Here is a 144179-nt window from a genome sequence, read left to right as displayed (position 1 = left end):
ATGATTGCTGGAGCATATGATAAGGGTATGTTTAATTGTGTAAGAAATTACCAAACTGCCTTCTAAAGTGGCTGTAACCATGTTTACATTTCCACGAGCAATGAATGAGAATTCCTATTATTTCACATCCTCTCCAGCATTTGGTGTTGTCAGTGTTTTGGATTGTAGCCATTCCAGTAGATACATAGCAGTAACTCATTGTTGTTTTAATTTGCAATTCCTTAATGATATGTGATGCTTAACATCTTTTCATATGCTTATTTGTCATCTGTATATCTTCTTCAGTGACAAGTCTGTTCAGTCTTTGGCCCATTTTTTAACTAGGTAGTTTATGTTCTTACTGTTGTGCTTTAAAAGTTCTTCTTTGAATATTTAGGATTAGTAGTTATTTTGTTAGAGTAGGTAGCTAGTCAGACATGAACAGGGCAGGAGAGGGTCTCCACCCCTTCCAGGAATGTTAGGTGACCATCAGGTGATGGTCAGGGAGTTGTCACACTGCTTGTCTAAAATAATAATTGGTCACAGCTGGCACCAGGTAAGGCTATCTTCCAATAGATAAAAAAACACCTGAAACTGGTGGTCATCAGCTTTCCAATAAGATCTCAGAGGTTGAGCAAGTGGGCTCAAGCATGCAAGTTAAGAGGCAAAATGACAGAGTTTACTTGGTATCTGACCTACCAGGGCATTCCACACACCTCAGGTGAACATGCGTACAACTCCAGTAAACACACTGTGCATGCTCAACTTTCAAGTGCTAGCCAGCCACCATGCATGCTAGCAGCTCGCCCCAAGGGAAGAATCAAGGGAAAGGGGACACAAGATGCTACAAGTATGCCAGCATATAAAACCCTAAGTCCAAGGTCAAACAGCGCATCTGTCCTCCAAGATGCCTGCTTGGTTCTCTCTTTCTTTTTGTTCCTGCTCTAAGGCTTTTTAATAACCTTTCACTCCTGCTCTAAATCTTACCTCTGTCTCTTCTTCTGCCTTATGCCTCTCAGTCAAATTGTCTTCTGAGGAGGCAAAAGTTGAGGTTGCTGCAGACCCATGTGGATTCACTACTGGTGAAAGTGTAATGGATATGTCTTTTACAAATACATTTTTCCAATCTGTGACTTGTCTTCTCATTCTCTTGACAGTGTCTGTCAAAGTAGTAGAAGTATTTAATTTCTTTCTTTCTTTCTTTTTGACACAAGATCTCACTCTGTTGCCTAAGCTGGAACACAGTTGTGAGATCATGGTTCACTATAGCCTCAACCTCCTGAACTCTGATGATTCTCCCATCTCAGCCTCCTGAGTAGCTGGGAATACAAAAGCATGCCACCACACCCTGCTAATTTTTGTGTTTTATTGTGGAGACATGGTTTTACCATGTTGCCTACACTGGTCTTGGACCCCTCCATTCAAGCAATCCACCTGCTTTGGCCCCCCAAAGTGCTGGGATTACAGACATGAGTCACTGCACCCAGCCTATTTAATTTCAACAAAGTCCAGCTCATCAATTATTTCTTTCATGGATTATCCCTTTGTGTTGTATCTAAAATGTCATCACCATACCCAAGGATATCTAGATTTTCTTATATGTTGTCTTTTAGGAGTGTTATAGATTTGTATGTTACATTTAGGTATATGATTCATTTTGAGTTAATTTTTATGAAAGGTCTGTGTCTGGATTAATTTTTTGGTATGTGGATATCTATGATTAATTTTGGTAAAGTATCTTCAATTGGGCTTCCTATCCTGAACAATGTACTCATTAGATGCAAAAAAATTTGGGAAAACACTAATCTGGAGTCAGAAGAGAAAAAAAATTAGGCTGAGATCCTGGAAAAACACCAGTATTTAAGGAGTAGGTCAAGGGAGCTCTGGAGTGACTGTTGCCTGTCTGAATCATCCCAAGTCCATTGAAATAACTGTTTCTTTTTGCTATCACCTGCTTTAGTTACTTGATGAAAGCTGCTTTGGGAAGAGGGTGACATTATACTGAAGAGGCAGTTCCTTGCAGCTGAGGTGGGTTGACCTAAAGGAGCTCACAGGTGAAAGCTGTGCACTTACTGCATCTGGGCAGCAGACTCTTCCTTGAAGAGGGATCTGTTTACCTGAGAGAATGACTTTGCTCTTAGGGGGTAGATACTGATTTAGGGATAAAGGATCAGGATGTCTGCAACTTACTCTCAAATGGTTCAACAACAATAATAATATATACTTGGTATTATTATATTATTTAGGAAGAGAAAGCAAACATAATAAGACATTAACAATTGCTAAGTCTAGGTGAAAGATAAATGGGCATTCATCATACTACACTTGCAACTTTCCCATACATTTAACGTTTTCTAAAATTAGAAGTTGGGAGAGGCCCGACAAGGTGGCTCATGCCTGTAATCCCAGCACTTTGGGAGGCAATGCAGGGGGATCACGAGGTCAGAAGTTCAAGACCAGCCTGCCAGCATGGTAAAACTTGTCTCTACTAAAAATACACAAAAAATTAGTCAGCCATGGTGGCACATGCCTGTAGTCTCAGCTTTACTCGGGAGGCTGAGGCAAGAGAATTGCTTGAATCTGGGAGGCGGAGGTTGCAGTGAGCTGAGATCGTGCCACTGCACTCCAGCCTGGGTGACAGAGTGAGACTCCATCTCAAAAAAAAATGTTGGGAGAAAAAAAATTCATGAGCCCCAAACAATTGATATCTGTGAAACAGCCCCAGTCAACTATCTATGATGCTTTATTCCTTGATTTAACCATATTTCCATCAAGGGCAAATTGTAACACCAGAAAAGCCAGACGCAGTGGCTCATGCCTGTAATCCCAGCACTTTGGGAGGCCAAGGTGGGTGGATCGCCTGAAGTCAGGAGTTCCAGACCAGCTTGGCCAATATGGTGAAATCCCAACTCTACTAAAAGTACAAAAAATTAGCCAGGCATGGTGGTGCGTGCCTGTAATCCCAGCTACTCAGGAGGCTGAGGCAGGAGAATAGCTTGAACCCAAGAGGCGGAGGTTGCAGTGGGCCCAGATCTCACCACTGCACTTTAGCCTGGGCAACAAGAGCAAGATTCCATCTCAAAAACAACAACAACAGCAACAAAAACCACACATTAGAACAGGCTGTTTTGGGGAACTTGAGATGTTCTAGATTGAGATGTGCTGTAGGACAGGGCAGAATCCTCTTGTACTGCAGTCTGTGTGCTATACGATTGTATATCACCACTGAGGCAGAGGCCCCCAAAATCAAAGCAAAGAAAGTGTAAGCAACTTTTACGGGGCTTGAGGCTTATATTATTTGGGGCAAGAGGAGAGCTTTTAAAGAAAAAATACATAAATTTAGAATAAATATTAACATTTAGAATGAAAAAAAGAAATAAAACACTACAAATTTTGTGATGCTAAGAGACAACACAAATATTTCTAGAAATACTACATTTTCATTAGGTACTCAATACATCTCTCATGTATTTCTTACATTTCTTTGCCTGCATACTTCCACAGCCTCTTCATATAATAATGATTTCAATATTTTTTTAATTTTTATTTTTTAATTATTTTTTTCTTTTTTTCACAAAATCTGTTTTATATCAGTATTTTATTTTTATAGAAAGAATAGGAATGGGATTCAGTAGTCTCTATAACAACAGGCTTGAACAATTTTTTAAAATTATTGATCGTTTGGCTGCATAAACGTGACTTTACTCACAGACACATATGCTGTTTGTAGTATTGCTACAGAGTTATGACTGGCAAAGAAATTCTATTTTCTGTGATTTTTTAGCAAAAAGGAGAAAACTGTATGGTACATTTATAATTGCACATGTTGCATTACCAAGTACATTCCTGATACGTGAGAACTTCTGTTTTGACCAAGGTGTTTATGGAAACCAAGTCTTTTGCTGACAGTTTTTCACAGACTAGCTTCTGTCTCCATTAATTCCAGCTTTGTTTCTTCTCTACCACCTATACGCTTGTGGTGCAAAGTTTCTGCATTTATATCATTGTTCAACCTCTAGCCCCGAACCTATGTGTTAAGACTCCTATGAGTTGACAAAATAGTACACATTTTACTCCTTCTCTAATAGTTGCTGCCTAACTACAGATGGAAGTGAACGTCAACCTCATATACACACAACCCATTTTTTTTCTTTTTCTTTTTTTTTTTAAAGACATGGTTTCACCTTGTTGGCCAGGCTGATCTTGAACCCCTGACCTCAAGTGATCCGCCTGCCTCGGCCTCCCAAAGAGCTGAGATTACAGGCGTGAGCCACCACGCCCAGACTACATAACCCATTAAATACATACTAAACATGTTCCCTTCTCAACTTCCTCTTACCTGCTTCCCCAAAAGATCCCCACAGCCACTCCCACAGTACTTAATCCAAAGGGAAATATGAAGAGCAGAAATCTGAATGGAAAGAAACAGCAATATTAACCAACTGTACTTAGAATAATTTCTATAAATGTATACAATTAGGTTGTTTTGAGCAATCAAATGCCAATAATAATTCCTCTCCAAAGACAATTCTATAGTAAAAGCAGAATGAAAATGTGCGTTCAAAGATAATAAGGAACAATGTAAAATTCCTGACTACTAAATGTTCATGTGTTTTAAACCGATAATGGTGCTATTAAGTCTACATGATATTTAAATGCTCTTTTATGCTTTTAAATGTACTGTAAAAGTTTCCATTTAAAAATATCATAGTTAAAATGTAAAAATTATATCCTTTTTAGCTTTTTTAACTTGTTATGAAATTTTTAGATATTAATTTTAAAACGTTTAAGGGGAGAAATTTTTAAAATTATTTTAGAATGTATACAAATAAAACTATTTGAAGACCGATGCCCTAGATCCTCTAAGCTTTTTGCCTTTATCAGATTAACTCATTAGTAATCTGTCAACCTGGATAATACTCTAGTTGCCTTATAGAAATGACTTCACAGACTATGAGCTAACATATTACACTCACCTTTTGTAGAACAAAAACACAAATGATCCCCTCCCCAACCTTTTAAAATTATTTTGAATGTGTTTCATTATACCAATCAAGATCCCTGGAGGATATATGCCTCTCAAAGTATATGGTAAGGAAAAGTTTGTTCATCTTGATATACAGGTATGGTCTGTAACATCACAGTTCCATTTTATTTTCTATGTCCTCAAAGTTCAGAGTTAACTTTAGCACTCAGTTTACTTTCTCATAGATTAGGTTTCCTAGCACATAATTATTCCTTGGCCACCTCAGTTGTTACTCGCATTAGACCTTCTTTACTTATCTTAATGGTTTTATGGTTTTATTGTACTTATGAGAGAGTGAGTAGATTGCTTGCTCCGGTTGACCTTTAACTCACCCACTGAGCAAATAATACACAAACTAGTTTGGAAAATTCAGTTGAATTAAGCAAATCATCAACCTGAAATGAAAAGAAATATGTTAGATGATGGTATTATTGACAGCTAGATACAATGCTTAGAAAACCAAATTAGTAGTGTATTTATTAGATGGCCAGAAATTTAAAGTATTAAAATCATTACATTTTTCTCTTCTCACTGACAATCCTACTAATTATTCCTGTTTTGTGACCAAAAACCTAGGGATTAGAAATAGGACATATGGGAAATTCACAGCTGTTTTCAAGAAAACAATAGCCACCTGGACAAATATTATAGATTAAAAATAATTATAATAATTATATAATGTATACATGCATTGCAATGTTATATTGTACCTTATACATATATACAATTATTATATGCTTAATATAAATAAAAAATTAATATGAAAAAAATTATGAGGCCAAAATTATGGTTAGCAGCCCAGTCTTAGTAGACAGAACAAGTAAGAAATCATGTAGGAAGTGACCATATGATAAAACAGCAAATAGTATTAAGTTCTAAAATATTTTGCAAGGCTACTTAAAATAATTAAATACCATCAATATTATATCTGTAAAATATTACCAAACCTAATTTAGGAAATGAATGCATTTGTGATAAGCCCTCTGGTAGTAGTTCATATAATGAATTGTTCCCCATTATTTAAAATATCTATTTAAATGCATATATGTCGCTGGGCATGGGCTTGTCCCTGTTATCCCAGTGCTTTGGGAGGCTGAGGTGAAGAATCACTTGAGGCCAGGAGTTGGAGACCAGCCTGGGCAACATAATGAGACTCTGTCTCTACAAAAAATTTAAAAATTAGCTGTGCATGCCAGCATACATAAGCTGTTTTAGGCAAGTCCAGGGACTGTCAGAGGGTGTCCCTTTTCAGGAATCACACGATGCTTGCAAAGAGGTTGCTCTTCAGATTGAACACTCTTTTTGCTCTTTTTGCCTTGACAAAAAATCCACCATGAAATTTTCCCTTGCAAAAAAAAAAATTTTAAATACATCTTGGAAGGAGAGTTGGCTGGGTGTGGTGGCTCATGCCTGTAATCCAGCACCTGGGGAGTTCAAAGCAGGCAGATTGCTTAAGCTTGGGAATTCAAGACCAGCTTGGGGAACATGGGTTTTTGTAAAACCCCATCTGTACGAAAAATACAAAAAATTAACCAGGTGTTGTGGTGCACACCTGTAGTCCCAGCTACTCAGGCGACTGAGGTGGGAGGATCATTGAGCCTGGGAAGTCAAGGCTGCAGTGAGCTGTGAACACGCCACTATACCATTCCAGCTGGGCTTTGGAGTAAGACACTGTCTTAAAAATAAAAAATAGGGCGAGGACTCAAGATGGCGCTGTGAGAACAACCCAGGATTGGAGCTCTTGTTGAATCCTCAAAGAGGTGAGTCAGAGCTGCATTTCCAGACTGATCTTTGTTGCCCACAGAACGGGGAAACCCCCAAGTATAAAAAAGACACGGGACGCCAGGCAGTAAGTCTGCCTGGCAAAGCCGGCAGCCGGGGCGGCGGCGGCCGGCCCTACCCAGCAATCCCCACAGGGCGCGCTTGTCCAGGTGCCCTGTTGAACCGGCAACCTGAGACTTGAGAGGGCTGGACTTGAGACTGAACAAGACTTGGACAGTAGGCCAGCCCAGGGGATTGCAGGAACAGAGCGTTCGGGGTACCCAGTGGGACGAACAAAACCGCGATTCCAACTATCCCGAGCAGACGGTCTGAGACGCTCTGTGGGGGAGGGGCGTCCACCACTACTGAAGCAACCCGCCCCAACTGAGATACACGCCCACTGCTGATGCAGCCAGCCGTTGCCGAGGCAACCCATCCCTACTGAGATACACGCCCACTGCAGACGCAGCCTCCCGTTGCAGAGGCAACCCGTCCCTACTGAGATACACGCCCACTGCTGACGCAGCCTGCCATTGCCGAGGCAACATGCTACAACGAAGAGACTCCTCCCCAGGGTGTGGCGGAGACCACAGCAGAGCCTGCAGGAACAGGGCGAATCACACAACAGCAGGGCGGAGACTCGGCAGGCAAACAGTGGCTAGTCTGCCTCATAGCTGGGCAGGACACCTCAACGGACATCAAAAAATAAAGCCCAAACCCCCCAACACAGAGCATTTAACAAAAAAAAAGGGTTTTTTTAATGAGCTCTGTTGCAGCAGAATCAAACATAGCAGCCTAACAGCCCTGAATGAACAACAGAGCTCACAGCTCAAAAATTGAGCTCCTAAAAAGTACACAGACTGTCTCCTCAAGCAGCTCCCTGACCCCTCTATATCCAAAAGACTGACATTTGGCAGGCATCATCCTGGGACAAAGATAGCAGAAAAAGAAATGGGTAACATCCCTCACTGTGCCACATTTGCTAGAGGTGCACCCCAGACAAGCAGGGCCTGGAGTGGACCTCAGCAGTCGTACAGCGAAGGGGCTAGGCTGGTAGAAGGAAAACCAAGTAACAGAAATACTTCATCATCAACAATATGGATGTCCACTCAGAGACCCAATCGAAATGTCAGCAACTACGCAGACGACAAGCACATAAACCCACAAAGATGGGAAGAAACCAACGAAAAAATGAGGAAAACACCCGAAACCAGAACACCTCGCCTCCTAGAAAGGACCAAAACTCCTCACCAACAAGGGAACAAAGCTGGACGGAGAATGACTGTGATAAAATGACGGAATTAGACTTCAGAAGGTGGATAATGAGAAACTTCTGTGAGCTAAAAGAACATGTATTAAATCAATGCAAAGAAACTAAGGAACTTAAAAAAAGATATGAGGAAATGATAACAAGAATGGATAACTTAGAGAGAAATATGAATGAATTAAAGGAGCTGAAAAACACAATACGAGAACTTCGCGAAGCATGCACTAGTTTCAATAGCCGAATAGACCAAGCAGAAGAAAAAATATCTGAAGTCGAAGACTAACTCAATGAAATAAAACGAGAAACCAAGATTAGAGAAAAAAGCGCAAAAAGGAATGAACAAAATCTCCAAGAAATGTGGGACTATGTGAAAAGACCTAACCTACGTTTGATAGGTGTACCAGAAGGGGACAAAGAGAATGAATCCAAGCTGGAAAATACTCTTCAGGACATCATCCAGGAAAACTTCCCCACCTAGCAAGACAGGCCAACAATCAAATGCAGGAAATACAGAGAACACCACAAAGATATTCTACAAGAAGAGCAACCCCAAGGCACATAATCGTCAGATTCAACAAGGTTGAAATAAAGGAGAAAATACTAAGGTCAGCAAGAGAGAAAGGTCGAGTTACCCACAAAGGGAAGCCCATCAGACTCACAGCAGATCTCTCGGCAGAAACACTACAAGCCAGAAGAGAGTGGGGGCCAATATTCAACATTCTTAAAGAAAAGAACTTTCAACCCAGAATTTCATATCCAGCCAAACTGACCTTCAGAAGTGAAGGAAAAATAAAATCCTTTGCGAACAAGCAAGTACTCAGAGATTTTGACACCACCAGGCCTGCTTTACAAGAGCTCCTAAAAGAGGCACTACACATAGAAAGGAACAACCAGTACCAGCCATTCCAAAATCACACTAAATGCTAAAGAGCATCAACAGAATGAAGATTCTACAACAACTAACAGGCAAAACAGCCACTTAGCATCAAAATGGCAGTATCAAATTCACACATAACAATATTAATCCTAAATGTAAATGGACTAAATGCACTAATCAAAAGACACAGACTGGCAAATTGGATAAAAATCCAAAATCCATCAGTGTGCTGTATCCAGGAAACCCATCTCACATGCAAGGATACACAAAGGCTAAAAATAAAGAAATGGAGGAAGATTTACCAAGCAAATGGAGAGCAAAAAAAAGGAGGAGTTGCAATTCTCATCTCTGATAAAATAGACTTTAAAGCAACAAAGATTAAAAGAGACAAAGAAGGCCATTACATAATGGTAAAAGGATCGATACAACAAGAAGAGCTAACGATCCTAAACATATATGGACACAATGCAGGAGCACCCAGATACATAAGGCAAGTTCTTAATGACTTACAAAGAGACTTAGACTCCCACACAATAATAGTGGGAGACTTTAACACTCCACTGTCAATATTAGACAGAACAACCAGACAGAAAATCAACAAGGATATCCAGGGCTTGAACTCAGACCTGGAGCAAGCAAACCTGATAGACATTTACAGAACTCTCCACCCCAAATCCACAGAATATACATTCTTCTCAGCACCACATCACACCTACTCAAAAATTGACCACATAATTGGAAGTAAAGCACTGCTCAACAAATGCAAAACAACTGAAATCATAACAAACAGCCTCTCAGACCATAGTGCAATCAAGTTAGAACTCAGAATACAGAAACCAACCCAGAACCGCACAGCTTCATGGAAACTGAACAACTGGCTCTTGAATGTTGACTGGGTAAACAATGAAATGAAGGCAGAAATAAAGAAGTTCTCCGAAACCAATGAGAACGAAGACACAACATGCCAGAACCTCTGGGACGCATTTAAAGCAGTCTCTAGAGTAAAGTATATAGCAATAAGTGCCCATATGAGGAGAATGGAGAGATCCAAAATTGACACCCTATCGTCAAAATTGAAAGAGCTAGAGGAGCAAGATAAAAAAAACTCAAAACCCAGCAGAAGACAAGAAATAACTAAGATCAGAGCTGAACTGAAGGAGATTGAGACACGAAAAACCCTTCAAAAAATCAATAAATCCAAGAGCTGGATTTTGAAAAGATCAACAAAATAGACAGACCACTAGCCAGATTGATTAAAAAGAAAAGAGAGAACAACCAAATAGATGCAATAAAAAATGATAAAGGAGAAATCACCACAGATTCCACAGAAATTCAAACCAGCATCAGAGAATATTACAAACAACTCTATGCACATAAACTAGTAAACCTGGAAGAAATGGATAAATTCCTGGACTCCTGTGTCCTCCCAAGCCTAAACCAGAAGGAAGCTGAAACTATGAATAGACCAATAACAAGGTCAGAAGTCGAGGCAGCAATTAAGAGCCTACCACACAAAAAAAGCCCAGGTCCAGATGGGTTCACAGCCGAATTCTACCAGACACACAAAGAGGAGCTGGTACCATTCCTTCTAAAACTATTTCAAACAATCCAAAAAGAGGGAATCCTTCCCAAATCATTTTACAAGACCAACATCATCCTGATACCAAAACCCGGCAGAGACTCAACAAGAAAAGAAAACTTCAGGCCAATATCCATGATGAACATAGATGCAAAAATCTTCAATAAAATATTGGCAAGCCGAATGCAACAGGAAATCAAAAAAATTATTCACCATGATCAAGTAGGATTCACCCCGGGGATGCAAGGCTGGTTCAACATACGCAAGTCTATCAACGTAATTCACCACATAAACAGAACCAAAAACAAAAACCACATGATTATCTCAATTGACGCAGACAAGGCATTTGACAAAATTCAACAGCCCTTTATGCTAAAAACCCTCAATAAACTCGGTATCGATGGAACGTATCTCAAAGTAATAAAAGCTATTTATGACAAACCAACAGCCAATATCATACTGAATGGGCAAAAACTGGAAGCATTCCCTCTGAAATCTGGCACTAGACAAGGATGCCCTCTTTCACCATTCCTATTTAATATAGTTCTGGAACTTCTAGCCAGAGGAATCAGGCAAGAAAAAGAAATAAAGGGTATTCAAATAGGAAAGGAACAAGCCAAATTGTCTCTATTTGCAGACGACATGATAGTATACCTAGAAGACCCCATAACCTCAGCCCAAAAACTCCTGAAACTGATAAGCAACTTCAGCAAAGTCTCAGAATATAAAATCAATGTGCAAAAATCACAAGCATTCGTCTACACCAATAACAGACTTAAAGAAAGCCAAATCAAGAACAAACTGCCATTCACAATTGCTACAAAAAGAATAAAATACCTTGGAATACAACTCACAAGGAACGTAAGGGACCTCTTCAAGGAGAACTACAAACCACTGCTCAACGAAATCAGAGAGGACACAAACAGATGGAGAAACATTCCATGTTCATGGTTAGGAAGAATTAATATCGTGAAAATGGCTATACTGCCCAAAGTAATTTACAGAATCAACGCTATCCCCATCAAGCTACCATTGACTTTCTTCACAGAACTGGAAAAAACCACCATGAACTTCATATGGAACCAAAAGAGAGCCCGCATAGCCAAGTCAATTCTAAGCAAAAAGAACACAGCGGGGGCATCACACTACCGGATTTCAAACTATACTACAAGGCTACAGTAATCAAAACAGCATGGTACTGGTACCAAAACAGAGATATAGACCAATGGAACAAAACAGAGGCATTGGAGGCAACACAACATATCTACAACTATACAATCTTTGATAAACCTGACAAAAACAAGCAAGGAGGAAAGGATTTTCTGTTTAACAAATGGTGTTGGGAAAAATGGCTAGCCATGTGCAGAAAGCAGAGACTGGACTTCTTCCTGACACCTTACACTAAAATTAACTCCAGATGGATTAAAGACTTAAACATAAGACCTGGCACCATAAAAACCCTAGAAGGAAATCTAGGCAAAACTATCCAGGACATAGGAGTAGGCAAGGACTTCATGAACAAAACACCAAAAGCATTGGCAACAAAAGCCAAAATAGACAAATGGGACCTAATGAAACTCCACAGCTTCTGCACGGCAAAAGAAACAGTCACTAGAGTGGATTGGCAACCAACAGAATGGGAAAAAAATTTTGCAGTTTACCCATCTGACAGAGGGCTGATATCCAGAATTTACAAAGAAGTCAAACGGATTTACAGGAAAAAAACAAACAAGCTCATTTAAAAGTGGGCAAAGGATATGAACAGACACTTTATGAAAGAAGACATATATGAGGCCAACAATCATATGAAAAAATGCTCATCGTCACTGGTCATCACAGAGATGCAAATCAAAACCACATTGAGATACCATCTCACGCCAGTTAGAATGGTGATCATTAAAAAATCTGGAGACAACAGATGCTGGAGAGGATGTGGAGAAAAAGGAACACTTCTACACTGTTGGTGGGAGTGTAAATTAGTTCAACCATTGTGGAAGACAGTGTGGCGATTCCTCAAGGCCTTAGAAATAGAAATTCCATTTGACCCAGCAATCCCATTACTGGGTATATATCCAAAAGACTATAAATCGTTCTACTATAAGGACACATGTACACGAATGTTCATTGCAGCACTGTTTACAATAGCAAAGACCTGGAATCAACCCAAATGCCCATTGACAATAGACTGGATTGGAAAAATGTGGCACATATACACCATGGAATATTATGCAGCAATCAGAAATGATGAGTTTGTGTCGTTTGTAGGGACATGGATGAATCTGGAGAACATCATCCTCAGCAAACTGACACAAGAACAGAAAATGAAACACCGCATATTCTCACTCATAGGTGGGTGATGAAAAATGAGAACACATAGACACAGAAAGGGGAGTACTAAACAATGGGGTCTATTGGGGGGAAAAGGGGAGGGCCAGTGGGAGGGGGAGGTGGGGAGGGATAGCCTGGGGAGAAATGCCAAATGTGGGTGAAGGGGAGAAGAAAAGCAAAGCACACTGCCATGTGTGTACCTACGCAACTGTCTTGCATGCTCTGCTCATGTACCCCAAAACCTAAAATCCAATAAAAATTAAAAAAAAAAAAAAAATAAGAAACCTAAATTATCAGGCCTGCACCCCAATTCTACTGAAACAAAAAACTCAAGGCTCACAGCCATCACAGTGGCTCACCTGTGTAATCCTAACATTTTGGGAGGCTAAAGAGGACAGATCACTTGAGCCCAGGAGTTTGAGACTAGCCTGGACAACATGGCAAGACCTCATACAAAAATTAGCAGGGTGTGGGGCATGCGCATGTAGTCCCAGCTACTCAGGAAGCTGAGGTAGGAGGATCACCTGTGCCTGGGAGCCAAAGGCTATTATAGTGAGTCATGTTCACACCACAGCATGCCAGCCAGGGTGGCACAGCATGCCAGCCTGTTTCAAAAACAAACAAAAATTTGTAGGTGTTGGGGACTAGCATCTGTGTTTTAGCAAACACAGGTGATTCCAATGCAACTAAATTTGAGAACCATGGACCCAGAAGTAGACTTGGAAATGAAGCTTACCAACCAGATTCTTAAAACATCCTTGGTAGTAGTTCATATTATTGATCCACTAGAAGAAACTGGACTAACAAGTCCAGAACAACTCTCAAAAGAGCTTTAGATAATTTCCAACCAACTTCATGAAGAATGATCATGGATTTTATGTAGATTATACTGTTAGCTGTTCATTCATTCCATAAATAAATGGACTGCATAATTACTTAGAAACAAAGTGTTTTGGTGGGTTTTTCCCTTTTTCATCTATGTTTTTTTAAATGAGAAAGCATTCACTGATAAAGCTTATTTCATCTATTTTATATAAAGAGACTATTGTTACTATCCAAATTAATAGTTGTAATACATTCCAATTTATATAATGTGAAGCAAAATTGCCATAATTCCATTTCATTAAAAACACATCCTGTATGGTAATGCTAAAATGATCAATATCATGTAATATCCTGCATAACACAAATATAGGAATGCCTCCAAAAGTTAGAGCATAGAAAGTAACCATCACAGTTTTAGATAATAGAATGTACATTAAACAATGTAATTGTGATTTTGTATTATTTGTAATAAATTTGAAAAGTCAATTACACCCTTGCTCTGATAGAGAAGTAAAGGTAAAAATTGAGATGTTGAAGATGGTGAAGAAGAAGTATTGAGAAGCTATACTTGGTGGTCTCTAAGAGCTAACATTTATAGAGCACTTGCATGTGCCAGATGTGTTATGGGCTTAGACAAACATTAACTCAGTGGAGCATTAAAACATTACTCTAAGGTAAGTTTTTATTAACTTGCTCCACTTTGGAGAAGAGGAAACAGACTTAGAACAACTCTTAGAAGAAAATATAGTGGACAATCATGATCTTGGACTAAGCAATGATTTTTTAAATATGCCAGAAGCACAGGCAATCAAAGAAACAATAGCTAAATTAGACAAAATTTAAAACTCTTGTGCTACAAAGGACATCATTAAAAATGGGAGAAAATATTTATCCAATAAGAGACTTGTATTTAGAATATATAAAGAACTCTTACAACTCAGTAATAAAAAGATTGATAACCCACTTAAAAACTGAGCAATAGCTGGGTATGGTGGTATATGCCCGTAGCCCCAGACTCAAGAGGCTGAGGCAGGAGGATTGCTTGAATCCAGGAGCTCAGGACTTTAGTATGCTATTATTATGCCTGTGAATAGCCACAGCACACCAGCCTGAGCAACATAGTGAGATATCATCCCTTAAAAAAAGATTGTTGTATGTTTGTGAGTGTGTGTGTGTGTGTCATTTTTTAACTTGATTTGACAACCAGTGGTTAGTTTTCATTTACAGTAGCACTTTTACTGAGAGTGGTAACAGGTACATAGGTAACCAAAGTATAAAGCTTGCTTGGTGAGTCTTCACCCTCATTATGTTTTCTGGACAACCACATATGGATACAGTATGGAACATTCCTTATTCCTTTGACCCAGAAAGCTTTGTTTAGCCTGGTATCAATCCCCTCAGCTGGAATCCCCATCTCCTTCATGACAAATTTGTTTTTCATTCTTTTTTTTCTCTTTCTCTTTTTTTTTCTTTTTTTTTTTTAGTCAGAGTCTCCTCTGTCACTCAGACTGGAGTATGGTGACACAATCTTGGCTCACTGCAACCTCCATCTCCTGGGTTCAAGGGATCCTCCTTTTTCAGCCTCCTGAGTAGCTGAGATTATAGGCACACACCATCATGGCCAGCTAATTTTGTATTTTTAGTAGAGTCAAGGTTTCGCCATGTTGGCCAGGCTAGTCTCAAACTCCTGACCATAACCTGATCCACTTTCCTCAACCTCCCAAAGTGCTGGAATTATAGGCATGAGCCACTGCACCTGCCATGGCAAATTTCTATATCTCTGAGTGTCTGAGAGGCAGGCTTCTTGAAGCCCACTCCATGGATGCCCTTGTGAATGTTGATGGTGTATTCTCAGGTCACGACATCATTGATGGAAGAATGGCCCTTCTTGGTTCCACCCTTCTTTGTGGGAGCCATTCTGCTGGGCCCAAGTTGGAAAGGAGAGGGCAAAGATTCTGGATAGACATTTACCCATGAAAAGTACACAAATGGCCAATGAGCACATGAAAAGATATTCAATATCATTAGTCATCAAGGAAAAGCAAATCAAAACCACAATGAAATATCACTTCACACCTGCCAGAATGGCTACAATCAAGAACAGAAAACAAGTATTGGCAAGGATGTGAAGACATTGGAACCCTCATATACTGCTGATGGGAATTTAAAATGGGGCAGACACTTTAGAAAATAGTGTGGCAATTAGTTCTTCAAATAATTAAACATAGAGTTACCATATGATATGGTTTGGCTCTGTGATCCCACCCAAATCTCATCTTGAATTGTACTCTCATAATTCCCATATGTTTTGGAAAGTAGTCATGGGGCAGTTTCCCTCATACTGTTCTTGTGGTAGTGAATAACTCTCACTAGAGCTGATGGATTTATCAGGGGTTTCCACTTTTGCATCTTTCTCATTTTCTCTTGCTGCCTCCATATAAGCAATGCCTTTCACCTTCTGCCATGATTCTGAAGCCTCCTCAGTTCTGTGGAACTGTAAGTCCAATTAAACACGTTTTTCTTCCCAGTTTCAGGTATGTTTTTATCAGTAGCATGAAAATGGACTAATACACCATATAACCTGGCAATCCCATTCCTAGGCATAAACTCAAGAGAAAGAAAATATATGGGCAGTATGGCCATTTTTACGATATAGATTATTTCTAACCGTGAACATGGAATGTTTCTCCATCTGTTTGTGTCCTCTCTTATTTTGTTGAGCAGTGGTTTGTAGTTCTCCTTGAAGAGGTCCTTTATGTTCCTAGTTAGTTGTATTCCTAGGTATTTTATTCTCTTTGTAGCAATTGTGAATGGTAGCTTGTTCTTGATTTGGCTCTGTTTAAGTCTTTTATTGGTGTATAGGAATGCTTGTGATTTTTGCACATTGATTTTGTATCCTGAGACTTTGCTGAAGTTGCTTATCAGTTTCAGGAGTATTTGAGCTGAGATGATGGGGTCTTCTAAATATACAATCATGCTGTCTGCTGACAGAGACAATAGAGACAATTTGACTTCCTCCTTTCCTATTTGAATACCCTTTATTTCTTTTTCTCACCTGATTGCTCTGGCTAGAACTTCCAGTACTATATTGAATAGGAGTGGTGAGAGAGGGCATCCTTGTCTAGTGACAGATTTCAAACGGAATGCTTCCAGTTTTTGCCCATTCAGTATGATATTGGCTGTTGGTTTGTTGTAAATAGCTTTTATTATTTGGAGATACATTCCATGGATGCCTAGTTTATTGAGAGTTTTTAGCATGAAGAGTTGTTGAGTGTTGTTGAAGGCCTTCTCTGCATCTATTGAGATAATCATGTGGTTTTTGTCTTTGGTTCTATTTATGTGGTGAATTATGTTTATAGACTTGCATATGTTGAACCAGCCTTGCATTCCCGGGATGAATCCTACTTGATCATGGTGGATAAGCTTTTTGATGTGCTGTTGCAATTGGCTTGCCAGTTTTTTATTGAAGATTTTTGCATCTATGTTCATCATGGATATTGGCCTGTAGCTTTCTTTTCTTGCCGAGTCTCTGTGGGGTTTTGGTGTCAGGATGATGTTGGTCTCATAAAATGATTTGGGAAGGATTCCCTCTTTTTGGATTATTTGGAATAGTTTCAGAAGTAATGATACCAGCTCCTCTTTGTATGTCTGGTAGAATTGGGCTGTGAACCCATCTGGACCCAGGCTTTTTTTGGGGGGTAGGCTCTTAATTGCTGTCTCAACTTCAGACTTTATTATTGGTCTATTCAAGGTTTCGACTTCTTCATGGTTTAGGCTTGGGAGGATGCAAGTGTCCAGGAATTTATCCATTTCTTCCAGGTTTACTAGTTTATGTGCATAGAGTTTTTTGTAATATTCTCTGATGGTGGTTTGAATTTCTGTGGGATCTGTGGTGATATCCCCTTTATCACTTTTTATTGCATCTATTTGGTTATTCTCTCTTTTCTTTTTTTATTAGTCTGGCTAGTGGTCTATTTTATTGTTCTTTTCTAAAAACCAGCTCCTGGATTTATTGATTTTTTGAAGGGTTTTTTGTGTCTCTATCTCCTTCAGTTCAGCTCTGATCTTAGTTATTTCTTGTATTCTGCTAGATTTTGAGTTTTTTTGATCTTGCTCCTCTAGGCCTTTCAATTTTGATGATATGGTATCAATTTTAAATCTCTCCTTGCTTCTCATGTGAGCATTTATTGCTATATATTTTCCTCTAGAGACTGCTTTAAATGTGTCCCAGAGATTCTGGTATGTTGTGTCTTCGTTCTCATTGCTTTCAAAGAACATCTTTATTTCTGCCTTCATTTCATTGTTTATCCAGTCAACATTCAAGAGCCAGTTGTTCACTTTCCATGAAGCTATGCGGTTCTGAGTTAGTTTTTGAATTGAGTTCTAATTTGATTGCACTGTGGTCTGAGAGACTGTTATGATTTCCATTCTTTTGCATTTGCTGAGGAGTGATTTACTTCCAATTATGTGGTAAATTGTCAAGTAGGTGTGATGTGGTGCTGAGAAGAATGTATATTCTGTGGATTTGAGGTGGAGAGTTCTGTAAATGTCTATTAGGTTTTCTTGTTCCAGGTCTGAGTTCAAGTCCTGGATATCCTTGTTAATTTTCTGTCTCGTTGATCTGTCTAATATTGACGATGGGGTGTTAAAGTCTCCCACTATTACTGTGTGGGAGTCTAAGTGTCTTTGTAAGTCATTAAGAACTTGCCTTATATATCTGGGTGCTCCTGTATTGGGTCCATATATATTTAGGATCGTTAGCTCTTCTTGTTGCATTGATTTTTTTACCATTATGTAATGTCCTTCTTTGTCTCTTTTGATCTTTGTTCATTTAAAGTCTGTTTTATCAGAGATGAGAATTGCAACTCCTGCTTTTTTTTGCTCTCCATTTGCTTGGGAAATTTTCCTCCATCCCTTTATTTTGAGCCTTTGTGTATCCTTGCATGTGAGATGGGTTTCCTGGATACAGCACACCGATGGGTTTTGGCTTTTTATTCAATTTGCCAGTCTGTGTCTTTTGATTGGGGCATTTAGTCCATTTACATTTAGGGTTAATATTGTTTTGTGTAAATTTGATAATGCCATTTTGATGCTAGCTGGTTGTTTTGCCCATTAGTTGATGCAGATTCTTCATTGTGTTGATGCTCTTTACCATTTGGTATGTTTTTTGAGTGGCTGGTACTGGTTGTTCCTTTCTATGTGTAGTGCCTCTTTCAGGAGCTCTTGTAAAGCAGGCCTGGTAGTGATGAAATCTCTGAGTACTTGCCTTTTCACAAAGGATTTTATTTTTCCTTCATTTATGAAGCTTAGTTTGGCTGAAAGGATCAAAGTTTTTAAGGGTAGTTTGGTCGGCGGAGGAAAGACAGTGAGTCAAGAGTGCTGATTGGTTGGGTTGGAGATGAAATCATGGGAAGTTCAAGTTTTCCTCTTGTATTGAGTTAATTCTTAGGTGGGGGCCGCAAGATCAGATAAGCCAGTTTATCAATCTGTGTGGTGCCAGGTAATTCAAGTACAGGGTCTGCAAAATATCTCAAGCACAGATCTTAGGAGCAGTTTAGGGAGGGTCAAAATATTCTAGCCTGCAGCTGCATGTCTCCTAAACCATAATTTCTAATCTTCTGGTGAATTTGTTAGTCCTACAAAGGCAATCTAGTCCCCAGGCAAGAAGGAGGGTTGTTTTAGGAAAGGGCTATAATCGTCTTTGTTTTAAACTATAAACTAAGTTCCTCCCAAAGTTAGTTCAGCCTATACCTAGAAAGGAACAAGGACAGCTTAAAGGTCAACAGCAAGATGGAGTCAATTAGGTTAAATCTCTTTGACTGTCTCAGTCATAATTTTGCAAAGGCGATTTCAATAATAGTGAAAAGGTGAAAATATCACTAATGAAAAATGGAATGTGTTATATCTATACTGTGAAATATCATTTAGATATATTTCTTCATAAAAAAGAATGAAGTTCTGATGCATGCTTGTAAAGGAAACAAATTGTTTTTTCTCTCTGCTCACACTTAACACAGAATACTTCTGTGACCAGATGTGTGAGCACCCTATAGCTAAATTCAATTCTGATTACATGGAAGTAGTGTCAGATTCCACAGATTAAGGGCTCAATCCCAGATAACCATCCCCATTTCAGATGCCAATTGCAAGTAATAGATGTAAGCTACACTTCTGACTAATATGCTATAAATCAGGGTTCATACTGACACTTCCTTGGGGTTAATTAATTTTCCAGCTGATATGGTTTAGATGTTTATCCTCACCAAATCTCACGTTAAAAATATGATTCACAATGCTGGAGGTGTGGCGTAACAGAAGGTGTTTGGCTCATGGGGGTAGATTCCTCATGAATGGCTTGTTGCCCTCCCCATAGTAATGAGTTACTGTGAGATCCCGATTGTTAGAAAGAATCTGTGAACTTCCCCCTCTCTGTCTTGCTCCCTCTCACACCATGTGGTGCACCTTCTCCCCCTCCACCTTTGCCATGAGTAAAGGTTTTCTGAGGCCTCACCAGAAGCCAAACATTTGGTGGTGCCATGCTTATGTAGCCTATGACCCATGAGCCAAATAAAACTCTTTTCTATATAAATTACCCATCTAAGGAATTTCTTCATAGCAATGCAAAATAGACTAATACCCTATGGCAGCTCACAGAACTAAGGGAAACACACTTATCAGTATATTATAAAGGATATTATGAGGGATGCAGATGAACAGCCCAATGAAGGATGGATAGGGTGAGGTTGAAGAGTGAGAATGCAGAGCTTCCATGCCCTCTTTGAGCATGATACTTTCCCAGCACCTCCCTGTGTTCAGCAACTCAGAAGTCCATCAAATCTTATTGTTCAAGTTTTTATAGTTTTTTTTTTTTTTCGTAAAGATGGGTCTCACCATTTTGGCCTGGCTGGTCTTGAACTCCTGACCCTCAGGTAATCTGCCCACCTCAGCCTCCCAAAGTGCTGAGATTACAGGTATGAGTCACCACGCCTAGCCCAAGATTTTATAGTTTATCTATAGGCACCCTCCCTCCCAAACACACTTCCCAGAGGTCAGTGGGTAGGGCTGAAAGTTCTTTTTTTTTTTTTTTTTGAGACAGTCTTACTCTGTCACCCAGCTAGAGTGCAATGGCAGTCTGCTCACTACAACCTCTGCCTCCTGGGTTCAAGAGATTCTCCTGCCTCAGCCTCCTGAGTAGCTGGGACTACAGGTGCACACCACCACACCCGACTAATTTTTGTATTTTTAGTAGAGACGGGGTTTCACTATGTTGACCAGGCTAATCTCAAACTCTTGACCTCGTGATCCACCCACCTCAGCCATCCAAAGTGCATTACAGGCATGAGCCACCTAGTCCTGCCTCTGGTTGAGAGTTCTAACCCTCTAATCACTGGGTCTTTATGGTGACTATTCCCATTCTGTGGTTATCTAGGGATGGCCATCCTAAATTTAGCATAAACTCAGGAGTGATCAAAAGGGGCTAATAATGAATAACCCTTCTGAATGACAGAAGTGTTATTACAGAAAGATACTTCTGTCATTCAGGAAATTCCAAGGGTTTTAGGTGCTCCTGTGTCAGGAATGGAGGATAAAGACCAAATGTATTTCATATTTTACAATAATGCTGTACTATGGATAAACCTTGAAACGTTATCTTAAGTGAAAGGAGTCAGCCACAAAAGACCACGTATTTTACAATTCTATTTATAAGAAACACTCAGCATAGACGAATCTGTAGAGATGAAAAGTAAATGAGTGATTGACTAGAACTGGGTGATGGCTAAAGGGTACAGAATTTTTCTTTTTTGAGTTAATGAAATACTCTCTTTTTTGTTTATTAGCTTGTTTGTTTGTGTTTGTTTTGAGGTGGAGTTTCACTCTGTCACCCAGGCTGGAGCACAGTGATGCGATCTCGGCTCACTGGAACCTCCACCTCTCAAGTTCAAGTGATTCTCATGCCTCAGCCTCCCAAGTAGCTGGGATTACAGGTGCACACCACCATACCTGGCTAATTTTTGTGGTGTTTTTTTTTTGTTTGTTTGGTTTTTTTTTTTGAGACAGAGTTTCGCTCTTGTTACCCAGGCTGGAGTGCAATGGCGCGATCTCGGCTCACCGCAACCTCTGCCTCCTGGGTTCAGGCAATTCTCCTGCCTCAGCCTCCTGAGTAGCTGGGATTACAGGCACCCGCCACCACGCCCAGCTAATTTTTTGTATTTTTAGTAGAGACAGGGTTTCACCATGTTGACCAGGATGGTCTCGATCTCTTGACCTCATGATCCACCCGACTCGGCCTGCCAAAGTGCAGGGATTACAGGCGTGAGCCACCACGCCTGGCCCTAATTTTTGTATTTTTAAAGTAGAGGCAGGGCTTTGCATATTGGCCAGGCTGGTCTCCAAATTCTGACCTCAGGTGATCTTCCTGTCTCAGCCTCCCTAAGTGCTGGGATTACAGGCATAAGCCACCGTGCCTGGCCTGGGGTGATGAAATGTTCTAAAATGTATTGCAGTAGTAGTTAGACAAATCTGTGAATATGCTAAGAATCATTAAGTTTTTTAATTATCAAATTATTTTAATTTTTAAATTTTAAAACTTTAAATGGGTAATTTGTATGTGAGTTATATCTTAAAGCTATTATTTTTTAAAAAATTGAGAGGAAGAGAGAATGATTAGAACACTTGGGAGAGTAGAGATTTAGGATAACTATTGGGGTTCATGTGATAGGAACTGATCAAAGATAAAGTACTTCTGTTCAATGGTGAGAAACTGATTAAAATTAGATTACATGCATGTATGGAGTGTCAAGGCAGCAGCAGCAGAGTTCTGTAGGCTTCAGCTCTGGGTCTGGAGAGCTAGGAGAGTAAACAGGCTGGAGAGCTTGCACAAAGAACAAGGTCAGGATGTAGACCTAGGCCACCATATGCCTTTCCTTGGTTCTTTCTCTCTTCTCTGACCAGTCCTTTATGCTTTACTTTCTGCAACTAATCATCCCGTGTCCATTTTCAAATGCTGTGTCCTTAAGGGCTCCAAATGCCAGCCCTCTACTTTTCTCTCTCTATGCTCTCCCTTGGTAAGCACACACACATTCTCATTTTCTGATAAGCCCAAATTACACATCCCTAGCTCAGACCTCTCCTAAGCATCAGGTGCAGTTACTCAGCTAAGCATTGGATATTTCCACCTGATTGTCCCACACACATTTCAAATGTAAATGTAAATGTAAATATAAAGGTAAATATAAATATTAATGTAAATTGCTCCTTTTCTACCCAACTTATCTTCCTCTACTTCCTATTTTGGAAAATAGAAAGATTTGGAGGGTGCGTGTAATTTTGCACACAGTAGAAAAGGAATTTCATAGAACCCTGTCAAATAAAAATTCTAGGAAGCCATTGTTTTGGACTAAGATTCTGCATTTTAGACCAGACTAAAAATCAAAATGAAGTCACCCATGGTAAAAGTTCCACATCACCAAACTCAAACTAACTTATTATCTGACCTTCTGAGAAGTTAGGAGAAAGAAATAACAGCCAATTTCCCAAACAGATCAGTTTAAATCTTCAATTGGCATGATAATGAAATTTCCTTTGCACTAAAAATGTACCCTAGGCTGAGGTGGAATGATCCTTGAGCCCAGGAGTTCAAAACCAGCCCTAGCAATGCAGCAAGACCCCACCTCTAAACATTAATTATTTTTAAAGGAGCCCGAAATAACCGAATGTTAATTAGCTATTTTCCTATTATTCTAAGAGTAATTAACATACTCTTCATTCTTTTCTTCTGCTTTCTTCAGCCCTTCTCTGTCTATGAAGCCAAACTCTTCTGCTCAGCTCTCTGAAATACATCCTGTTTCATAGAATGAATTGTTGCTCTGTTTTAGAACCATAAATAAAGCCAATTGAGATTTTTACATCAAATTTGTTGTAATTTTGTCCTTTGACAGCTCCATGAAATGAAATGGCTAATAGAGGCAAAGAGAACCAGGGAGTAAAAGAGATTATTACAAAATTAGACTTTTGATCAAGCCACTCCTTTGATTGAATACTTTCAATTACTTTTTAAGGTCAGAGATAAAATGCAAATTCTATATGCCATTACCCATAATTCATGTTTAGCTGTATATTTAATTTAAAGGAGCATGTATCAAACAGAAATAACCCAGGCATATACAAAGAATTGTCATATAGATAGACCTTGACCTCCAATAGCTTATGATCTAGCAAGGGAGGCTCATGAGTAAAGTGTCCATATGATGTGATGAATGTAAATAAGGATTAAGCATGTTAACAAAAGACCGTGAGATCTTTGGAGAAAAAAGGAAGAACTTCATTTTCTTCTCCGGTGGTTTTTTGTTTTGTTTTGTTTTTTGTGTTTTGTTTTTGTTTTGTTTTTAAGAGCTCTATTTTCTGAAAGCAATCTGCAGTTGGAAAGGTGAAAGCCTTCAGTGCAAACCAAAAGGCAATCTGTAGTTGGAAAGGTGAAAGTCTTTGGTGTAGTCCAAAGTGGGATGGAGGAGGATGCAGAGTTAAAGATTATTATATAAAGGCAGAACGAGGAGCAAAAGGGAGGGAAAGGGAATGGAGGGAGAGAAAGAGAGGGAAAGGGAATGGAGGGAGAGAAAGGGAGGAAAAGGGAGGGAAGAATAGTGTCTTGATTGGTTGACTTTTAAGCCCCAAATAATTAGTCTTTCTTAAGTGGCTGGTTCTAGGTGGTAGGTTGTGACCAGGTGGTAGGTTGCCACCAGGTGGCCTGTTGGTGCTCAGTTGGGGAATTTTCAGCTGTAGTCTATCTTGGCACTGACAGTAGGAACTGATTTGGCTTGATTGTAGCCAAGAACACAGAGTATGTGACTGCTCCCTCACCCAGTCATTGCTGCCTCACTCTCATGTTTTAACTTTGAGCAACTCATTTAGCTACAGGGAGTCCATTTTTGTCTCTTGACCATGGGCATACGTTAGCAAGTACAAGATGCCATGCCAGCACATGGGCATCTTACCCAGTAACTTGGAGGGTATCATGTGCTAGGAATAGCTTCCCTGAAGCCATGAGAGTTCCTGAAACAAGAAATATGAACAGTTGGGCCGCTTCAGTAATGATGAGTGCAGAGTATTGAAGCCTGGAGAGAGAAACTGGTGAATGTCAAGACATCACCAATCTTAAAAAAAATCTATGGGAGCAAAATTGAATGGGAAGGAAAGCTGAGGACACAAAAGGGATTAGAACACTTTTCCATAAGCTTGGCTGTGAAGAGGAGCAAACGGCAAAGCAAGAAGAAAAACGAGTGTGGTTTCGGGGAGTGTTTGGGATTATTTGCATGTGTGTTTCCAAGGTAAGAAAGATGTAAGTATATGTAAGTGCAGAGTTTTGAGAGCGGGAACAGCTGTGGAGCAAGTGCCTAACATGGGAGAGGCTGAGAAACTGAGCAAGATGAGGGCATTAGCTTGATTCTGTGGGATTAGAAGACAGGAGAGATAAGTGTGATCAACAGGGTGACAGGAGTTTGACACATTTCATTTTCAAAGTCACTGAGAAAGCAAGTAAGATGAAGGGTTTGCAAAGTGTGAAGAATGTTTGAAATAGCCATAATGACTGTAGAAGGATTGAGAAGGAAGGATTGAGTTATAGTGAACAGGAAATAAACTGGTATTTTCCATGAAGTTGGGGAATACCTGAATTACGAGTAAATAAGCAAGAAAACTGCAAAGACAGGCAATTGGAATTTGAAAATGGAATGTTTACTTAATGTTTTAAAGGTAGATAAAATCCCAGGTGAAGATAAAGTTTTGACCTAGTAATGAGACTAAATGGCTAATTGGGAAAAAGATGTGAAGATAATTGGAATAAAATCAATGAGCTAAGAAGGCAGGGCCGGGCGCGGTGGTTCACGGCTGTAATCCCAGCACTTTGGGAGGCCGAGGCGGGTGGATCACGAGGTAAAGAGGTCAAACCTGGTCAACATGGTGAAACCCCGTCTCTACTAAAAATACAGAAAACTTAGCTGGGCATGGTGGCGCGTACCTGTAATCCCAGCTACTGGGGAGGCTGAGGCAGGAGAATTGCCTGAACCCAGGAGGCGGAGGTTGCAGTGAGCCGAGATGCGCCATTGCACTCCAGCCTGTGTAACAAGAGCGAAACTCCGTCTCAAAAAAAAAAAAAAAAAAAAGGCAATCAGTTGAAGGGAGGACCCAAGTATAAACAAAATTCTGTTTGATGGTAAGTATTCAGAAGAGGAAACAAGGTCTAAGGTCTTCAGTGACTGACAGTGAGGAAGTAGAGATATGAAGGTGATGGTCACATGGACAGTGTGCCACAACTGAATGGCATGACCTCACTTACAGATGAGAATTTCTTTTTTTTTTTAAAGGAAAGAAATTTTAAAAGGAGTGAAGGAGAGGAAGAAAGAGAAAGAAAAAGAGGGAGAGAGAACGGGAATGTTGCTTTATTCTAAAAATGGGTATTGAAAACCTCTTTGAGAATTTCTTTTAAAAAAAAAAAAAAGGTTGGATTTCACCATCTTGGCTAGGCTGGTCTTGAACTCCTAACCTCGTGATCCATCCACCTCGGCTTCCAAAAGTGCTGGAATTACAGGTGTGAGTCACCACGCCTGGCCAGATGTAGAATTTCTACACAAAATAATGGAAGAAGAAGCATTCTGAACCTGTTTCCCTACAACTATCACCTAGCAGTTGGGTGAATTTTTTTTGTATGGATTTCTGACCACATTACTCCTTATAAAGGAAAAAACTTTTATCTCTCTTTTACTCTCTCACACTCAACATAGAACACTTCTGTGACCAGATGTTCAGGTTTTTTGTTTTTGTTTTCCATTCACCAAGCAATTTTCCAAAAGACACTAACTGCATGTCCTATAATCCAATTCAATACTGACACTGTTTACCTGGAGACAGTGTCAGGTCCCACAGGTTGAGGGCTCAGTTCCACAAGACTTGCAGCCTACTTTAGACACCAGTCACAAGCAGTTAAGTCATCACCTCTACTTCTGGCAGACTTGGCTACAAACTGGGGTTCCCATGGCCCCCTTCTTGAATTCAATTAATTTGCTATGAGGGTTCACGAACTCAGGGAAACACTTAAAATTGCCAGTTGATTATTAAGGACATTAACAAAGATACAGATGAACAGCCAGATGAAGAGATGGATAGGACAAGGCAGAGTATGTGTGGAGGGTAGAGTGGAGCTTCCATGCCCTGAGCTTCCATAATCTCAGAATGGGGCCAGCACCTTCACATACTAAGCAGCCGGAAGCTTATCAGTTCTTGTTGGAGTTTTCAGAAAGCTTAATCCCCAGCGCTCAGCTCTCTTTATCCTGGATGTCGGTAGGTGCAGCTGAAAGTTCTAACCCTCTAATCTTCTAACCATTTGGTCTTTCGGGTGACTGTCCCCATTCTGAGGTTTATCTAAGAGGGGCTTCACTTTAAGCCACTTCATTAGCCTAAGCTCAGGTGTTATATAAAGGGGTTCATTTTGAAAAAAAAAAGACATTCCTATCACTCAGAAAATTCCAAACTTTAAGAGCTCTGTGACGGGGACTGGGGACAAAGACCAAATCAATCCCATATGATACCGCACCCCTCTGCTCAAACTCTCCCATGGCTTCCCACCTCCCACTGAACACCCCCAGTATCTTCACCATGGCCTTCCCTGACTAGCCTGCCCCCTTTTCTGACTTTATCTCTTGCCACTTTACTACTTGCCTATTCTGCTCCAGTCAGACTGGCTCTCTTGCAATCCCAAACCTGACAAAACCTGTGACCAACTGAAGGCCTTTGCACTTGCTCTCCCCATGCCTGGAAAGCTCTTCCCCTAGCGGCCCCTATTCTCCTTAAGCTCTCTGCTCAGTTGCCCCCTTCTCAACATGGCCTTCTTAGTCTCCTCCTGTGCCACCCCCACAGGTAGTCCCTACTCTACATCCCCATGCGTAAGTTTTCTCCATTGCATTCATCACCACTGAACTTTACATACATTTATGTTTTTTCCCTAGTAAACCTCTCCCAAGGGATGTAAGCTATCATTTTGATCATTCTGCTCACTGCTGTATTCGTAGCAGGCATAAAGACTATTTTTTTTCCTTGCCTCCAAAATCCAAATAGGAAAGACTATTTTTTTGAATGAAAGCAGTGGCAATGGCTGTGAGCAGGACTCTGACCCTGTGTGCTCTCCGTGAGATAACTCAGAGAAACGTTTCCATTGAGAGAAGCTATAGGGAGGGAAGAATGTGAGCATGTTAGGGAGTTGTCACCATGCGGGGGGCTTCCAGTGGACACTCTGGGAGGTGTAGGTGGACCTGTGGGTGTAGGTTGCTGATGGGAAGCCTGGAGCACTATGGGACATACAGGCAGCGCAGATGTAGGTCAGAGTGTTAGCAGCAGCTAATCCATACGGGTCTCCAGCACCCTTAATTCTTGCCTCCTCAGAAAAAAGAAGAATTTGATCCAGAGACATAAGGCAGAGTGAGAGACCCAGGCAAGTTTTAGAGCAGAATCAAAAATTTATTATTAAAAGGTTTAGAGCAGGAACAAGGGAAGTAAAGTACACTTGGAAGAAGGCCAAGCAGGCAACCTGAGAGATCAAGTGCACAGTTTGACCTTTGACTTGGTGTTTATACATTAGCATCCTCCTCCCCTGATCCTTCCCCTGGGGTGGGCTGTCCACACACACAGTGATCTGCCAGCAGCTGGGAGGGGCCGCATGCGCAGTACGTTTACTGAAGTTGTACACATACTCACTTGAGACGTTCTTCCCTTACCAGTCCAGTGCTCCTAGAGGAAGGTCATATACCAGCTAAATTCCACCATTTTGCCTCATAGTTGGCATGCTTGAGTCCACTCGCCCAACTCCTGAGATCTTATTGGGAAGTTGCTCATCATCAGTTTCAGGTTTTTCTAGCTAATGGGAGACTGACTTTCCTTGGTGCCAGCTATGACCAATTATTATTTTAGAGAAACAGATTAATAACTGCCTGGCCATCAGCTGATGGCTACCCAACATTCCTGGTGGAGGCAGGCGGGTGTGCTCTGTCCTGCCCTGCTCATGTCTGACCAGCTACCTACTGCAACAAGAGGAACTTACTTTCCAGAAAGTCTCCAAGAATAAAGACAGGGATGGGAAGTATGATCAAATTTTCTGGCTTTCCAAAAGACATATTCCTAATAGCTTGACTGGATTGATTGTACTTCTCAAGGAATTCACATGAGAAACAGCAACAGACACAGGTGGGGGATAAACACAAGATTTTTGAAAGGATTTGCCCATCTTGTGGCTGTATGTGTTACCAAGGGCTCCCTGGCTTAGAAGTAGGAAAGCAGGCAGAGAGTGGGTGGATGGTTAGAGATTGGATAGTACCAGGGTGCCTCATGAAGTGTTTTCCACAGCAGCAGTTCCAAGGGCTGAGGGGTTGGCACTGGAGTTATGTCAGGTGCAGTCAGGCTTCCTGTTTGTTGTCCCCACCTCAATTGTGCATTCCCAGCATTTTCCTGCCTCTAAACCTCCACTTACCTACACTGTTCTGTCTGGAATTCCCTTTCCCTCCAACCCTACAGCTATTCACATTATGGGCATCCTTCAAGATCCAGTTCAAGCTCAACCTCCCTGACAAAGTTTTCCTTCACAGCCCCAGCCTGGAGGGATTGCTCCTTGCCCTAAAATCCCATTACAGTTATTGACTGGAGAATTCCTTTTGCAATTAATCACCTACTGTCTTGTGACATCTTTTCAATTATGGCTTTAACTGAACTTGTATTTATGCTTTCTGGGTTGTATAACTTCTCTTGTGATGATGGCTTGTCGTCTCTCCAGCTTCCCTGTGGGTTTCTTGAAGCCGGGAGCAGCTTTTGCTTATCTTTAGAGCCCCCATCACCTCACATAGCTCCTTACACAGAGAACAAAAGTTGATATACTTTATTAATCATTAATATTCCATGCTGACACCTACCTGATAATCCTGTTTACTTTCAAATGATTATTAACATGTGAGTATTGTAATAATATTCCTTCCCACTACGAATATGTTGTGTACTCGCCCTTTTCCATCACAGATGTTTCTGAAGACTAATGCTGTTGAGTTCTCTGTCAAACAATTAAATCTTAATTTTTCAGCAGAGATGGTAGTAATGGAACAGCTCTGGAAACCTGTCTTGGTTGGACTCTTAGCTCTGCCATTTGCTAGAAGGATGAGCCTGCTAAATTATTTAACTTTTCCATACCTAAGTTTCTTCATCTGCAAAATGGGGATTATAACAGGTTTTTTACTGATCTATTGTGGGGGTTAAACAAATTACACCATGTGACATTCTTAGGTCAGCATCTAATGAATGACAAAGCCCTTGATAGCTTGCTAGCTTTTATTTCTGTGTGACTGGAAATTTCCAAATTTAAAGTATGAGATTCACACGTCTTTCCACTCTTCTTTTATCACTAAAGAACAGAGAACAGGCTAGACTATTATGGTCTCTACCTCAGAACACCAAGCTGCAGTCTAAACTCTCCCACTTAGTTTGTGTTATTTTAGGCAAGATACTCAACCTCTTTGGGGTGGGTGAAGATCAGAGAGTAAACATCTGAGAAAGTACTTTGTAAACAGCATACTTGCTTACCCGAAGCAAAGATCTGTGGGTGAGAACAGGAAATAAATTGAATTGGTTCTGTTTTGAAAATCTTACCCTTAGAAAACTCCCTTTAGGAAAAGAGTAACTCTTTGTCTCACTTTGGTTGGATTATCCTAATTATCTTATGTGGTCTTCATATTTCTTTTCTGTTTTCTGTTTTTGTTTTTGTTTTTTTTATTGTTGAGGGTTTTCTTGTTGTTGTTTAAACAACAACAACAACAACAACAAAACCCAAAAAACTACCAGTGCTCTGGGAAGTCTTTCTGAGCCTATGATATGCTTCCTTTTCTCATTTGTAAATCTGATTGGTCCGCTAAACAAACAACTGCATTCACCAAAGTCATACACATCCTTCATGATTTAAAATCTGTGGCTGTGCTTTGACAAAGGAGCTCTGTAGGGAATGGTAATGCGATTAGGATGGTAACTGGCTGGAGGAGCAGGAATACTCCAACCAAACAACTTCGCAAGGTCCCTGGGACACAAGTGTCAGAGTCAGGTTAAGAGCAAGGTTTCTGGCACAAGGCACTTGGGTTCAAATCCCTGCTCCCTACCATTTATTTTCTGGGTGTTCTTGCAAATTATTAAAACCCTGAGTGACTCTAATTTCACATCTGTAAAATAAGAACAACTATAATACCTAACTCTTAGAGTTAATGGGGGATTAAATTGGTTAATATATGTAAAGTGCTTATATATACCACAGTAAGTTCTAAGTAAATATTTGTAATCAACGTACACATAGTCAATGGCAGCAAAGGCATGTCTTTTTGTACTAAACGAGACTTCCCAAATGCCAATGCATCATGAGAAGCTGTGCTAGGACAGATAGAGGATTAATTTTGTTTAGTCTAGAGGTTTAAAAATGATACATGCCTAATAGGTTTCTCTTCCTCTTTCCCTTTTCCTCAAGGCCACAACCAAGGTTAGGAAAAGTGAGTCCAGAACATACCAAATTAGCTTGAAAAAGATGAGTGAGTGAGCTCCAATGCTGGTTGAGCCTGCCGCGTAGGTCTTCCTAATACTGGAGTCATTCCCGATGAATTTGCTCCCTGGCTTATTTTGCCCAGCTGATAATCAGTGAGAGAGAGGAAAAGAAAAAGGATGATGATGAAGAGGAGGGAAGAGAGAGAGAGAATTGGTTTAGAGGATCTGGGCCTCTTTCTGGAGTAGGAGTCAACCCTTGGCCCCATCGTTCCTGTTCCACCTCTGAGAAGGAATGTGGTAGCCAGAGAGAGATGCCTGGACCTTCTGCATAGTATAACTTGCCCTCAAGTTTGAACTGTCTTGTCTCATGAGTTGTATAAAAGGAAGAGAATTCACAGAATGAAAGGTCAATAAGAATCAGGCAGACTGGGCCTTCTCTTAGGAAGAGCAGACCAGCCCCTCACTCCTTCTTACCTTTCTGATCTTATAAAAGAAAATACATTCCAAGAGCCAAAAGGAGGCATCCTCAGAACTGCAGAGCACTGTGGAAAGTGTGTGGGGCAAGGGAGCTATGGACATTGTTGTCTAGTTTAGCACTTCTTAAACTTTGCTGCGCACTGAATCACCTGGAGATCTTGTTAAAACACATGGGTGGGGCTGAGATTCTGCATTTCTAACAAGCTCCCAGGTGATACCACCTCTGCAGGACTGAGGACTTCAGTTTGAGTAGACTCTTCTACATGAATGGTGTCCTAGAGCTGCATGATATACACTTTTCTGCCAACCTACTACCCCCTTAATAATGTGGCCCATCTGTGTACACTTGAACTCGGCCACTTGTTTCTTGGGTATAGAGTGACAAGAAATGCCCCAGTCCTTGATTCTGATCCCAAACTTGGAAAGAAAGAAGAGGAAACAAAGAGTACAAAGGTGCTTATCCTGGCCAACCAGTTATATGAGTGATTTTTCCAGTCTGTTCACAAGCTAGAGTTGGCTGAAGGAAGCCTAATATGATTATCACAGCTTGGTGACATTTATGAACTCTTGTCTTACACCTTAAATTTGAGGATGTGAAATAAGATTATTCGTTATCTTCCTGATGACACAATAACTCTACTTTGTTTTTTCTTTCTGCAACTGGCATGACATGATTAGTCTAAATGACGTCTTTAAAAATCTTATCCTTGTGACTACCCAAACCTTATTAATCCTTCAATTTAGCTGTCATTAATTGCACAACTTCTATATATCAATGCTCTACATGCACAATTTTATTTAATTTTTCCCCTCAAATATTTTAAGATAGACATCATCACTCACTTGAATTTTATAGTTACAGGCATCGAGGCTCAAAGAGATCAAGTAGTTTTCCCAAGGTTACCTGGCTGAGGCAGGATAGAAACCTAGGTGTGTCTTACTTCATTTCCTTTCTCTTTCTACTCCCTCCATGCTGTCTCAGAGGTAACAGGATAATTATTTTAAAATTAAGAATTATTCATTATTTAGAAAGAATTTAAATCGCACAATTGTTTGATATCCACTGACTTCCTTGTTATGAATTTACTGCAAAGCTACTGGAGCTTAAGTTTTGAGGACCATTCACTTGTAACAGTGACTTCCAAGCCTCTGTGTCTATTTTTATTCATAATTTTGTGTCTTCTGTTCTTAAAAAGTGCTCCCCAAGCTTAAAAACTTTAGTCTCCACAGAATTTGGGTTTGCTCCTGCTGCTGTCAGATGCATAAATCCTCTTTTACAACATTCCCAATAAGTCATAGTTCAGCCTGTGTTTCAACACATCTGATTCAGATGAGCTCACTGCCCCAAGGAGTTTGTTTCATTTCAGATCATTTTAATTCCTCAGGATTTCTTTATTTAAATTATTTATCCTTTACCAACATCTCTCCAACCCAGAAGGTCTTTTTGTATTGTGCCAAAATCTCCCTCCTGCCAATATCCATTTATTGATCTTTTTCAGTCCTCTGAAACTACAGTAAGTCCTTACTTAACATCAATAGGTTCTTGGAAACTGTGGCTTCAAGAGAAACAACAAACCAATTTTACCATAGGCTAATGCATATAAACAAGGGTTAAGCTTCTGTGGCAGATTTCTTCTGGTCACAAAAACATCACCAAACTTAAAAAAGGTCCCAAACAGGCCAGGCATGGTGGCTCACACCTGTCATTCCAGTACTTTGAGAGGCTGGGGCTGGGGGATCACCTGAACCCTGGAGTTGCAGTCTACAATGAGCCATGATTGCACCACTGCACTCCAGCCTGGATGACAGAGCAGATCAGACACTTCTAATATGAAACATTGAAATCAATCTGAGCTATATATATACATTGAAAAAAATTAATAAAACTATTTAATTGTTTATTGTTTATTTCAGTTCAGGGTCAAAGGTGATTGGAGCTTATCCCCAAAGCTCAGAGCCAACGTGGAAACTAACCCTGGACAGGATGCTATCTTGTGATAGGGTGCACTCACACACATGCCCACACTCACACCAAGACCATGTAGATGTGGTGATTCTCCTAATGGGCACAACTTTGGGATGTGGGAGGAAAAGCAGAGGACTACAGAAAACCCATACAAACATGGGGAGCATGTGCAAACTCCACACAGGGTGGCCTTGCTGGGAATTCATTTCTTTTTCTTATCAATGTTATAATAAAACAATGTTGAATGAAACAGCGTTATTCAAGGGTCTGCTGTACCTAAAGTAAACCTAATTCCTCTTTATGAATAGGTCTGAAATATTTGAAGACTGTTACAGTACCCTCTCTGATATCCTCCATCCTTAGAACCATTCATTCTTATCTCTTGCCATCCTGGCCCATCTTTTCTTCCAGTTATTGATGTCCTTAAAAAAATTCCAGATTTGGCTTGACTGACAGAGAACAAAGCAACTCTACTGCTATACTAACTTGTTGAAGACTTTGCATTCATCACTATGGAAATGTGAAATGTATTATTGATATTATATTTGACTCACTGTTGCAATTTGCTCAATTACATGGCACCCTGATTTTGTTTCCACCCAGCCTTCATAGTCTGGAGAAATGCCTCCTACTTTTCTTTTGGTTATGATGTTCACATTCTCATGATCTGTCAGAATTTGACCAAGGATTTTGCAGGACTTAACAAGAAAGCTCTAGGAATATTCCAGACACATTCTCTGGGAAGACAGCATACCTACAACTGCCCTCGCACAGAACACCACTGTGTCTGTAACACTTGACAGGCATTATGCCTTTCATGGTCATACTTTAACTCAGATTTTCTTAAACGACTTACAACCTTTAGAAAAAATATCTCTGTGGGCGGAGCTCATTGAACAGGATAATAAGTGTTTTGTTTTTTTTTTTTGGTCACATTTGCCGTTTATATCCCTTTCTACATGGATTTCTCTCAACATTTTGCCTTCTGTTTTTTTCCTCCCCAATATTCCATCTGTTTTTGTCTAGAAACTTGTCATCTTCCCTGGTGTGTAGAGATGGAGAAGTACCCCAACTTGTGAATCATCTTCCTTGAGTGCACAAGCCATACTCAGGTGATCGTCCCCTTTGGAGGGAAGCCAAGCCATGTGTGCCCTGCAGTTTTCAGCCTTACTGTTCTGCTTGCCACACTCCCTCCCCTGCATCCCAGCCGTTAGTCTCCTCCCACTTCTCTTCTCCATTACCTTAAAGAGCCCCTCTCCTCTCCCTAAAGCTTTTCCTTTTGTTAAACAAACTCAAGTCTTTTAGGTCTAGAAGTTAGTAAACTTCAGAGTTCAGATTCTTTTGGAGATAAAAGAAGACTTCCCCACCTTCCTACATTAAATTTTAAGTGAACTGCTTTCTGTAAGCTTTATAGTAAATTGCTTTTGAAAAGCCAAAATGTGGCCAGATATGGTGGCTCATGCCTGTAATTCCAGCACTTTGGGAGGCTGAGTCAGGTGGATCATCTGAGGTCACGAGTTCCAGACCAGCCTGACCAACATGGAGAAACCCCATCTCTACTAAAAATACAAAATTAGCCAGGCATGGGGGTGCATGCCTGTAATCCCAGCTACTCAGGAGGCTGAGGCAGGAGAATCACTTGAGCTCCGGAGGCGGAGGTTGCGGTGAGCAGAGAATGTGCCACTGCACTCCAGCCTGGGAAACAAAAGCAAAACTCTGTCTCAAAAAAAATCCAAAAAACTAAAATGCATATAGACCCTGAAGCCCACTGAGGCTGATGTCCCCAGAAGCTATTATTTGCTCATGGAAAACACTTTTCACCAGTTGGATTGCTCACTACATTTAGAACTAGGGGAATAACAAAATCAAGGTTTAATTTTCAAGAAAAATAACATAAACAGTGTAAATCTGAAGGAAAGAAATCCAAATTAAGTACCTGCCATCGAGATTACCTTATTTCATCTTCTTAATAACTCTATATGGTAGAAATTATTATGAAGATTTTTACATACTAATGAGGAAACTCAGACAGGTTAAGTAACTCACTTGAGAACTGAGATGGTTGCCCTTGCTTGCCTGGTTCTGAAGTCAGCTAAGTTTCACCCTACATGACCTCATTCACTTTGAAATGGCTATTAGCCAAGCTTCATGAACTCTATTATTGATATTCTCAATAAATAAATTTGTATTTTCATGGTCCCACAAGAATGTGGGTAGGCTTAAAGGGTGGTGGCTTGACAAACCAAAAAACAATCCTGAGTAGTTTAAAATGAATACTTCCCAGCTGGTCGTGGTGGCTCACACCTGTAATCCAAGCACTTTGGAGGCCAAGGTGGGCGGATCACCTGAGGTTGAGAGTTCAAGACCAGCCTGACCAATATGGTGAAACCCCATCTTAAAAAAAAAATGAATACTTCTCGTCTTCTTTATACCTTATTTTTAAACTTGAATTCATTCGTAGATGAACTTGATATTTGTTCCCCTGAGCCTTGTTCGACTACTGTACTTAAACTAAGAATCTGTGCTATTAAAAAACAGAGTAGCCTTAGTATATAACTGTTCTTGTTATTAGAAAGAAGAATTAAACTAAAATCTCAAGAGTAAAATCTCTGGCAGTGGCAGAAATTCTTAAATATCTAGCTTCCAGTTGATTCATTTAGTTATTTTAAGAGTGTTGGTATAAATTCCATAAATGTCCAAGGACAACTTTTGTCTTCTTTTTTGTTTTTAAATAATTTCAACTTTTATTTTAGATTCAGGGGGTTACATGTGCAGGTTGGTTACATGGGTAATATTGCATGATGCTGAGGTTTGGGGTATGATTGATCCAAGGGAGACTTTTGAACAGTTTAGAATAACAAACTTACAGACCCTTGGTTTTTAAATTAATATTCAATTTATTAAAGTCATAGTTTTGTTCCTCAGGCCTTCAAGCCCAAATTTCACACCTTATTGGTCAATTTTTAAGTCTGTAAGTATTTGAATATAATAATTTTTTACCCACTATTTGATTAATGCTCTATTAATCTCAAAATAAGCACAAAAAATTTTAAAATAATTCCATGTAGGTAGTTAAATAATTAATTAGCTCAAGATACTTTCCTAATTTTAATACAATTAATTATTCCAAGCATTTATTTATTTATTTATTATTTTTATAAAACGGGGTTTCACCATGTTGGTCAGGCTGGTCTTGAACTCCCGACCTCAGGTGATCCACCCGCTTTGGCCTCCAAAGTGCTTGGATTACAGGTGTGAGCCACCATGCCCCCCCAGCATTTTTTTTAAATAACTTTTTTTTTGCCTGTGACACACCCTCAGGAGATCCTAAGAAAATGTGCCCCCTTCCAAGCATTTTAAATGCCCCAAATCTCAAATTCATAGCCCTAACCTTCAAGTGACATTTAGGAAATAGCTATCAGTCTTTGGAGCTAGGAAGTACTTTGCTATCTCTGAAAAACTGGCACTTTTTTTCTTTCTGATATGAAATTTCACAACCTACCAACTTTCTCTATTCGCTGTGGCTGCTAGGAAGCTCAGGGTCAAAATTAAAGCTCAGATGAAACATATACATTGACACTACTTGTTATATTTGTTTTCTCTTCTTCAATGGAACTGATTTTCTATTTCAATTTGTATTTTACTATTTTATTACTCAAGTTCTTTTGAGAAGAAAAATGTTTTCAGTGAAAGTAAATCAAGAAATAGAATCGCAATGTTATTATTACTGGCGGCCCTTGGATAGTTAAGAGAATACATAACCATCATTAAAAATCAATGCCTGCAGCTACTAGGAAGAACAACTATTAATAATATTGGGAGTGCTTCCCCTGGATATGTTCCTCTAGCCCCCTTCTTATCAAATTTCATAGTTTATGTTTTAATTCAGACCATTCCATTTTTTTCCCCAAATCTGATAAAAAGAATAATTGCTGTCATTTTGCTGTGAGGGGGTTATTTTATTTTATTTATGTAGTTCTACTAACATTTTAAAATTCATTGACTCAATAAATATGTATCAAATGCTTACCATGAGCCAGGCATTCTTCTAGGTATTTAGGACTTATGAGCTTATGTCAGGGGAGGGGCAGGATTGTGGTGGAGGGGTAGGAGGTGAAGGGAGCAGAAAATAATTGTCCACTCCTATTAGAGTGGAGTCTGCCTAAATCATACAGAAGATACCGTATCCCTAGGTATATAAACATGTTTTAATAAACTATGAAAAGCATTCATTTAGGTTAAGAATAACCTTTCTAAAATAGGGTTCAAAGTACATTATACAAAATATATGGCAAAAGATAAAAGTTAATAAATTAAGAAAAATATATTAGCAATACATATGACAAGCAAAGGCTTAATCTTACAAAACGCGTTTAGCTCCTAAAAATGGGTAAGAGAAATACAAATAATACTATAGAAAATGAAAGAGTCAAGAATATGAACAGACAGTTTGCTGCAGTGGGAACTGTACATGGCCAGTAAGCAAAGGCAAAGATACTCAGCCCTTTTAGCAGTCAGGTAAACACGTTCTTCACTCATCAGAGTTGCAGTAATTTATGAGGTTAGGAATAATCTATGCTGGTAAAACTATAGGAAATTGAGTATTTTCACACTTACTGGGTAACTATAGGAAATAAAATAACTCTTTCATCTAGTAATATTACAGTAAATTCCACTCTGTGACAGCAGTTCCACTTTTGCAAACTTTTCTAATAAAATAAAAGGACCGGCCGGGTGTGGTGGCTCACGCCTGTAATCCCAACACTTTGGGAGGCCGAGGTGGGCGGATCACGAGGTCAAGAGATGGAGACCATCCTGGCCATGATGAAACCCGTCTGTACTAAAAATACAAAAATTAGCCGTGTGTGGTGGTACGCGCCTGTAGTCCCAGCCACTCGGAAGGCTGAGGCGGAAGAATCGCTTCAGCCCAGGCGGCAGAGGTTGCAGTGAGCCGAGATTGCGCCACTGCGCTCCAGCCTGGTGACTGAGCAAGACTCCATCTCAAAAAAAATAAATAAATAAAAATAAAAATAAAATAAAAGGACCAACATAAAAGACTATTTTTTGCAAGTACTAGTGTAACTAAATGTACTACAATTTATAGTTTATTACAATTTATGGTAGGGTGACAACACTGGCTATCAATCCAGGTATTTTGATTGAATAAAATGTTTATATTATAGAGCAGCATATTGCATTAAAATAGTAATTTTAATTTTTTAATATATGTATATGCATATATATATATATATATATTTTTTTTTTTTTTTTTTTTTTTGAGACGGAGTCTTGCTCTGTCACCAGGCTGGGGTGCAGTGGCATGATCTTGGCTTACTGCAACCTCTGCCTCCCAGGTTCAAGCAATTCTCCTGCCTCAGCCTCCCAAGTAGCTGGGATTACAGGTGTGCACCACCACACCCGGCTAATTTTTTTTGTATTTATAGTAGAGATGGGGTATCGCCATGCTGGTCTCAAACTCCTGATCTTGTGATCTGCCTGCTTCAGCCTCCCAAAGTGCTGGGATTACAGGCGTGGGCCACCATGCGCGGCCAATTTATATATTTTTTATCCTGGTGAGATGGCCATAATATATTAAGGTAAAAAACCCAAATTTGCATATATATGTTGTGTATGCATGTGTGTGTGCAATTTCATGTTAAAAATCTCATAAACACACATATATGATTTGTGTAAACTAGAGAAAAGTGAGAAAGGATATACTATCAGTTAGCATTGATGAATTCAGTGTTTGGAATAGAGGTAGATAGAATGGAGAGGCTTTTCACTCATACACCTCTGTGTATGGCTTGTGGAAACTAGCATAATTAGTAATAACATTAATAATAATGATTAAAATGACAGCCAACATTTAAGGAGAGTTTATCAGAGAGTATTCTAAAATTTTAATCTCATTCAATTCCTGAAACAACCTCATGAGATGGTAATACTATCAGCTTCACTGTTTTTTAGATGAAGGAATGAGGCTCAGAGGGGTTGAAGTCACTTGCCAAAGGCAACACTTTTAATAAGCAGCAGACCAGAATATAAATCCGAATAGTTATATCCAATGAAAGATTAGTTTATTAATGAAAAAATAATAAATTGAATATCAAGAATTGCATATTTTTGAAAGTTGCAATTGCAAATACACTGGGCATTTTTGCTCTATATTTTCATGATGTTTAATCATCAACTTTATTTTTTTATCTATTTTTGAGACAGGGTCTTGCTATGTCACCCATACTGAAGTGCAGTGGCACCGTCACAGCTCACTGCAGCCTTAACCTCCCAGGCCCAAGTGATCCTCCCACCTCAGCCTCCTCAGTAGGTGTGACAACAGGTGTATGCCACCACACCCAGCTTCTTGAACTCCTGAGCTCAAGTAATCCTCGCACCTCATACTCTCAAACTGTTGGGATTGTAGGAATGAGCCACTGGACTTGGCAATCACCAAGTTCACATATAACCTTAGGAAATTTAATTCATCTATGTCTTAACTTCTACATTGACCAAATATCTTTTATTTTATGGCTATAATAATAAGCCATATTATACTCCTTTGCACATATAGATCGATATAAAATATTGAACAGTTGTATATGCTATGTTCTAATAATTGCCAATAGCTATTGTGTTCTAATGTGTTTTAACTATACATGTAACTGGGCTGAAGTAATAAACTTCACACATTTAAAAATTGTGAGTTAAATCTTCTCTGAAGTTGTCCAGACTATGGGAGAGCTAAATGCGTGCACGTGAGGAATAGCAAGGCCATCTGCTTGTCTACCAAACACGGAACTCTGCCGTTTTATCTTGATCCACTTGCTGGTGTCAGTTATGTATGTATATATACATATATGAATATCCCAGTTACATTACACTTAAACTTTCTCTGCTTCCTGAAAACAATTATTGTTGGTTAAGGAATTTACTTTTAATGTAATTTTATGTTCTACCAGGGCTTTATTATGGTTACGACTATGCATGGTACAGATGTACTAATGAGGCTATTTGTTCTAAGTGAAATATGTTCACTGAGCCCTGTGTCTAATTTCTGGTTGGCTATACTCTTAGTTAATACACTTTTGAGGAAAGGTGGATGTTAAGCTTTGACTATTCCCTGGTTTATAGTCTCTCCAAATCTTTTCCTATATGCCTCCCAAATACAAAATAATTTGTGTAATTTTTGGAGGGTGGTAGGAAAAAAGAAAAAGAAAAAAAAAAAAGAAAGCAGCTTAACAGTTGTTTAAAAAGTAGCTTCCTAAAAGAGACACTCAAATATGGTCCTTTTTCTCATTTATGCCATGTTTGGCCCAAGTTTCTTCTGAAATACTAAGTAACCTATGGAGTTCCTTCTGTCACATCCATTCAGGTGTCAACGAGTGTTGAAATCCCCTCCTTGCAAAGTCCCCTCATTATTCCACCACCCTCTGGATCTTTCAACTCCACAACTACAAGGATAGTTTGTGGCAGAGGACTTCTATCTCTAGGTCACTATTTGAGCTTTATGAAAGTGAGCTGAGTGGTCAAGGCTCAATGTTGTTAAATATTTCACATGCAAATACTGCTTTCCTATGTATGTGTACACACTGGGCCATAATATAAAATATACTTATTCCTGTGGGTCATACTTTTTTTTTTTTGAGACAGGATCTTGTTCTGTTGCCCAGGGTGGAGTGCAATGGCACCAACTCAGCTCACTGTAGCCTCGACTGATTGCAGCCCCTGCCTCCCAGGTTCAAGTGATTCTCCTGCCTCAGCCTCCCAAGTAGCTGGGACTACAGGCACTCACCACCATACCTGGCAAATTTTGGTATTTTTGGTAGAGATGGGATTTCACCATGTTGGCCAAGCTGGTCTTGAACTCCTGATCTCAAGTGATTCCCCCAGGCTGGTGCTGAACTGACCTCAAGTGATTTGCCTACCTTGGCCTCCCAAAGTGCTGGAATTACAGGAGTGAACCACCGCGCCTGGCCTGGGGTCATACATTTTATAAAAGTACACGCTGGGTCAGCCATTGTGTAAAACATAATTATTTCTGTGGTTCATAATTTTTTAAAAGTTTGAAAGTCACTGTTTTTTAGGCAATAATGAGTGTAGAAACGAATGTTTTTAGATCACTGCTTCCTCAAGGAAAAGATCACCCTTGCAGGCTTGAGGCTGAGAATTTTGTTGAATTTATATTTACATTGTTGAAGAAAAAAAATAATGCATGATACTTGTTAAAGACAGCAATAAAGACTTTATTCAAGGAGACACTATCCAATGGAATCTTGTAATGGTAGTGACAGATTGGGCTCAACTATGAATACAAAGACAACTAGTGATCTAAGCTAAGGAGCAGGATTACTAAGGGAAAATTTTCGAATAACGAAGGATTCTGGCTAAACCAATTTAATGGGATTATTGCTGAAGGCAGGCCAGGGTGCTAAAATATTGATAACAGGGGATAAGGAATTTGATTAGATAACAAGTATGGCCAAATACTAAGGGTGAGGCATTTTTGCCCAACTGACCCAGCAGGATTCTTGCTAAAACTGGACTAAATGGACAGAGCCACTAAACTAAGGACAGAGTTCCGGGTCAGGACCTAGTCAGAAAGAGGGCTTAGAGGAACCTGACTCAAGTTTAGTCAAAGGAGAGGTTCTTTGTCAATACTACCTCCCTAGCAAAACTGGCTTTTCACCGGGTATCACACGGAGGACTTTTGGTTGTTATCTTCAAATGGAAGACAGCACAGGGAGGAGAAGCAAGCTCTCTCCTGATTCTTCTAAGGTCGCTAATCTCATTCATGAGGGCTCCATATTTAATCCTAATTATCTCCCAAAGACCTTACCTTCTAGTTTCTAATACCATCACACTAGGGGGTAGAATTTTCCTTCCTTCCCTTCCTTCTTTACTTCCCTCCCTTACTCCCTCCTTCCCTGCCCAGGCTGGAGTGCAGTGGCGCCATCTTGGCCCACTGCAACCTCCGCCTCCTGGGCTCAAGCGATTTTCCTGCCTCAGCCTCACAAGAAGCTGGGACTTCAGGCTAGCGCCACCACGCCGGCTAATTTTTGCTGAGCCTGGGTTTCACCATGTCGCCCAAACTGGTCTGGAACTGCTGGGCTCAAGTGATCCACCGGCATCGGCCTCTCAAAGAGCTGGAATTACAGGCGTGAGCCACGCCCCGTCTAGAATTTCAACACATGAATGGGGAAGGGGGCAGAGAACACATACAGTCAGTAACAGCCAGGGACTAGAAGACTTTGGTTCACCATAAAAAGCAGGACTTATGTTTCTTGGATACCAGTATTGCTACTTATCTACAGGGTGCAGAATACTTAGGGCTTTGTAGATTCATACTGATGGCTAAGTTTATTTATTTATTTATTTATTTTTAAGACCGAGTCTTGCACTGTCACCCAGGTTGGAGTGCAGTGGTGTGATCTCGGCTCACTGCAACCTCCGTCTCCCACGTTCAAGCGATTCTCCTGCCCCAGCCTCCCGAGTAGCTGGGATTCCTGGCGCACACTACCACACCCAACCAATTTTTTGTATTTTTAGTAGAAATGGGGTTTCACTATGATGGCCAGAATGGTCTTGAACTCCTGACCTTGTGATCCGCTCGCCTCAGCCTCCCAAAGCATTATTTTTAACCTGTGGTTCAGAGACAGTGACATTGCCTCTCAGAAGCAGGTTTTCTAAAAGAAAAAGAAAAGGAAAGCCCCAATTCGTAAGACTGAAAAATGTCTTCTTTCATTTATCATAGTGAACTAAGGGGAGGGGGGGACCTGAGGATAGGCAGTATATATGTAAATGCAAAAAGCACTTTTGAGCTTTCTATATAGTACCCGATGGGGGAAAAGCATGTTGTTCAGGGATCTCTGGCTCATTTTATAAGATGGGGTAGACAATACTATGTAATTATTCGAATTGCTTTGTCTTGCTGCATGGCTTTGTCACCATCTGATTTTGCAATTACTTTAACAAGCAAAGGAAATGCCAGAGAAGTTCAGGATCTGGGACCTCCTCACCCTTGTAGCATGTCAGGTCTCAGGCAGGAGACAATAATGCCCAAGGCTGACTGTGGAACCCATGTTAAGAGAGAGAATGGCTTTGAGCCTGGGTGGGTGAGCATGCCTTGTTCCCAAGGTCAATATTTACATGTAGGGTTACTTTCACCTTTGGTACACTTAATCAGGCGCTGATTATGTTCCATGGCATCATCCAGACTTCAGGACTTTGGAGGAAAGCTGGGGCAGGAGACTGCTCAAGTGAATTTGACAATAAAATGCTTTGTGCAGCCAGATGTAAATTGCACTTGCCCATACGCTTATACTAAACCATGAGCGGGGCTGACCCATATGGAGCTGGGCTTTTCTTTGCCCGGAGACTCTTGTGAGATCCGTAAGGCTGAGAACTCGGCCAACCACTTAGGCTTTTCGGCAAGATGCAACCCTAGAAGGCGGGTCACTGCTCTGCACCAGCTGCCAGTCAGAGAGACAACAAATAAAAATGGAAGATCCTTCTCCGTGAGAAAATAGGCCTCGGACTAAAAGCGGGGGGCCTGAGAGGAAGGTGAGCAAAGAAAGGCAAGGCGAGGGCGCAACTTCAAGAAGCCGGGTTCATTCAAACCCCGAGGACAGCAAACCCCGCCTCCCCACGCCGCCGCCCGCTCAATCGCCGAGCGCTCCCGGTGTGAGCTCGCCCCGCGGGGAGCGGCTTGGAGCCGAGGAGGCGGTGGCAGAGGTGGTTTGGGCAGCCCCGCGCGGCGGATAGGCCCAGGCAAACAACACCCATTCCCCCTCCTCCTCACTCAGTTCAACTCCCACTCGGCCCCGGCCACGCCTTGCCGCCACCGCCCCCTCGGGCAGCTTTCCGCCCGGCAACCAGGCCTCGGTCGGGGGCGGGAGAGAGGCGGTGCCTCGAAGCCGCCGCGGCCGCCGGAAACTACGAGTGCCGACAGCCTTTGCGACATTCCCCCGCCCCTCCCTTCCCCCTCCCCCCCCCCCACCACCACTCAGCGCGCGTCACCGGGGGCTCAGCCAATGGAGACCGAGCCAGGGAAAAAGGGCGCCCGCGTCCGGATGCGCCTCAGGAAAGCCATGCTCCCTGCGCGGGGGCAGCGGACAGTTCACAAGGCGCACCGAGCTGTCGGTGGTCCGCGCGCGCCCACGTCCGCCCCTCTCGCTTGCCGGAGCGAAGGCCCTACATTTTTCTTTAGTGGCAATTGGAGAGATGCTGGAGCGGGTTTTTGAGTGGAGGGCGCTGGGAAATGAGTAGGGGGCGGGATATCCTGAGACAACAAGTTTGGCTGTATGGAGGGCCTACTGGCAGCGCTCTTGAGTTAGAACGCCGAGGAAAGAGCGGCAGAGGAGCCACAGAGGAGGAGAAGAGCTGCTAAAAGAATAACCCTGAGAAAGGGGGTGGAGAGGAGGCGGCCCCAACGCCCCGGCCCCCGGCAGGTCGGCGGCCAATCCGCTGGGGGAAGGGGTGGAGAGTCGGAGGCTCCGGCGGAGAGAGGCCGAGGGGGGTGGGGAGTCGGCAGGGCTCGCGCCGCCCTGGCCCCGCCCCCGACCCGCGCCGCCGCCCGCGCCGAGCGCCGCCGCTGTCAATCAAGGGCGAGTCAGCCGGGCTCGGGCGGAGAGAGGAGCTGCTACGCCACAGCCCAGCGGCGGCCATTCGTGGAAAAAGAGGCAGAGCCTGTGCCAGCTACAGCCTCCTCCGAGCCACCGCGGGCGGGCGGGACCGGCCTCTCCTCCCGCCTCGCCCCCACCCCCACCCACCTCTATCCCAGTGTCTCCGTCTGAGGGTTTGTCCTGTTAATGCGGGATGAGCGGTACGTATTCTCCACCCCCCTCGGTCTCCTTCGCCGCCTCCCTCTCTCCCTCCCTCCCCAGACCCTGCTCGGTTCTCCCCCCTCCCCCGGGGCCGCTGAGATGCTTTAAGGGGAGGAGGAGAGGGCGGGAGGGAATCAGGGGGAGGGAAGGAGGGTTGTGTTTTGTCTTAATGTCTGAGAGAGAACAACCTCCTTCTGGGTGTTGCTCTGGAGCCGATGGGTCGGGTTTCAAACCACGTTTTGTGATACCCCCTCCTCCCTTTCCTCCTTCTCCCCCACCCCCTGCCGGTGTGCGTGGATCTCGGGTTTATGGAGATTAATGTTCGGGGGGAGGGGGGAGAAGAGGAGAGGGAGAAGACGAATAATAATAATCCTAATAACCTGTTGTCGTGTGTGTGTGTGTGTGTGTGTGTGTGTGTGTGTGGTTGGGGGGTTTGTTGCAGATCAGAAGAAGGAGGAGGAGGAGGAGGCGGCAGCGGCAGCGGCGATGGCTACAGAAGGAGGGAAAACCTCTGAGCCAGAGAATAACAATAAAAAACCCAAAACCTCAGGCTCCCAGGTAAAAGCAAACAAATAAAAAAAAATTCTTAACGACACATCAGGAAAGAGAGGGAGTTATGCCCTTTAAATGCCCAGAAGTAAAGAACAGAATAAAAATGTTTGTCCATCAAAGCATCTTTCTGAGAGTGAGGAACTTAAATTGTAATTTCATCAAGATTTCACCTCTTTGAGGGTATAACGCTGTTTAAAATTACCTCAGGAATTCAGACTATAAGAAAACGGTGTGTGTGTTCCCAAGGGCATTTTGAGTTTAGGAACAAAACACTTTACAAAGTTTTAAAGAAATTTCCTTTTATTTAAACTTGATATTATAGGACCTGCTTCCTTATTCATATAGTTCTTACCTACTTTTGTTCGTATTTCTTTTTGATTTCTACTGCTTCCTAAGTTCTGTTATGTAGAGTTGTCAAAATAAATAAGTAACCCCCTGGCAACTACTGGCCTCCACTAAATCCACCCACTTTTTTTTCCCCCTTCTGCTTCACCGCCCTATTTTGGGTAGGACTCTCAGCCCTCTCCTCTGGCTTTACTGGCAGCTACTTGCAGCAAAATAGGGACTCCTGGTGAAAATCAAGCAACTGGACAACAACAAATTATTATAGATCCAAGCCAAGGATTGGTGCAGCTTCAGAATCAACCACAACAGCTAGAACTGGTAACAACGCAACTTGCTGGAAACGCTTGGCAACTTGTTGCCTCCACTCCTCCTGCTTCAAAAGAAAATAACGTTTCTCAACCAGCTTCTAGTTCATCTAGTTCTTCCAGCAGTAATAACGGGAGTGCATCTCCTACAAAAACTAAATCAGGTAATTCTTCCACCCCTGGTCAATTTCAAGTCATACAAGTACAAAATCCAAGTGGTAGTGTACAGTACCAAGTGATTCCACAACTTCAGACAGTGGAAGGTCAACAAATTCAAATCAATCCAACTAGTAGTTCATCTCTACAGGATTTGCAGGGTCAAATTCAGCTCATTTCTGCAGGTAATAATCAAGCTATACTCACAGCTGCTAACAGGACAGCTTCTGGGAATATTCTTGCTCAAAACCTGGCAAATCAGACAGTTCCAGTCCAAATTAGACCTGGTGTTTCAATACCACTTCAGTTACAGACTCTTCCTGGTACTCAGGCTCAAGTTGTAACCACCCTACCAATTAACATTGGAGGTGTGACTTTAGCTTTGCCAGTGATAAACAACGTGGCTGCTGGAGGAGGGACTGGGCAGGTTGGCCAGCCTGCTACTACTGCTGATAGTGGGACTTCCAATGGGAATCAGTTAGTTTCCACACCCACTAATACCACTACTTCTGCCAGTACTATGCCGGAATCTCCCTCCTCCTCCACTACCTGCACAACCACTGCTTCAACATCTCTGACAAGCAGTGACACATTAGTGAGCTCAGCAGATGCAGGCCAGTATGCAAGCACGTCAGCCAGTAGTTCTGAACGCACCATTGAAGAATCTCAAACACCTGCTGCTACTGAGTCTGAAGCCCAGAGCTCCAGTCAGCTACAGCCTAATGGAATGCAGAATGCACAGGATCAATCAAATTCTCTTCAGCAGGTGCAAATTGTAGGCCAACCTATCTTACAGCAGATCCAGATCCAACAGCCTCAACAACAGATCATTCAGGCGATTCCACCACAGTCATTTCAACTCCAGTCAGGGCAGACAATTCAGACCATCCAGCAGCAGCCTTTGCAGAATGTTCAACTTCAAGCAGTAAATCCGACTCAGGTGCTTATCAGGGCTCCAACTTTAACACCTTCAGGGCAAATCAGTTGGCAGACTGTACAGGTTCAGAATATTCAGAGTCTTTCAAATTTGCAAGTACAGAATGCTGGGTTATCCCAACAATTAACCATCACCCCAGTGTCTTCAAGTGGTGGCACAACCCTTGCTCAGATTGCTCCTGTGGCTGTTGCTGGTGCCCCAATAACTTTGAATACTGCCCAGCTTGCATCAGTGCCTAACCTTCAGACAGTGAGCGTTGCCAACCTGGGTGCTGCAGGTGTTCAAGTGCAGGGAGTTCCCGTTACAATCACTAGTGTTGCAGGTAAGTTATGTCTTTTTAAGTACTTTTTAAATCATTTTCATAACAATCATTGCTTTTCTTTGCTAATTCTTAGGTTTGACATAGCCTTTGAAGTAAACACATAATCATAAGGAACCAGAAACAGGAATATTATAGTAACAAACATAGCTCTGTAGTAATCAGTGTGACATGTTCACTTTTGTAGATTTTATGATGTTAGGTTTTATGTGTTAAATTTGTTAGACAGTTTTAAAAAAAAGTATTATTTTTTGAGACAGAGCTTTCTGATTAGAATCATAATTGCCTTCTGTAATTTAGTGGTCTTATTTCAGTACGTTCGAACTTTTCAGAAAGAACCCTAGTCAAAATAATATTTATCTCTTCTTTAAGGGAAAGTAGTGTTAAACTGAATTGGTATATGTAACTGTGAATCTGTTAAACTTTTAATTCTGTGGTATAATAAGGCTAACTTTTTTTTAATGGAAGTTATTTCTCAAGCTTCAGTATCTTGTGACCCATACTTTTGTGTTTTATTACACTGGACTAGATATTGATGCAGTTGAGAGATAGTTTTATGTTGTGAATTGTTTGGTTAAATTTTATGTCTACTTTTAAGCTAATACCAGCATTTGAATTTATAATCCTTCATTTATAGAATTATATTTAATTAAATCTTATGGTCATTGTGTGATTTGTAGATGTTTAACGTAAGATTTGTGGAAAGCAATGAAAAATGTTGACAGAATTTACTAATTTGAATTAATTGTGGTAAAGTTATTTTTAAACCAATTTTAAAAGTAGTTGTTATTTGTTATGCGTACAAATAGATGCTTCTGAAGTACTTGGCAAGCAGTTTAATCTTTTTTGGACCAGTCTTGTCCCTAATAACTTTTGTTTTCTAGTAATTAAACCCTTTTCATTGATTCTGATTTGATGAAAACCTCGTTGTGTTTAGTGCCTTTGATACTTTCAGACCTTGTCAATTAAATATTTCTATTTTGATATTCTGAGATCAATTAAGTTTATCGCTTTTGAATGACCTTTTTTGAAATAAATTGTCAAAAAAATATGCTAGGGTTCTTATTTTATGGTTAATACCTCAAGTAGACGTATATGTGTAATTGTAAATTGCCTGGTAAAACTTTCTGATTCAGGAGAACTGAGATTATAGTTTTTATGTAGATACCCACTACTTCTAGACCAGCGCCATCCAGCTGGGAACGCTCTGTGATGTTAGAAATGTTTGTGTGTCCTATCTAAAATGTTAGCTGCAGGCTACATGTGGCTCCTAAGCGTTAGGTATGGCTGGGGCATCTGAGCAACTGAATTTTAAATTTTATTTAATTTTAATTGAAGTAGCCACATGTGGCTAGTGGGTTCTTTATTGGCAAGCGCAGTAATTTAGTGTTTTGAGTGTGGTATTTTTCCCCTAAAACTGTTACAGTGTAATTATATAAGTGTTTCTCTGGTTTACAGTCCTTAACTTGCTTTGTTTCTACTCCTTTGCTGAAAACTTTGACAATAATTGTAGTATTTCAGAAAAGTGTTTTTGGTGGGTTGAATGACAGTTTGCATTGTAAAAGCAGAAGCTATTTCACTTCCATTTCATCTTATTAAGCATTAGTGAATTGTGATTAATTAAGAGAACGGAGTAATTTATAATTTAGGTTAGAAGTAATCAATTCTTCTGCTCTCTAGTTGGTATCTGTTGCAATCCAGAGGTTTTCCCTTAGCCATTGTGAGGGTAAACAAATATTTTGGCCACCCAAACTTAGATTAACTTGAATGGTTGATTATAAACACAGGATCCAGCTTCTGGTACTGTAAGTTTTGATTTGTGGGGGATGAGGAATTTGCCTTTCAGCATACTTTCCAGATAATTCTAAAGCTCACTGAAGCGGCTGGGTGTGGTGGCTCATCCTATAATCCCAACACTTTGGGAGGCCACGGTGGAAGGATTGCTTGAGCCCACTAGTTCAAGACCAGCCTGGGCAACAATCTCTCCAAAAAAATTTTTTTTAATTAGCTGAATGTCGTGGTACACCTGCGGCCCCAGCTTCTTGGGAGGCTGAAGTAGGAGGATCGCTTATGCCCGGGGGATGCAAGCTGCAGTGAGTGAAGTGCTGCCTCACTGCACTTCCACCTGGGTGACAGATGGAGACCCTTTCTCAGACAAACTCACTCAGGTTTGAGAATCAAGTGTCTAGTCATCAGCAGTGAATCAGAAGACAGAATATGGAAGCAGGCGGGTATTGAGCTAGTTCATTTGTGCCTCAGAATAGATTTTGGTGGCAAGTACAACTTCTTAGGTTTTTTTTTTTTCTTAATCGATTTCCAACCCTCAGCTGAAAACTTTAGTTTTTATTCCACAAGTGTGTATTGAGATGGCTACTGTATGCTGAACCCTGCCAGTAGGTGTGGTTATTCCTTCATTTTCAGGGATAATTTTTTCACTTAAAGGATTTACGTGATTTGGATGGTTTCATTTAAGTATAGAAGGAGATTTGAAAAAAGTAAAATCATGCAAGGTAAATCTAATAAAACCAGTACTTGAAGCTGGGGAGCTTGGTACTTAGTTTTATGAAATGAGAATATTAGCAACAACCTAGGGGGATCCTCTTCCGTTAATAGTATATTCAGCATCATGTGTTTCTGTGCTTTGGTCTCAGCTGTAAATCCTGACTCCATGCTGAGCATTAGTTAGAATTGTAGTAGGAACCAAATATGTGTATATGCTCTGCATATGTTTGTTTCCTTATTGGGATTCCGAATTTGACTTTAAAAATTTTTACTTAAAAAAAAAATAGATAAGGGATTACTAGTGCAGTTGTGTTACATGGATGTATCGCATAGTGGTGAGATTTTAGTGTACCCATCACCCAACTAGTGAACATTGTACCCAATAGGTCATTTTTCAACCCTCACCCAGTCCCCCACCTTTTGTAGTCCCCAGTGTGTGTATTCCACCTGTATGTCCATGTGTAATCCTTTTTTTTTTTTAGTTCTCACTTGTAAGAGAGAACATGCTGAGTTTGATTTCAGAGGAAAAGCAAAAACCTTAATTTAAGCTCAAAGACAACTAATTGTACTTCTGGCTTAAGTTCCTTTATTTTAACTAAGTGAGGAGAATGAACTGCCTGTTTTCACAATGTCTTCTAATAGTCAAAGAGCCCTAAATAAAGTGAATTTCAGGTGTTACGTTTTCTTAAAGAATTTGGAGCTTGTAGGAACTATGGATAGCTAAATCTGTAATTAACTTGCAGTGGCCCACAGTATGCCTTATTTTTGGCAGTAATCATCATATGTAGCAACGGAGATCATACTGTAGGCCTTTTGATTGATGAATGAATATTTCTCAGTCAATTTTAGTGGAAATTAACAATTTTATGCTGGTTCTCCCACAGAGGAAGTTCAGACTTGGTGATAAGATACTGCTGACCCTTGAAGAACATGACTTTCTTACCTGATTTTTTTTTTACTTCTCCAGGGAATTAAAATATGAAACCTGGGGATATAGTATGAAACTAGAAGTGGAAGGACCAGTTCTTCATTATTAGTACCAAAGAAAATAATTAAAATTTATATTTAATTTTAAAACTGAATTTTATTCAGTAGAATTAACCTCTTACAGTGACCTTGTTTTCCAGAGCTATTAAAGGTGGAAAATTGGCTTGAGGTTTAATACAAATATGGTTTTCCTTGGCCATATATGTTTTATTAATTTGGATTTCCTTCATGGGTAGCTGTATGTATACATACTCATGTACTCCCGTGTTTGGTTACTCTTTTTTCAGAGGAGTCAGATTTACTCCAGTAATCTAACTTATTTAAAATCTTTATACTTTTTATTATAGATTGGAATTCACTATTAGAAACTTAAATCTTGTACACAATTTGAATGACTCAGGCTCTGAACTACCAAGCTGGCTTTAACTATTAAATGATTTTTTTCATGGAAGATGAAAAGTTCTCAGTGTAGAACCACATTAATTTTTAAAAAGGCATTTTGTTTTTGAGACGGAGTTTTACTCTTGTTGCTTAGGCTGGAGTGACATGTTCTAGGCTCACTGCAACCTCTGCCTTCTGGTTTCAAGTGATTCTCCTGCCTCAGCCTCTCAAGTAGCTGGGACTATAGGCATGCACTACGCCTGGCTAATTTTTGATTTTTAGTAGAGATGGGGTTTCACCATGTTGGCCAAGCTCATCTTGAACTCTTGACCTTGTGATCCACCTGCCTCAGCTTCCCAAAGTACTGGGATTATAGGCATGAGCCACTATGCCCGGCCCAGCATTTTTTTTTTTTTAAGAGGGATTTCAGGATAGAGTAACAAAGGAAAATAAAGTATTTTGTTTGTTTGTTTGTTTGCATTGGAAACGAAGTCTCTTCTGTCACCCAGGTTGGAGTGCAGTGGCAGGATATCTACTCATGCCCACTACGCCTCCTGGGTTCAAGCGATTCTCCGGCCTCAGCCTCCAAAGAGAAGGGACTACAGGCACATGCCACCACGCCTAGCTAATTTTTTTTTTTTTTTTTGAGATGGAGTTTCACTTTTGTTGCCCAGGCTGGAGTGCAATGGCACAATCTCGGCTCTCCACAACCTCCACCTTCCAGGTTCAAGCAATTTTCCTGTAGCTGGGATTACAGGCGTGTGCTACCATGCCAGACTGATTGTATATTTTTAGTAGAGACGGGTTTCTCCATGTTGGTCAGGCTGGTCTTGAACTCCTGACCTCAGGTGATCTGCCTGCCTTAGCCTCCCAAAGTGTTGGGATTACAGGCGTGAGCCACTGCGCCAGGCCTGTGTCTGGCTAATTTTTATATTTTTACAAGAGATGGGGTTTTGCCATGTTGGCCAGGCTGGTCTCAAACTCCTGACATCAGGTGATCTCCCCACCTCAGCCTCCCAAAATGCTGGGATTGCAGGCATGAGGCACCATGACTGGCTGAAAACAGAGTTTTAATCACCTGCTTTTCATATTCTGAATCAGAGAACATATAATAAGTAGTACTTAAGGAATATTGGGGCAGGCATGGAAGCAGATTAAGAATATGCTGGGCGTGGTGGCTCATGCCTGTAATTCCAGCACTTTTGGGAGGCTGAGGTGGGTAGATCACGAGGTATATTGGGGCAGACATGAAAGCACTCACAGCTTTAAATTTGCTTGATCAAGAAGGAAGATAGGGAATGGTGCTATGTGTATATCCTGTAGAAATAACATACCCTTACAAAATGATGGAATTGTAGGTGGAAAGGATCTTGGAGATTATGGCTCAACAGTTATAACCTTTTGATAATGCTGCTAAAGTCTATTTATAAAGGCATTTTGTGTTTTTACTCTCTGAAGAAATGTGGGTCAGAGGTTCTGCATTGCTACATTAAGTGCTTGGTGGTGACACAGTAAGGATTGACAGTAACAGGGGGACCTGGCCTAATATCAGACTGTACACATATGTGTGCTCTTCTATACTCTTCTCATGTGGGTTTGAGTTAAGTTTGGATGTTCATAATGCTTGTAATTTTGCTACCTAGTGAGTGAGCAAATTGTGGCAAAGGAAACCTGTTGAACCACAAATGGCTTATTTATGTGGTAAGATGAAGGCTTAATGAAATTGTAGTTACTAAAGTAACTTAAAAATAACTGAGCCTCTTTCTTCCACCCTCTTTCCTTAGCCCTATTTTAGAAATGAAGAAATTGAAGCCCAGAGAGGTCAAATGACCCTCTTACATTTTATGATAAAGTGAGGGCTAGAATCTTGACTTGTGCTTCAGTTGTCTTTCTGCTGCGTTTCTGGGTTGGCTTTTTGGAAGTTATCCTAAGGTCAGAAGGAACTTTCAGATTCAGTTTCAGGGTAGTATCAATAACTTAAAATTTATACTGCATGGTAAAAAGTACCAGAAAATTTAGCATGAATAACACCTAAATTCTTTAAAACATCCTGAACTTCAGACAAATGAGCTTGATAACCATTCTTAGCAAAGTCCTTGAATGAACTATTGAATAGTTGGCTCTTGAACACTTTAAAAAAGAACTCAGGAGTCACTGTGAGCCAGTATGGGTTCACTAAGAAACTAGGTTCATATCTTCTTTCTTTAGGGTTTCCAGATGCGTATGCAAAGGAAATAATGTCAACATAATATATCTTGATTTTAGTATTGATAGTCCTGGTCTCTTTGAATGCTCATAGCAGGTTGCACAATTATATGAAAAGTGGTAAGTGGTTATTCACCTCTGTAAGCAGTCTCACACTATTGCAAAATAGAACTAATTTTGATGTAGTACTGTTTGACATTGTTTTTTCAAATACCAGCTTGAAGGACGGCCATATTTACTAAATTCATATTGAGACAAAGCTGGGAGGTGGTGTTAATATGATAGAATTGAGATTCAGAGTGATCTTAATAGGCTGAAATGGTGGGCCAGAATTAGTAAGGTATATGTATAACAGGTAAGATCCTCTACTTAAGATGGAGGGTATTGGCCAGGCATTGTGGCTCAGGCCTGTAATCCCAGCACTTCGAGACACCAAGGCCAGATGGATCACGAGGTCAAGAGATTGCGACCATCCTGGCCAATATGGTTATTAAATCTACAAAAAAATTAGCTAGGCATGGTGGCATGAGCCTGTAGTCCCAGCTACTCGGGAGGCTGAGGCAGGAGATTACCTGAACTCGGGAGATGGAGGTTGCAGCAAGCCAAGATTGCGCCACTGCACTCCAACCTGGCGACAGAGTGAGACTCTGTCTCAAAAAGAGAAAAAAAAAAATGTTAGAGGGAATTATATACCTACAAGATAAAAAACCTGGTTTGGCAGAAGGACTTGTGAAAATGATTTGGGATTTATTGGCTTAATATGAACTGAGAATACAATAAAGCTCCTTCTGTGCCTTGTTCTCATCAAACACTTCTGCAATATTGTGTGCCGTACTGGGTGACACATTTTAAATGGGGCATTGACAAACTTGCAAACATATCAAGAAGGATTCCCAGAATCAGAAATGTGGGAAACATTTCATAGTAGCAATAATCAAAGAACTGAGTTCTTTCTTTAAAAGAAAACAAGAAATTGTGACAGTTGTCTTTAGATATATGAGGGTTTTTTTTTTTTAACTGACATAGTTCTATTATTTTGTTTGGCCCTGGAAAAACATAGAATATGTATACGTACACACACACAGACAGACTAGAATTATGCAACAATGGAATGGTTTGTTTCAGTAGGTAGTGATCATTAAAGATTGGATGTTCATCTGTCAAAGATACTATAGACTGCAGAAGAATTTCTTGTACTGTATAGAAAGTTGGGTTAAACTATAAACTCTGAGTTTTCTTCTTCTAATTCTAAAATTTAAGATCTATGAAATTAAAGTATATATTTTAGTTTGTTCTGGGTACTCCCATCCAACACATGGTCAAAGTGCTCTGTAAGTGTTAAACTTACATGGTTAGGTATTTAGGGATTTTTGTGAGAGAGATTGAGGGTGATATTTACTGTTTTTCTTATGGAGGCTGTATAATTAGGGTGAATTTTATTAAGCAATAAATGCAGCACTTTAATTCATAAATTAATATGTTTCTGTTCATTGTTCTTAAATTTACTGTGTGCTTAGGTGCTGTTTTCTATGTCATTTGCTCTTTTATTTGGTGAATACCAAAATAGTATTTTTAAAATGTGCTTTAGTTCTGACACTGAATTTGCAGTTAGCGATATTTTATCTCAGTATAGTAGCCTCCTCTTATCTTTGGTTTCGCTTACCTGCAGTCAACCGTGGTCCAAAAATATTAAATGGTATATTCTAGAAAGAAAGAATTTATAAGTTTTAAATTGCACACCTTTCTGAGTATTGTGATGAAATCCCAGTCTGTCTAAGGTGAATGGGAAGTTTCTCTTTATCGAGTTATACACTCTGAATATGCTACTAACGAGTCACTTCGTAGCCTTCTTAATTGCTGTGGTAGCACAGTGTGTTCAAGTATTTTTATTTGATATATTTATGGCCTCAAAGTGCAAATGTAGTAATGCCGGCAGTTCGGATATGTCTAAGATAAGCCAAATATATGCCAAAGAGAAGTAGTTAATCTTATACTTTGTGTAATTTATCAACTAAACTTTATCATAGGTTTATATGTATGAAAAAACAATATATATAAGGTTCGGTCCACGGTTTCAGTGATCCAGTAGGGGTCTTGGAACATACTTCCCCCCTCTGATAAGGGGGGACTACTCTAGCTCTTTAACCATAGTTGTGTTTCTGGTACTGTCACTTTAGTGTGAACAATGCGATTGCCTTTTCTTAAGTGGAATTAGAGAACAATTGGAAAATCTAGGATCCTAAAAGAGCCCAAATTCTGGGAAGCACTGGCAGCATTAAATTTGCCAATTTTCCCTACGGAGTAAGCAAATCCAGTATGCCTTTTTTATTTTTAAGGTATTTATGCTTATGTTTTTGTTTTATAAATTTATAGGGTACAAGTACAATTTTGTTACATTGCTATGTTTTATAGTGGTGAAGGCAGGGCTTTTAGTGTATCCATCACTTCAGTAATTTACATTGTATTCATTGAGTAATTTCTCATTCTCTCCTACCCTCACATCCTCTTTCCTTTCCTTCCCCTTTCTCTTCTCCCTTCTCCTTCCCTACCTCCCCTCTCCCCTCTCCCCTCTTTCCTTCTTTCTTTTTTTCTTTCTCTTTCTTTCTTTCTTTCTTTCTTTCTTTCTTTCTTTCTTTCTTTCTTTCTTTCTTTCTTTCTTTCGTCTATCTTTCTTTCCGTCTGTCTTTTCTTTCTTTCCTTCTGCCCTGTAGTAGTCACTTTCTTTTTGGCTCAAAATAATCTGGTACAGAGGTGTTTTTTGAAAATGTTTGAGGTCATACGCAGTGGCTCATGCCTGTAATCGCAGTGGCTCATACCTATAATCTCAGCACTTTGCAAGGCTGAGGGAGGAGGATCCCATGAGCCCAGGAGCTTGAGACCAACCTGGGCAACACAGTGATACTGTGTCTCTACACAAAAAAGGAAAAAGAAAAGAATTAGCTGGGTGTGGTGGTCCATGCTTGTAGTCCCAGCTACTCAGGTGGCTGAGGCTGAAGGATTGCTTGAACTCAAAGAGTTCTGTTCAAGGTTATAGTATGCTATGACAGTCACTGCACTCCAGCCTGGGTGAGAGAGAGAGACCCTGTCTCTTAAAAATGTATCTATATGTATGTAAAATGTTTAAGACTCAAGAATCTTTTGAATACAGAAAGTGATAATTCAAATATATGAAGCTTCTCCTTTCCTCAGGGATGATAATAAAGTTAAGGAGATTGGAAATATCTGTGCTTGATCAGAGGTAATGGTTCACATAGTAGGTTTATTATTGGTGCAGATCACATGTACATAGAGGCGTCATATAGCACACTAAGAATTAAAACTCACATTTTTGTTTGTTTGGGTACTTTCTGCCTCGCCCCCCCCCCCCCATTAGCTGTACCATCTGGGCAAACTTCATAATTGTAGTTCCATTCATTTTTCATTTGCAAAATAGTGATATTAGTTTCCTACCTTCTTTACCTCTTAGAGTCTCAAAGATTAGATAAGATAATACATATGAAAAGGCTTTGCATATTGTAAAGAAAACTAGGCAGGAGGTGGTAACCCAGCAACATCTGTATGTAGTGACACCCACTAGAAGAATGTGAAGTAGTAAAGTGGGAGAATGAGCTATTTTAGGTATGGATATTAGCTTGAGTTACACGTCAGAGGTAAATGAGCAATTTGTATAGAGTAATCAGAAAGCTTTGGTGAAGTGCAAGCAAGGGTGAGGTGAGGCGTATGGTGTATTTCCAAGTAGAAAAGAAGTGGTGTAGCTGGGAATGGTGGTTCATACCCATAATCCCTGCACTTTGGGAGACTGAGGCAGTTGGATCACTTCAGCTCAGGAGTTTGAGACCAGCCTGGGAAACATGGTGAAACCCATCACTACTAAAAATACAAAAATTAGCTGGGCATAGTGGTGCGTGCCTGTAGTCCCAGCTACCCTGGGAGTCTGAGGTGGGAGAGTTGCTTGAGCCTGGAAGTTGAAGGTTGCAGTGAGCTGGGATCATGCCACTGCACTTCAGCCTGGGCAACAGAGTGTCTTGAAAAGAAAAGAGCGGTGTATTTCGATAGAGTAAGAACTAAATGTCTGCTCTCTACTTAGCCCTTGTTAGGTTCTGAAGGTACTAACTTAACCTGTCTTAAAATGATGTTTGTGTTCAGGAGAAAGACTTCCATACATGAAACCATTATATGGCAGCTGCAACTACATATGAGAGTTTATACTTAAGTACTGGGTTTTGAGGTATGGAAAACAAGTGTGAGAGATCAGAAGTCAGTGAGGTTAGTGGGGAGTAAACAAGAAAGGCTTTTTCTGGTAGAGATAGGACTTGAAATAGGCCTTAAAGATTAGTTCGGAAAGTGGACACTTGAGACTTTGGAGGTGAGAGGTGAAGAGTGAGAATGTCTTGAGTCAATCTACTAAACTTGGAATGAGCTTGATGGGTATCAAATATTGGGGGAAAAAAGCTATCATGTGGAAGCTTATAACTAACACAGGGAATGATGGGGGTCTCTCTTGTATGCTTTCTAGAGGCATAGTGGTCTCACATAGTAGCTCAGAATTGCCAACCAAACAGCCTGTGGCACTCCTGCTTCAGCCACAGAAGTTGTGTGTTTGTTGAAGCATTTCCTAACATTTTGTTTGAAGAAGTGATTCTGCCAAAATAATAATTAAAAATAAATTGAGTTTTCTTCTTTCTCTTCTGGGGACATTGTCTGCAGGCACTCAGAATGGTCCAGCGTTTGACATACTGACGTAGGCTTTCCTACAATACAGCCTCTAACAAAACTAGGCTGTCCTGAACCCCTGGTAATAGAGTTGTTTACCTTTATACCGAAGGTTGGGAAAACACCAAAATCTGCATGTGGCGTGTGCCCAGGCAGACTTTGAGGGTTCGTGCTGTAAGACCTAAAGTTTTTATGAGGTTGTCCAAAAGAAAAAAACATGTCAGCAGGGCCTATAGTGGTTCCATGTGTGCTAAATGTGTTTGTGACAAGGATCAAGTGTGTTTTCCTTATCGAGGAGCAGAAAGGCCTTGTGAAATTGTTGAAGGCACAAGCACAGAGTCAGAAAACTAAATAAAAAATGAAACTTTTGAGTAATAAAAATGAAAAAAATAAAAAATAAATTTGAAAAACTTGAATCTAATGGAGGTATTGAGTGAAAATGTTTGTAATGCAAATGATAATTACAGAATGTTTATAGATAAAAGTGTAGAAAAGTTAGAAATCAGGAGCCCAGATAAAAGCATATTGTTAGAGTAATTTAGTTATGAATTCACAGTGGTCTCTAGAAAGACTGTGGCAGTGAAGTAAATGGTTGCTAAATATAAAAAACAGCTTGTTGAGTTTCTCTAGGACCCAGAATGGTGACATGAAAGAAATGGTAAGGGATTAGGTAAAAACATTAGGTTTGTTTGTTCTTTCCTCCTACTCTGTATGAAGCATGGTAATAGGGATTGAGAAACTAAAGATGAAGTAAGACGTGTTTCTGCCCTCATAGAATATATTATCTGTTGTGGGAGACATACTGTATTTCCCTGCTTCTAGGACATGCTTTTTACATTTTATTTACTATTATTATTATTATTTTTGAGACGGAGTCTTGTTCTATCACCCAGGCTGGAATTCAGTGTCATGATCTCGCCCACTCCAGCCTCCATCTCCTGGGTTCAAGTGATTCTCCTGCCTCAGCCTCCTGAGTAGCTGGGATTGCATGCACCTACCACCACGCCCAGCCAATTTTTGTATTTTTAGTAGGGAGGAGGTTTTGCCCTCAGGTGATCCACCCACCTCAGCCTCCCTAAGTGCTGGGATTACAGGCATAAGCTACTGTGACTGGGCCCATTTTAAATCTTTGAAATTATTTTAAAGTTCTGCTGATTAAATTATGACATGCCTTTGATAACACAAAAGGCATGTCATAGTTTAACTAGCAGAACTTTTTTCTTTCTTACGATCTCTTGCATCTTAGACTCAATGGTATATGAAATAGATGGGGTAGGTAGGTAGGTAGGTAATTAAATTACTTAGTGGTGTTTGGTTTATAAAAGCTATGAATGAAGTGTTACAGAAGCCCAGAGGAAGGAAGAACTAGTTCTGCTTGTAGGGTTCTGGGAATGTTTTCATGGAAAGGATGACAACTGAGCTGAGACTTAAAGGGGATGACTTAAAGGATGACTGAAAAGTTTACCAGGTCAGAAGGAAGAGAAGGGCCACTCTTCTTCTCTTCCTTCTGACCTGGTAAACTTTTTAGTCATCCTTTAAGGTTCTGTTGGATTTCACATGCACTTTGAAATTCAATTAGTGTTTTATAAACATTGCAAAATTCAGACTTAGCTCGAGGAGTATTCATATAAAAGTTGGATTGTAAGCCTCATGTAAGTAGAGTCTGTGTCGTAAATGTAAATACGTGAATGATTTTGTAATTTTATTTTTTTCTCACACCTTGATGAGCGTTGCTCAGTATCTGTCATTCTGATACTGAACCAGAAGAAAGGACACAGGTGGAGAACTTTGATTTAATAGGAGAATGGGATGGACAGATCCTTGGAATAGACTCAAGATATATATTAAAGGAATGAGAGAGTTTATGATCATAAAAGGAAAAATGATTAGTAAAGTGAAATAAAGGGAATTTAAATCTGATTGCTTCACATGTTTGGTAGACAGTTGCAGGTGAGAATCGTACCAGTGAGGGGAACGTTAGGAAGAAATGGAAGGTATATTAAAATTCCAAATTGAGTCCCTCTGATGTTATTTTGTAGATGCCTCATAATATGGCCAGTCAGAAGGGGTTTAGTACAGTTCTGTAAATAATGAGTCAAGTCACCATAGCTTTTTGTTCACAGAAGCAGAGCTGCTTTTACACAGGAGTGTAGGAACGAGATAAGTGATCTGTGCTGTGGTAAGTGGGTATCTGTGCCTGGTGTGGGGCTGGGGAAGGGATGGAAAATGCTTGTTTGGGTCTAGTTGAGGATATCTGTGCCAGGGAGTTCAAGAAAAGAGGAAAGAGGAAGAGACTAGGTGAATACGATGACAGGTACTAACTGGATTTATATAAGAGAAATAAATACTTAAGGTGGTTTGTGAACTCTAAATATTTAAATCTACATACGAACCAGGTTGAGACATTTGACAGATATTTGTCATAAATACTACAAAGTATGAAAACATGCTTGTTGAAGCAAACTTTGATTGTTGTGATTTTATTAGTATAGGTTTTTAAATTTAAAGCATATTTTTATTTTCAGAATTTCTCTCACCTGTTCTCATTGGTAGTATGTCACTGCCTTTACTCATATGAATGATAGGGCAGGTAAATGGTTTTATTATCCCTTTGATAGACTTTCATCTATTACCTGGACTCCCTATTGGCAGACACATCCACGAATTCAGTCAGCAAGTAGATACTTGTATTGTGTGGCTTGATGTGTTCCTTAGGTAGTTGAATAACATGGGACTGAATTCCTGCCTCTGTAATATTCTAGTGGGGAAAGAAATTATGCAATTTTCTTTAATGAATACAACAAGTAGTAAAAGGGTACTTTGAACCTTATGTTTGTTTTATATTTTGCTGACATTTACTGCATGTTGTTAGTATTCCAGATAGTGTATGTAGCACTTGAGCTATTAACTCATGTAATCTTCAGAACACACTGTAAGGTAAGTATTGCTGACATCCCTCCTCTCAGGTATAAAAACTGAGTTCTATAGAGGTTAAATAATTTGCTCAAGGCCACGTAGTGAATGATGGAACCAGAGTCTAAACATACTTGTACTATTACCACTTACTGCCTCTAACTATATACTCTCTGTATGCTGTAGTGTTTGTTTTCTTTGATGATTTGTGGACTGTTTTTTGTCTCTTATATGCCACTCTTTAAGCACTTTTTATATATTAACTTGTTTACTTTTCATAATTCAATGAAGAAGTTGTTCATTGAAGAAGTTGAAACCAAGGCTGTTTCATGTTCAATGAAGAAGTTGAAACCAAGGCTGTCAGAGGTTAATTTACTTGGCCAAGATCATATAGCTAGTAAGTTAGGGTGCTAGTAAGAAAAATTCTTTATAAAACAAGTCCAGGTGAATAGAACTGTAATCTCTCTTTATAGCTAGCCACTACTGTTTTAAGTATTTTATTGTAATAACTGTAATATGCTCAATAAGAAACAGTTTCCTAGATCTTTAGCTGAGTGTTCCATTCCTTCTGTTCCCTTGGAGGTTCAGGGTGCATATGCCACAAAGGGAATTAGAAAAAGAAAGTTTTTATTACTTTAATGGCCTGTGTTGATTGTGAATTTGAGTCTAGTAAGAACATTTCCTTGACTAAATATGTATGTATCACAAACTAATTTTGAATAAGTTTTAAAAACACAGATTCTAAGAGTATAAGCCAAATAAAGTCTTTATTCATTTTTTCCTTTTGTTTTTTTGAAGAAAGGGGCCCAAAAGAGGGAGTCTTATATCTTATTTTCATTAATAGTTGTAAAACCCAAAAAAGAATATACTTTGTAAGGCTTACATTTCATGACTTGCTTCTTGATCAGGATGTGACATGTTATTAGATAGGAATTTATGATCTTTTTCTGAAGGATAACCTTAAGAAAACTCAGAGACCCTTATGTATAGAATTTATGTTCTTCAGCTAATCCTGCATGTAATTTTTCTGTAGCATTAGCTTAGTTGACAGGGTTGGTTCTGCGACTTTATTGTTTTCTAGTGGATAAATAATAAACAAATATTTAGTGTCTTTCATTGTATATATTGGACATTGTTCCAGGTGCTAGGGAAACCAAACAGACATGTTCTTTATTCATGGAGACTATACTTTGTTCTGGGTGACTTGTGTTTCATCTTGATCTTAGATGATTGCTGTTTTTAGTAGATGAGAAAATCAAGGCTTAGAAAGTTTAAATAATTTGTTCAAGGTTACAGAATCAATACATGGGGGTATTGGGAAAAGAACCCAGAGTTAGTGTGGCTTCAAAACTTTTTCTGCTGGGTTTCATCACAAACCCTTGAGGCCAAGGAAGTCATGGTTTCCACGAAAAGTTTTAAAAGAATTTTCTCTTATTTTAGTAACAAGCTACCAGAGAATTGAAGACCAATTTACATTTTGTAAGAGTTTGATGCATTGGAGTGTATTCACAGTATATGAAAATAGAGTAGTTAATTCAGTCCATATTTCCAAAACATATGATTGAGTTCATTTGTGTATCTGTGTGTGTGTGTGTGTGTGCGTGTGTGTGTGTACACACGTATATGTAGGTACATGTATGTCTGTGGTGTGTGCACACTTACTGTGTATGTTTAGTCATTATCAACACATTCAAGAAAAACTTAAAGGGATTATATTCTATACCTATTCATCACCTTCCTTATTCTCCCACGCCTTCCCTGTAATTAAGGATACCAGCCCATTTGGGAATATCTCTAAAAATTAGCCCACCTCTTCCTACTCCTATCCTTACCCTAAGCCACAAAGAAAACTTGATTGTTGAAATCAAAGTACTCAGAGAGCTTTCAGCCCTTTAAAAATGATTCTTTGGCAGCTGTCTGAACAGGTAGTGATAACTGTGTATAATTTTCAAACTGGAAGGCAAACATGTTTCATTCCATAAGCAGTTTGTGATGAGCAGAGTGTAACTATGACATACTTAAAGAGCTCTGTGCTAGGTAAGGGTTTGTCTCTGCCATTAATCTATTTTGTAACCTTTGTGGATGGAGGTCTTGGTTTTTTCTTTTGTATAGTGAAATATGTATGTGTGTGCAGTATGTTTTGTAAAATGAAATAGTTGAGGTAGTTTTATTTAGTGTTAGAATTCTGTAAACCACAGATATGTAAAAACCAAATTCAACTTAATTCCATTTCAGTGAGCCAATGGGAAAACTCAGGAAAAATACTGTTTACTAATATTGCTAGTTTTAAAATCAAATTGATTTCTTTTTGGAGTTAAACTGTGAATAGAGCATGTTCACATTTTCAGAAATACAAGGGTTTTTTGTTTGTTTGTTTTGACAAATTCTTTTCTTATTCCCAAGCCTGGATTCCATAAAATGTTTTGAAATATTCTTGAAGCCAAATCTAATATTGAGTCTACTGCTGTTCTCTATTAGAGAAGTTTAGTTTCTAGGCTTAAGTCAGTTTTCAGATTCACAGATTTTTAAAAAATATGATTCATTCACTAGTGCCCTTGTAACTAGCCACAAGCCCAGCCTTCAGCAACAGCAAAGATGGGGGTCAGGCCCCTAAACCCTTGGGCATGTAGATTGCCATCTGGGACCTCATCTGACTACTCAAATGCCCTTGCCAGCAGATACAGACCTTGAAGATGCCTAGTCAGAAACCAGCTGCCCTTTAAAGCCACAGAGTGTGATTGCTTAGGCCTGAGCATCTCTAGCTTACAAGCAGCATAGTTCTGTGATGCAGAGCTCTCCTGTTCAATACTACCTCCTGACCTTTCCAAAAGCCAGTAGTTTATCTTCAGACCAAGGAATTCACCATAGTCCTTGCTGCCTGTTGACGTCTAATAACCATCCTAACCTGCCTAACCATTTTATTACCTTAGCACCCATATGACTTCGACTTCTGGTCAGTGTGCCCCAGGGACAGTAGCTATAAAATCTAGAAATTTAGAAGTAGAAGAGTTAGATGGATGTTTGAATCTCAGTTTCAAAGGAGACAACTTTCTAATTCTTATTCTATAAGGTGAAGAATATCATAGCTGATTTGGGGTCCAAGAGGTCTCATTAAAACAGTGAAAAGTTTATTTGCTGGATCTATTGAATTTTCTGCTAGAGTATTAAGGCAGGGAGAATACTATTTTCAGCCTCACAACTACTGGCACAAATAAGTACTTTTTAAAAATTTTTTTGAGGCTGAGTCTCGTTCTGTGGCCCAGGCTGGAGTGCAATGGTGCGATCTCAGCTCACTGCAACCTCCTCCACCTTCCAGGTTCAAACGGTTCTCATGTCTCAGCCTGCCAAGTAGCAGGGACTACAGGCATGCGCTACCACACAAAAAATACAGCTAATTTTTTGTATTTTTAGTAGAGATGGGATTTCACCATTTTGTCTAGGCTGGTCTCAAATTCCTGACCTCAAGTGATCCTCCCGCTTTGGGCCTCCCAAAGTGCTAAGATTAAAGGCATGAGCCACTGCGCCCGGTCCAGAAGAAAGTACTTCTTTAAATACAGGATTGCATCAAAGGATGCATTTACAGAATGACCTCCCATGAAGAATTTTTTAAATTAAATACAATAAAATAAAAGAATTTAAAATATATTTGATTGAGTTTCATTTTGTAGGTTAATCTAAATTTATTGAAACACTTTAAAAATATTTAACTATGTTTACTGAGAAATCAGAGAGCTGTTTTGGAAGTAATGTCTTAGAAAGTTTAGTCGAGGTCTAGCTCACTGCTATTATACAGAAATTAAAAAAAAAAAAAGAAAATTTTGCCTTCAAATACTGCTTGCAAGTACTCTTAGTAACGAATTTGTGTTTCATTAATTATTAAGACTCCTACATGTTTTAAAATGTAATATTAGTCTATTCTTACTAAAGATCATTAAGCAGTCAATCCTCAGTTGTTAGGAATAGCTATTTGTGGCCGGGTGGGGTGGATCACCTGAGGTCAGGAGTTCAAGACCAGCCTGGCCATCATGGTGAAACCCCTATCTTAAAAAAAAAAAAAAGGAATAGCTATTTGTTTCTACATAATAATCATAGATTTAACTTAAGGTGACATTGTGGTGTGGGTGAAAAATAGAAATGGACAAGAATGAGATGTGGGTTCAATTAGTTACTATCTGTGATGTTCTGTTGCTATCTGTGATGTGGGAATCTCCTTTAGCTTTCACAAGCCTCAATAATAAACGCATATAAAATGAAGATAATCTGCCTACTAGACAGGGTTTTTCTGAGGATTAAATGGAATAATATTTGTGACAATGTGTTGTAAATGCCAGAGCACTGAATAGATGTAAAGTATTATTACATCATTATGTTTACCTTTAGTCTTCTACATTAATACGTGTGTATGTTTAACATTTTACAGGCTTATTTTTTATTACATTTCATTTTTACATCTGTAACATTTAACAGTGCTGGTATATAGTGCATGTTCAGTAAATAGCCAATAGAAATGAGAATGCTTTATTACTTGGCTTGATTGAGTATATTAGCCCTTTTATTTTATGTATTATGATGCTTTGACATCTGAGGTCTGCTGACTTTGGAAGTACTACCTCTTCCAGGGTTAGCCAATTTCTAGAGACAGTAAACAAAAATTCCTATGTAAATGCCCTTTCCAAAACACACACCAACCAATCCTGAGTGTGCATCCTAACCACCTCCTATATTAGGTTCTCATACTTTAAACCACCATCTCTCATCACCCCTCCAGGGCTAGGTACCAGACAACTAGGGACAGCACCTATGCCCCACAGCCTTCTAAAGTTATTCATACTAGCCAATCCTAAGCCTCTTTACCCTGCCTCACCTGTTCCTTCTGTTGGAAACCACAGTAAAGGATCTTGTCCACAGTTTCTCCCCCTCCTTTTGCCTCCTGACTGACCCATATGCCCTACATCCTATGGCAGGTTGTACTCTCGCCTCTTGGGAACTGTAACAAACTGTCTTTTCAGTGGCAATTTTCTATTAGCACACTATATTTTAAAACACTGGGCTACTGATTTTTTTTTTTTTTCCAATTCTTGTGCCAAAGAATCTTATTATTAAGAAAGTATTAAATATTGTTAGTTTTTTTTTTTGGAAGTAATTTGAATAGAGATTCAGAACGGTATTGTAATACGTATGTTTGTGTGTATAGGTAAATTTGTACACATATATGTATAATGTATGTGTATAAAAAAACTTTAAACTTGATTTGGAAGATGACAGAAATTCTGATCTTTAAGCTCCGTTTCACAGATCATCTTTGATTCCACTCTGTTGGTTTATAAATGGAAAAACTAAGGCCCAGTGTGGATATGTGGTTTCCCCAAATCACACCTTTAGTTGTTAGCAAAACCAGGATAACCTAGATGTGATTCCTTCAGGCTTAAGTAGACATTCAAATGTAAGCATTTTTTTATTGGGAAGAAAATTATAGGCAAGTCTTTCTTTCTTCTTGCCTTTCTTAAGAGAATAAGGTACTAAAGTTAATTTTGTTTTCTTTTATCCCAAGTGGCGGTGGTTTGGTTGCTAAGTAATTGTTCCAATTAATATAGGTTCTCCATCTAGCAAAATTAACATTTAAAACTTAATACAGTTATTTATATTTTATTTTATAAAAGTTTTTAATAATAGGTCCCAGATACTTAATTTTATGTCCCAAATCTACCCATTTGTATCTCAGCTTGTTTTTACGTTTTTTTCTTACTTTGTTTTACTTGGCTTTTGGTATTAGAATTATAAGCTTGGAAACTTGCAGCAGCCTTTAAGCTAGATACTTCATTGTAAACATTTTCCAGGATTTCTGATTTTATGGTAAATTTGACTGGGTCAAATAATCATATTGTGAACAAAGACAACATGAGAAATTGTTAACTAGAGATACCAATAATTTATAGTTAAATAAAAATGATTTAGGAAATTTGGTGGATTTTCTAATTTTTAAATTTTAGGGGGTGTTTTTTGGTGGGCATACTAATACTGAGGTAAATATGCATGCTTTGAGGTAAAATAGGTTTCTGTTTTGTTCTGTCTCATTGGGACTTCATGTAAGTATTGGATCTGGTTTGGTGTTCCACATTTTAAGGAAGAAAGAGATGAAGCCTGAGAAGTGGCTTAAAAATGGTCCTCCATACAGACATTTGTTATAGTTCTCCATTTCCTCAGAAAATTGAACAAATTGTGATACAGTTATGATGGAATAAAAAGTTTAGGTTAAAGAAATCATTCCTTCCCAGCACTTTGGGAGGCCGAGGCAGGTGGATCACGAGGTCAAGAGATCGAGACCATCCTGGTCAACCTTGTCTCTACTAAGATGGTGAAACCTCGTCTCTACTAAAAATACAAAAAATTAGCTGGGCATGGTGGCGCGTGCCTGTAATCCCAGCTACTCAGGAGGCTGAGGCAGGAGAATTGCCTGAACCCAGGAGGCAGAGGTTGCAGTGAGCTGAGATTGCGCCATTGCACTCCAGCCTTGGTAACAAGAGTGAAACTCCTTCTCAAAAAAAAAAAAAAGAAGTACATTTTTAATCATGCAGGTGCTTAAACAGGGTGTAACTTTGTGAGGACGGGTATTAACTCTCTGCCCATGAAAATCTTTCATATACTACATGCTAGCTTGTTCTAGAATTTCATGTCATTTTGTTAGTGGTTGTGAATCTGTACGGGTCTGCAGCAACCTCAGTTTTTGCCTCCTCAGAAGAAGGAATTTAACCAAGAGACATAAGGCAGATGGAGAGATTGAGGCAAATTTTAGGGCAGTAGTGAAAGTTTATTAAAAATTTTTAGGGCAGGAATGAAAGGGAGTATAGTACATGGAAGTGGGCCAAGTGGGTGACATGAGAGTCAAGTGTGCATTTTGACCTTTGACTTGGGGTCTTATATAAGTTGGCATGCTTCTGGGGTTGTGTTACTTCTTGCTTGTTTTTTCCCTTGGGTTGGGCTGTCCACCTGTGCAGATAAGCTGCCAGCACTTAGGAGGTGCTGCACATTCAGTGTGTTTGCTGAAGTTTTTTTTTTTTTTTTTTTTAGGGAACGGGGTTTCGCTGTATTGCCCAGGCAGGTCTTGAACTCCTGGGCTCAAGCTATCCTCCTGCCTCTGCCTCCCTAAGAGCTGGGATTACAGGCGTGAGCCACAGCTTTCGGCCTGCTGAAGTCTTATACATGCTCACTTGAGCTGTTTTTTCCCTTACCAGTCCAGTATTCATATACCAGTTAAACTCTGCCATTTTGTCTGTTAATGTGCATGCTTGAGCTCACTCACCCAACTCCTGAGATCTTATCAGGAAGCTGCTGATTGCCAGATTCGGGTGTTTGTAGCTATTGGGAGACTGCCTTTCCCTGGTGCTGGTTGTGACCAGTCACTATTTTAGATTGACAGTTTAACAGCTGCCTGACCATCACCTGATATTCTTGGTTGTGGGGTCGGGGTGTTCTCTGCTTTGCTCATGTCTGATTACCTACTGTAACATTTCCTTCCTCAAGTGTCCAAGACCCCAATTCTTTGGGGAAAATGGATGTTCAATCTTCTGTAACTGCTTCCTGATGATGGGTGATGGCGGTAATTCTGTGGGTCTTGGCCTCTTGCTGACTATCAGGGTAGGTTGGCTCTATGGGTTGATGAAAACTGTATTCAGCCAGGTTCAAGGGAGACACAGTCAGGGTTTCACCTCTGTTATGTCCCACTGATGGGTAATCTAGGAGTCCCCTGTAGAAGAGTGACTCTTAAATATTGAGAGGATTATATTCTTGGCTGAGGATCATCTGGAGCTGGATGGCCTGAAGGTGAGAGGAGATAAATCAAGTTAATAGATTTAGAAGACATGGGTCAAAAAGGACAAGTATTGATGTTAAGATGAAATAAGGGGATGAGGACAGATTAAAGAATTCTGAGACTCCCAACATGCTAGGCAGTTGGTGGCTGTGGATGACAAAAAGTCTTAGGGAAACCACAGTCAGACACAATTGACAAGGAAATTTGTTACCTTTGTGGCATGAAATAATTTAGTGTAACAGTTATAATTATTACTGATAATGTATGCGTAGTCATCTCAGAATTATAGGAACTTCACATAATTTTGGAACCTGTACCAGTAACACACTTATACAAATACAGCCCAAAGAAAGCTGGATTTAACCTTTGTATTCATTTATTATTGATGTCAAACCCAGTTCTTAAAGAAACATTACATACAAATCTATTCAATTTTAATCAGTTTGACCATAAGGTAAGATTCTCATAAACCTTTTCTAATCCTTTACAGTTTTCTTGTTGAAGAGTAGAAGAATGCTCTAAGAAAACTGTGTTATGCTTTTATTCCAATGTTTAATTTATGGATAGTCTGAGTAATACCCCTTTAATGTTAGCTAACATGTTCACACAGGATTTCTTTTACAAGATTAATCTTTTACAAATCTTCCACAACTTGCTCAAACCTTATCCCTATGTAACTTAAAACAATTCTTTACCTCTCTAAACTAGGGGAAAAAAATTATGTTCACATGCTTTCTTATGATATTTTACCAAAAGTGCATTTTACTTTTCTTACATGCTTTGCATGTAAAACTCTTTTTTTTCAGTAGTCTCAAGTATATGTTACACTATTAACTCTAAACAGCTTTTACTTTGGATGAAATCCTGGTAAGTAAAAAATTCTAATCATGTATCAGATTTGGAGCCTAGGACACCAGACGGAAGTGCAGATAAGGTCTGACTCTTTTCAACATGGCTAACTCTGTATGACTTTAGACCTTACCTAGCTTTGAAGCAGGCAAGTCATGCAGTTAAGAGTCATAGTAACAGTTTAGGAAGCATTTAGTAGGCCTAATAACCCTTAAAATTATATAATATTTCTTAATAAATTATCTTTCACTAATTTTTTTTTTTTTTTTTACAACTTAGACCATCTATAACATACTTGGACTCTGACTTGGCTTAAACATCCCTGTTTTTATACAACCATTTTTCTTTAGGACAAGAATTTACCATACAAGATCCTTACTCAATAAAACTCTTTTCTTTATAATCTTCCTTAACAAAAATACCTCTTTACCTTTATAACCTTTGAATTAGACAAAGGTCATTTTCCTTCAGTTAGGAAGTTATGGTTTGTTGCTGTGCAAGTCCTGTGAAGGGGAAGCAGATGAGGAGGTTATCTATATACTGTAGAAGTCATCCCCCCTCAAGAGATTACTTGGTTAGGTTTTTTCTAAGGCTCTTGCCAGTAAGTGTGGGCTCTCTCTAAACCTCTGAGGTAGGACTTTCCAGTTGGAGTTATTAAAGATTCAGGTATCTTTTTTAAGAGAAATGGGGCTGTTAGAGGGATGAATTCACAGGTTGGGCACCCATCTTTGAAAGTGTGTTTTTCCCCAAAGAGATGTGAATTTTTCCTTTCTGAAGGAAGGGCTGCCATATGCCCCATTACCCAACAGGATTTGAAGGAAAATTGATCAGAGGAGGACATTAGCACAGAGTAGGCAGCTTTTGTACCCAAAAGGGAAGTTTATAATTTTACTTGCCGTCCCTATAGTTTCCCTTGGCTTTGTACTAATGGCAACAATTTCTGATATGGAAGCCAGCCAGAACAGAGAGCCCCTTCAGCTCAAGGCCGTCAGGGGTTGAGATTTTGTCTGGGGCAGGTGTGTGGGGTGTGCTTCAACCCTCAGGGCGGTCCTGTTTCCAGTGACCAAGCTTGTGGCGGAGGGGGCAAGCCATGCAGGGCTATTCCCCCGTTTATCCCATTGGGGAAGTTTGCCTTCCGGTAGCTTGGCTTCCCATACCACTTGCAGTTACCTGAAAGAGTAGGCTTTTGCAATTTTTGTCCAGTTTATTTTTAGGACAAACAGTATTACAAAGGAAAACTAATTTTTTGTTTGAAGGTTTGAAGGATCGAACTTTTCCCAGTTTTTTGAGGATGCATGAGGGACATGTCCTGGGATATGGAAATGTGATTATCCATCTGTGAAGAGAGAACAGAGGAGGAAAAAGAAAAAGGCGGCATCCCCTCTTACTTTCATATATCCTGAATAGGACATCCCCCATTTGTCCTTAGGGTTCCATAATGAACTGGTCTTACCATGTACCCTTAACCTTTGTCCCATCTTGTTACAATTTCCCACTTGAGAACAGAGGAGATACCAAAATAAACAAGCCCCTTCTTCATCCTTGGGGTTCCAGAATGAATCTGTCTTACTGTATACCCATCAGTTTGCCTTTATCCCTGTTCTTATGGTAATCTCTGAATCTGGAACCAACCTTCATTTCTGACAGAGTCCCTTTCACCTGCAGCCTTGGGCCAGCCGATATCCTCATCTCCATAATCTTAGAGTGACTCTTACTTGAAGCATTTTAGCAGCGAAATGTCTTTTCTCAGATTCCCATTTTCCATGTACTTTAAGTAGATGAGAAGTCTGCTTTTCCATCTAACAGCCACAAGGGGCTGGACTTTCCTCCCTTCAAATATGACCACTGTGGCCAAGAGGAATCATTCTGGGGATTAGTTAGTAAGCAGGAGAGTGAACAGAAGAGAAAAAGTGCATACCGGGGGTTGAATGCCTTCAGCCTAAGAAGGCAAGGTGTAAAGAGGTTGTCTTACCACTGGGAAACATATCTGAGTCACATGGCACCAAAGTATGTACCTACTCTCCAGGGAACCTATAATTTCCTAAATAGGAGAAGTTTTGGCTGGGTGCAATAGCTCACGCCTGTAATCCCAACACTTTGGGAGACCGAGGCAGAGGGATCACTTGAGGTCAAGAGTTTGAGATCAGCCTGGCCCAACATGGTGAAACCCTGTCTCTACTAAAAATTCAAAATTAGCAGGGCGGAGTGGCGCATGCCTGTAATCTCAGCTACTTGGAAGGCTGAGGTAGGAGAATCACTGGAACCCAGGAGGTAGAGGTTGCAATGAGCCGAGATCATGCCATATACTCCATCCTGGGCGACAAGAGCAAAACTCTGTCTCCAAAAAAAAAGAGAGAAGTTTTTTAAAAAAATCGAAAAAGCGAGGGGGAGGACTCAAGATGGCGTTGTGAGAACAACCCAGGATTGGAGCTCTCGTTGAATCTGCAAACGGTGAGTCGGAGCTGCATTTCCAGACTGATCTTTGTTGCCCACAGAATGGGGAAACTCCCAAGTACAAAAAAGACACGGGACGCCAGGCAGTAGGTCGGCCTGGTGAAGCCAGCAGCCGGGCCGGCAGTGGCCAGCCCTACCCAGCAATCCCCGCAGGGCGCGCTTGTCCGGGTGCCCTGTTGAACCGGCAACCTGAGACTTGAGAGGGCTGGACTTGAGACTGAACGAGACTTGGACAGTAGGCCAGCCCAGGGGATTGCAGAGACAGAGCGTTCGGGACACCCAGTGGGACGAACAAAACCGCGATTTCAAACTATCCCGAGCAGACGGTCCGAGACGCTCTGTGGGGGAGGGGCGTCCACCACTACGGAGGCAACCCGCCCCAACTGAGATACACGCCCACTGCTGACGCAGCCAGCCGTTGCCGAGGCAACCCGTCCCTACTGAGATACACGCCCACTGCTGACGCAGCCTGCCGTTGCTGAGGCAACACGCTACAATGAAGAGACTCCGCCGCAGGGCGTGGCGGAGACCACAGCAGAGCCTGCAGGAACAGGGCGAATCACACAACAGCAGGGCGGAGCCTCGGCAGCCAAACAGTGGCTAGTCTGCCTTCTAGCTGGGCTGGACACCTCATTGGACATCGAAAAATAAAGCCCGAACCCCCCAACACAGAGCATTAAAAAAGGGTTTTTTTTAAATGAGCTCTGTTGCAGCAGAATCAAACATAGCAGCCTAACAGCCCTGAATGAGCAACAGAGCTCACAGCTCAGAAATTGAACTCAAAAAAAGTACACAGACTGTCTCCTCAAGCAGCTCCCTGACCCCTCTATATCCAAAAGACTGACATTTGGCAGGCATCATCCTGGGACAAAGATAGCAGAAAAAGAAACAGGTAGCATCCCTCACTGTGCCACAGCTGCTAGAGGCGCAACCCAGACAAGCAGGGCCTGCAGTGGACCTCAGCAGTTGTACAGCGAAGGGGCTAGGCTGGTAGAAGGAAAACCAAGTAACAGAAATACTTCATCATCAACAATCTGGGTGTCCACTCAGAGACCCAATCGAAAAGTCAGCAACTACGCAGACGACAAGCGGATAAACCCACAAAGATGGGAAGAAACCAGCGAAAAAAGGAGGAAAACACCCGAAAACAGAACACCTCGCCTCCTAGAAAGGACCAAAACTCCTCACCAGCAAGGGAGCAAAGCTGGACGGAGAATGACTGTGACGAAATGACGGAATTAGACTTCAGAAGGTGGATAATGAGAAACTTTTGTGAGCTAAAAGAACATGTATTAAATCAATGCAAAGAAACTAAGGAACTTAAAAAAAGATATGAGGAAATGATAACAAGAATGGATAACTTAGAGAGGAATATGATTGAATTAAAGGAGCTGAAAAACACAATATGAGAACTTCGCGAAGCAAACACAAGTTTCAGTAGCCGAATTGACCAAGCAGAAGAAAGAATATCTGAAGTCGAAGACCAACTCAGTGAAATTAAACGAGAAACCAAGATTAGAGAAAAAAGCGCAAAAAGGAATGAACAAAGTGTCTAAGAAATGTGGGACTATGTGAAAAGACCTAACCTACGTTTGATAGGTGTAACAGAAGGGGACGAAGAGAATGAATCCAAGCTGGAAAATACTCTTCAGGACATCATCCAGGAAAACTTCCCCCACCTAGCAAGACAGGCCAACACTCAAATGCAGGAAATACAGAGAACACCACAAAGATATTCTGCAAGAGGAGCAACCCCAAGGCACATAATCGTCAGATTCAACAAGGTTGAAATAAAGGAGAAAATACTAAGGGCAGCCAGAGAGAAAGGTCGAGTTACCCACAAAGAGAAGCCCATCAGACTCACAGCAGATCTCTCAGCAGAAACGCTACAAGCCAGAAGAGAGTGGGGGCCAATATTCAACATTCTTAAAGAAAAGAACTTTCAACCCAGAATTTCATATCCAGCCAAACTGAGCTTCAGAAGTGAAGGAAAAATAAAATCCTTTGCGAACAAGCAAGCACTCAGAGATTTTGTCACCACCAGGCCTGCTTTACAAGAGCTCCTAAAAGAGGCACTACACATAGAAAGGAACAACCAGTACCAGCCATTCCAAAATCACACTAAAAGTTAAAGAGCATCAACATAATGAAGATTCTACAACAACTAACAGGCAAAACAGCCACTTAGCATCAAAATGGCAGTATCAGATTCACACATAACAATATTAACCCTAAATGTAAATGGACTAAATGCATCAATCAAAAGACACAGACTGGCAAATTGGATAAAAATCCAAAACCCATCAGTGTGCTGTATCCAGGAAACCCATCTCACATGCAAGGATACACAAAGGCTCAAAATAAAGGGATGGAGGAAGATTTACCAAGCAAATGGAGAGCAAAAAAAAGGAGGAGTTGCAATTCTCATCTCTGATAAAATAGACTTTAAAGCAACAAAGATCAAAAGACACAAAGAAGGCCATTACATACTGGTAAAAGGATCGATACAACAAGAAGAGCTAACGATCCTAAGCATATATGGACCCAATGCAGGAGCACCCATATACATAAGGCAAGTTCGTAATGACTTACAAAGAGACTTAGACTCCCACACAATAATAGTGGGAGACTTTAACACTCCACTGTCAATATTAGACAGATCAACCAGACAGAAAATCAACAAGGATATCCAGGGCTTGAACTCAGACCTGGAGCAAGCAAACCTGATAGACATTTACAGAACTCTCCACCCCAAATCCACAGAATGTACATTCTTCTCAGCACCACATCACACCTACTCTAAAATTGACCACATAATTGGAAGTAAAGCACTGCTGAACAAATGCAAAACAACTGAAATCATAACAAACAGCCTCTCAGACCATAGTGCAATCAAGTTAGAACTCAGAATACAGAAACCAACCCAGAACCGCACAGCTTCATGGAAACTGAACAACTGGCTCTTGAATGTTGACTGGGTAAACAATGAAATGAAGGCAGAAATAAAGAAGTTCTTCGAAACCAATGAGAACAAAGACACAACGTGCCAGAACCTCTGGGACACATTTAAAGCAGTCTCTAGAGGAAAGTATATAGCAATAAGTGCCCATATGAGGAGAATGGAGAGATCCAAAATTGACACCCTATCGTCAAAATTGAAAGAGCTAGAGGAGCAAGATAAAAAAAACTCAAAACCCAGCAGAAGACAAGAAATAACTAAGATCAGAGCTGAACTGAAGGAGATTGAGATACGAAAAACCCTTCAAAAAATCATTAAGTCCAAGAGCTGGATTTCTGAAAAGATCAACAAAATAGACCACTAGCCAGATTGATTAAAAAGAAAAGAGAGAACAACCAAATAGATGCAATAAAAAATGATAAAGGAGAAATCACCACAGATTCCACAGAAATTCAAACCATCATCAGAGAATATTACAAACAACTCTATGCACATAAACTAGTAAACCTGGAAGAAATGGATAAATTCCTGGACTCCTGTGTCCTCCCAAGCCTAAACCAGGAGGAAGCTGAAATTATGAATAGACTAATAACAAGGGCAGAAGTCGAGGCAGCAATTAAGAGCCTACCACACAAAAAAAGCCCAGGTCTAGATGGGTTCACAGCTGAATTCTACCAGACACACAAAGAGGAGCTGGTACCATTCCTTCTAAAACTATTTCAAACAATCCAAAAAGAGGGAATCCTTCCCGAATCATTTTACGAGACCAACATCATCCTGATACCAAAACCCGGCAGAGATCCAACAAGAAAAGAAAACTTCAGGCCAATATCCATGATGAACATAGATGCAAAAATCTTCAATAAAATATTGGCAAGCCGAATGCAACAGCAAATCAAAAAACTTATTCACCATGATCAAGTAGGATTCATCCCGGAGATGCAAGGCTGGTTCAACATACGCAAGTCTATCAACGTAATTCACCACATAAACAGAATCAAAAACAAAAACCACATGATTATCTCAATTGATGCAGAGAAGGCATTTGACAAAATTCAACAGCCCTTTATGCTAAAAACCCTCAATAAACTCGGTATCGATGGAACGTATCTCAAAGTAATAAAAGCTATTTATGACAAACCAACAGCCAATATCATACTGAATGGGCAAAAACTGGAAGCATTCCCTTTGAAATCTGGCACTAGACAAGGATGCCCTCTTTCACCACTCCTATTCAATATAGTTCTGGAAGTTCTAGCCAGAGCAATCAGGCAAGAAAAAGAAATCAAGGGTATTCAAATAGGAAAGGTGGAAGCCAAATTGTCTCTATTTGCAGACGACATGATAGTATACCTAGAAAACCCCATCGCCTCAGCCCAAAAACTCCTGAAACTGATAAACAACTTCAGCAAAGTCTCAGGATATAAAATCAATGTCCAAAAATCACAAGCATTCGTCTACACCAATAACAGACTTAAAGAAAGCCAAATCAAGAACAAACTGCCATTCAGAATTGCTACAAAAAGAATAAAATACCTTGGAATACAACTCACAAGGAACAGAAGGGACCTCTTCAAGGAGAACTACAAACCACTGCTCAACGAAATCAGAGAGGACACAAACAGATGGAGAAACATTCCATGTTCATGGTTAGGAAGAATTAATATCGTGAAAATGGCTATACTGCCCAAAGTAATTTACAGAATCAACGCTATCCCCATCAAGCTACCACTGACTTTCTTCACAGAACTGGAAAAAACCACCATGAACTTCATATGGAACCAAAAGAGAGCCCGCATAGCCAAGTCAGTTCTAAGCAAAAAGAACACAGCGGGGGGCATCACACTACCGGATTTCAAACTATAGTACAAGGCTACAGTAATCAAAACAGCATGGTACTGGTACCAAAACAGAGATATAGACCAATGGAACAAAACAGAGGCACCGGAGGCAACACAACTTATCTACAACTATACAATCTTTGATAAACCTGACAAAAACAAGCAAGGGGGAAAGGATTCCGTATTTAACAAATCATATTGGGAAAACTGGCTAGCCATGTGCAGAAAGCAGAAACTGGACCCCTTCCTGACACCTTACACTAAAATTAACTCCAGATGGATTAAAGACTTAAACATAAGACCTGGCACCATAAAAACCCTAGAAGGAAATCTAGGCAAAACTATCCAGGACATAGGAGTAGGCAAGGACTTCATGAACAAAACACCAAAAGCATTGGCAACAAAAGCCAAAATAGACAAATGGGACCTAATGAAACTCCACAGCTTCTGCACGGCAAAAGAAACAGTCACTAGAGCAGATCGGCAACCAACAGAATGGGAAAAAATTTTCGCAGTCTACCCATCTGACAAAGGGCTGATATCCAGAATTTACAAAGAACTCAAACAGATTTACAGGAAAAAAACAAACAAGCCCATTCAAAAGTGGGCAAAGGATATGAACAGATACTTTACGAAAGAAGACATATATGAGGCCAACAATCATATGAAAAAATGCTCATCGTCACTGGTCATCAGAGAGATGCAAATCAAAACCACATTGAGATACCATCTCACGCCAGTTAGAATGGCGATCATTAAAAAATCTGGAGACAACAGATGCTGGAGAGGATGTGGAGAAAAAGGAACACTTCTACACTGTTGGTGGGAGTGTAAATTAGTTCAACCATTGTGGAAGACAGTGTGGCGATTCCTCAAGGACTTAGAAATAGAAATTCCATTTGACCCAGCAATCCCATTACTGGGTATATATCCAAAAGACTATAAATCGTTCTACTATAAGGACACATGTACACGAATGTTCATTGCAGCACTGTTTACAATAGCAAAGACCTGGAATCAACCCAAATGCCCATTGACAATAGGCTGGATTGGAAAAATGTGGCACATATACACCATGGAATATTATGCAGCAATCAGAAATGATGAGTTTGTGTCGTTTGTAGGGACATGGATGAATCTGGAGAACATCATCCTCAGCAAACTGACACAAGAACAGAAAATGAAACACCGCATATTCTCACTCATAGGTGGGTGATGAAAAATGAGAACACATGGACACAGAAATGGGAGTACTAAACACTGGGGTCTATTGGGGGGAAAAGGGGAGGGCCAGTGGGAGGGGGTGGTGGGGAGGGATAGCCTGGGGAGAAATGCCAAATGTAGGTGAAGGGGAGAAGGAAAGAAAAGCACACTGCCATGTGTGTTCCTACACAGCTGTCTTGCATGCTCTGCTCATGTACCCCAAAACCTAAAATCCAATAAAAAATTAAAAAAGAAAAAAAAAAAATCAAAAAAGCATTTCGCAGCTTTATTTTATTATACAACTTTTTAATCATAGGAGAATGATATAGAATAATTTGGTTTGTTTGGAAACTAGGAGTTTGTTTGTTTGTTTGTTTTAAATTTCCATTTCCTGCAGATTTTTTTTTTTCTTTTTTAGAGGGAGTTTTGCTCTGTTGCCTAGGCTGGAGTGCAATGGTGCGATCTTGGCTCACTGCAACCTCTAACTCCTGTGTTCAAGCAATTTTCCTGCCTCAGCCTCTTGAGTAACTGGGATTACAGGTGCCTGCCACCACATCCAGCAATTTTTTTTTTTTTTTTTTGTATTTTTAGTAAAGATGAGGTTTCACCATGTTGGCCTGGCTGGTCTTGAACTCCTGACCTTAGGTGACCCACCTACCTCGGCCTTCCAACGGCTGGGATTATAGGTGTGAGCCATTGTGCCCAGCCGATTTATTTCTGTAAAACAGTTTTTAAAAATCATATTTTAAATTCATGACATAAGTGAATAAAACCTTGTCTTTGCCTGTGTTCTGATCTCTTCTTCCTTTACCACAAAATGCTAAATGTTATTTGTGTCCAAGAAAGTTACTACAATAATTTCTTAAAATTCTCCTTTACTCCCAGTAAGTGCGCATACTCTTTTTCACCTTAATTGGAAGTGAAAAGCTGAATTCCCTACTACTGAAGCTAGATCTGGATTGCTTCATAGAATATGCAGGATCGTTCTTACATGGCACCCCCCTCCTTCCTACACACGTTTTTAGAGAAAAATCTTTGGCCAGTTCATTTACACTTGAATGTAGACATCTACTCTTTTCTGGTTGCTCATTTTGCTGTTTAGAGATACGGCTTAAAATAGCCATCTATGGAGTTAGACTGATCCATGACAGCTTAACAGTGTTGGACCATCTTCTCTTGGCCCTATACTATGCAACTATTTTAAGCTATGACCCTAAGAACTGACAGGGCATACTGTACCCTCTTAGCTCTGAGCATTCGTTCTGTATTTCCAGAGGTGGACTGATTTAAACTTCTATAGAATTAAAGCTATCATTGTAATGTTTTGGGAATTCTTATACCCACCTGTACAAGCTGCCAGCTTGCCTTGATTTATCAGATTTCATTAAAATAAAACTATGGTGGGGAGAAAGATATTAACCATAAACGCTATGTTTTATCCAGGTAATATATTTTGTGCATTACTTGGTTTAGGATAAACTGCCTGTAAAACAAAAAAGTCCCAAGAATCGTTTGATGATTACTGTAATGAGATTGTACTGTTCTTAGATGTTTGGTACACTAATACCTGATTATGTGATTGCCTTTGCCCATATTCTCTACTCTCATGTCAGATTGCTTTTTACCCTTATTTCCTATTTTATCCATTTAATTGTTAATGGTTCTGTTTACTAACTTTTGTCTTCTTACTACTTCTCAACTGCATATTCATTTCTTTGTGATTATTTTTTAAATTCTTATTAAGTGTAAGCATAGGGCTAAGTTCTGAGCACAAAGGTAGAAGTCTTTTCTTCCTAAAAGCTTATGTTCTAGTTGAAGAGACAGAATATTCATTAAAATGAAAGGTAATGCATAGAAGTAATACACAGTGGTATATTTTAAAAGTTAAATATATGGTAAAAGATGCTAATACCAAAATTAAGAATAGGATGAATACTCTGAGAGCCAGGGCAGAAATAAAAGATATCATGAAGCCTAGGAGGCTTGAACTGATTCTTTGAGAAAAGGAGAGCCCTAACAAACAAGAATAAAGAGGGAAGGCATTGTACAGAAGATAGGAAGTTAGAATATGCTTTGCATGTTTAAAAAAAAATGGATAGACCTTTTAAGTGGTAGTAAAGACTTTGAGGGGAATGTTAGAAAAGGAAGTTCACAAGGTTGGTAGAAGTTTGTAGAATGACAATGTCAGATCAAGGACAGTTTAAAAGGGTATGAGAATGTATGTATTTTTGAGGGGCAGGGGACAGGAACTTTCATTTATAAAGTAGTGTTTTAGTTTTTTGGGTTGTTTGTTTTTTGGAGACAGGGTTTCACTCTGTTACCCCAGCTGGAGTGCAGTGGTGTGATCTTGGCTTGCTGCAAGGCTCACTTCCCAGGCTCAATCTTCCTACCTCAGCCTCCCAAGTAGCTGGGACTACAGGTGTGCTGCCACCATGCCCAGCCGACTTTTTGTATTTTGTAGAGATGTGATATTGCCATGTTGCCCAAGCTATTCGTTTTATTATTTATTTTTATTTATTTTTTTATTTTTTGAGACAGAGTCTCGTTCCATCTCCAGGTGCCAGGCTGGAGTGCAATGGCGCAATCTCAACTCACTGCAACCTCCACCTCCTGGGTTCAAGCAATTCTCCTGCCTCAGCCTCCTGAGTAGCTGCGATTACAGGCACACACCACCATGCCCAGCTAATTTTTGTATTTTTAGTAGAGACGGGGTTTCACCATGTTGGCCAGGATGGTCTCGATCTCCTGACCTTGTGATCCACCCACCTCAACCTCCCAAAGTGCTGGGATTACAGGCGTGAGCCACCACGCCTAGCCTAGTTTTATTTTTTAACAGACGTAGGAGAAATGGGGAAGCCAGTTTTGGGATCATAGTATTGATTCAGATATCAGTGATGGGAAATCTGAACTTGAGTGTAAAGTATGTGATTCTCAAGAGTCTTTTTTTTTTTTTTTTTTTAAAAAGACAGGATTTGATGTACAAATGAATTGAGGAAAAACCATTTAAGGGTAATTCTGTAGAGTTTGAATCTGGATGACCATGAAAATGCTTGTGCCATTGAAAGAAATGACTGTTAGAAAATGATTGTGATGAACCTGGATTTAAATATTTGTTAATAAGTAATAAGTATGAGCTAATAGTAAAACATTTTATTAAAAGTGTCTTGTTTGTATCTGGAGATAGGGTCTGAAAAGAGATCAGATTTGGCAGTCTGGATTTGAAAGTCTTTTTCATGGAGATGATGGTTGAAATTATGGCAGTGTATGAAACTAATAAGGCAGATAGTTTTGAGTTTGAATTGCAGAATTAGGAGAACTGAACTTAGGGTTGCACCCAGTATTTGGGGGCCAAGAACAGGAAGTTAAGAAAAGTGAGAACCATCAGAGAAATAGGAAGAGGACAGGGTGGTATGTCAGCAGCTAAGGGGAATCTCAGATGGTATTGAATGGTATTGAGAAAAGTTCAGCATGTTTTGTGTTTGAATCATTTGATAAGACCTAAGAACTGTGCTGTTCATTGTGAACGCCACTGGACACATGTGGCTTATAAACATCAAATAAAATTGAAAATTCATTTCCTCAATTGCATTAACTACATTTAAAGTGCTAATAACCACATGTGACTAGAGGCTATCATATCGGACAGCACTGATATAGAACTTTTTTTTTTTTTTTTTGAGACAGGGTCTTTCACCCAGGTGAAAGTGCTTCTAAAATGAGATTTTTAAAAAGATGGTTCAATGTTGGGAGAACTAGTCATTTGCTGATAATAGAAGGCAGAATGAAGAGGCTTCTGGTTGACTTCTCAGTGAATTAGGAGGCAAAATCATCTGCAGATTGTAAGGTGCAGGGCAAGAGGAATGAGGGTTTAGAGGACAGAGGGAAACAAATTGAAACAGTTAATGAAGGCCTATATACATTACCAAGATAGGATGAATGAAAGGTTACTGAGCAATAATGATGGCTCCGGCAATGTAAATGTTAGGACTTTATTAGCCCTACTGAACCTATTTCTTGGTGTGTAGCAGCCTAAGAACACCAGAAAGTGGATGATAAGAATTACCATCAGGTATGGCAGAAGTTCAAAGAGACGAGGGAATACCAAGGATGCTAAGTGAAGCCAGAGGAGGATTGGATTGAGAGTGTGTCCACGTAACTAGAGAACAAAGTCAGGATGAAGATTAAGTTTAAAAACGAGGGAGTGAAAGGGGCAGAAAGTTAAATGACCGTGGTTGGAGAAGAGACAGTGCTAAGCTTTACTTCTCCGAGGAAGAGCAGTTCTAGTTGAAGTCAGAGTTTGAGCTGGGTTCTGTCTGTAAGAGACATCTGAATGTAGAACTGATTTTCTTTTCCAAACCTACTTCCTCTCCAGGCTTCCCCTGTTTCCATTAATGGGATCATCATCACTCAGATTAGAATACTTATAGATCTATTTGATCTTCATAAATTAATGATTTTAACAAAAGCTTGTAGTTCTGTGCCTGAACCTTACTTCAGGTCTTAGTTTTACCACTTAAATGTTGATCAAGTGTTTCCCTAGGTCTGAATGTCCTTATCTGTAAAATGGAAGATGTCATGTTACTTTAGTGGGATAATATATGTTAAGTACTTTGCACAGTGCTTAGAACACAGAAAATATTTCACTAAGTGTTAGCAACTATTTATTATAATAATTGTTCATTATTCTTATAGCTTGTTCATTCCCTTGTCAGGGCTGTCTTTCAGAGCCTCATGATCTGGAAGGTAAAATAATTTCTTTCCTAACTTGTATCTCTACCTCTAGGTTTTCACGTTTATTCTGTTCTTGACATTTCAGTGTTTTCCTAAAACCGAGATCTCATACACTCTTGCTCCCTTCCTCCCAATCTTCATTTAAACTTTTTTTTTTTTTTTTTAAGAGATGGGTTCTATCTTGCCCAGGTTAGATTCAAACTCTTCGGCTCAGGCATTCCTCTCGTCTCACGCTTTTAAGTAGCTGGTACCACAGGTGTGCACCACTGTGCCAAGCTTCTGCACAACCTTCATAGGCTTTGAATTGCAGACTTTTCAAGTTATAAAAACTGTCAAGCGGTAAGAGAGCCCAATGTAGAGTAGAATAAAAGTTGGTGATAGAGGCTATACCAATGCATTACTACTACAGTCACTTATTATACCTCTAAAGGACTGGATGGAAGTAGCTTTAAAACTTGTAAAGACTATTTAAAATTTCATACAGAATTAGTCAGATTTTCCTTTTTTGATATATTTCTTTACCATCATCTTAGACAAGTATGGTTCAACATAGAATGAATAGAATGAGGGAGAATTAGAAAGTTTTTTTGTTATTGTTTTAAATATTGCAAATTCTGTTTAAGAAAAGTCTTCAGACCTTTCTAGGCTTCGTTGGCTAGGAAGGGTTTCTTTAACATAAATAGAGTTGAGAATAGTTGACAGTTATCTGGAGCAAGATTAGAATAAATAGAAATAACTAGGTATCAAATAACTATGTCTTTGTTTTCCTAAGCTTTTCTCTTCAATACCAAATGACTAGAGTTGCCTTACCTTCCTAGCTCAGGGCAGTTCAAAAGAGTAACACCTTCAGGCAACAGAATTGATAGATAGATGTTACTATGTTACCTCTAACTCCCCATTGCCTCCAAAGTCCAAATAATAACCCTAGTGTACAGGGAGAGAATATAGCCAACTGGAAAAGAGCATAGGGCTCCGGATTCAGGCTGACCTATGTTCACATCTTGGCTTTGATACTTAATAGCAGCTGTGTAATCTTGGGAAATACACATAGTCTCCCAAATTTTAGGAGAGAACATTAGACAAGGTATAAGTGTAAAATAGTTGAGTTCAATTTTGACTGTTTAGTAAATTGAGTAAATGCAAGTGATTATTGTATGGCAGGTATTCTGGATTGGGGATGGGAAGGATGGGTGTAATAACCTTAACAAGGACTCCCTGTCTCCTACCCCAGAAAGTCCCTTCTTTAAGAAGTTGACAGTCTGGACAACATAGCAAGACCCTGTCTCAGTAAAAATTTAGCTGGGTTTGATGGCACTTGCCTGTTGTCCTACTTGAGAGGGCTCATACGGATTTGAGATTACAGTGAGCTATGGTTGCACTACTGCACTGCAGCCTGGGCAATAGAGCAAAACCCAGTCTCTTAAAAAAAGAGTTTAATTAAGTCCCTTACTGCTCTATCCTTCCAACCTCATTTTTAGCCCCCTCACTTCCTTGAACTTTAATCTCCAGTGGTATGCTGTCTTAGGGTTATGCCTTTAAATATAGCCTTCCCACTGCCTTTATTCTTGCCACCTGTCAGTGGCTTCATCTCCTCTGTCAAGCTTTCATTGTTTCTCTTTGACCATAAATCACTGTCCTCTCTGTTAAGTAGGCATTTTATGCACATTTTTGTTACTTTGAATATTATAATTAATTATTTTAGTGTGTCTTCCTCACACATGAGTTTCAGGTCAGCTCTTATTTATCATTTCTCCAGCAGCATTAATAAGCACATAGCATTACTCAGTAGATGTTTGCTGAATGAATAAATCTCACTTGCACACTAGGTTCACATCCGGAGTGCTAGGACTTAAGGAAATGTGAATGACTGTTAAGTATTTGTACTTAATACATTTGCAGTTTGTTGTATTGGAGTTAATATTCCTCTTGAGTGTTTATCATAATCCAGACATTATGCTAAGACGTGTGCTACATAACATTATTTCAGTCAACTCCCGCAGCTCTTAGGTCCTCAAAGGAAGAAACTGCAGGGAGAATCAGAAGTCAGAAACAGGTCTGCTTGACCCCAAAGTTCTGTTTAATCTGTAGCTTCTACTAAACTGTTGTGCCTGTTCAGTAACTCAATATCGGTTCACAAATTGTACATGACCTATAGTGTGTAAATAGTCCTGGAAGTCATTGGCTAATACAGTTCACCTTCATTTAAAAGGTACAGAAGGTACTCTTAATATTTTCATTTATAGTTCATCTGTAGCAAAACATGTCATTGTAGCTGTTGCATAAGGCAAAGAAGTATTTTGTAATTAATAAGCATAATTTTCAAATCTAGGATTTTTTTTTTTTTACCAACACCGTACCATGGAATCTCTCTAGTCATATGTGTGTCAAAACCGTCACAGCCTGTTCCCAAATTTATATAGCTGTCTTTTCAAAGGCTTTAATTTAGAGTCATACAGTTTCTGTTTTTGTAGAGACTCATGTAGTTTTTATAGGGATCACACAAATATACCACATTTTAATTTTTCATATATTTTGGTTATAGCTGTTTATGATGATATGAATGAGAGGCATAAATGTTAGTTGAGTTATTCCAATGCTGAGTTTCAGCAGATTTTTTAAGCTCAGCATTATCAACATTTTAGGCTAGGTAATTCTTTGTTTTGGGGGTCTATTTTGTGTATTTTAAGATGTTTAGCAGCATCCCAGGCATCTACTCACCATATACCAGTAATCTCACATTTTTGTGACAACCAAAAATGTCTCCAGACATTGCTAAGTATCTCCTGGATGAGACAATTACCTCCATTTGGGAACCATTGGTTTAAAGGTACTTAAGAGCTAAAAAAAAAAAAAGCAGAAATTTTTAGTTTTTTTTTTTTCTTTTAAATCTGGTTACCTTAAAAAAAAACTTTATTTATATGTATTCACACACCATATTATACAACAATTTTAAGTGTATATTCAATGGCTTTTGGTCTATTGACAAGAGTTTTGCAGCTATCACCATAATCTAGTTTTAGAACATTTACATGACCTCATAAAGAAAGCCTCATTAGCAGTCACTCCCCATTTCTCCTCTCTATCCCTACACAACCCCCAGCCCTAAGCATATTTGGTTATCCTTTTATGTTTAGGAATATACAGCCTCCTTGCTTATTTTAAGTCAGATCATTATGTAATCCAAATCCTATTTTAGAGTGTGTTTATTGAAAGTTACTTTCAGTGTTAGGAGACATATTCCGAGAGGACCTTAGATATTTGTCTAGGCAGATTCCAGGTTTAATCTGTAAAGGAAATCAATCTAAGTAGACTCAGTCAAGAATCATTTTAGTATTATTCAGAACAGAAAACTCCCCCTGGCCCCCATGATAAGTTCTGTGTCATAGAAATCAAAAGATTTTGCTTTTCCTGATCAGTTCTAGTAGAAAACCTTGTTTGCTAGGCTGTGTGCACAAAACATAATTAAGAAACACATGTACTTTGAACCTGCTGTGTGATTATTATTAAATAGGTCATTTTCAGTTTATTGGTAGGTGAGTTAATTTATTTATAGGTAGATAAATACTTGGTTTTGTTTTGTTTTTCAAATTTACGGATCTGTCTTACCTACACAGTAATGTTACCTACTATTTACTATAAGAAAAAACTTTGCAAATTATTTTTTCCAAAAGAAGAAATAAGGCATAGTTGGATTATTTTGTGTATATACACACATCTATTTTAAACTACATGTTAATTTCTGTCCCTATTCCTAAGCTAATAGCACCTTATTTTAATTACTGTAGCTGTATAACATATCTTTATTCTACTATTCTGCTTTTTCAAAATTTTCTTAGTTGATTTTTCACATGTGAAATTAGCAGAGTTTCATGGAAGAGTTTGAAATTAAATTTGTGATTGCATTCACTTCATAGAATAATTTTGGAAGAATTAACACATTTAGTATAATGATTCTTCCTATCCAGGAACATCTGTTTTACTCTATTGAGGTCTTGTTTTATATCCTTTATTAAATCTTCCTCAAGATCTTGCATATTTCTATTAGATTGATTTCTCAGGTATTTGTGGTTATTGTTGCTATTATGAATGGAATTTTCTTTTTCGGTTGCTTGTTGCTGATGTGTTTGGGAACTGTTGCTTTTTTTTGTTGATCTTGTAGTTGGCCAGCTTGCTGAAATGTCATAATATGTTGATTTTCTGTGGGTTTCAAATAATATAAGTACGTCTTTTGTAAATCATGACAGTTTTGTTTCTTCCTTTCAAGTCTTTATTTCTTGTATAGATCTGTTATTTCTTGCCTTACTGCATTGGCTTAGACGTTAAGGAAATATACAGCATTAGAGGTGAGAGCAGTAATCACTTCTATTAGAAACTACAGTGAGATATCAATTTTTTGTTTATTAAGTGATTTATAAATTTTACTGAGTTTCTCTTGCTCTGTGAGATGAAACAGGATTCTCCCATACTTCTGGTGGAAATGTAAATGAATGCAGCTCTTTATATATATTCCTGTAATTTTGTAATCTAGATAGTCTTACAGAAGTTTTATATCCTTGATTTAGTAATCTCACTTCTAGGACTGTCCTTTGGAAATAATAAACATTTTTGTTCAAATTGCTCATTCCTTTCTATTACTTATAGTAAGTGATTTGGAAATAAATATCTAATAGTAAAGTAATGGCTTTGTAAATTATGGTATATGATGAAATATTGTACAACCATTATATTAAAATAATTTGTAATATTAATAACTTATAAGTACTTATTAAATAAAGAATACAGAATTTTTATGTAGTAAGGTTGTATCAGCATCAAAATGCGTTGAACAAAGATTAAAACAGCTTAGATCATTACATCAAAATGATGATAGTGGTAATCTATGGGTAATAACTTTGTGGATGATTTCATTTCCTCATTCATAGTTTTCTATGGTGAGCATGCTTTGTTCTTAAAATCAGAAGAAAAAGAAACTTAAAATATATATGTTTGTAATACTAAACTATTTACTTTCATCAAAATAGATAGAAAGGGAGAAATCTTAGCCTATTCCCTAAATGGCAAATTTAGTTGTAATTTTTTTAAGTTAACATTTTTATAATACTCTTTTCAAAAAAGACATTGCTGAATATAGATAGCAAATCAGGATAAATCTGATACCTGAGTGAGTAACACATAGTTTCAGTACCAAGGTTGAGGTTTATGCTCTGCGATCTGCTCTTAAATGATCAGACTGCCATATCAGCAAGTCAGGGAGGAACTGTGGCAGATATCCACTTGATTCAGTTTCTTACTTTCTTGTCACCCATGAGTGTATGTATTGTAAACTGTCATCTAGCAACCCTGTGATATACTGCTGGCCAAGTTTCATAAGAAAAGGTTCTATGTATGGATTTTAGATTATCATTCACTTTATTTAGGAAACATTCATTAAGTATTTTCAGTGTGCCAGTAACTTAGGTAGCCAAAGGACAAATGACATAAAAACCACACAGATGGCTCTGTCTTGAGCAGCTTTTGTTGGAAATAATTTATGACTAATATTATGATGGAATGAGATGGTATCTTACTAGCAAAACCAGAAATACTTAAATACTAATTCCACCAATTCTGGAGGTCTCTTAGGGAGCTAGGTATACTGAAATTCAAGTTAGAGTTTGTTGGCTTTGGCATAGGCCCCTGCCTTACAATCCAGAGAACTAGACTATTCTGTATGGAATATGCCATTTTCCTTTACTAGCTAAACCTGACTTTCCTTTCTTCTTCTTAGCTTAAATTCAAGACATCTCAAATGTTACTACTCTATTGAGGCAAAATACTACTGGTACTAAAAGAAAATGAGCAAGAAACACCCAACAAGCTAGATCTTGTTGAATAGTTAGCAATTCTAATATCTCGCTACCTGCTAACAAACTGTCCCCCTCCATTACCTTGGCCCAGTTTCTGTATTTGAAAAATTAAAAGGAATAAGAAAGATGGCTTGGCTACTCCAAGCAGCCTTGGACTGTTTTACCCCTGGTAATGTGGTAGAAAAAGAATGGCCATCCTCAATCTGTTTCACCGTAGTTTGTAGTTACAATACCAAGAAATTTTGAGTTATTTAAAAAATTATTTTGCAAAGCATTTTCAGTGGTAAGAGAAGGATTAAAGACTGAATTCTATAAGATGAATAGGCTTTTGTCAGACCAAGGGAGATGGAGATTTGAGGTGGGAGAATGTGTTGGATTCCAGCTATATTATTCAAATGCTCAGACACAGAACATTAGAGAAGATAGGAGTTCACTGTAGATGATGGTGAGAGTGGGCATGGAACAGGAATGCCAAGAGATGAAGTTATAAAACTAAGTAAGAGGTAGATAATAAAGAACTATATGTACTATGCTAAGAAATATTGACTTTATTGTGAATATATGGAGGGCCCACTGGCCTTTTGGGGAGCTAGGTCTGTGAAATGAATGTTAGAAGGAGCAAAACTTATGAATATTATAAGGGCTTGCACTAATGTACAAGCAATAGGTATGGTGAAAATGGAGACATTTGAAATATTTTGAAGCAGTAGACTCAACAGGGAGTAATGGTCAACATAGATAATGTATATGGTAGAAAGAGAATAGCTTTTTGAGTTGGCCAAGCCTGAGTTTCAAATTCTAGCTCTGTCACTTTTCCATTTTACCTTGGGTGTTTTATATAACCCTCAGAACCTTAGTTTCCTCATCTTAATCTGACTGCCGTATCAGCAAGGAACAGTAAGCTAGGTGTCATGGCTTGTGCCTATAGTCCCAGCTACTTGGAAGGCTGAGGCAGGAGGATCACTTGAGGTCAGGAGTTTGAGTCAGCCTGGGCAGTATCGTGAGACACCATCTCTAAAAAGAGTTATAAAAATTAACTAGGTGGGCCAGGCACGGTGGCTCACGCCTGTAATCCCAGCACTTTGGGAGGCCAAGGCAGGTAGATCACAAGGTCAAGAGATTGAGACCATCCTAGTCAACATGGTGAAACCCCATTTCTACTAAAAATACAAAAAAAATTAGCTGGGCATGGTGGCGCATGCCTGTAATCCAAGCTACTCAGGAGGCCGAGGCAGGAGAATTGCCTGAACCCAGGAGGCGGAGGTTGCGGTGAGCCGAGATTGCGCCATTGCACTCCAGCCTGGGTAATAAGAGTGAAACTCCATCTCAAAAAAAAAAAAAAAATTAACTAGGTGTGGTGGCATGCATCATCTGTAGTCCCAGCTACCCAGGAGGCTGAGGCAGGAGGATTACTTGAGTCTTAAGAGTTACAGGCTACAGTAAGCCATGATTGTGCCACTGCACTCTAACCTGGGCAAGAGAACAAGACTCCATTTCTTAAAAAAAACAAAATTGGGACAGTAATATTCAACCCATAGAAATATGAGGCAATATATGGAAAGCATTTAGTAAAGTGCCTTACCACATACTAGATATAAAATGATAGCTGCTCTTGTTGTTGGGGATGAAGGTGATAGAGAGGAATCAAAAATGACTTCCAAGTTTTCTGTTTGAAAGGTGAAAAAGACCTAGATTAGGAAAGTGGGATAAGCTATCTGGTTCTTAGATTGCTTGTGAGGAATCTGGGGTGAAAGTGTTCACTAGCAGTTGACAATAAGAGTGTGACACTTCTGAGTAGAAGGCACAGATCTGCAAGATAATCAGCTTACACATAGCAGTAAAAGTTATGAAAGTAGGTGAGGTCCCTCAAGAAGAGACAATGAGAAGTCAGAACCCTGGAGAGTAGCCTAGGAAGAGTAGAGGGTATTTTTTTGTTTCGTGTTTTTTTGAGAGGATCTTCCTCTGTCACCCAGGCTGAAGTGCAGTGGCACGATCACGGCTCACTGCAGTCTTGATCCCCAGGGCTCAAGTGATCCTCCCACCTCAGCACCTCAGTATCATGAATAGCTGAGACTACAGGCACATGCCACCTTGCCCAGTCAATTTTTAAAATTTTTTAAGAGATGGGGTCTTACTGTGTTGGCCTAGGTTAGTCTTAAACTCCTGGGCTCAAGCAGTCCTCCTGCCTTGGCCTCCCAAAGTGCAGGGATATCCAGGTGTGAGCCACTGCTCCTGGCTGATAAATCTTTTAAGAATGTGACATAAATTTAGATTTAAGTGCTTATTTTAAAAAAGAGCTAAGGACATGCATGGTGGTGCACGCCTGTAATCTCAGCTACTTGGGAGACAAAGGCAGAAGAATTGCTTGAACCCAGGAGTTCAAGACTAGTCTGATCAGCAGAATGAGACAACCATCTCTTAAAAACAAGAAAAAAATCAACCAAACAAAAAGGAGCTAATAGAGAAGAAGGGGTTTCTGAAATGTAGGAAGTTAGCTCACAGAGTCAAAATTGAAGAAAGATGGATTGGCAGATGGTGTCATGCAGCGGAGCAGTCCTGTAATGGTCACCAAGAAAATGCACGATGGATTTGGTCATTAGGAGGAGGACTGTGAACCAGGAGCTAAGTAAGACCTTGTGGTAGAGTGCTTTGAATGCCAGACTTTGGTCAGTGGAAGAATGATTAAATGTTATTGAGCATGAAAGTGAGATGATCAGAACAGTACTTTTTTTTATTTTTCTGGCAGCATTTGAAGGATGAGAAAGGAGGGAAGGCTTCATTTAGGTTGGTAGAGGCCCACATTAGCAAGGACTTGGATCAAGATGATAATCCTGCTTGGAAACAGAAAGATAAGTGCAAGAGCTATTATGCAGTAGTATCTTCATACTTTGGTCATCACTGGATATAATGAATAAAAGAAGTAGCCTAAAAGATGACATTTTAAGGTTTTCAGTGTGGATAATTGGAGAGTAGGAATAGCATTTATTGAAACAGGGACAGGACATGAGTAGAAGCAAGACTGAAAGATGAAATCATTTCTTATTTGTAAACTTTGATTTATTAAGCATATGTTATTGAGTGGTGCTGTTATTGAGTGACAGGCAAGATCCCTACTTTCATGGCACTTTACCTTCAGAATGAGGTGAAGACAAAATAATAATAAAAAAGGGACAAAGTAATTTAAGACAAAACTAGGTAATGATACAGAGATATACTGAGAGAAACCACTTTTAGATGGGGTGGTCAGGAATGGCATTTCTAAACGGGGAGAGTTTTGAACTCAGACCAGAATATTACAAAGGAATTGACTATGCAAAGATCTGGGTGCAAAGGCATCCTCGCTCAGACTGCAGAGTCCTTAAGAAGGAAATGAGCTTGATTTGTTTGAGGGCCAAAAGAAAGGCCAGTATATCAGGTGCGTAGTGAGCAAGAGAGAGACTAATACAGATGAGTCAATAGAATTAAAATTAAGTGGTGCCTCGGAGGTCTCACTATGGAGTTTGGTGCTTACTGATGGCAGTGGAAACAAAGTAGTTTGTTGAAGTTAGCTGTCTGTGAAATAATCTAGATGAAGAAGTCAATTAACGGGCTTATATTACAAACTTAAATATATTTTGCCTCTATTATTCATTGAAATAACTTGCCAGGTTGTTTAGGCATTGAACAATAAATGCTCACAATATGGAGGCTTGAAAAAGGGGGTCAAGGACATGCTCAAGGGACCAGAGGGATCAAGAATCTCTAGCAGTTCTTCCCCACCTCTTACCCCTCGCCCCCACTTAGCTTTGACTTGAAACTCATCTAGCAGTTCTTTACCAAAATAAAGGTCATCTTAAATATTATTGCATCATGAAAGTAATGACTGTTGTTTAAATGTATGAGAACAGTAGTTGAAAAATCATGGCCCAAAATACATGTGTCTTCAGGGAATGTAAAGGATACTTACCTTAAAATGCCTGCAGCTCCATAGGGACCATGCTGTAGATTTTGTATAGTGCTTGTTTAGACAGTACTCTCATTTCTAGAAATATATATATGTGTTTTTTACAGTAAACAATATATGTGTATCACTGTGCTTCTTGGTACACAAGTAGTGTGAGTAGTTTGTGTAGCAAAGGTCATCCTTAAGGCATCTGGTTTTACTGAATACATGCTTAAAAAAATATATGGAAACAAAATAATTATACCTTTTGTTTATGTATTGCTTTATAATTTAAATAGCCTTTACCCCTGGAAAATCAACTTGATCCTCAGAAACAACTCTTTTTTTTTTAATTTTATTTTTTTTATTGCATTTTAGGTTTTGGGGGACACATGAAGAACATGCAAGATTGTTGCATAGGTACACACATGGCAGTGTGATTTGCCACCTTCCTCCCCATCACCTATATCTGGCATTTCTCCCCATGTTATCTCTCCCCAGCGCCCCACCCCCTGCTCCTTCCCCTATTTCCCCCTGACAGACCACAGTATGTGATGCTTTCCTTCCTGTGTCCATGTGTTCTCATTGTTCAACACCCACCTATGAGTGAGAATATGTGGTGTTTGATTTTTCTGTTCTGTGTCAGTTTGCTGAGAATGATGGTTTCCAGGTTCATCCATGTCCCTACAAAGGACAGGAACTGATAGGTTTTTATGGCTGCATAATATTCCATGGTGTATATGTGCCACATTTTTCCTGTCCAGTCTATCATCAATGGGCATTTGGGTTGGTTCCAGGTCTTTGCTATTGTAAACAGTGCTGCAGTGAACATTCGTGTGCATGTGTCTTTATAATAGAACGATTTATAATCCTTTGGATATATACCCAGTAATGGGATTGCTGGGTCAAATGGAATTTCTATTTCTAGATCCTTGAGGAATCTCCACACTGTCTTCCACAATGGTTGAACTAATTTGCACTCCCACCAACAGTGTAAAAGTGTTCTTATTTCTCCACATCCTCTCCAGCATCGGTTGTCTCCAGATTTTTTAATGATTGCCGTTCTAACTGGCATGAAATGGTATCTCAATGTAGTTTTGATTTGCATTTCTCTAATGACCAGTGATGAAGAACATTGTTTCATATGTTTGTTGGCCTCATGTATGTCTTCTTTTGTAAAGTGTCTGTTCATATCCTTTGCCCACTTTTGAATGTGCTTGTTTGTTTTTTTCTTGTAAATCTGTTTTAGTACTTTGTAAATTCTGGATATCAGCCCTTTGTCAGGTGGGTAGACTGCAAAAATTTTTTCCTCTTCTGTTGGTTTCCGATTCACTCTAATGACTGTTTCTTTTGCCGTGCAGAAGCTGTGGAGTTTCATTAGGTCCCATTTGTCTATTTTGGCTTTTGTTGCCAATGCTTTTGGTGTTTTGGTCATGAAGTCCTTGCCTATGCCTAGGTCCTAAATGGTTAGCCTAGATTTTCTTCTAGGGTTTTTATGGTGCCAGGTCTTATGTTGAAGTCTTTAATCCATCTGGAGTTAATTTTAGTGTAAGGTGTCAGGAAGGGGTCCAGTTTCTGCTTTCTGCACATGGCTAGCCAGTTTTCCCAACACCATTTATTAAACAGGGAATCCTTTCCCCATTGCTTGTTCTTGTCAGGTTTGTCAAAGATCAGATGGTTGTAGATGTGTTGTGTTGCCTCCAAGGCCTCTGTTCTGTTCCATTGGTCAATATCTCTGTTTTGGTACCAGTACCATGCTGTTTCGATTACTGTAGCCTTGTAGTATAGTTTGAAGTCTGGCAGTTTGATGCCTCCTGCTTTGTTCTTTTTGCTTAGAATTGTCTTGGCTATGCGGGTTCTCTTTTGGTTCCATATGAAGTTTAAGGTGTTTTTTTCCAGTTTTGTGAAGAAGGTCATTGGTAGCTTGATGGAGATAGCGTTGAGTCTGTAAATTACTTTGGGCAGTATGGCCATTTTCATTATACTGATTCTTCCTAACCATGAACATGGAATGTTTCTCCATCTGTTTGTGTCCTCTCTTATTTTGTTGAGCAGTGGTTTGTGGTTCTCGTTGAAGAGGTCCTTTACATTCCTTATTAGTTGTATTCCTAGGTATTTTATTCTCTTGTAGCAATTGTGAATGGCAGTTCATTTTTGATTTGGCTCTCTTTAAGTCTGTTATTGGTGTATAGGAATGCTTGTGATTTTTGTATATTGATTTTGTATCCTGAGACTTTGCTGAAGTTGCTTATCAGTTTCAGGAGTTTTTGGGCTGAGACGATGGGGTCTTCTAGATATACAATCATGTCATCTGCAAATAGAGACGATTTGGCTTCCTCCTTTCCTATTTGAATACCCTTTATTTCTTTTTCTCACCTGACTGCTCTGGCTAGAACTTCCAGTACTATATTGAATAGGAGTGGTGAGAGAGGGCATCCTTGTCTAGTGCCCAATTTCAAAGGGAATGCTTCCAGTTTTTGCCCATTCAATATGATATTGGCTGTTGGTTTGTTGTAAATAGCTTTTATTATTTTGAGATATGTTCTGTCAAGACTTAGTTTATTGAGGGTTTTTAGCCTAAAGGGCTGTTGAATTTTGTCAAAGGCCTTCTCTGCATCAATTGAGATGATCATGTGGTTTCTGTCTTTAGTTCTGTTTATGTGGTGAATTATGTTTATAGACTTGCATATGTTGAACCAGCCTTGCATTCCCGGGATGAATCCTACTTGATCATGGTCAATAGCTTTTTGATGTGCTTTTGCAATTGGGTTGCCAGTATTTTATTGAAGATTTTTGCGTCTATGTTCATCAAGGATATTGGCCTAAAGTTTTCTTTTCTTGCTGAGTCTCTGCCGGATTTTGGTATCAGGATGATGTTGGACTCATAAAATGATTTGGGAAGGATTCCCTCTTTTTGGATTGTTTGGAATTGTTTCAGAAGGAATGATACCAGCTCCTCTTTGTATGTCTGGTAGAATTTGGCTGTGAACCCATCTGGACCTGCGTTTTTTTGTATGGTAGGCCCTTAATTGCTGCCTCAACTTCAGATCTTGTTATTGGTCTATTCAGGGTTTCGACTTCTTCCTGGTTTAGGCTTCGGAGGTTGCAAGTGTCCAGGAATTTATCCATTTCTTCCAGGTTTACTAGTTTATGTGCATAGAGTCATTTGTAATAATCTCTGATGATGGTTTGTATTTTTGTGAAATCTATGGTGATATCCCCTTTATCGTTTTTTATTGCATTTATTTGATTATTCTTCCTTCTCTTTTTTATTAATGTGGCTAGTGGTCTGTCTCTTTTGTTGATCATTTCTAAAAACCAGCTCCTGGATTTATTGATTTTTTTGAAGGTTTTTTTTTTTTGGTGTCTGTATCTCCTTTAGTTCTGCTCTGATCTTAGTTATTTCTTGTCTTCTGCTAGGTTTTGAGTTTTTTTCATGTTGCTCCTCTAGCTCTTTCAATTTTGACAATAGGGTGTCAATTTTAGATCTTTCATCGCTTTTCATGTGGGCATTTATTGCTATAAATTTCCCTCTAGACACTGCTTTAAATATGTCCCAGAGATTCTGGTATGTTGTGTCTTCATTCTCATTGGTTATGAAGAATGTCTTTCTTTCTGCCTTCATTTTATTGTTTATCCAGTCATTGTTCAGGAGCAAGTTGTTCAGCTTCCATGTAATTTTGTGTTTTGAGGTGAGTTTCTTAATACTGAATTCTAATTTGATTGCATTGTGGTCTCAGAGACTTGTTTATTATGATTTACATTGTTCTGCATTTGCTGAGGAGTGATTTACTTCCAATTATGTGGTCAGTTTTAGAGTAGGTGCGATGTAGTGCTGAGAAGAATGTATATTCTGTGGATTTGGGGTGGAGAGTTCTATAAATTTCTATTAGGTTTGCTTGTTCCACGTCTGAGTTCAAGTCCTGGATATCCTTGTTAATTTTCTGTTTGCTTGATCTGTCTAATATTGACAACAGGGTGTTAAAGTCTCCCACTATTATTGTGTGGGAGTCTAAGTGTCTTTGTAAGTCATTAAGAACTTGCCTTATGTATCTGGGTGTTCCTGTATTGGGCGCGTATATATTTAGGATCGTTAGCTCTTGTTGCATTCATCCTTTTACCATTATGTAATATCCTTCTTTGTCTCTTGATCTTTGGTGGTTTAAAGTCTATTTTATCAGAGAGGAGAATTGCAACTCCTGCTTTTTTTTTTGCTGTCCATTTGCTTGGTAAGAAACAACTCTTTAAAGTAGATGGGGAACAGGAATTTTACAGAAGTCAGTGTTACTATTTTAGAGTTGAGGAAACTGAGGATCTCTGAATGCACAGTAATAAATTTACAACTCTCACTTCACTTGCATTGCTTTACTTACCACACCATGCTAAATCAAAAATGTATAAAAAAGTAAACTTTAGTAGAGGTTTATATCCTTACTAAAACTGTGGTAAAATGTATTTTTTAATGTGTATCTTAATTTTGGGTGCTACCAAAAGCATTAAGGATGCTGTGGATGCACAGAGGAGCGTGAGATTGACTTTGGCTGGGAGAGTCAGAGGTTTCATTTTGTTTAGAAATTGTGTACTGTTTTCTTACTTGGTAATTTTTTTTTGCCTCTTCTTGGTTGCCCCATACATTTAAAGCACTACATGTGCAGCTTTAAAATAAACCTTTTTAAATTTATACACAGGACCCACATGTTTGTTTCTACTAGCATATTTTATTTTTGTATTGCCACCCAACTCAGCAGAGATGAATTAGTAATAGTAGCTAACATGTAATGAGCAATTCTTGCACTGTGGTAGAGGATTTGTAAAAAATTAACTTAAAACTTAAATCAATTTTCTAAGGTGGAAACATTCTTTCATAAATTGGTATTTTCTTTTCATTCCATTTACATACACGTCATTCTCACACCTTATGGAGAGAATGTAGAACTTTATTAAAGAAAAGGTAATTATAAGGCATTGTAGGCTGGGCACAGTGGCTCACACCTGTAATCCCAGCACTTTGGGAGGCCGAGGTGTGTGGATCACCAGAGGTCAGGAGTTTGAGACCAGCCTGGCCAACATGACAAAACCCCATCTCTACTAAAAATACAAAAAAAATTAACTTGGCGTGGTGGCACGTGCCTATAATCCCACCTGCTAGGGAGGCTGAAGAAGGAGGGTTGCTTAATTCTGGGAGATGGAGGTTGCAGTGAGCCCAGATTGTGTAAGACTCTGTCTCAAAAAAAAAAAAAAAAAAAAGGATTATATTTCAGGATAATGTTAAGCCATGCAAATAGATGTTTTTTTGGATTTATTGTGCATTATTATATTTTTCCCAAAGTGAAGAAGCCAAGCTGGTTTATACACTAATCTGAGCCATGAAGTGTAAGCTATATAACATGAGGGAATAAAGTAATAATATCTTAAATGTCTTTTTATGATTAGTGACCGTATGTAGTAATCTTGGGGGTTTTGTATTTTTAAATTGCTTTTATATATTTAAAATGTCTAATCAATAAAGAGATGTTTATTTAAACAATTTAGGAATGCAAGATGTCCATAAAACTTAATCCTTTGTCTAGTGACTTTTCACTGTTGTATTTTTTTGTTGTGATGAGTTACGTTGCTTACTGTGGAAATGGTAATAAAGCTTTGTGTTTATATAACATCTTTCATCTTAGGATCTCAAAGTGCTTTTCAACCATCTAATGAATCCTCATAGTAGTTTAGTGAGTAAGTAAAGTGACAAGTATTATTATCTTCATTTTACAGGTGGAGACAGAAATTAAGCCACAAAGTGGGTTAAATGATTTATGTATATAGTTCCATCATATAAAGACATAGGCAATCTGATCTACTGAAGTAAGAATACTGTATTTTACGAAGATTGACATAGTATAAGCCATTAACCCGTTGTTTTTTGTACTTCACACAGATTGTTAGCAAAAAGTTATTAGCTTTAAAACATGCACATGGAATTTTTAAAAAACTCTAGGTGTAGAGAACATTATAATACTTTTTTTTCTTCCTTTTTAGGTCAGCAGCAAGGACAAGATGGAGTAAAAGTCCAGCAAGCTACTATAGCTCCTGTAACTGTAGCAGTTGGAGGAATTGCTAATGCCACCATAGGTGCTGTTAGTCCTGACCAACTCACACAAGTGCATTTGCAGCAAGGCCAGCAAACTTCTGATCAAGAGGTACAGCCTGGCAAGAGGCTTCGAAGAGTTGCCTGTTCCTGTCCTAATTGTAGGGAAGGAGAAGGAAGGTAAATGCTCTTATTTTTCAACTGTGTCAATTTGGAAGGCATAAAACGGGTTAAAACCGAACAATGGTCGCTGGAACCTCACTACCTTTGTAGCCTAGAAGTTGATGTATAATATTAGGAAGGGAATTAAATTGGGCTGTTTCAGGAATGAAATTTGAGTGGTTCTCTGCCTTGTTTCTTACACTTTTTAAAAATGTTTTTTCTTTGTTCATTTGTTTGTTTTTTAAATTCTCTTTCCTCCCCTGAGACAGCGTGTTACTCTGCAGCCTAGGCTGTAGTGCAGTGGCACAATCTAGGCTTACTACGACCTCCACCTCCTAGGTTGAAGCGATTCTCCTGCCTCAGCCTCCCGAGTAGCTGGGATTAATTATAGGCACATGCCACCATGCCCAGCTAATTTTTGTATTTTTAGTAGAAATGAGGTTTCATCATGTTGGCCAGGCTAGTCTTGAACTCCTAACCTCAGGTGATCCACCAACTCCAGCCCCACAAAATGCCGAGATTGCAAGTGTGAGCCCCCGTGCCCAACCCATTTTTTCTTTTTCATAAAATTTTTACATACCTTTATTGATGCAAAATTTACTCATATACCATACAGTTTACCCATTTAAAGTATACAGTTCAGCGGTTTTTAATATATTCAGAGCTGTGTAGACATGACCAGTCAATTTTAGAATGTTTTCATCATCCCCAGAATAAATTCTGTATCTTTTAAGCATCACCCCCCTTATCCTCCCAACCCTGCAATCTTAGACAACTAATTTCTGTCTCTATAGATATGCCTATTCTGGACAATTCATATAAATCATGTGGTTCTTTGTGACTGGTTTCTTTTAGCATAATGTTTTCAAGGTTCAGCCATATTACAGGGTGATCAGTACTTTATTCCTTTTTAGGAACAAATAGTATTCCACTGTATAGATATACAGTATTTTGTTTATCCCGTTACTTGAAGGACATTTGGTTTTTTCCACTCACTGGCCATTATGAATAATACTGTAGTAAACATTTGTGTAGAGGTGTTTGTGTGGACATGTTTTCATTTATCTTGTATTTATATGGAATTATCTAGAAATGGAATTTCTGGGTCATATTGTATGTTTAACCATTTGAGGAAGTTACAGACTGTTTTCCAAAGTGGCTATACTATTTAACATTTCTATCAATAGTGTTTGAGGGTTCCAGTTTCTCTAGATCATTGCCAGTACTTGTCATAATCTGACTTCATGATTAAAGCTATTCTGGTGGGTTTGAAGTGATGTCTCACTACAGTCTTGGTTTACATTTTCCTGATTATTAATGATATTGAGCATCTTTTCTTGTTCTTATTGGATATGTGTGTATCTTTGGAGAAATATTTATTTGGCTTTTTTGCCCATTTTAAATTATATATATATATTTATTATGGAATTGTCTCTTTACATATTCTAGATGCAGTGTCTCTTCACATATTCAGATATAGGATTTGCAAATATTGTCTCCTGTTGTGTGAATTGTCTTGATACTTTGTTGATAGTGCCTTTGAAGCACCAAAGTTTTAATTTTGAAGTCTAGTGTTTTCTATTTTCCTTTATTGCTTCTGCTTTTGGTATTGTATCTAAGAATCCATTGAAAATCCAAAGTCATGAAGATTCCTAGTTTTTTAAAGATAATTTTACAGTTTTTACTCTAACATTTAGGTCTTTGATTAATTTGGGGTTGATTTTTATATATGGTGTTAGGTAAGGGTTCATCAGGCACCATTTGTTGAAAAGACTACTACTGTTTCTCCATTGAACGGTCTTGGCACCCATGTCAAAAATCACTTGACCATAGACACATGGATTTATTTCCGGACTCTCAATTATATTCCATTGATGTGTATGTCTGTCTTTATGTCAGTGCCACACTGTCTCGAGTACTTTGGCTTTGTAATAACTTAATTTTTGAAGTTGAGAAATGTGAGTCCTCCAACTTTGTTGTTCTTCAAAATTGTATTGATTCTTTAGAGGCACTTGCAATTCCATGTGAATTTTAGAATCAGTTTGTCAGTTTCTGCAAAGAAGCCAGATGGTATTCTGATGGAAGTTGCATTGAATCTGTAGATCACTTTGGGGACTGTTGCCAACTTAACAATAGTACATCTTTGGTCCATGCACATGGGAAGTTTCTCTGGATATTTAATCTTTTAACTTCTTTCATCGATATTTTATGGTTTTCAGAGTATACGTTTTACACTTTATTAAATTCCAATTTTATTTTTGATGTTATTGTAAATTGAACTGTTTTCTTGATTGTCCATTACAAGTATGTGGAAATACATTGATTTTTTAAATAAGGTATTAGTCTTGTATCCTGCAGCTTTTGCTGAACTTTTTGATTGGTTATAACTGTTGATTTGTTTTGTTTTAGTGGAGTCTTTAGGATTTCTCTGTATAAGGTCATGGAATCTGTGAGCAGAGATAGTTTTTACTTTTTCCTTTCTACTCTGCAAGAGTTCTGTTTCTTTTTCTTACCTAATTTCCCTGTCTGGAACCTTCAGTACAATGTTGGCCGTGTGCTTGTATTTTGTTGATAATTTTTGCATCCATATTTATAAGAGATTTGTCTGTGGTTTTCTGTTTTTGTAATGTTTTTATCTGGTCTTGGTAATGAATACTGGCCTCATAAAATGAATTTGAAAGTATTTCCTCCAAACTGGTATTAATTCTTTAAATGTTTTATAAAATTTACCAGTGAATCTGTCCGTTCTTGGGCTTTTCTTGTGGGTAGTTTTAATTACTAATTCAGTCTAGTTACTTGTAAATTTATTCTCATTGACTATTTGCTCTTGAGTCAGTTTTAGTATTTTGGTCAGTATTTTTCTGGGAATTCGTCCATCTCGTTTGAGTTACCCAAGTAATTGGCATAGAATTGTTCATGGTGTATTCCTTTGTAATCCTTTTTATTTCTGTAAGGTTGATAGTGATATCTCCTCTTTGATTTCTGATTCTAATAATTTGATTCTTATTTTCTTGGTCAGTCTAGCTAAAGGTTTATTAGCTTTGTTTACATTTCCCAAGAATCTCAATGCTTGACATTTATTTTGACCCTAAGAGGATTCTTCCCAGCCTCTTGGCTCACGTCTGTCTGGCAAACCAGCCAGCCTGTAGTTAAACTTTTATTTCCAGTGAATCTGTTAGTCTTCTCCCAATTATTTGTCTTTTGAAACAATATCTACTTTTTTTGAGAGTACCCTTAGGTTTGGACTTCTTCACATTGTCTTACAAATGAAGTCAGTTCCTTTGGGAAGAGATTTGGAGCTCTTTGTTTTATGGTGTGTTTCTGAGTCACAGCTTTTGAACTAGGAGTTGAGACAGTGGCTCGTTTCAGAGTGACAACCCTGCTTTAAGACCTGAGTGCTTGGTTGCAGAGACAGCAGTAGTCTCAGGTCTTCTTACATGGCCTCTCTCGGCTTATAATTTTGACTTTATGAACTATGAAAGGGCCAGGTTAGGGGCAGTGTAGACCCCAGCATTTTCATCATGCCACATACAAGGAAGAGCCTATGTCCCAGGGCTAAGGACTTGGTTCCGCTACACTTGCCTAGAACTTAGCAGCAGGTAACCAGGGGTAAGAGGAGAAATGCAGACATTTTGCCCTTCTTGGGGCTGTCGCCCTCTGACTAGGAGGTGGGAAGAATAGGAATCATATTCTTGGCTGCATCAGTCTCTAATATTCCTGTGTGTGGAGATGGGAAGAAGTAGGGAAGGAATGAGTCTTGGTTCATATAGCACAGACTCTTACTGTTCTTACCAAGTTCTGTGAAATTTTCTTGAATAAGTGTTTATTTGCTGTTATTTGCTTTTAGGACCATTTCCAGAGACTTTAAATAGTATTTTTTTGCTTTTTTATAATTTTCACCAGTTTCATTGGGAAACAGATCCATGGAACTCACACTGTCTTGCTGGAAATGAAACTCTGCACCTTAACACTTTGAACTGGATTTAGCCATCTTTTTGACATTTTAGAGAAGTTTCAAGTGTTTTGAAAGGCATAGAGAAATTTTTTTCCCAAATGAAGAGCCCACTATGGAAGGAACATGCAGTTCATAGTACAGCATAAACCGCCTGAGAGGAACACATTTTCATAGCAATTTGGTACACAGATCTGTTTAATTTTTTTCTTAATTGAAATTTTTCTGATTTTAACTACAGTTATGGCATCATGATCAAACTTATTCAGAGAAGCACTGAATAAGCCCTTTTTGTATTTACATAATACATGTAAATACAGAATACTTTTCCTTTTTGTATTTACATGTATTTAATTACCTTCTTTTTAATTTTTCTATAATTATAAGCCTACTATTTGGCAGTGTTATTAATGTTTGGTTTTTGTTTTTGCTAGAGGCAGTAATGAACCAGGAAAAAAGAAGCAACATATCTGTCATATTGAAGGATGTGGTAAAGTTTATGGCAAAACATCTCACTTACGAGCACATCTTCGCTGGCATACTGGAGAAAGACCTTTTATATGCAACTGGATGTTTTGTGGCAAAAGATTCACAAGGAGTGATGAGCTTCAGAGACATAGAAGAACCCATACAGGTTAGTTGGTTTATTTTAGGACATGCACTTTTTACTTATTTCTTCAGTGTTTCCATGAAAGTTTTAGTGATAGTTTAGCTATCAAATTGGAAATAGGCAAATGAAGGAGAAGTATTTACTTTAGCAATTATATGGAAGATGTTTAAGGTTAACATTTTTAACCTCATTTCTGAGATACATTTTACTTTACTTTTTATAAACTTTATCAGCATATTTACGAGACCTGGAATTTATTCCATTTGTTTATATTGTATTCTTAGCATGTTGAAGTCATATATTATTTTTCATAAGTGATTAAATAGGTGAAAGGAGAGTTGAATTGTGATCTTAATGGGATCCTTCATTAGTGTGTTTTAGGCTTTTTTTTAAACAAGTCCAGAAAATTCACCAAAATATCAAAGAATAGTATGATAAACATCTGTCTAACAACCCTCACTCCAAATGGGTTAATATATTTTCTGCTTTTTTTAAAAAAAAAATAAAGCAAAGCGCTTAAAAAGTAAATGTCATCTTTACAATTTACGCTTTCACCTTTCAAAGACAGCAGCGACTATAAATCTAATGTGTCTAAGTTTTACGTACACTTTTAATACTCTTACATGTATGATTAATGGATCTACATATAAAATATTTTGTGTATGTTGGGAAATGTTACAGTGTTGCAGAATTATAAATTTTACTTAGGTTTTGAGATCTATAAGTTTGTACATATATGTATTTGCATATATGTGTTTCCTTGAACTGCTATATAATATTCTATCACGAGTCTACAACAATGTATTAATTCATTCCCATACTGTTTGAGGTTATTGCTAGGATTTTTTTGTGTCTGTGCTATCACAAACTCAGTTGATGAGAACATGTGTGAGAAGTGAAATTGCTGGATCATAGAGAATGTATGTGTTTGATTTCGCTGGGTAATGGCTAAAGAGTCTCTATGGTGGCTATTATAATCTCTCCTTCACTAGCAATGACTGATAGTTTCCACTTTGTACTCACTGGCACTCAGTAGGGTCAGGCCTTGAAAGTTTTTGTCAAGCTATAATTGTTTATCATTTTTCAAATGTGCATTTTTTATGGTTATCCATGATATTAAGCATCTTTTCATGTGTATATTGGTCATTTATGTCTTGGTTTATTATTCTGGTTCTCATTTTTTTTTTCAGAAGCTTTCCTTTTCGCATTTACATGATTTATATGTTACAGTTTTCCCTTTCAGTAAAGGGTCTTTACTAGTCTTTAAGCTTTGTCGTACCCGTTCTCATGTGGAAGTCTTAGTCAAATATAAATCTTTTTTTTTTTTGTCTTTTGATTTTGGTTTATAAATTTTTCTTCGGCCCACAGTCATCGTGTCTTAAAAAATAATTTCTTGTCCAGGCGCGGCGGCTCATGCCTAGAATCCCAGCACTTTGGGAGGCCGAGACGGGTGGATCACAAGGTCAAGAGATCGAGACCATCTGGTCAACATGGTGAAACCCTGTCTCTACTAAAAATACAAAAATTAGCTGGGCATGGTGGCTCATGCATGTAGTCCCTGCTACTCGGGAGGCTGAGGCAGGAGAATTGCTTGAACCCAGGAGACGGAGGTTGCAGTGAGCCAAGATCACGCCATTGCACTCCAGCAACTGGGTAAAAAGAGAAAACTCTGTCTCAAAAAAAAGAGTAATAATAATAATACTTTCTTCTAATAGCTTAAAAGTTTTGTTTTTGTAAGTTTGATCCTTTATCAGCTCAAGATTCTTTTTGTTGATGGAATGAAATGAGGATATAATTTCATTTTTCTAATATATAGAAAGCCATTTCTTGAATAGCCCATTCTGTCTCTATTGATTGTCCTCTTTTACCTAATGTCTCCTTTAAGTGTGGTTCAGTTTCTGGGTTCTCTGTTTTGAAGCTTTTATCTGTTTGCCAGTTCCTACACCAGTGCCCTTACTATGTTAATGACTCTGGGTTTACATCAAGTCTTGACTTCTGGTTGGGCAATCAACCTACCTCTCTCCCCTCCCCTCTCTCCATTCCCCTCCCCTCCCTTACTTTCCCTCCCCTCCCCTTCCCTCTTCTTCCTTTTTTTCTTCCTTCCTTTTTTCCTTTCTTTTTTTCCTTCCTTCCTTTTTCCCTTTCTTTCTTTCTTTTCTCTTCTTTTTCTTTCGCCAGAACACCCACCCTATTTAGAATGTTTAGAATTTGGGACTCAGTATTTTATTATTGAATAAAGTAATTTAAATAAATTATTTAGTTATACTTTGCACTTTAAACCTGTACCAAGATACATGTGGGACAAAAGGAGAAATAAAACTGACATTTCTAAATCAGCTGCTATATGTCAACTATTTTGAATATATTACTTTATTTGATTCTAACAGCAGCACTGGCACCGAAATTAGCTCCATTTTAAGATTAGAAATTAGTATCTGCAAAGAAAAAATTATGAAATCTATTAAAAGTGATAAAGTTCTTTAATTTGATAAACACATAAAGTAGTAATACAAATGAGTACAGATTGAGTACCCCTTATCTGAAATGCTTGGGACAAGAAAGAGTATGGATTTCGGATTATTTTAGATTTTGCATGTACACAGTGCAGTACTTTGGGGATGAAACCCAAGCATGAGCATGAAATTTGTTTCATATATGCTTTATACATATAGACTGAAAGTGATCTTATACAATATTTTTAGCAATTTTTTGTGTGAAACAGAGTTTGTGTTAAGCACTTATGTGTGAATTTTTCTATTCTGAAATTATGCCAACACTCAAAGTTTCAGATTTGGAGCAATCTGGATTTTAGATTTTTGTATTAGGTATACTCACCCTGTGTTAGTATAGCATCACAATCCCTGAAAAAGTTAACATTATACTAAAGCTATGAATTTTAATTAAAAAAATAATAATTTGAAAGCTTTCTGTATAGTACTATACCACACCATTGATGTTGGCAAATATGATTGATTAAAAGTTAATCCCATTCCAGTTGTTGCTAACTGTTTTTGAAAAATACTGTGCTATTTATGTCTGTGTGAAAGGATGCAGTATTTCAACCCTGGATTAGCAGTGGGATAAGTTAGGGAAGCCAAGAAAAATTGCTGCTTTGTTTGATTTGGAACCTTACATTATGATTGCATCATTTTGTCTGAGAAATGATGAGTTTGTAAAATCCCTCTTTCTCACACATCCACACACTTGTACATATACAAAACAAATTTATTCAAGAATTTATATATACATATACTTCAAAACCAGGTATTAATGATTTAGGGCATATCTTTAAGAAAAAAGATTCACAACATTATCATCATCTATTGGATGGACAACTCATAATCCAATATACTTTAAGCTTACTTCCAGTGGTTCAAACATCTTAAATATATCATATATAAAATGGTTTAATTAAAACATTTTGACACTAAAAAATACTATTTAATATTATTATACCTAAAATTGTTACTTTTAAAGATTTAACATAGTAACTCCTGTTTATTAAATTTGTCTAAAAGAATATAAAAAATACATTTTGAAATAAGTATGGATTAATCATTTAATAAGTTGAAAGCCTTGACCATTCATAGCAAGAATTATGCTTTATTTAATGTCTAACCATTACTATAAATAGAAACTTATTGACTTGGCTATGAATGAATGGAGTTACTTTTATTCACCGCTGAAAATAATGATCTGTTAGCTTTTTAAAGAAAATTTAAAAGGTTTTCAAAACAATACATGGTTATTTAAAAGTGAAATCGCAGAAGAGCTTACTGTAATAACGAGACTCTTTGCCCCACCCTCTGTCCTGCTCCCCACAGAAAATCTTAGCTATTTTAACTATTTTTGATTTTTGATCTTCCTAGGATGATTGCTATTTATCTAAATCATATACTTAAACACTGTTACTTATCTATCAATATTAGGTACTATCTTTTGAGTTCTTGCATTTAGAATTGAGGATTTACTTCACTTTAAGATTCTTTTTTAAATTGCATTTTAGGTTTTGGGGTACGTGTGAAGAACGTGGAAGATTGTTGCATAGGTACACACGTGGCAGTGTGATTTGCTGCCTTTCTCCCCATCACCTACATCTGGCATTTCTCCCCATGCTATGTTTCTCCAACTCCCCACCCCCCGCTGTCCCTCCCTTATTTTCCCCCCTACAGACCCCAATGTGTGATGCTCCCCTCCCTGTGTCCATGTGTTCTCATTGTTCAACACCCACCTATGAGTGAGAACATGCGATGTTGGATTTTCTTTTCTTGTGTTAGTTTGCTGAGAATGATGGTTTCCGGGTTCACTTTAAGATTCTTTGGAAAAACGGTATGCACCCCAGACATTATCTCTTAACTTAGCACTCTTGTCTCTGATAAAGTTAGACAATGCCTTTTTATTTCTTGCATAGTCTTTTTCTGAAGTAATCTAGTTATTTCAAATTTTTAAGAACAATATCAATTCCATTCAAATTTTCTTTTTTACTGGAGCCTTCCATCTTTCTGATCAACATGAACTGATTCTTCTGTAGGTCTGTTGCATGGGTATTATCTTGAGATTTTTCTTCCCTTCTCTGTTGGTGTGGCTCTTATATTGGTTCTCAAGATCTCATGTTTTCATTTTTCTTGATCTGCTCTCTTTGTTGCTGGAAAACGTGCCAAAATGCTTCCTAATAAAAAGTATGGGGAAGTAAATTTGTCTGAAGAATTCTTTATTTTGTCTTGCTACTTAATTTGGTGGTTTGGCTAATAACAGTATTCTAGTTTGAAAATTATATTCTCTTAAAAACATTATTGTCACTGCTCTATTGTTTTCTTTCATCTGTTTGACCAGTAAGAGTTTTGTTATTTTTTGTTGTTTTTTTTTGATAGATGACCCGATTTCTCCCCTGCAACTTTATTTTTATTTTTAAATAATTTTACACTTAGAAAAGAGTTGCAAGGATAGCATAGAGTTCTCATCATTCACCAAGCTTTCTTCAATGCAGACTTTTTACATCATTACCGTACTTTATGAAAATTAAGAAATTAGCATTGTTAAAATCCTATTAGAATTACGGATTTTCCACCAATATGCCTTTTTTTTCTCCCCCAGGATTCAGTCTGGAATAACACACTGCATATATTTGTCATGTTTCCTTAGTCTCCTGTAATCTGTGACTTTTCCTAGTCCTTTCCTTGTCTTTTATCACCTGGACACATTTGAAAGTTAGTAGGTTCAGTATTTTTAGAATGTCCCTCACTTTGGGTTTGTCTAATGTTTTCTAATGATAAGTCTAAGGTTGTGAATTGTCATGGGAAGAATAGCACGTTAGTGCCTTTCTCATCACATCGTGAAAGTGGAGGTATGTAATGTTGACTTTCTCATTGTTGGTGATGTTAACCCTGAGGCATTGGTTAATGTAGGGTGTGCCACATTTCTTCACTGTAAAGTTACAGTTCCTCCCTTTCCATGTTTGTTAGAAGCAAGTCACTAAGTTCAGTCTACATTCAGGGGGAAGAGAATTGAGCTTTACCCCCTGAAGGGAGAAGTATTGAAGAATTTGTGGACATATGTTAAAACCACCACAATAATTACTATTTTAGAAAAATTTGGGGGGCTTTTTTACAAATACTCTTTTTAAAGAAAAATACTAAAGCTTCACTTTTAGCATTCCTTAGTGGATCTTGCCTGCAGCAGTTATTGCTATCATGTTTTAAAGATTGTTTTCTATTTTCCTTGTTCTTTGTACCACTTTTATTTTCTCCTCCAATTATTTAGTTATGCCATGTATTTACATTGGTATGGTCTCATGAGTATTTCTTATCTTTGGGTTACAATTCAATACTATCATGGCTTTTTGCGCAAATTGTTTCACCTGTGGCCATTGGAAGGTCTTTCACATTAGTTCCTATGTTCTTTTGAAGTACCTCTTTTGTTTTGTTTTGTTTTGTTTTTCACTCTAAGGTCACCTTTTAATCTGTGTTGTTCTGCAGATTTCGTAGTGATATATCTAAGAATAGGTTTTTATTCGTTGTGCTAATGAGTTGTACTCTGGGTTGCCCCTCTCTCTCCTGTCTCTCTTAGTAGACATATGTTGGAATCCCTAGGTTTTTGAGGTTTTTTTCAGTCTTACAGCTTTTCTCTTATACCTTCAGGTATTTCTGTTGAATTGCATTTTAATTTTCAATAGTGCATTCCATTGTTGTTGGTGGGTTTTTGTTTTGTTTTTGTTTTTTACTGCATCTTGTTCTCATTGTATGGATGCAGGTGCTTGCTGAAATTATTTAAGTTTTTTAATCTAGAATTTTATGTTTCCTCCAGGAGATTTTTTTTTTGTCTGTATCTTGCTTTTTCTAGTGTTGTAGGCTTTCCTGAATTGTCTAATGATTCTTGGTTTTTGTTCAAGTTGATGGTGGTGGCAGTGGTGGTGGCAGTGGTGGTGTTGGCAGTGGTGGCGGTGGTGGTGGTGGTGGTGGTAATGGCAGCGGCGGTGGCAGTGGCGGTCACGGTGGTGATTTGATAAAATCTTAAGTGAAAGATTTTGAAAACTTTATGAACTAGTGACGTTTTGTTTTGTTCTGTTTTGTTTTGTTTTTTGAGACAGGGTCTTCCTCTCTGTCACCCAGGCTGGAGTGCACTGACACAATCACAGCTCACTGTAACCTTCTCCACCTCCCAGGCTCAGGTGATCCTCCCACCTCAGCTTCCCTAGCAGCTGGAACCACAGGTGTGCACCACCAAACCTAGCTAATTTTGTATTTTTTTGTGGAGACAGAGTTTCTCAGTGTTGCCCAGGCTGGTCTTGAGCTCCTGAACTCAAGCGGTTCAGGCTGCCAAGGTGTTGAGATTATAGGTGTAAGCCACTGCCTTGGCTGAGCTAGTGAATTTTATTTTAGGCAACTGGGTGGGACTCTGTGTTGTACTGGAGGAAGCCGAATTACAAAAATACGATAATATGCTGTGTGACCATATTTCTTTAGATACACATCTTTAATATTTATTTATTTTTTTTATTGCATTTTAGGTTTTGGGGTGCATGTGCAGAACATGCAAGATAGTTGCATAGGTACACACGTGGCAGTATGATTTGCTGCCTTCCTCCCCTTCACCCACATCTGGCATTTCTCCCCATGCTATTCCTCCCCAACTACCCCCGTCCCCCGCTATCCCTCCCCTATTCCCCACAACAGACCCCAGTGTGTAGTGTTCCCCTCCCTGTGTTCATGTGTTCTTATTGTTCATCACCCGCCTATGAGTGAGAAAAGGCGGTATTTCATTTTCTGTTCTTGTGTCAGTTTGCTGAGAATGATGTTCTCCAGATTCATCCATGGCCCTACAAAGGACACGAACTCATCGTTTTTGATTGCTGCATAATATTCCATGGTGTATATGTGCCACATTTTCCCAGTCCAGACTGTCATCGATGGGCATTTGGGTTGGTTCCAGGTCTTTGCTATTGTAAACAGTGCTGCAGTGAACATTCGTGTGCATGTATCCTTATGGTAGAATGATTTATAGTCCTTTGGATATATACCCAGTAATAGGATTGCTGGGTCAAATAGAATTTCTGTTTCTAGGTCCTTGAGGAATCGCCACACTGTCTTCCACAATGGTTGAACTAGTCTACACTCCCACCAACAGTGTAAAAGTGTTCTATTTCTCCACATTCTTTCCAGCATCTGCTGTCTCCAGATTTTTTAATGATCGCCATTCTAACTGGTGTGAGATAGTACCTCAATGTAGTTTGATTTGCATTTCTCTAATGACCAGTGATGATGAGCATTGTTTCATATGTTTGTTGGCCTCATGTATGTCTTCTTTTGTAAAGTGTCTGTTCATATCCTTTGCCCATTTTTGAATGGGCTTGTTTGTTTTTTTCTTGTAAATCTGTTTGACTTCTTTGTAAATTCTGGATATCAGCCCTTTGTCAGATGGGTAAACAACAAAAATTTTTTCCCATTCTGTTGGTTGCCGATTCAATCTAATGACTGTTTCTTTTGCCGTGCAGAAGCTGTGGAGTTTCATTAGGTCCCATTTGTCTATTTTGGCTTTTGTTGCCAATGCTTTTGGTGTTTTGGTCATGAAGTCTTTGCCTACTCCTATGTCCTGTATGGTTTTGCCTAGATTTTCTTCTAGGGTTTTTATGGTGCCAGGTCTTATGTTGAAGTCTTTAATCCATCTGGAGTTAATTTTAGTGTAAGGTGTCAGGAAGGGGTCCAGTTTCTGCTTTCTGCACATGGCTAGCCAGTTTTCCCAACACCATTTATTAAACAGGGAATCCTTTCCCCATTGCTTGTTCTTGTCAGGTTTGTCAAAGATCAGATGGTTGTAGATGTGTTGTGTTGATCTGAGGCCTCTGTTCGGTTCCATTGGTCTGTATCTCTGTTTTGGTACCACTACCATGCTGTTTTGATACTGTAGCCTTGTAGTATAGTTTGAAGTCCAGTAGTGTGATGCCTCCCGCTATGTACTTTTTGCTTAGAATTGACTTGGCTATGCGGGCTCTCTTTTGGTTTCATATGAAGTTTAAGGTGATTTTTTTCCAGTTTTGTGAAGAAGGTCATTGGTAGCTTGATGGGGATAGCACTGAATCTGTAAATTACTTTGGCAGTATGGCCATTTTCACAATATTTATTCTTCCTAACCATGAACATGGAATGTTTTCTCCATCTGTTTCTGTCCTCTCTTATTTCATTGAGCAGTGGTTTGTAGTTCTCCTTGAAGAGGTCCTTTACGTTCCTTGTTAGTTGTATTCCTAGATGTTTTATTCTCTTTGTAGTCATTGTGAATGGCAGTTCGTTCTTGATTTGGCTCTCTTTAAGTCTGCTATTCATGTATAGGAATGCTTGTGATTTTTTGCACATTGATTTTGTATCCTGAGACCTTGTTGAAGTTGCTTATCAGTTTCAGGAGTTTTTGGGCTGAGACAATGGGGTCTTCTAGATGTACTATTATGTCGTCTGCAAATAGAAACGATTTGGCTTCCTCCTTTCCTATTTGAATACCCTTTATTTCTTTTTCTCACCTGACTGCTCAGGCTAGAACTTCCAGTGCTATATTGAATAGAAGTGGTGGGAGAGGGCATTCTTATCTAGTGCCGGATTTCAAAGGGAATGCTTCCAGTTTTTGCCCATTCAGTATGATATTGGCTCTTGGTGTTTCGTAAATAGCTTTTATTATTTTGAGATACATTCCATCAATACCGAGTTTATTGAGTGTTTTTAGCATAAAGGGCTGTTGAATTTTCTCAAAGGCCTTCTCTGCGTCAATTGAGATAATCATGTGGTTTTGTTTTTGGTTTTGTTTATGTGGTGAATTACGTTTATAGACTTGCATATGTTGAACCAGCCTTGCATCCCGGGATGAATCCTACTTGATCATGATGGATAAGCTTTTTGATGTGCTGTTGCAATCGGCTTACCAGTATTTTATTGAAGATATTGGCATCTATGCTCATCATGGGTATTGGCCTGAGGTTTTCTTTTCTTGTTGAGTCTCCGCTGGGTTTTGGTATCAGGATGATGTTGGTCTCATAAAATGATTTGGGAAGGATTCCCTCTTTTTGGATTATTTGAAATAGTTTCAGGAGGAATGTTAACAGTTCCTCTGTGTGTGTCTGGTAGAATTCAGCTGTGAACCCATCTGGACCTGGGCTTTTTTTGTATGGTAGACTCTTAATTGCTGCCTCAACTTCAGATTTTGTTATTGGACTATTCATAGTTTCGACTTCTTCCTGGTTTAGGTTTGGGAGGACACAGGAGTCCAGGAATTTATCCATTTCTTCCAGGTTTACTAGTTTATGTGCATAGAGTTGTTTGTAATATTCTCTGATGATGGTTTGAATTTCTGTGGAATCTGTGGTGATCTCCCCTTTATCTTTTTTATTGCATCTATTTGGTTATTCTCTCTTTTCTTTTTTATTAATCTGGCTAGTGGGCTGTCTATTTTGTTGATCTTTTCAAAAAACCAGCTCTTGGTTTTATTGATTTTTTTTTTGAAGGATTTTTTGTGTCTCTATCTCCTTCAGTTCTGCTCTAATCTTAGTTATTCCTTGTCTTCTGCTAGGTTTTGAGTTTTTTTTATTTTTCTCCTCTAGCTCTTTCAATTTTGATGATAGGGTGTCAATTTTGGATCTCTCCTTTCTTCTCATGTGGGCACTTATTGTATATATTTTCCTCTAGAGACTGCTTTAAATGTGTCCCAGAGATTCTGGTATGTTGTGTCTTCGTTCTTGTTGGTTTCTAAGAACTTCTTTATTTCTGCCTTCATTTCATTGTTTATCCAATCAACATTCAAGAGCCAGTTGTTCAGTTTCCATGAAGCTGTGCAGTTCTGAGTTAGTTTCTGAAATCTGAGTTCTAACTTGATTGCACTGTGGTCTGAGAGACTGTTTGTTATGATTTCCGTTCTTTTGCATTTGCTGAGGAGTGATTTACTTCCAATTATGTGTTCAATTGTCGAGTAGGTGTGATGTGGTGCTGAGAAGAATGTATATCCTGTGGACTTGGGGTGGAGAGTTCTGTAAATGTCTATCAGGTTTGCTAGTTCCAGGTCTGAGTTCAGGTTCTGGATATGCTTGTTAATTTTCTGTCTGGTTGATCTGTCTAATATTGACAGTGGAGTGTTAAAGTCTCCCACTATTATTGTGTGGGAGTCTAAGTCTCTGTAAGTCATTAAGAACTTGCCTTATGTATCTGGGTGCTCCTGTATTGGGTCCATATATATTTAGGATCGTTAGCTCTTCTTGTTGTATTGATCCTTTTACCATTATGTAATGTCCTTCTTTGTCTCTTTTGATCTTTGTTGCTTTAAAGTCTATTTTATCAGAGATGAGAATTGCAACTCTTGCTTTTTTTTTGCTCTCCATTTGCTTGGTAAATCTTCCTCCATTCCTTTATTTTGAGCCTTTGTGTATCCTTGCTTGTGAGATGGGTTTCCTGGATACAGCACACTGATGGGTTTTGGCCTTTTATCCAATTTGCCAGTCTGTGTCTTTTGATTGGTGCATTTAGCCCATTTACATTTAGGGTTAATATTGTTATGTGTGAATTTGATACTGCCATTTTGATTGTAGCTGGCTGTTTTGCTCATTAGTTATTGCAGATTCTTCATTTTGTTGATGCTCTTTAGCATTTGGTATGTTTTTGGAGTGGCTATTACTGGTTGTTTCTTTCTATGTGTAGTGCCTCTTCCAGGAGCTCTTGTAAAGCAGGCCTGGTGGTGACAAAATCTCTGAGTACTTGCTTGTTCGCAAAGGATTTTATTTTTTCTTCACTTATGAAGCTTAGTTTGGCTGGATATGAAATTCTGGGTTGAAAGTTCTTTTCTTTAAGGATGTTGAATATTGGCCCCCACTCTCTTCTGGCTTGTAGGGTTTTTGCTGAGAGATCTGCTGTGAGTCTGATGGGCTTCCCTTTGTGGGTAACTTGACCTTTCTCTCTGTCTGCCCGTAGCATTTTCTCCTTCATTTCAACCCTGGTGAATCTGACGATTATGTGCCTTGGGCTTGCTCTTCTTGAGGAATATCTTCGTTGTGTTCTCTGTATTTCCTGGACTTGAACATTGGCCTGCCTTGCTAGGTTGGGGTAGTTTTCCTGGATAATATCCTGAATAGTGTTTTCCAGCTTGGATTCATTCTCTTCGTCACATTCAGGTACACCTATCAAATGTAGATTAGGTCTCTTCACATAGTCCCAGATTTCTTGGAGACTTTGTGCATTCCTTTTTGTGCTTTTTTCTCTAGTCTTGCCTTCTCCTTTTATTTCGTTGAGTTGATCTTCGACCTCTGATATCCTTTCTTCTGCTTGGTCGATTTGGCTGTTGAAACTTGTGCATGCTTCGCGAAGTTCTCATGTTGTGTTTTTCAGCTCCATCAGTTCACTCATATTCCTCTATAAGTTGTCCATTCTTGTTATCATTTCCTCAAATTTTTTTTCAACGTTCTTAGTTTTTTTGCGTTGACTTAGAGCACGTTCTTTTAGCTTGTGGCAGTTTCTCATTACCCACCTTCTAAAGTCTGATTCCGTCATTTCATCACACTCATTCTCCATCCAGCTTTGTTCCCTTGCTGGTCAGGAGTTGTGATCCCTTGTAGGAGGAGAGGTATTCTGGTTTTGGGTGTTTTCCTCCATTTGCACTGGTTTCTTTCCATGTTTGTGGATTTATCCACCCGTCGTCTGTGTTGTTGCTGATTTTCAGATTGGGTCTCTGAGTGGACATCCAGATTGTTGATGATGAAGTTATTTCTGTTTCTTAGTTTTCCTTCTCCCAGACTGGCCCCTCTGTTGTAGGACTGCTGAGGTCCACTCCAGGCCCTGCTTGCCTGGGGATCACCTGCAGCAGCTGCAGAACAGTAAGGGTTGCTACCAGTTTCTTCTTCTGCTATCTTTGTCCCGGAATGATGCCCGCCAGATGTCAGTCTGATCAGTCCTATGTGAGGTGACTGTTTGGATACTCGGGGGTCAGGGAGCTGCTTGAGGAGACAGTCTGTTCTTTGTAGGAGCTCAAGTGCTGAGCTGTGAGCTTTGTTGTTCATTCAGAGCTTCTAAGAAGGTACGTTTTACTCTGCTGCAGCAGAACTCATAAACCCCTTTTTTCCCCCAGGAGCTCTGTCCCGGGGGGTTAGGGCTTTATTTATGGTATCCTTTGCATTGCTCCCTTTTATTTTTTTTTTCTCCCGGGCTGTCCTCCACAGCAAGGGGGCAGTCTAGTCACTGGCTGTAGAGGTTTTGCTGAGCCTTTGCTGTGGGTCCCCCCCTGCTGCGGCTCCACCCTGCTGCCGTTTGTATTTCCCTGCAGTACTGGTTATATGGGTGTGGTTAGAACTGCCACGGCAATGTTGGCCCGCCTCTGTAATGGCGGACTCTCTCTGTTATGGCCTTGGCAACAGCAGCAGACTACCTCCATAGGGGTGGAGTGCCTCGGTAATGGCAGACACCCCTCCCCCACAGAGCTGGGTCCTTGCGGTTTTAGCTGTGCTTGCCGTGAAACTCTCAACCCCAAGCGTTTCCAATTTCTGTTTGTTTGTTTTTGTGGGTATGGGACCCACCGAGCCTGATCACCTAGCTCCCTGCCTCAAAGCCCCCTTTTTTTTTAAGTTGAACGGTTGACTCCCTCCCAGGTGTTCCAGTCATCTGCTGAAAGGGCGCCGGGATCTGTGTGATTTCCCGTGCAGCGACCCACTATGCCAGCTGAAACAATGTGGCTACACGGGAATCTCCTGGCCTGCTTTATGTTTGAGTCCCGTTTAATCAGATGAATGGGCTAATCTGCCTTCCCGGATCTCAAATTGCCAGTTCAATAGGGCACCCAGACTAGTGTATTTTTTACGGAGAGCCACTGCGCTGTGGCGCCAGCCAAAACAACCTCGCTGGCCAAAACAGCCGCTCTGGCGACCCGTGGGGCTCCTTCACCTGGGAATGTCCTGGTCTGTGGGCAATAAAGTTCTGTCTGGAAATATGGCGTGCACTCACCTTCTGCGCTTTCACTGGTAGCTGCAATCTATTTTGCCCATTTTTTTGATAGTAGTTATGGTCTATATATGGACCTCAGTTTTCTGTTTTATGTTCCATGTCTCCCTCCCAGCAGATTGTCTTCTAGAATATATCCTCTTCCTTAACAATTTCTGTTCTAGGTTGCAGACATTTGATACAATCATTGTTTTGCTGATGGATTGTCTTTTTCTTCGTTATTGTATATTTAACCCTTTTATGTCTTTACTATTATTTTAATGGGTGTCTCAGTGGGGAAAAAATTAAACAGGTGTAATCATGCTGCTCTCTTAAACTTTAAAGGTTTACATTTCCCCAGGCTCAGTGGTGCACACCTGTAGTTCCAGCTATTCAGGATGCTGAGTCAGGAGAACTGCTGTGCTAGGAGTTCAAGGATATAGTGCCTGTGACCCATGGATAGCCACTGCACTCCAGATTGGGCAGTATTAGAAGACCCTGTCTCTTAAAAAAAAAATGTACTGTTAACTTGGAAATACTATAATGATATAACTAAATAAACAATGTCTATAATGAGGATGTTACATAGATATACACACTTGATGTGTTACATGTGTTAATATAGTATACTTTGTGAATATTTTATTGTGGATACTCTGCCTGCTTTCTGGACTGTTTCATTTGCCATTCATAATCTACTTAGCAGTAAGGCAACCAAGGGATGATTTTTGGTAGCTAGTGTTATAAGGAGGTTACATCTTTAACCATACCTCAAATTCTTTTTCACCAGCTAAGAAAAAGTCTTTTTCAAAAGAGTCCCTAAAAAGTATTGTGCAACTGCAATATAGGTTCTTTATAATATATGATGACTTAGTGTTTTAGCCAAGATATGATTTTATATAAAGTTAAATATATTTTTATCAATAATTATAACCAAATGTAGAAAACAGATTCTGTAAAATTAGTTTGGGAATGAAACTTCCATTTTTTTAATAAAAGAATATTTGATCAAAACAAAACAAATGAAACAGTAAACTCCATCAATTGCATTGAAGTTTTTTCCCAGAATTTTGTTGTTCTTGTTGTTGTTGCTGAGACCATATCACTCTGTCACCCAGGCCAGAAGGCAGTGATGTGATCATAGCTCACTGCAGCCTTGACCTCCTGGGTTCAAGCAATCCTCCCACCTCAGCCTCCTGAATAACTACAACTTAAAGACCCACACCACTACACCCAGCTAATTTTTTTTGTTGTTAAGATAGAGTCTTTCTATGTTCCCTAGGCTGGTCCTAAGCTCCTAGCCTCAAGTGATCCTCCCACCTCAGTCTCTCAAAGTGCTGGAATTACAGGTGTGAGCCACAGTGCCCATTCCCAGAATTTTCTTATATAATTGCTTTAATTAGTATATGAAATGGTCAAGACTGTTGCTCTTTGAGTCCACTGCTGGCCAGAATGGACCAACCTGTATACAACTTGGCTGTTACATTGACTACACTAAAAACTCTAGACAGGTTTACTTATTTTCTTAAGTATCTAAATGAGGACAATGAAAAGCAAACTATAGCAGGCAATCAAGAAATGAAATCAAAACTTGAATAATAGTGTGTCATATGTGTTCATTTCATAGAGATCTTTTTCTCTCCTTTGTCTCCCAGGTTTGACCCTGTGGGCACTGCATAGCAGGTACAGGTAGCAAACACTCTAATAGAAACCTCTTGCATCTAGCCAGAAAAAGCAAGAAAAGGGGTCCTTGTGGTCCAAAACCAGTTCCATTTGCAGATTACACTGAAGTAGTAGCAGCATAAGCACCAAAAACTCTAGAAAATACCTGTATCTCTGGCTAGAGGAACTAGAAAATGGAAACTGTCTCCCAACAAATCTGAGGGAAGACATTATTTTTTCGTCTTGCCACTTCTACTCTGAAGGTGGTCCCAGTCATAGTGTACATACTGAACATTACAGGAGCCCCCAGAAACTTGGGCTTTTCTAGCCAGAGGAACTAGAAAGAGAGACAGCTGGAGGTTGGAAAGGCATAGGGGAAATTTTGAGAGAGATATAGAAGATGTTCCCTAATTCTGTGTGTGAAGCAAAAGAAGTCCTGGGTTCAATCTTGCACTGGGCTCAACCTTGAACATTGCATGCACAGCACAGACAAAAAGAACCAGCAAAGGCCTCAAGAACTGAGCATCTTAAAAACCACCATCCAATTCTCAGCATGTGCTGAGCAGAGACAAAAAGCATAAAGCCTCTGGAAAGTGAATTAATGTTGGAACTGCTGCTCAAAGAGGGCAAGATGGAACTTTTAGTCTGAACCTAAATGGGCTGTTTGCCAGCTAAAACAAAAACATTCTCCAGAGAATTTTTAACAGGACCTAAAAATCTCTACAATATAACGTCCAAAATGTCCAGGATACAATCCAAAATGACTCAACGTACTATGAGTCACATAAAGCTGACACTTTCTTGAGAGAGAAGATAACAGATGTCAAGATGATCTAGATTTCAGAATTATCAGTTAAAACCTTTAAAGCAGCTCTTATAACCATGATCCATGGACTAAAGGTAAACATGATTGAAATGAATGAAAAGGCAGAAATACTTACAGGCCCAAACATTTCAGGTAAGGGGCACTTGACTTGTAATCTGAAAAAAACTGAGAAAAGGGAAAACAGAAACATGAAAAACAGACAATTTGGAAACAGATGATAAAATGACAGACTTAAAATCTAATCAAATAAACAATTACATTAAATGCGATTGGTATAAATTATACTAATCAAAAGGGGGACATTGTCAAATGACATTTTAAAAAAAAGGATCCAATTATATGCTATCTGGATAAGAACCCTACTTTAAAGAATATCCCAGCAGGATATGTATTTTGTTTAAGAGCACATGGAACATTCACAGAGTTAGACCATATTCTGAACCATGAAACACTCCTTAACAAATTTAAAAGAATAAGAAGCAGACTGGCATGGTGGCTCAGGTCTATAATCCCAGCATTTTAGGAAGCTGAGGCCGGTGGATCACCTGAGGTCAAGAGTTCGAGTCCAGCCTGACCAACATGGCAAAACTCCATTTCTACTAAAAATACAAAAATTAGCCATGCATGGTGGCATGCACCTGTAGTCCCAGCTACTTGGGAGGCTGAGACAGGAGAATTGCTTGAATCCTCGAGGCAGAGGTTGCAGTGAGCTGAGATTGCACCATTTCAGCCTTGACGACAGAGAGAGATTCCATTTGGGAAAAACAAATCATACAAGGTATGTTCTCAGATCATTGAACTAGAAATCAAGTAACAGAAATATCTAGGAAATCTCTATCTAGAAATCAACACATGGGTCAAGAAAAAGTTTCAAGGGAAATTAGAAAATATTTCCAATTAAATGAAAATACACCACAAAATCTGGGATGCTGGTAAAGCAGTGCTTAGTGGAAATTTGTAGCATTAAATGCTTTTCTTAGTAAAAAGGAAAGGTCTTCAGTAAATAATCTAAACTTTAACCTTAGGAAACTGGAAAATGAGGAGCCAATTACATTCAAAACAAGAAGTTAAGAAATAATAAAGAGTAGAAATGAAAAGAATGCTGTTCATAACTCTGCAACCTAAATTTGAGAACTTAAATAAAATGGACCAACTCCTTGAAAGGTACAAGCTACCAGTACTGGCTCAAGAAGAAATAGATAGCATGAGTGCTCCTCAGATTTGTGGCTTAAACTATAGACAAGAGAAAACTCGGGCTTTTATGGTTTCACTGACTAATTCTACCATTTAAGGAATGAATAATACCAAATTCTATAATCTCTTCTAGAAAATAAGGAATACTTCGCAACTTATTCTGTGAGGCCCATATTATAATAATACCAAAGGAAAAAACTTAAACCAGTATTGTAAATATAGTTGTCAAAATTCTCAACAAAATATTAGCAAATCCAGCAATATATTAAAAGGAAATAATGCATTATAACATTATAGTAGGGTTTATTCCAAGAACGAAAAGCTATTTGAATATTTGGAAAACTCAGTGTAATTCACCAATAATGATGAAAGAAGAAACAAAATCACATGACAGCAAATGTACAATAAATGTTTAGCAAAATTCTGCATTTATTTCTGTAAAAATTCTCAGTTGAAGGAAGCATCATTAACCAAGTAAAGGGCATTTGCAAAAAATATGCAGTTAACATCATACTTAATGAGGAAGGACCTATTGCTTCCCTGTAGAATCAGGAACAAGGCAAAGACATCTGATTTTATCATTCTTATTCACTGTAGTACTGGAATTTCTATGCAATGGAGTAAAGCAGGAAAATGTCATAAAAGACATATAGATTCTAATGGAAGAAATAAAAACTGTTTTTATTTGCAGATACCAGATTGTCTGTTTAAGAAATCCATGGTGCCTACAAAAAAGCTTTTTGAACTAGTAAGTGAGTTTGGCAAGGTTGCAAGAGACAAGATAAATGTTCAACAGTGAATTGTATTTCTACATACTAGCAATGAACAATTGGATATAAATAGTTTATAAAATCAGTGCCATTTGTAGTGTGATGAAAACAGTGAAACATTTTGCCATAAATCTAACAAAATATATGTAAGACATGTAAGCTGAAAACTAAAACATTGATGAAAGAAAGCAATGAAGAACTACATTCATGCAGAGTTACATATTGTATTCAAGGATTGGATGACCCAATATTATTTCCATGTATTTTCTACCCAAACATATCTACAGATTCAATATATATAATCCTTCTCATTCCATCAGCATTTTTTGGAGATAAGAAACTGATTCTAAAATTATATGAAAGACAAAACTATTAGAATAGCCAAAACAATTTCAAAAATAACCAAATTGGCTGATTTATGCAGCATAATTTTAGGTATTCCTGTAAAGCTAGACTAATCAACATTGTGTGGTTTTCAAGTACACATGGGTAGGTAAGACAGAAGAGAGTGTCCAGAAATTCCCCTCCACACACGGTGCAAAAACAGTTCAGTAGAGGAAAAGTAATCTTTTCAATAAATGGTATGGAAGAATTAGCCATATGAAAACAAAACAAAACAAAACAAAACCTTTGACCTACATACCTCATGTCTTTTATAAAAATTAACTCAAAATGATTCAGAGACTTAAATCCAAAACCTAAAACAACAAAGCTTTTTGAATAAAATATAGGACAAAATCTCTGCAACCTTGAGATAGGCTACAAGTGCTTTCACACAATCTCCAAAAGCATAGTCCATAAAAGAAAAATCAGCAAATGGGACTTGATGTATACTAAAAACTTCTGCTCTTTGGTGGATCCTGTTAAGAGAATGAAAACACAAGATACAGATTGGGAGAAGTATTTGAAAATCACATATCTCTGACAAAGTACTTTTATTCTGAACACCTTAAGAAGTCTTAAACTCAATGTAAACAAACAACATTTTTTTAGTGAGCAAAGGATTTGACACTTCACCAAAGAACATATACATGTGATAGAAAAGCACATGAAAAGATGTCTAATATCATCTATTAACAGGGAAATGGAAAATAAAACCAACAAAATACTACTGTATGCCTATTAGAATAGCTATAATTAAAAGCCAGAAGCATGAGAACCTGACAACTTCAAGGTGTAGAGAGGATGCAAAGCAATTGGAACTCTCATATATTGCTGGTGGGAATGCAAAATGACACACTGTCTTTGGAAACCATTTTGACATTTTCTTATAAAGATACAACTACCATGGGATCTAGCAAATCTACTCCTGGTATTTACCCAAGAGAACTAAGAACTGTGTTCACACAAAAAAGCTATGAGTGTGCACATGTGTGTGTGGCAGATTTATTTATTTATTACTTAAAATTGGAAGTAACCCAAATGTCCTTCAGCTGGTGAATGGATAAAAATATCTATACATTGGAGTACTACTCCCCAACATAAAGGAATGAATTATTAATAAACAGCCACATGGATGAAACTCAGATGCATTATGCTAAGTGAAAGATCTCAGAATCAAAAGACTGCATTATGCACAATATCATTTATATGATATTCTGGAAAAATCAAAATTATAAGGACAGAGAACAGATTTGTATTTTCTAGGGCATAAGCAAGGAGGAGGGAGAGTTCAACTACAAAGAGACACTACAAAGGAATTTTTGGAAGTGATAACAACTCTTCTGTATTTTTATTTTGGTGACGATTATGTGACTGAATGCATTTGTCAAAATTCATAGAACTCTATACCAAAAAATGAATTTTACTGTATATAAATTAAAACACAAATGTTAAAAAGTGGAAACAAACACATTTTGAGAGACTGCAATGTAAAAAGGGAGAGAGATTTACTATTTTATATTTTAAGAATTCAAAACAGTTTTATGTTACGCCTCTTGTGCATGCCTTAGTATCATGCAACACTTCTGTTAACTCTGCCAAGGATAATAGGATTTAGAGCTGAAGGGACTCCTTTTGTGCAACCCCATCATTTTATAGATAAGCAAACCGAAGACTCAAGAGGCTAATTGTCTTCCAAGGCCCTGAATGTAGTTCTTCTTGCTGCTTTCTAGATTTTCTCTTTATCTTTGTCTTTCAGCAGTTTGATTATAATGTGACTCCATGTGACTCTCTGCATTTAACCTACTTGGAGTTTAATTGAGCTTCTTGGATATGCAGATTAATTTTTTTAAAATTAAATTGGGGAATTTTTTGCCTGTATTTCAGATATTCTTTCTTTAAACACCTTGGAACCAATGAGTCTCTCAATCTGCGCTGAAAGATTCTGTGTGCATGTTGCAGCTTGCCTTCAACACTCAGCCAGTTATTTGACATCTCTGCCATAGCCTTCACTTTCTGCTTACCTAGGGCCTCAGGATAAGACACAGATTATTTAGGGCCTTCTCAGGCTATTCTGAGCAGGCGCATAGCCCTAAACATATGTGTGATCTTCTAGATTCCCCTGTATATGTCAGAGCTTTTTAAAGCTCTTCTGAATGTCTTAGCTCTCAGCTAGTTTTTCCTTTAAAGTGTTTTGGTTAGTCTGTTGTTTGTACCAATTATTATCCCACGTTTTGGGCATCCATGAAGTTAAAATACTTGCTTCCAATTGTTTTAGACAAACACGTGCCCTGCCTCACACCTGGGAGAAGGCATTTCATATGGGGCTACCTCAAAGTCAGATTAAATATGACAGTTTTATAAGTGGGGTCTTCAGGAAATGGTTATTTGGGAATTAGGCTTTGAAAGAACCCCAACTGTGTTCCACTCCCTCTGGTGGCTGCCAGATGGTGCCCAGAATTTACTATGTTGTTTATCAAGGCTGCCACAGAGCGGGGGAGTGGGAAACGAGACTAGTAAGTTAAAATACCACAAAGCTTGCTGTTCTTCCAGAAATTCAGCAATTTTTCTTGAATAAATACTTGATGGATTGCTGCAAGCCTTGATTAATAGCCAGAATCTGAAATGGTTGCTTTTGACAGGTTTTCTCCCGCATAAGTTTTTGTTGCTTCTATGAAAGAAAAAGGTTTAGAGGTTCTTCACCATGTTCAGTGACATCATCTCTTGTTTTTGCTCCTACCCCCTCTTTCTTTCTGAAGCATCATAGGGATTATTAGAATGATCCTGTATTGTGTTGATGAGTTCTCTTTGTGACATGTTGAATGATGCTGTCAGTGGCACATCCAGGAAATGTCTAATTCACAGCTGAGTTTTGGAATCTGGATCTTGGCATAGTCATCTATTTATAAATGATAGTTAAAACTATTAAAGTGGATTAAATAGCCTAAATAAAGCATGAATAATGAAATAACCAAAGAGCTTCTATATTTGAGTTGATAATGGCTACAGGAAAAAATGAAAAATCACTCATTATTCAGATTGGTGTCCCTATAAATTCATGGTCGTAAATCTCGACCAGTCTTTCAGAACTGCCCTATCAATCTTAGTCTTCTTTGTCAGTTTTCTTATTACCTTAATCATTATATAAACCTCTTTATGTCTTCTTATATCCCTTATCACTCCCCTTCAGCTTCCCCTTACTCTCAGTCTTCTGCTTCAAGAAAATTAAAGCACATGACATGACTTCTCTCAAATTATCATCTTCCCCCACTTATAACCAGCCTTCCTTATATGTGGATTCCACATCCTCAGATTCAGCCAACCAGAGATTGAAAATGTTAGGAAAAATAATAATCAAAATACAAATTTAAAAATACAGCATAACAACTATTTACAAAATAATCTAGAGATGATTAAAGTATATGGGAGGAATGGCCAGACGTGGTGGCTCACGTCTTTAATCCCAGCACTCTGGGAGGCTGAGGCCAGCAGTCACCTGAGGTCGGGAGTTCAAGACCAACCTGACCAACATGGTCTCTAGTCCTGGGACCAATCCTAGTGTATACTAAGGACAACTATCTACTTTTACCCACAGGTAAATGATACTGAAAACTTTAGGGTACTCATGAAAAGACTTTAGATATTGTAGGCTACGTAGGTAAGAGTGTAGGAGGGACTGATAGACTTGGGGTAAGGTAGGGGTGTTGATGGGTTTTTCAACTACTTGGCTCTCAGTTTGAATAACTAGAATCCTGAGACAGATTCAAAAATGAGTCCAGTTAACCCTTGAAGAACACAGAGGTGAGGCATGTCAACCCCAAGCATTTGAAAATTAGTGTGTAACTTTTGACTCCCCTAAAACTTAACTACTAAGAGCCTGCGGTTGACTAGAAGCCTTACTGATCAGTCAGTTAACACATATTCTGCATGTTAAATGTATTATAAACCAGATTCTTAAAGTAAGCTAGAAAAAAGAAACTGTTAAGAAAATCATAAGGAAGAACAAATATATTTACTATTCATTATGTGGAAGTGGATTTTTATAAAGGTCTTCATCCTTGTCTTCAAATTACATAGGCTGAAGAGGAAGAGAAAGAGTGGTTTTTACTGTCTTGAGTGGCAGAGGTGGAAAAAATTTAAGTATATATGGACCCACACAGTTCAAACCCGTGTTGTTCGAGGGTCAGCTGTACTTGAATGTGAGTTATATGTAAAAGTCTGGTTCCTTTCACTAAGAAACTGTATATGTGCTACACATAGACTTTTATCAGAAGTTATTCATTGACTGAAGGGTGTGTGCTTATGACTTAGCTATAACAAATGCCAAACATTTAAAAATGTCCCTGTAGTGGGTTGAATTGTTTCTTCCAAAAAGATATTGTTTAAATCCTAATCCTAGTGTCTGTAAATGTGACCTTATTTGGAAATAGGGTCTTTGTAGATGAAATGAAGTTAAAATGAAGCCATACTGGATTAGGGCGGGCCCTAAATCCAGTAGCTGATATCCTTATAAGAGGAGACAAGGGAAAAGGCCAAGCAAAGATAAGGGCAGGGATTGAAGAAGGGCAGCTACAAATCAAGGAATGCCAACGATTGCCAGCAGGCAAGAAAGCATTCTTCTCTAGGGTCCTTGGAGGGAGCAAGGCCCTGCTGACATCTTAATTTTGGACTTCTGACCTTCAGAACTGTGAGAAAATAAATTCATGTTGTTTTAGGCCACCCAGTTTGTGGTATTTTCTTATAGAAGCCCCAGGAAACTAATATATTACCTTAGTTTGCTCTTGAAATTAATTTTAATTTATAAATATGGCAGTATATTATCAAATGACAAACTTAGAAATAGTATTAGTAATTAACAAAGTATGTTTCATACATTATAGTAGTTTAGTTTTGAGAGCAATTTGAAAAACAGATTATAGGCAGAACTCTGATAGCTCGATAACTGACTCTTGGTAGGTGCTTCAGATACAGAAAACTTAAAAGATTGATTTATTCCACTTATCCATTCCAATCTGTCATTCCATTTGAGATCTCAGCAAATTTTTTCCAAAGGAAATTACTATTAAGAATATTATAATAGTAAGTAGTCTAATGTAGTTTCTAAATGTGAATATTATATTTAAATCCTTTTAAAAGACTACATTTTCTTAATGTGATGAAGCATGGTATTCTCTCAGGTAATGTAGATAAAAGAAGCAATATTTTTCTATGCTCAGTTTATTAAAAAATTTTGGGGATACATTGAGATTTTCATGAAGAAATAAAATTTGGAATTTATTCTTGACTTATTTTGGATACTTGTAATGAAGATGTTTATGTATCTTGAGCTATATAATAGGTCAGCTGTGATTTGTTGGACTTTAATTTTTTTATAAGTTTATATCCTATGTGACTAGATTAGTTTTCTATTGCTGCCACAACAAATTACCACAAATTTAGCCACTTAAAATTACACACATTTATTACCTCATAGTTTCTCTAGATCAGAAGTTCAAGGAGCCTCAGCTGGATTGTCTGCTCAGTTTCTCACATAGCCAAAATCAAGGCATCAGCAGGGCTGCATTTCTTACTGAAGGCCCTGGGGAGAAACCTGCTTCCAAAGTCATTCACATTGTCCCTGAATTCAGTTCCTTTCTGTTGTAGAATGTAGGTCCTTGTTTCCTTGCCAGCTGGCAGTTGGGAGCCAGTGTTTACACTTGGAAACTGCCCACACTCTTCCTCATACTGTCCTTGTGGCCCCCTCCTGCAACAGTAGGACATGTTTCCCTCACACTTCTAATCTCCCTGATTCTAACTAAAGAAAGCTCCTTGCTTTTAAGAGTTCATGTGATTATATTATGCACCACTGGATAATTCAAAATAATATCCCTATATTAAGCTCCATAACCTTTGTTCAATCTGTAATGTCCCTTTTACCATGTTACTATTACAGCAGGTAATTTATCTCCTAGCACAAGTTCCTCCCCTAGTTCTTCATTGTTTGGGTACCATGGGGTTACAATCTCCTAAATTTCATTATTCTCCTAATAAGGTGTAACCTTCTCTTTCCAGCTTAAGTTTTGATTTCTCAATAATGAAACGTTCTTCGCTTTTATGGGCTGACCCCTTCTCTACATTCTGTTTGCTTATTGTAACCTTCTAGGTGCATGAGCCATACAGTTTGTTACATCCACAGGCTGGATACCAGTACTTAGATTTATCATGCCTTGAAAATGGATCTTTTAAAACATTTTCTCACAAATTCTCTCTTTTCTGTTTACTTTTTTTGGTCACATTTTCATCTAAACTCTTTTGGTCCTCTAATTGCTCTAGAAGTTGTTTACTTTCTTCGTCATAGGAGAGTGAGGTTAATTTAGTTTCTAATAGTAGCAGGTTATTTTGCTGGTAAGTCACGGCCACTTGTTTATTAATAGCTGTTTTAATTAATCTCTGTGCTAGTCCCCTCACACAAGGGATAATACAAAAATCCCACTGATGTTAAGACTCCTGCCACAATTATAAGAAATGTAAGGATTAAGGCTTTAAAAAGCATTTTCTGCCAGTTTGTTGGCTAGAGTTGTCACTCCTTGTAAAGCTTTTCTGATGGTCCCATCCGGGGAAGTATTGGGAATGAAAGTACAACATTTCCCACCTAGTATAACATATATGCCCCCTTTTTCTGCAGGTATCATGTCTAGCACAAGCCTGTTTTCCCAGGCCATTTGGCTGGTGGCATTTAACTGGCTAGTCACCACTTTGAGGGCATCCTGAGTATAATCAATGAATCTCTGTCAATTATCACAGACGTAGTTAATCCAGTCCACATTCTTAATAGTTGACCACCAGAAGAGTGCTAACTTAAACCAAGCAGCTATGTGGTTTCGGGCCTCAAATTCATTAGGAACCCCCTAGGAACTCGTATAGTGTTAACATATATATTGGGCTCAAAATAATTTGTCAGATCTCTCTGGTTTCATTGGTCCTGTGTATTTTCAGGTATCTTATGGAATGCCAGGATGAAGGGAATGGCCAACTGGACTAAAGCACAAGTCTCAGTCCAGTTGGACAGTAACAAGTTATCATCCTTTTTTCACACAATACCACCAGGCATCATCCATGGTGTATGGTGTGCTGAGTAATTCCTATTGCCTGACTCAGCAGAGATGTTTAGGATGTGGGTACAAGTTGGGAGTTCTCCTGCAGTCTTATTTAACTCTTCCTGTCTGCCTAGAGAGGCAAGAGGAGTGTTTTATATTCCCTATAGAGAATTAAGGGTTCTGACCTATGCAGTGCAGGAAAGAGCAATGACACTCTTACAAGTCTCATTTCCCCATGTATCCTTGTCTCAGTATAGAGCCAACATGCAGCATGTTCCTTCAGGATCAGTATTCCATCCTAGGGGAAACAGAACCACCTGTGCCTGAGGTCATCCCACAGCACATGCGTAGCATTACTCTTGTTGAGGGCTTACACCAAAAATTTGATCCACTCGACCCAGGCATTCACAACCTTGTACCCTGTCTTCAAGTTTTCAGGTTTGCTTTACCTCAATTATTTTTACCCTTTTAGGGTCATTATTTGGTGGACTTACGTGTTTACTAGTCTGTGGGGTTGGAGTAGTACCAGGCACATGGGGGGTTGAATTTTTGAGTAGTTTGAGAATAAATTGCCCTAGGGGGTCTTTGCCTGTGATGTCTGCTCCTAACCCATATAACCGAGACACTTCCAGAAATGGAGCCAGCTCATGTTTTCTTTTTAGATTTTTCTCAAAAGAGTTAACTTTGAGGGTTCTTCAGGTGACCCATGCACTCTCCTTTACCAGTCCATTGACTCAAGGATGGTGATTCCACCCCCGTTCAGCTGTTCACCTTTCCAGCTTGGGTGGAGCTTGCCCTCTTAACAAGTCTTAATCAGCACCATCTCACCAGCCTGAAAGCGGTGAACCATGAACCCAAGAGGTGGAGTTTGAATTAGAAGTCCTTTTAACCTAAGGTATAATGGGGTGGAGTATATGGCCAGTATATAATTTCTTAAGAATTGATTCTTGGTTTCCATAATAGGGAGGTCTGCAGCTCTGTCCAAATATGGGACCCCCATAAAATGACTCATAGAGGGACAATCCCAAGTCTTTTGTTGGGGCCATTTTCATCCTAAGGAGTGCTACTGGGAGACATTTGGTACAAGGCATTTTAGTTTTTAAGATTAGTTTGGTGATATACTTTGTAAGAGTTTGATTCATTCTTTTTACCTTTCCAGAGGAAGGGGGATGCCAAAGGGTGTGATAATCCCATTTAATTTGTAAACCTTCCATAGTTAAGGTTATGGAATTCAGTGTTAAGGAATCTCTTAACATTCTTGAGGTAAAGTGGCTCCCATTGTCTGAATTTATATTTTCCAACAGGCCAAATCTAGGTACAATCTGTTTTAATACTATTTTGACAAGTTTTCCAATAAGGTAGCTGTTGGAAGGGGAAAAGCTTCTAACCAGCCGGAAAGGTAATCTATGATGGCCAGTAAATACTTTAGTCTTTCTACTCTGGGCATTTCTGTGAAATCTATTTGAGTGCTTTGAAGTGGTCTCAGTCCAGGAGATCTTCCTGTTTTCTGGTCATCTTTTTGTTTATCTTTTAACAAGTTACACAGCTTCCACATACTTGTTTAGTGAGGGTATAAATCCCTATACACCCATAATTCCTAAGTATTGCATCACACAAAGCCTGGGGTCCCCAGTGACGCCCCTTTTGTAATATAGATATTAGTTTTCTCATTAGGGGTTTACTTATCATTTCTTGTCCATCAGGAAGTACCCATTTGCCATCTTCAATCTCAGTGACCTCTGTCCTGTCTAATTCTTCCTTCACTCTGGTAAACTGGGGCCTTAGGGATGTCTGGGAGCAGGCTAAATAGTCTTCCTGTTTCTTCCTCTTGGGAGTCTTGCTCAGCAGCTTCATCTGCAAGCCTGTTTCCTGTAGCTTCTATAGTGTTCCCTTTCCGATGAACATTTATATGAACGGAGGCTACCTCTGCTGGAAGCAGGAGGCTTTCTAAAACGTGTTTAACTAGTTCCCCATGTACCAATTATTTTTCGCTGCTATTTATTAGACCTCGCTCTGTCTAGATTTTTCCAAAAGTGTGTACCACCCCATAGGCATACTTAGAATCAGTATATGTAGAGCTATCTTGGGCTTTAAGGAGCTTTAGGGCCTGGTTAAGACCATATAATAAACAGGGATGGGCTGACTAGCCGCTAGGTAATCTACCTTGCTCACACAAGGAGTGTTTATTTCCATCAGTGACAGCGCGGTCATTATGTCTCTTGCTATCTATCACTCGGGACGACCCATCCACAAACAGCCTTATATCATATAGTGCAGCTTCCCTAAGGTCTGGTCTAACTTTTGTTTGGTATTTTATGATATCTAAGCAGTTCTGATCTGATGTCTCTTTGTTCCCCTCTCCTTTCCATAAAAAACTGGCTGGATTTAGGCAAATATTTGTTGTTAACGAGCAAATCATTTTCTTCTAGTAATATGGCTTCATAATCTAGAATCTGAGAATCTATTAATTATCCCCCAGCTTTTTGATTTAATATATTCCTGACCTGGTGTGGGGTGCTTACTATCAGGGCCCCACCAGAGGTTAGCTTTCCACTCTCCTCTAGCAGCAGGGCTGTGGCAGCACTGCTTGCACACATTCAGGCCACCCCTGAGAGACAGGATCCAGAAGCTCGGAGATAAAAGCAGCAGATCCCCTCTTCCCTCCCTGGGTTTCAGTGAGCACCCCAAGGGCCACGCCCTAGTCTACTGTTACAAACAGATGGAATGGTTTTTCTAAAGATGGAAGGGCCAGGAGTGGGGCTGAAATGAGGGCCTGCTTTAGCTCTTTCACTGCCTGAATTTCCTTTGAGGACAATTTTAGGGGATCAGGTTCCTCTTCTAGTAACTTGAGATATAGAATCTTTGTCTTTTGAGCATATATGTCGATTCATAACCTATAGTAACCAGTTAAACCTAAAAATTTTCTGAGTCCTCTTTTTGTCTTAGGCAAAGGCAGACCCACTATTCTCGATATTCTCTCTGGGTTTATTCTTCACTTCCCTTCACTAATCAGGTGTTCTAAATATTTAATTTCTTTTTCTACAAACTGCAGTTTGTTCTTAAAAGGCTAGCAGTCCTCTTCCTCCTAGGAAATTAAGAAAGCTTATGGTGGTTTCTGATACCTTGGCCCTCCTCTTCCCAGAAATTAAAGGATTATTTGCATATTGTAACAACTGGTTCTCCTGCAAGGTTGAAATTCCTCCAGGGCTTTTTCTAAGATTTGACCAAATAAGTTTGGGGCTTCCATGAAACCCTATGGCACCACAGTCCAGGGGTACTGTTATTTTCTTCAAGTTATAGGATCTTCCCATTCAAAGATGAAGAGGTGTTCCGCACTCCTAAAGTCTAGGGGGCACTTCCAGAATGCGTCTTTAAGATTCACCACCACACTGAACCACTTAAGTTCATCAGGTGTCTTACTAAGGAGGATGTAGATGTTAGGCACCACAGAGTGGTAGGTCTGGACAGGTCAATTTATAGCCCTTAGATCTTGTACCAATGTATATACCCATCGGGCTTTTTGACTGGGAGAATTAGAGTATTGTATGGTGACTTTCAGCGTTCTAATAGTCCATCGTTAATCAGTCCCTCTGTTACCAGTTGGATACCTTTTCTCCCTTCAGTAGAAATGGGATGTTGTTTTCTGCAAACTACTGTTCCTGGTTGTTTTAGTTTTATTTGTAAGGTTGTGATTTTTAACCTCATCTCTTGCCTTTCCTAACCCTCACAAGGGGATTGATTTTTCTTTCCTCCTCTGTTAGGAGGCCCATCATTACTTTTATTTGTCCTTCCTCTATTCCTAATCCTAAATCCAATCTCACAATCAGGTCTGGACCCAGGAGGTTAGTTCTTGCTTCAGGAACATATGAGTCACCCCTCAGTTTGTTTTGGTCCTGATTTAATTAACATTTTCTTAAATATCGGAACCTGAGATCCCTCCCCTTTTACCCAATACTGTCAGTTTTTCCTTAGAGAGTTCTGTACTCCTTGGTTGTTGAATTAGGGAAGAGCGAGCTTCCCCAGTATCAACCAAAAATGTCGCTTCTCCCTCAGGTTCTGATTTCAAATTTATTAAGGGTTCCTGGTGGGACCTACTCACAAGGAACTCCTGACACCCCTAGTCTTCATCAGTGGTCATGAGGTGGATCACCATTTCTTTTTTCCATTTAGTACATTCTCTCTTAAAGTGCCCTGTCTTTCTGCACTTCTGACATCCACTCATAATCTTAGGAGCTTTTCCATGCATTTTCCTAATTTTTTTTTGTGTTGAAATCTGTTATTCCCTTGTCTCCTTAGAGGGGAATCTTGGTGCAACCTTTTTCTGACTATCACTTCCAAAGTGGAAACCATGAATTTTGCTTTCTGTTTCTGCTTCTCTTCCTTTCGAACTTATAAAGACCTTCTGAGTTTCCCTCTGTAAGTCCTCAGTTGGTTTCTCATTCCATACATCAATATTTTGAAATTTTTTTGTAATGTCAGGCCAGCTCTTAGTTACAAAGTTAACCTTCAAAAGGCCTTGCCCTACTGGGTCCTCTAGATGTAATCCAGAGTATTTTCTCATCTGATCTCTTAGCCTATGTAGGAATACAGAGAGAGTTTCTTCTTTTTCTTGTTGAATCTCGAATGTGTCCTGTGTCCTAGGAGTAGACTCCTTAATATATTTATTCCCTGAGGTCCTACATTTGGGCCTAGTCCCTGGGATCATTATTATCCCATTTAGGATTGACATTTGGAAATTGTTGTTTAGCTGGCAAGATTTCTTACCCAGGAGGATGTTGCCTCTCCCACATGGTCATGTCCACTCTCCTAATCATTCCCCTTTCTTTTCCTATGAACAGGATATTCCTGATGGATATCATTTCAGCCCAGGTGTAAAAGCTGGATCCTAGAAATTGGTCCAGGTGGTCTGCTAAACTGAGGGGATTATCTCGGAGTGGTTTCATTTTTTTTCTTGAAATTCCTAACTTCCGTACTTGTAAGAGGAGCATTTACAAAGCCATTCTCTCCCTGTCCCATGGGAACATGCTAGATGCCTGCTGTGTGGAAGGGATAGGGAAGTTATCAATATCCCTTTTATAGTGTTCTAGTTCTTTCTTAAATTTAGGTAAGGATTAGAGGCAGTTGGTTCGGCTCCCCCATGGTCTCCAGGTCTTTCTTCCTCTAACTCTCTTTCTGCCCCTTGATCTTCCTGCCCCCTATTTTGTGAGATATGTGGAGGCGGCATGCATGATAGGGGGTCTCAGGGCTTTTCACTGGGTAAGGGCTTTTTAGTAGGTTCTTTTTCTTCTTTAAGCGGGAACATGGGGGCTAATTCCTTCATCAGCAGAGTATAACCCATTTCTTCTTGTGAGGTTGGGGGTTTATGGTCAAGTACTGTGGAGTACAATCTTCCAGGATGTCGCCTAAGTTTCGTTATCCACCTAATAAGGTTATACCCTGGTCTCCTTCCCCAGTAAAGTTTCAATTTCCCAGTAACAAAACTTTCTTAGCTTTTATGGGCTGACGCCTCCTCTACATTCTGTTTGCTTATTGCGATCTTCTAGGTGCATGAGCTGTGAGGTTTGTTACATTTGCAGCCTGGCTGCCAGTACTCATATTTATCATGCCTTCATCATGGACCATTTAAACTTCATGTGTTTGTACGTTCCAGGGATTTGGGTTTGGAAGCTTTTGTTAAGATCACTCTGCCTACCACAGTAACTGATGTCAATGGTTTTGATAATTAGTCACATTAATTATAAAAATTATTAATATATTGTGCATAATTATAAAATGCAAATATAGAAATATGTGGTTAGTGCAAGCACTCTTTACTACCTGTTTGAGATAAAGTATAATGATAATGTTTGCTAAGAGTAGGAAATTTAGAAATTTTATCTCACATAGAAAACACTTATCTATGAAACAGGATAATAAATTGTAATGAATAATTTATCTAATGAAAGTATAATTGTACAACACAATTTACTTGAGGTTCTAGCCAGCTTCTGTTGCTTGAATTTAATTGTATATCCATACCACTTATGAGTAGACAGACTAGAAAGTCCACACAGAAAACATGTCACCATCTTTCCACATTAACCACTCAGTTTGCCACTGAGTAGCTAGGCACTTGAATTTCTTTCTTTTTTTTTGAGATGCAGTCTTGCACTGTCTCCCAGGCTGGAGTGCAATGGCTTGATCTTACTGCAACCTCCGCCTCCCCGGTTCAAGCAATTCTCCTGCCTCAGCCTCCCAAGTAGCTGGAATTGGAAGTGTGCACCACTGTGCCCGGCTAGTTTTTTGTATTTTTAGTAGATAGAGTTTCTCCATATTGGTCAGACTGGTCTCAAACTCCCTACCTCAAGTCATCCACCCGCCTCACCCTCCCCAAGTGCTGGGATTACAGGCATGAACCACTGTGCCCAGCTGACTTTCTTTACTGCTTAATTGACACTGATAGCGCTATATGGTTGCAAATAACTCTCTTAAGAGAATGGAAGTTCTTTAAAATAAGAGAGTCTAAACTTACACATTTTCATATCACTAGTGCCTGAACATTGCAGATGTTTTGCAGATGTTTAACAAATGTTTGTTTAAAAAATGAATTCATGCACATCTCAGTTAACAAATATTTGTTAAAAGGCCACTATGCACAGGTTGATTGCCAGCTGTGCACTTACTGAGTGATCCTTTGTCTTTAAGTCATCACCACCTGATTTACTTCTAAATCACAGCTGTTGTTGCTATAAAGTAACAGTAGTCTCTATTTGCACTATGGTGGTAGCATAAATAACCCAAACTAGAAATCAGGTACCTTGAATCCTGCTCTGATACGAATCAATTAGATGAGTATGATTCCTAAGAGTCTCAACTTACTCATCTGTAAAATGGAAATATAAATAAGATCTTAAAGATTTCTTCCAGCCTTAAAATTTATTGAGAATCTATCTTTTGAAATAAAATGGGTAAATTAAAAGGCTAAAGGAATTCAAGATTTGTCCTCAACTGCTTTTAATTTTTTCATCCTTACCTAAGTGTCAGCATTTACAAAATTCAAGTCCCTGTATACCTTAAAGCTTAACTGTTTATTTTCAGTGTCTTTGATCATTTTGTTTCAAGTATGTATGCTTTAATTTTTTTTAAGACTGAAAAATAAAAAGAGCTCTGTAAGAATAGTAGAAATAGAATTTTTTCTTTTCTTTTTTTTTTTTTTTGAGACTGAGTCTCGCTCTTGTTACCCAGGCTGGAGTACAGTGATGTGATCTCGGCTCACTGTAACCTCCACCTCCCTGGTTCAAGTGGTTCTGCCTCGGCCTCCCAAGTAGTAACTGAGATTACAGGCATGCGCCACCACACCTGGCTAATTTTTTTTGGTATTTTTAGTAGAGACAATTTCATTATGTTGGCCAGGCTGGTCTCAAACTCCTGACCTCAGTGATCCAAACTGCCTTGGCCTCCCAAAGTGCTGGGATTACAGGCATGAGCCACCATACCTGGCCCAAATGCAGTTTTTTAAAAAGTCAGCCACTGCCTCCAACTTTGCACAGAGAAGTCCCAGGTTCCTCCTTTCAGAACCTAGCTAGACCATGGAGTAGGATACCAAGACCAGGCTTGCCATTTGTGGCTTGGCATAGAGTTTGTGCCTGACCGGGGGGCAGGGCCTTGTCTACACACTTTTTTCTTTTTTTTTTTTTTGAGACAAGGCCTTGCCCTGTCATCCAGGCTAGAGTGCAGTGGCTCGCTGTAGCCTTGACCTCCAGGGTTCAAGTCATTCTCCCACCTCAGCCTCCCGAGTAGCAGGGACTACAGGTGCATGCCACCACACTCAGCTAATTTTTGTTATTTCTTTTAGAGATGGGATTTTGCCATGTTGCCCAGACTAGCCTTGAACTCCTGGGCTCAAACAGTTGATCCTGCTGCCTCAGCCTTACAAAGTACTGTGATTACAGGCTTGAGCTACTGCACCTAGCCCACACTTGTTTCTTTTTGTCCCCATAAGCCCTATCCCATGATTGACTACTTATAACAAACCTGCCGGTCCATGAAAGGTTATGTCCTTCTCATCATTCACTTTACTTAAAATATGCTTTAAATGGTTGTACTTTGCATTTAGTCATTCCTGGCTGCTTCATAAACTTTTGTGTATATGTGTTTGTGTTACATGTTGATTTATGTAATTAATGGATGGTGCTACTTATTATGATTGATCATGAATCTGGCCACTTGACAAATTTATTCGTTCTGATGGTTTATGTTCTCAGATTTTTAATGTAAATAGTAATCACTCTAAGTAATAATCTATTTCAGTTTTTTTCTTCTAATAATTTTACCTCATTTCATTTTACTATTCTATATATAGGCTTGGTCAGAATGTTTCATATTATGTTGAAAATAGTAATGAGGCCAGGCGCAGTGGCTCACTCCTATAATCCCAGCACTTTGGGAGGCCAACGTGGGAGGATCACCTAAGGTCAGGAGTCCTAGATCAGGCTGACCAACATAGAGTAACCCTGTCTTTACTAAAAATACAAAATCACCCAGGTGTGGTGGCATATGCCTGTAGTGCCAGCTACTCAGGAGGCTGGGGCAGGAGAATTGCATGAACCTGGGAGGCGGACATTGCGATGAGCTGAGATGGTGCCATTGCACTCCAGCCTGGGCAACAAGAGTGAAACTCCATGTCAGAAAAAAAATAGGAATGATGTATAATTGCATTCTTATCTTGTTCCTGATGTATAAAGTAATAGATCAAAAGTTTCTCCATTAATTATGATACTTGTAGGGGTGTCAAGGACCTTTAGCAGGTAAAAGAAATAAATTTTTATTCCTGGTTTGCCAAGAGGTGTTATCAAATTGTGTTAAATTTTATCACATTGTTTTTATGCCTCATTGATTTTTTTTTCCTCCTTTAACTTTATGGGACCTTAAGTGATACAAAGTGTTTTATTTTTGTGTAGTCAGATTTGTCCATTCTCTTTTTTATAGTTTCCAAATAACCTGCTACACTTTTTAAAGTATCTGGTCCAAACTCTAGATTATAGAAATACTTGGTTTTAAATCTTTATAGCATGTATTTTGGTGTGTGGTGTGATATGCAGTTGCAACTTCTTTGTGCTACTCCGGATGGAAGGTTAATATAATATTGTATTGATTGCAGTGGTCCTGTAAGTTTTAATAGTTGTTTATAACAATAATAAAGAAAACTAATGTTTTTTTCAAAAAGTTTATTAAAATGTAAATGTAAAGAAAAAGATTATCTGACATGGACAAACTTAAGCCTATAGATTTTTATTGGTAAGTCAAAAGTAGGGGCAAGAAAGGGAATTGTCCAAATTGAATTTTCTTATTATATTCATCTGTTTTCATGCTGCTGATAAAGATATACCGAGACTGGGCCATTTACAAAAAGGTTTAATTGGGCTTACAGTTCCACATGGCTGGGGAGGCCTCACAATCATGGTGGAAGGCAAGGAAGAACAAGTCACATCTTATGTGAATAAGAGAATAAGGAAGACGCAAAAGCAGAAATCCTTGAGAAAACTATCAGATCCTGTGAGACTTATTCACTCTCTAGAGAACAGTATGGGGAAACCACCCCCATGATTCAGTTATCTCCCACCGGGTCCCTCCCACAACATGTGGGAATTATGGGAGTACAATTCAAGATGAGATTTGGGTGGGGATACAGAGCCAAACCTTATCACTTATTATCCAAGTTCTATCAGACTGGGAAAACAATATTTCATTCCCTTAAGTAACAATTTTAGAGGGAAGATCTAAAGCTAACAGTTATTCATTGTGCACGTCAACATATACCAATTAACCAAATTTTCATGTGCTTCATTATATAGAAAAACAAAATGGCTTTTTTCTTTTTAGTTAACATTAAATTTTATTCCAAAGCAAAGAAGTTGCTCCAATAGAACTATCTTCTATTTTGAAGAAAGCATATTTAAAAATTGCTTTGGATAACAGAAACTGTTGTCTTATGAAACCTAAAAGCTCTGTTAAATTTGAAATGTAGCATGTGCCTGTGTCCCATTTTTGCCTTATAAAGAACTTAGTACACTATTAAATTATTAACTTAGTTTATTTGAAATAGTTCTAAGCTATTTCATGTCTCCAAGGATTAAAACTAAAACCCAGGTTAGCAGTTTTAAAGAAGAGTGGACATGAGCCTTGACCATTATATATATTTGTTATATCTGATAGAGCGTTTTTAAATTGTCTGCTAGAAATCCTCTCGCTTTGTAGATGGGGAAACTGAGAGTCCCAGTGGCTGTTTACTTGCTCCAGCTTTTATTTCCAGTTCATGGTGGAACCAGGACTTAAATTTCACATCTTTTTGTCTCAATCACATGGTCTTTCTCTGGTATTGCACTGTTTGTTTGATAATGTTTTTAAATAAAACAAAATATTTTGCAACTAGTAAAACTATACAAAAAGTCATACCATGTAATATGACCAGAAGGGAGATTATTAAAAATTAAAATTTCACTTAAGTAAAATATGTATAACTTCATTTACTGTTTTTCTGTGTAGGTGAAAAGAGATTTGAATGTCCAGAATGTTCTAAAAGGTTTATGCGGAGTGATCATCTCTCCAAACATGTTAAAACGCACCAGAATAAAAAAGGTGGTGGGACAGCTCTTGCCATTGTTACCTCGGGAGAACTGGACTCATCTGTTACAGAGGTGCTTGGCTCCCCAAGAATTGTCACAGTTGCAGCCATTTCTCAAGATTCGAATCCAGCAACTCCCAATGTTTCAACCAACATGGAAGAATTCTGAAAAGTTATTTATAACAGAGACCTCTAGTGCTGCACTTGTTTACACACCTTTGAAAATCTGGAAATGGGCTGGTCAAGTGGATTACAGAGTAGGAAATTATGTTTTCGTTCTTTCAGTATTTCTTTAAGTATTCCAGGGTTTGGGGTCAACACGTGAAGTGTTGAATTTTTAAAAATACGAAAAGCAAACTGATATACTGGAAACAGAAAAGTATTTCCTCCATACTATAAGTTGTAGTTGTTTGGAAATATATCACATGACCTTTAAACAGAATCTTCCCATCTCTTAATATCATGTGTTAACATGTTTAAAAAGACTTTAGTAGTTTGCAGACTAGACCTTAATTGGATTTATTTTCTTTGAAAGTACTTTGTTATAAATTCAGTCAGTAGTAATTTACATGTATTCTTTTTCTCTATAGCACAGAAAACAGATAGTTAACTGATGATAGAGATAATACCGTATTTCCTTAGCTCGATTTTTGGAAAATAAACCGAAAATAGTTTTGGCCGTCTTTTCTAAATGTTAGAAATTCTTCAACAGTTGAATTAGGTTAAGTTCCAAAACGATAATCTGAGATGCATCTCAGATCTTTATTACCACTACATTATAGTAGTGTGTATGCAGACAATCAGTGAAGTCCAATTAATTTCTCCATTTGGAGACAAAAGAGGAACTACTTAGAGTTAAATCTTAGGTTAAATTTTATGTCGACACCTTAGGAAATGCTGGGAAAAAAATGGTTAAAACTCATCATAGCTTAAGACAAATAAAATGAGGCAACTTAACAGCAATGTTTTAAAGTTAGGATTAATTATATTCCTAACCCTAGGTTGAACCACAAAATTTCATTTAAAATGTTTATATTGGAAATATTTGCATAGAGTGTAAATTGTTCTGTAGTTCCATATTCTGTAAATATGAGTTACGTTGACGATGTGCAGAATTCTTTATGCTTTGACTTGGTAGCCAAAGAAAGAATTATATACTTTTTTTCCAAGGCCAGCAGAACATTCTCTTTTAACTACATTATAATTCTTGTTTTCCTCTACTAAAAATTGGCCAATCCATTTTATTTCTAGTGCTGTGTTAGAAGGTAATTAGTAATTAAAACACAGTAATGTTTTTATGTTACATTAATAACTGAATTTTCCCTAAAAATTAGCCTAACAGATATATAATAGATATATTATGAAGCAAAATTTTTATTTTTGAAAAGTCAGAATAATTTTCAGTCAAGTAAATGACGAAAAAAATATATTTCATCGTTTATGCAAGGGTCTTACAGGAAAAGGTCTTTTTTTTTTTTTTTTTTAATTTTTTTTTTTGAGATGGAGTTTCACTCTGTCGCCCAGGCTATTTAGTGCAATGGTGCGTGATCTCGGCTTGCTGCAATCTCCGCCTCCCGGGTTCAAGTGAATCTCCTGTCTCAGCCTCCTGAGTAGCTGGGATCACAGGCTCTTGCCACCATGCCCGGCTAATTTTTGTATTTTCAGTAGAGATGGGATTTCTCCATGTTGGCCAGGCTAGTTTCAGACTTCTGACCTCAGGTGATCCTCCCATCTCGGCCTCCCAAAGTGCTGGGATTATAGACATCAGCCACTACGCCTGGCTAGGAAAGGGTCTTATTAGGAAAGATGGCCAAAGTTTCATATGAAAAAAATTTGGATTATATCAGTAACTTAAACATTAGTAAGGATATTTTATGTTTTAAAGTATTTACACAGAATCATAATCAGTGAAATTGACCATTTGAAAACTAAAGATTTTACCTGCTCAGTTTATTAACATCATTACTTTGGGGATTGTTTGAATATAGGTACATGTTTTCTTGTGCATTCTCTATAATTTCAGGAAAGTACTACTCATGCAAATTCTCTTCCAAAATTGTGATGTTTCTTGTATTTTTGATGAAGGAGAAATACTGTAATGATCACTGTTTACACTATGTACACTTTAGGCCAGCCCTTTGTAGCGTTATATAAAACTGAAGGTCTTTTGTGCTTTCAGTTTGTATAAAAAAGCTTTGAGATTAAAGGAAAAAAAAATTTTTACACTGTGGTTATAAATTTCAAGTTTCTTAAAGCTTTTGTAGACTTGTAACAGAGTCTTTAAATTTTAGTTGGATTTTGTAAATTGTTTTGTATATTTTATTTAATGTACTCTTAACAACTGATGTATCTGGCTTTAAAACATCAGAGTTGGTTTGTTGTTTTGTTTGGTACAGAGGAGCATTTGGTAGTGTTAATTTTAATTTTATTATATAGGAGCTGAAACATCAGATATATATTTTATCTATCATTATGCTACACAATCAGTGCTATAAATTTTTTTATGCAAAAAACTTTCTTAATGTTTTAATCATGTTTCCTCAGAGTGACACTTTTTTTTGTTGTTGTTAATAACCAAGTACGAACACTCTGCATCATTATTCCATGAACCAGTTTTAGTGCAAACCTATATATGTCCATTAGAAATGGAAGTTATTTTTTAATCAACAATGAGGCCTATTATAAATTTATCAAATGAATCTGGATAGCTTTATAGCATATAAAATATGTTAATTTGTGTTAGCAGGTGCACATTTCACCACCAAAATTATAAATATTTTGACAGTCTCTTCTGCATACCATTCTGAGTCTACTTTTCTGTCTTATAAGAATCGTAAATTTCAATGTCCTTTATTTGACTCAGTGGGATATAGCTGTTATAAGTAATAGGGCACAGATGTGCAGTAGAGTCTTGTTTAATGGCATTTCACTGTTCATTCCCTTTACCACCATTATAAAACTTTTCTTTATTGTAATTATCAGTGCAAAGCTATGTATTTATCATGGTAAAACTCCAGTGTTAGAATAGTTTTTTCTTACTGTATACTTTCTTTGGTTAGGTTTGTGTATGTGTTGCTGATTACATTAGAACTTGATGTTAAGTCATTATTTATCACACTCTCATGAGAGCAGTAATAAAAGTGTGTAATCTAGGAGAAAAAGTTAATTTGTCAAACTTAGATAAGCATGATGTTTAGGTCCTATTTTTCAATTTTATAACTGTTTTATTGCAACAATATTTGTATTTAAGTCTCCATTTTAATGCCTTGTGGTGTTTTTTTATGCATGTCACTAAGTTGTCATCCCACATAAATTGATGTGCAGCATAGGGTATTAAATCTACATAATGATTTTAAAACAGAAATAGTTGATGGTAAAATGTAAATGTTTTGCAAAAATTCCTTATAAAAAGTTTTGTAGTAACATTTCACTTGTAAAGTTTTTTTGTAAAAAAAAAAAAGAAAATGAAAAAAAAAAAAGGATGAATCCAGAAAAATACCTGTTTCCCATATCCTAGACTTTAGACAATTATTCTGCCAGCAAAGCCTCTGGGGCCGTAATTGACATTTTTACAGTGCTGATTTGTATAAAATTTGGTTTTTTTTTTTGTGGATTTGGAAATAAAATCATGTACAAGTTGTTGCCTGCAATAACAATTGCAAGTAACCTATTAAAAATTCCCTTGAGTTTAACATGTTTCATTTAATTATGTATACTATAAAGCAGCAATAAATTATTTGAACTATCAACCTTCTTATCATGAACACTGGAGAGTTAAATGTTTCTCACTAGAAAACAGATTGGCAGTCCTTCATAATTCCTCGTTTTGAGATCTGGTCACCACTTCTCTGAACATACCGCCAAAGAGCACCAATTCAAATTGCATGTTAATTTGTAGCCATTGCTCTAGACATTTATGGAAATTAAAATTTGATTTAGAGTCACTTTTTACTTAAATATTTTAAGCAATCACTGTTAGGAAATTATAGGAAGATCTGAAAACGAAAAACATAATTAAAATATTATTTAAGCTCACAGACTCACTTAAGAAGCAGT

At 38.8% G+C, this 144179-nt stretch overlaps 1 protein-coding gene and 1 long non-coding RNA gene across 4 annotated transcripts; one reads left to right on the top strand and one right to left on the bottom strand.

The window, feature by feature from the left end:
- Nucleotides 1–41834: 41834 nt before the first annotated feature.
- LOC118143859 (uncharacterized) lies at nt 41835–44568 on the bottom strand. 2 transcript variants are annotated; one of them, XR_004728353.3, is made up of 4 exons: nt 44431–44568; nt 43797–44101; nt 43228–43315; nt 41838–42805 (listed from the first exon to the last, which is right to left on the bottom strand). It is a non-coding gene; the product is annotated as an uncharacterized LOC118143859 (long non-coding RNA). The 2 variants fall into 2 exon arrangements; XR_004728352.3 differs by having other exon boundaries at nt 41835–42805; nt 43797–44568.
- A 669-nt stretch (nt 44569–45237) lies between these two features.
- SP4 (Sp4 transcription factor) lies at nt 45238–143548 on the top strand. Of its 2 annotated transcripts, none has more exons than XM_017975264.4 (6): nt 45238–45453; nt 45902–46012; nt 46517–48071; nt 99409–99637; nt 104006–104205; nt 140045–143548. In XM_017975264.4, exons 2-6 carry the CDS (start codon nt 45941–45943, stop codon nt 140290–140292), a joined length of 2304 nt encoding a protein of 767 aa, XP_017830753.1. In that variant the 5' UTR covers nt 45238–45453; nt 45902–45940; the 3' UTR covers nt 140293–143548. The 2 variants fall into 2 exon arrangements, with proteins under 2 accessions (XP_017830753.1, XP_002751551.1); XM_002751505.6 differs by having other exon boundaries at nt 45897–46012.
- Nucleotides 143549–144179: the final 631 nt, after the last annotated feature.

This window comes from Callithrix jacchus, chromosome 11 (assembly GCF_049354715.1).
Source record: "Callithrix jacchus isolate 240 chromosome 11, calJac240_pri, whole genome shotgun sequence".
NCBI classification, from domain to species: Eukaryota; Metazoa; Chordata; class Mammalia; order Primates; family Cebidae; genus Callithrix; species Callithrix jacchus.
Note: the sequence above shows the minus strand (reverse complement) of the source record. Positions and strands in the feature narration are given on the sequence as shown.

Coding starts and splice junctions, on each gene's coding strand:
- SP4 (XM_002751505.6), top strand. Junction 46,013..46,516: donor CCAAAACCTCAGGCTCCCAG/GTAAAAGCAAAC, acceptor TATTTTGGGTAG/GACTCTCAGCCCTCTCCTCT. Junction 99,638..104,005: donor TGTAGGGAAGGAGAAGGAAG/GTAAATGCTCTT, acceptor TGTTTTTGCTAG/AGGCAGTAATGAACCAGGAA.